The sequence below is a fragment of the Gavia stellata genome, unplaced genomic scaffold (assembly GCF_030936135.1).
Source record: "Gavia stellata isolate bGavSte3 unplaced genomic scaffold, bGavSte3.hap2 HAP2_SCAFFOLD_61, whole genome shotgun sequence".
Classification (NCBI taxonomy): domain Eukaryota; kingdom Metazoa; phylum Chordata; class Aves; order Gaviiformes; family Gaviidae; genus Gavia; species Gavia stellata.
The window spans coordinates 347310-491488 of NW_026776479.1; the positions used below are offsets into that span (position 1 = coordinate 347310).

At 39.7% G+C, this 144179-nt stretch overlaps 1 protein-coding gene and 2 pseudogenes across 1 annotated transcript; 2 read left to right on the plus strand and 1 right to left on the minus strand.

Annotated features, from left to right (window-relative positions):
• Positions 1-13905, minus strand: part of LOC132321007 (ATPase family AAA domain-containing protein 2-like) — a 26969-nt pseudogene extending 13064 nt beyond the window's left edge.
• Positions 13906-38447: 24542 nt separating this feature from the next.
• LOC132321011 (brefeldin A-inhibited guanine nucleotide-exchange protein 2-like) lies at positions 38448-75310 on the plus strand (annotated as a pseudogene).
• A 3385-nt stretch (positions 75311-78695) lies between these two features.
• LOC132321005 (exportin-2-like) lies at positions 78696-102778 on the plus strand. The gene is made up of 25 exons (XM_059834617.1): positions 78696-78700; positions 81573-81668; positions 82003-82145; positions 84732-84833; positions 85289-85434; positions 85752-85842; positions 86114-86221; positions 87143-87235; positions 88555-88722; positions 88819-88948; positions 89667-89732; positions 91589-91791; positions 93173-93257; positions 94021-94082; positions 94861-94997; positions 95160-95263; positions 95843-95940; positions 96840-96990; positions 97510-97718; positions 98435-98532; positions 98741-98826; positions 99959-100040; positions 100480-100626; positions 101457-101688; positions 102381-102778. The coding sequence occupies exons 2-25, from the start codon at positions 81584-81586 to the stop codon at positions 102468-102470; spliced, it is 2916 nt and encodes a 971-aa protein (XP_059690600.1). The 5' UTR covers positions 78696-78700; positions 81573-81583; the 3' UTR covers positions 102471-102778.
• The last annotated feature ends 41401 nt before the right edge of the window (positions 102779-144179 follow it).

Genomic DNA, 144179 nt, shown 5'->3' on the forward strand with positions numbered 1-144179 from the left:
CTTTTCTTGGCTGGTCACAGTGAAACCAAAATTAATTCTAGAACTACCTACTTGTTGAAATCATCTTAGTCATATATATTCAGTACCAGATCTGCCCTCCACAGCACAACGCAGCTCTCTCCAGACATCCCTCTTTTGTCCAAGTTGTACAACACTGATTTCGACTTTAACTGCTCCGTGATACTGCACTGTTATGTGATTTTGTTACAAAGAGGGACTTTGCCACATTAGCATTAGGGTTGAGTTTAAGTTCTGACCTCTTTATTTGGCAGGCTGAAGAGGAACTCTCGATCAAACCGTCCGGGTCTTCGTAAAGCAGGATCTATAGAATCCAGCCTGTTGGTGGCTCCAATTACCACAATCTCTCCTCTGCTGTCTAACCCATCCATAAGTGCCAGAAGTGTTGATACAATAGAGCTAACAGAAAAATATAATTTTCATTCACTGGTTTAGTAAATTTTGTTACGTTTTACATGACCTTCTCCAATGACCACTCAAAAAGGACAAGTTTTTATTGATGAGATGCTCCTTACTGAAAGACTCGTTTTAAGACATAAAGAAACAGACAAGGTAACACAGGTCTTGTGCTGCTATCAAGCTTAGTGAATTGTTTTCAATTATTGTTTAAAAACCATCTGAAGTTTAGTAGCATTGAATTACTAGTTTTCAGGACAAATGAATGTGTCACATGAAGTTAAATAGGTTGTGGTCTTCTTTTCACAAAGATCTAGCAGCTTCTATGTAGGTACAAAAAATGTACTACCTATGGATTTCGTCTTGTTCACAGGACCGCACAGGAGCAAGACCATCTATCTCATCAAAGAAAATAATTGAAGGTCGCATCTGGTAGGCCTAGAATGAAAACACAGGAATACTGACATAAGTAAACCAGCACAATTTTAAAGAGAGAAATGTCATGGTTGGAAAGTCACTGGAGCTAGATTTTTCCAACTAGCATCAGGGATCTCTACTAATGGAGCTAACGGAGTAAGTGGCACGAGTAACAGAAGACAGCAGCTATGTCAACCCGCTGAGACTGGGTGACAGGAAACAAATCATACCAGTAGTTTTTACAGCTATTTGGCAACCACCGAGAACAGAGCCAGGACTTAATTCAATTAGAGGTTCTGGAAGCAAGCTTCTGTTATGAATTTAAATGACCATGCTTGCAGCCTGCATCTGTTTCCCTCTGATCTAAAGCCACCGTCTCTTGCCTCTTGAAACCTTTTTTGTGGCTGTTTGATGTTTTTTTGAGGGGGTGTGTGTTACTTTGTGAGGTTCTCTCATTTGCTTTATTAATCTTTCCCAATACACCTCAAGATTTCAAGCCCCTAAAAAACCCACTGAAAAAAGAAACACTGACAATCCCGTTTCAGTGGAAGGAACTGACAAAACCCAAAAAAGAGTGAGTTCTTAAAAATATTGACCACAGAAAACTACAGTTACAACTCGGACAGAACACGTGGCACATTTCCACTTTACCTGATCAAACAATAAACGAAGCTGTCGTTCAGATTCCCCCGCCCATTTACTCAGGCAGTCGGCACCTTTTCTCATAAAAAAGGCTATTCTCCTGTCACCTTGGCTACATTCATTAGCAAGTGCACGAGCAACCAGTGTCTTCCCAGTCCCTGGAGGGCCATAGAAGAGACAGCCTCTGCAATTAAAAATACCAAAGATTCACATAAGAAAAAAACATCATGGCAAAGTACCTATTACAACCCTCATCCCTACAACACACAACTCTTCTCTCTAGCTTACACTTCACGTGTAAGAGAGCGGTAACAGCTGAAGCGTGAGAAAAGTCAAACCAGATGGAAGTTTTGTGTTCCTACACAACTCAACAAGGCAGTAAACAACATGAATAAAGAGGATCATGCAGATGTACAGAATCTTGAGAAATGATCGTAGTGTCCCAGAACAACACTTCCAAAACTGCTGACAAACTAACAGGGGTGGTTACAGCACAGTGGAGCCAAACAAGAACAAACTTCAGCACAGAATCTAAGACTGGGCTAACTTATGAATCACCAGTTCATTCTTCAATGATACACGGCACATTCATTCTTGTTTTCACAAAAGGCAAGATTTGATAGTAAAGCATTTAATTCTCCCGTAAAAAGCTTTAAGTTAGTGGACTTGGTCTCCCATTGCTAATGATAAACGAGGAGGAAGTCTAAAGCTGGGATGGTATTCTGCATTTCCAGATAAATATAGCCATCAGCTAGAAAAGCCAATACACTGCTGTTTCAAAAAGAATTTAAATGAATAAAGAAGCAAAACACAGATTTTGCTGTCGTTCTTTGTAATACTTTTAAAGTTACTGAAAGCAAAGGATTAAAAGTCGTATTTCAATATACCATGATTGAGTTTTGCTGACCAAGAATATGTAAAGCTAACAATTAAATCTCTAATAATTTCATTTCATAACTAAGTACAACAAACGCTGCAAGGTTCTAGTTGCAAGTCCTATCAATTGTAAAATTGATACTTGAGCACTTGAAAAAAAGAGAGTCGGTGGGAGAGACAACAGGACTTCCAAGAAACAAATTACAGTTGACTACCAGTAGGTAATTCCTTCTTCCTGCTTATAAACTAATGAAGTTGACTTGTACGTAGAACTCAAAACAAAAACACTCCAACCCTGCCTTTTAAAGGCAAGACACTTTCAAAGTATATTCTCCCCACACAGTACATCTTCGAACCTACATATATTCTGGGTTCTATCCATTTTTAAGAAATTACTTTTTACTACTGCTAAAAAACCCCATCAACACTCCTGAAAATTTTGAAGCATGGAAACATATTGATACCTCAGTTGAATATTCTCATGAAAATGGGTGACCAGCAGGTCGAGGGAGGTGATTCTTCCCCTCTACTTCACTCTCATGAGACCCCACCTGGAGTACTGCGTTCAGCTCTGGGGCCCCCCACGTAAGGACAGGGACCTGTTGGCGCAAGTCCAGAGGAGGGCCACAAAGATGATCAGAGGGCTGGAGCACCTCTCCTATGAAGACAGGCTGAGAGAGTTGGCATTGTTCAGCCTGGAGAAGTGAAGGCTCCGGGGAGACCTTAGAGCAGCCTTCCAGTACCCAAAAGGGGCCTACAGGAAAGCTGGAGAGGGACTTTTTGCAAGGGCATGTAGTGACAGGACAAGGGGTAATGGCTTTAAAACTGAAAGAGGGTGGATTGAGATCAGCTATAAGGAAGAAATTCTTCACCATGTGGCTGGTGAGGCACTGGAACAGGTTGCCCAGAGAAGCTGTGGACGCCCCAACCCTGGAAGTGTTCAAGGCCAGGTTGTATGGGGCTTTGAGCAACCTGCTCTAGTGGAAGGTGTCCCTGCCCATGGAAGAGGGTTGGAACTGGATGATCTTTAAGGTCCCTTCCAACCCAAACCATTCTATGATTCTATGAAACAATGTCTGTTACCTTGGAGGTTGAATTTTGAATCTCTCAAAGACTTCTGGGTAAAGCAAAGGAAAAACGACCATCTCTTTTAAAGCTGAAATGTGGTCAGAAAGACCACCCACACCATTAAACCGTACCTAAAGATAAATTCAAAAGAACACATTTTATATGTTAAAGAAAGCTGCAACCTTGATAAAGTTCCATCAGAAATTGTATGTCAGCACAAAGGAAATGCTCTGGGCAATTTTCAAACTGCTTGAGAGAAAACTGTAAACCAAGGTAGCTGTAGACAGCACGTTATTGAAAGCTTTCATAAGCACTGGAAACATCTCACTGACACAATGAACTAAAAATACTTACTGAACAATCTGTTTGCATTGGATCAACGTCAGCCAGACTTGCTCCAATTTTCATTCGATCCTTGTGAATTCCCTTCAAATCATCTTTCCGAAAGTTTAGTGGAAGACACCTGATTTGAATTAAGAAGAAAGAGAAAAGCGCTTTCTAACTTAGGATGCAGCTAGAAAGTTTTTGCTTTTATAACAATGGCAAGTGAATGCAGAAAACCTTACAAATGAGCTTAAACTTCCTAAATAGTTAAATACGTGTTCAAATTGTTTTCTATTTAATGTCTGTGAGTAAATAAAGGAAAAAGGTCACTGCAGGCATTAAACTGGGTTTACTTTAACAACTCTTAGCAGTTACGAATAGCCACACCAGTCAACACAGCACATACATGAATGCAAGCTTCAAACAAGTTATTCCCTATGTGGAGACTGTGAACTGACCTCGATTTGTGTGATGAAAGAACCCCCCAAAACACAGTGACATCTTTCAAAGATTTTTTGCTTCTACATTCAAAAAGTTACAGCCCAAGGGGATACTTATTTCAGTGCGGATTAACATTATAAAGGCTGCCCACCACTGCTGGTCCTTCCCAAGGACTTTGGGATGCGTGTGCCAGAAGACACACATGTCTGAAAGACACTGGGCTGAAAACCTGTTTCTTAGATTGTTATCAAAATAGTTTTTCTAGACCAATTGTTAAGTAATAAGAGCACCGTCATTTCCTCTATTTATAACATTTTCTGTTACGATGGTTTTCTTTCGGAATAAACTACTGTAAAGCACAGGAGCAGTAGAGTTTTACATTTAAAAATTACATAAAAGTGTTCCTCCCCCCATTCCCACCTAGAAATCAAATTGCTTATTAAAAATCAATTCTAAAAATCCAATTTTAGAGAGTCCAGTTACAGTCGTCAGTACCAAGAGATACGATTAAATATTGCCACAATTTAGAAACTATACAAGATGAAGAGGATAACAGTTCACGGTTAGACAGGTGCAGACTCCTCCCAAGTAGATTTCTCCCTCCCCTACACTCCAATTTCATTAACCTTTTTGAATCTCTGTTACGGCTGCACTTCCTACGCCTCTCCAAATGCTCTTCGTCATCAGATGAGGAAGAGGATGTGGAATCCCTGTTGTGGACTGTGTGTCTCCGTCTGCAAACATTTAAACAAACAAGCGAAAAAAATTGAAGTACAGACTAAGTGATATCAAAATTTAAATGAATTGTATCTCAGAATTTACTTTGAGATCTATTAAGTTTCCAGATCAGTGTACTCCTTATGAATCTGATTTCAAAGTACACTACATGATTTTCCTTATGACAGCAAAATTCAATTTTTTTTAGGAAGGGAAAATGTTTAACTAATTTGCAAATAAATTTCATGAACAAATGACGCATTTTGTCCAATCTCTCTCTCTCACACACAAATAGAGTTTCACTTAGCATTATGTACCCACTCCGTGAAACATAAACCTTTTTAACTGATTTAAAAATCTGGCTTCAGAAACCCTTCCTTCCATAACTGTCTGCTTTCAGGGATGCTAAACAAAGTTCTCATATCTAGCAAGAGACAGCGTTCTCCATGCTTCAGCTGCTTACAGGACCCAAACCCCCTTTGTCATTACTCTTGCCATTTATCATCTATAATTTCATTTAGTATTTTTCTTGTTTAATGATAGTTTCATACAGAAACATTAACTGATTGCAAAGAGAAACCAGAATCAGTATTTGAGTGATTAAAAAAAATTCCACTAAAAATTCCATACAGGCTCTCCCTCTAACTAAATTATCTTCAGTTTTAAGAAAATAATTGGTCTCCTTCAAGACTGAAGAGTCTAAAATTTTCAGAGTGAGATTCTGGCTTCAATTCCAGAACAAAAGAATTTCAGTTATACAATCTCAGCCACGACCTCCATAATCACCTCATCAGTGACCACAAATACTGCATTTAAAAAAAAAATCTAACGGCTAATAAAACGTATAGTCTCCCCCCCAAGATTTGTTTTCTTTATACCCTCAGACTACCACAGCAATAATCATACTACTAATCTGTAACTACCACCAATTCAAAACCCTTGCCCCTTGAAAGCATTATTCAGTAAGGGGCCTGACAGCATTCTTGATAAATAAGAACTATCACTAACCATACACCAACCTGTTAGTTCTTTTGCAGCAAGAGCCTTGTGACTGAGCACTTCTAAATGAGTATCTCTGTCTGACAGGTGAAGACCGGCCCGAAAGATAGTTCTTACGTTGCCTTGGTTCTGTTGAAAGCAAAGAATTTAGAATAATGTTACAAACAAGTTTAAGAGAAAGCAGGATAGTGAAAGAGGCAGAAAATGTGATGTGTTTCACTGATCTCTCATTTCAGGGGAAGTTTCAAGTGATTGGGGGCGGGGTGTGTGTATTTATTTTTTTTAAATCAGCGCACAGTAGAAGTGAAAAAACGCACCTACTTTTTAAGGAGAACTGAAAACCACAAGAGTAAGGTTATCAATTCTGTTTAATTACCATTCTCTCAAGGATACATAGGTCATTTTTTACTGAAAAACAACAGGAAGCATGCCAAATGGCAAAGAAATACAATGTGCACAGGATACATACATTTAATAAAATCTAACTGCAGAATGAAGGTAATAAATTTAAATAGGAGTTGAGTGTGTGTATACATTTTCATTAAAAGAGTAGCTCGCTTATATGCAAGAAATTAGCTCTTAAGAGAAACTGTGCATATAACCTACTTTCCAGTGGAGCTTGATAGCGCTCAACAGTTTTCCTCTGTCGAAAGTCATAACGCTTTCGAGTGTCTTCGCTTTCTTCTGATGAAACTACTGTAAATCGACATAACGTTAAACTGTTTAAGTACTGTTGTAAATGATACTAAATTCAAAATGCACTGCACAGATGCCTATAGGTTTTACTATTACCTTCATGTTAATGACACAATAGATCTGAAAACCTGCAAAACCTTAAGACCAATTTATGCAAGACACATTCCAGAAATTACAATACACAGAGGAACATACATATAGATATTGTTCTGTCCTCACTGAAACTGCTGGGTGACGTCTCATCAGTCTTAGTAACAACAATACTGTCATCTTGCTTAGCTAAGATGCAGCTCCTGTGAAAACCACTATTTCAGAAAGTAATTCCTTGTTATTTTGAGAAAGTGTTTCACAGAAATGTTTTTAATACTCTACAGTGCTAAGACTAAGCATGGTAATCTAGCTCCCAAACCCTAGCTCAGCCACATGAGCAATAATGGGCAAGCCACAGGTGTGAACCTCCCCAGTCAGAAAACAATGTCAAATGCATACAGTTTATGCCACTAGCTTCTGTAAAGTAACTTGAAGTTTCTTCATGAAAGACAATATGAATGCAAAAGACAGCGTATAATTGTCTAGCAGGTTCTTAATAATACCCTCTCACATTAATAGCTGGACACCAGGTGAGGAATGTACATGCTCTGTTCACCTACCTGCTCACTAAAATTAAGTAAAATTTTATTCCTTGGAAAGCACTACCCATTTTTTTCTTCCCCCCAAAAGGTCTCACTGCTTTCTGAATGCAAGATAAATTACACAAGATATATAGACAGCACATGGAAAACTGAAAAATTATTTTGGCACCACTACCATCCCAAGTCCTTGGTACTCCAACGCTCCTGTCACAAAGGCATGAATTTCTCTGCTTTTCTGCTCCTCTAGTCCTTCCCCTTGCTCCACTCATCTTCTTTACACCACCACTGACACGCTTTCCTTTCCCCACTCCTTCCTGGCATGATTTTAATTATAGAAGTATATTTTAGTTTTTTCCTAATTTGAAATTCCAGAGTTTTCACTTTGATCACAAATGAATTGCCCCATACTCTTTCTTTCTCATTCAACATACGATTTATAATTACTTTCTACAAGTCTCTCCTGCCCAGCACCCCTACATCCACACACTTGAACCAAGCCATATAGAGGAGGTCTGATCACCAAGGTGCACACCTGGGAGCCACGGGTTCAATCATGAACAGGCCACGGACTGTTCTCTGAACAAGATCACCCCAGTGCTCATTAACACCTGGACATCTAGCTTGAACCTTTTTGTAGGTCTCCATTGCCAGTGGTCAAGTCTTACACAGGCTGTGTAACATGTCCAAGATACTGCCCTCACTGCGTATTGCATAAATCATCTCTTATTCAAGCTCTGATGGTCTGATGGTCAGACAGGTGATCAGGCGCAGGGCACAGTCAGACAAGCGTACTGACCAGCCAACTATTTACACGTGACTGGCCCTTTTTATACCCTTGCCCCTCTACTTGCCCACTCTTGTTCCTCCCAGAATCACCTAAACCCCACCCTTGTCCCGCCTTTGGTTCCTGCCCTAAAGATCCCATAAGTCCTGGGTGAACTGCTTTTCCCCTGCATCCCACAGTATGTCCCACCCCTAGGCAGTAACCCCTTAGTCGGAAAGGTGATCTGGAGAGCTGCCCCCGATGACTCATCCAGATGGGTTTCACCCCTGGACGCTGGGGCGGATGGGGCGGATGGCTCCGCTGAGACAGCCCTGGGAGGGGCCCAGACAAGGTGGCTCTTCCTCCTTGACTGGAGTCCTTGGTTTGGGTCCCTGCCTGCCGTCGTGCACCCCTGTGCTCCTCTGGGCTTGTGCAGATAGGACTTTGATGGGCTGATGGCTACTCCTGGGAGTAGCCCGGCGGAGTATTATTTGGGCTCCCCCTCCTGCCACTGTCTCTCTGAGCTCCTTTGTGGGTGTGCAGAGGAGGTCTACCGCAAAACCTAACACCCATCGGCTCAACTACCGCCACATCCTTTTCTGTCCTTGAGTACAGTCTCGACCCATTCTGTTCCATCCAGAAAGCTCCTACAAGGATCGTTGGACTGACTGCCTTAATCACAACTGTCATTCTCCTTAAAACCTTAACGTTTTTCCCCCTCACTTCAAACATAAAGTTAATATGGCCTTTTACCATTTAACCTGATTCCTCGTGTTATTTCCCGCTGAGTACTGGGATGACAGCTCCTAATTACAGGACCAGACAGCAGCTTTCACTGACTACCTGCTGAACACAAAAATGAACAACACTATCTTCTCCCCTGCTGATCTTCATCCTCCGGAGGAGCTTTCCATACACACCGGGCAGCGTCCCTTACTTCCTGAAAACTCTTGCCGTGCTGCTTAAAACCGTGAAAACTGTCCTGCTGCTGCTGTTGCATGATCACTCTTTCTCATTCTGAGTAATAACGTCCATTTCTTGTATTCCCACCTGTTTTTTTCTCTGAATATCTGTTCTGAGCTCTCTGCAGTACTGCCCTGAAGTCCGTGACTTGTAGTGTCAACAGCAATATAGATTTTTTTAATAGATGAAAAATACCGAGTAGTTCAGCTCATTTCAGTTGTTTAAGACAAGGCTTTTGGCTACAGCGTAGTAAAGAAAATTTAAAACAGAACTAATCTACAGTGCCACCTTGATTATCAGCTATTTCTTCAGCAGCTCTTTGGATTTCTTTCTCTCCTTGGGAGTACATATCGAGGTTTTCCTAATTAAAAGAAACGAGAAAGATCAGTGACAAATATGCAGAAAACCCGACATAGGCATATTGCCTGCCTACAGAGTAATATTATCAAGGCACTCCAGAGACAGAAAAGATTAAATCAAGGTACTGGAAGAGAGAACTGGAACATCATTCTGGCATCCAGAATTAGTAACAAGAATTTCTGCTCTAAAATAGAGTTTAGTACATGTGATAGTTAAATACTTATCCAGATACAAAACTGAGGGTATCTGTTAATTACGGGTTAATAATCCAAGAGTGTGGCAGAGCCCAGGAAAAAGCAATCCCTAGCAGACAAAATAAAATTTGTGCGGGCATTTGAGAGATGATATACAAAGTACTATGGACAATTCCGGTTTCATTAAAAAAAAGGATTTCAGATCTAAACAAAAAAACCTCTGAAAGCCGGCTATGAAGATGTTTAAAAAATGAAGTGCTTGTCATTCAACAAGACAGGAGAAGAACTTAATTTAATAGAGCAAAACTAAGACAGAGGAAATATGATTGCTGTATATAATTTTAACGTAAGTTCCTCTAAGGACAGAGGACTATTTAAGCTCACAGGCAAGGCTGGCACAAGAACAAACATAGATAAAGCAGGCATCAATGAATTCAGCTTTCAGTAAGATCTGAAGTGAAAACCCAAGCCCTGAAACAGCTGTTTGTAAACAGTGTCCATTCAAAAATCATACGGCAATTCAGAAAGCATAGTATAAGACATGTATTTCAGCATATCACTGCTCTTTCATGTCTTCTGAAGAAGGTATTTTCTTCACCCTTAGAGCGTATCTGTAGCATGATCATACCAGTAAGATGTTAAATTATAATTAGAGAGCAAAAACAAATGTTATTTTAGACTACGCTATTCTTTGGAAGAACTTATTTCAGCTCAATTAAAATTACAACTACGTAATTCCCCTACGTGAAATACACTACTTATACAAAAATAGTAAAATAAATTTGTATCTACTTCTTCTGCATCGTGGAACACCCCAAGGTCTTCCATCATTCGCCGCCTACGCATTTTCTCCGTGTCATCCATTTTTTGCAAGACTGCTTCTGCAGTACTAAGATAAAAAGTTAACATGTAAGAGCAAAGACAGGCAAGAACAAAAACACCCATTTAAGACAGTACACATAATCAATATGATATTTTAATACAGTATTCATAAAGCAAGAATCATTGACAGACAATTTTTTAAACACTACTTAAAAATTAGATCAAATGTTTAGGTTTTTTATAGATTTAAGAACAAGCGTTTGAGATTTGCAAAAATACACTGTTTTCAGGTTTGTTTTCCCTCTCGGTGAGCACAGTAAAAAAAATCCATTTAAGCAAGAGAAAAATAAGAATTCTAAAGATCATAGTAAGACAACAGAAAGAAATTATGGCAGTTTTTAATAGCACTTAAGTTGTTCTGCATGATAGCATTAAGTAATTTTCAGCTCACAGCCTTCCTCAGACAACAGGCTGCTTGTTCTTCTCTTAACTGTAATCTAAGTTTTGTGCTGGTTTTCCATGACTAGACATGCTGGAAAAAACATCCCACTGCTGTTACACTTGGCAAACCTTTCCGAAAACAATGTCCATTTGGGCTTCACAAAGAGAATTAAGCCATGGACAGACAGGCAGAAACACTGGGACTACTTCACTTTGGCTTTATCCAACTTTCCTCAGTATCTTAACTCAACCAAGCATTATAAGAACATTCATAAGCATGGAAGAAAAGTTAATTAAAAATGAAGGCAGTTCTGATGCTAAGAAAATTCATTTAGAGGGCAAGTTAAATCTACTGAAAGTCACAACGTAAAGTGATCTTCTTGGTTCACAAGACAACACATAAACCCACCGAGCCCATACATAAAAGATGCTCTCGTATGAAGACCTCTCTGCAACTGGCAATCCCAAAACAGAGACACCAGTGGCAAATTTCAACATTGGCTGTGCCCAAATTCTTTACACATGAAACACCTTCCAAATACATCCTCCCGCACATGCTCTCAGACCTGGAAGTCTTAAGCAGCCACAAGCACCTATTTCCAAAAAACAGGTTAAGCAGTTTTGCTGCCAAGTACAAAGGCCCACACCTTACACAAATCAATGTATTAACAATAATTACAGGACATACCAGTGCAGGCAGAGGAAGAGGAGGAGACCCTACCTGATCAACGACCACGGAATGTTAGCGGAGGTTGCCAGTAACAACCCAGAAGTTCCAAGCTGCACCACCCTGGTGGAACTCTACTATGGAAGGCACCTGCAGCCCAGCAGTTGTCACACGGATGTACCGTATACGTAAGAGCACGTAGGGAAGTCTCAGCCTGAGCACTGAATACATTTAGCTCTTGCTGCCAGGAATAACAATACCTTTTTCTGTTGTCAAAAGAAGGAGAAAGTCCCTAGCCAATATGATGCCATAGCAGAAAGGCTTGCTAGTAAGGCTCATTTTAGTAGCTTTGTAAGATCATGAAAAAAACCCACTTACTTTGTTATAAGTTTGTCGAACAAAACAGATTGATTTGTAATGGTGTAACGACTTTGTTGACGTCTGCAGCTTCAGCGGACCTCCAAATCCCCGTTTTCTTCATGGACTTGTTGTGCAGCTTTTGCATCAGCTCTGGTCTTCAGTGTTCTGGTGACTACAATGCATTAATGTATAAAATATTTTGAGACAGAAAATACGTTAGTCCCTTTATTTCACCGTTGCTCTAGTAAAATGTAAAAAAATCTGCAGTGGCTTGATTTTTTCTTTAAATACTGAATTGGAAGTTATTGTCATCACCACAGCATTCAACTTAAATTAATTATGTTTACCTACCTAAAAGCATGACTTGTATAGCAATTTTTTAATAGACTGGGAAGCCAATCTGATGAAAACAAACACGCAACTTTTGTTCCATGCAGGAAGCAAGTTCATTCCAGTTACTTCTTTCTGGAAAAGTGAAAACAACAAATACCTCTCTCTAAGGTGTTTTTACTCCATCCATGTCAAATTGTATCGAATAGTTTTTTTAAAAAATTATTTATGTGGGAAGTCTCTTCTTAAGATGCGTGGTTTTAGTCCATTGTTTAAGCATGCATCACTCATTTTCTGCATCCTGACACAAAAGCTCTAGAAGATAAGAAACGTCTCAAGATAAACTCCCAAATAGCAAAGAACTCAAAGGCTTGCCTGCTTTAAAAACTATCTGCCCAGTATTTACCACACAGCATCCTTTGCCACGGGTCTGTTACTTGCACTATCATTAAAACAGTTAAGAGAGGTCAGTGAGGAAGTAGTGCACAATTAGAACTTGAATTACTACACACAAAGCGCATTTCAGGCCCCTTCCTGCGTTCAGCCCATCCATGGCTGGCAGGACGCTGCCTGGAAATAACGCATTTTCCCAGCTGCCAGCAAGCAGCCTCACAGCACCAAGCCTGCTTGTGTACTCAGCACAGTGATTCAGTTCCAAGGTGAATCACTGAACTTCAGTGACACCTTCCCCACATCAGCGGGTTTGTGCGCCTCATGACTGAATTACTTTTTAACTCAAATATTACCTCCTATTTGCAAGAACGATTTTCAATTAATTTGTGTCCTGCAGACTCCAGAAAATCCGTGTCACAAAGAAACCTGAGCTAAGGAACAGATTCTCAGGCACTAGTGCCTAAGAGCAGGCTGGAATTCACGCTGTGTTCTCCCCAAGCCTGACAGGAATTAATAGCATATCCTCCTATTCTCACCTACCTCTTTTCGTAAAACTCATAGGAAATTCACTATCTTTTCACTATCTATTTTCACAACTTCAGCTGCTTTGGGTTGATGCGTTCAGCAGTTTTTGTGGCCAAGTTAAATAGATGGTGTGACCAAACGCAATCCTTCTCAGAAACCAGAGTAAAAAGGAATCCTAGGGAGTTACCACTACTTACCTTCTTTATATTCTTCCTTTTTTTTGGTCTGACTTTGGCTTTGCCAACCGCCTACATTAAGAAAGAGAACAGAGGAGAGAAAGAAGAAAAGAATGATTGTATTAGAATATTGTATAGAAGTCTTGTATTGTACTGTTCCCCATCAAGACTAGGGAACCTGACCAAGTTTGTAATCCAGTGCTCCACATCATGCAAAGAAAAGCCTGTGGACCACACTGAGGATTCAGATCCCAAGTCTGCTGCGTACCATATGCAGACAGTTCGGTAAGGACGCAACTTTCCTAACCGGCTAATCTTGAAGTCTCAATAGTGCAAATAACATCTCAGTAACCAAAGCGGAGGAGAGATCTCAAAGGAGTTGGGAAAAGATGCACGTTTTTTATACAAGCAGAAGACTTTTACTAAGAAGAGTGATTCTGGTTCTAAGACACTGACACTGACATTAACATAATCATACTCCCCCGCAGATTTTTAGCTGTAGATTTATCATGATGTGACTCATTGTGCATGCTTTCACTTTTCCTTTTAATTCTATGAATTGAACAGAGATTGGACATCTAGAAATACAATACCTCGTAAAGCGTCTTCGATTGACATTTTCACTTAATATTTCCTTGCTTTTGTCAAAGCTAGAGTCTGAACAGGGCGGCATGTTTTTTCTCATTGATTTCAAACAGTGTCCACTGAAGCATTCAATTTTGCCAGAGAAAAATTCCTAGGGGAAGAAGGAAATAAGAACATATTAATCTGAACCATGTATGTTGAGCTAAGAAGGGAATTCTCCCTCCTTTAGGCAAGTTTATTCTGTAAGTCTTATGACTTGATAGTGGTGCAACTCATGGCAGGTAAGCCTTGAACCACTTCGGCACCAAGAAGTAGCCCTCAGAAAAAAAACCCAACCAACCAGCTTTCAAAGCTAAAGCTCCTCTCCGCCACACTTTTCTTATGGACAACTTGAGCTTAATAGCCTTTGAAAAAATTATTGCGGCAAAACCTTTCAGATAAACTTAGTGTTTCATGAAAAAAACCCCACCTTTTATTTCAACATTGGTTCAGAAAAGCAGCCAAGCTTGACCTTGCATGTCCTGGGATTAAAATCTAGTTAGGAGAGTTTTTCTCCTCTCTCCGTTCCATTTGTGACTGCATTTGGAGGGATATTAAAAGATTTCCTTCAGGAGGATGGCATTTATCCACAGGAAGCCAAAGGGAACTCAAGATACACTTCTTTTATTACCGTTGATCTTGTTCACATTGGTATTTCTGCAAGGAGGATCGCTTCTACTATGTGAGGAAAGCTGTGATGACCATGAGAGGTGGCTTGTTCAATTTACAACCCAAGGTTTCATTAGGAATACCCCAAACTACATCTCACGCTGAAAAAGGCAGAAAAACGACCAGATTCTTCTACTTCTTGACACTAACTTTACCAAGAGGTACTTCCATTAGTAGTTGATGGAGACGGTGACAGAGGCGTGAAGAATGTCACTACAGGAGGGCAGTGATGCATGCGTAAGGCCCATGCAGGGCCATGCAATGAGAGCTGTGGCCACCTGCTGCTGAGGGGTCAGCCCTGAGCCACAGAGCTGGGCAATCCTGTAACTGTCTGACGGTCTTCTCCTCAGTCAACCTTGAACAAGTCATCCCCACCGTTCACCTGACAACTTCTCATGATAAGACAGACCTTTTGCACGAGGAGGATTTCCACCACCTTTCCTTCATGGCTCGTTTTAAGGAGCACCTCCCTTCCAGCAGTCCTCTGGGCTGGTGGAGCAAGGCCTCATGAGACGCCTCCCGTAACTGGCTTTTGAATTGGGGCATCTGAGATGAAACCCCTGAAGACATTTTCTGCTTCTCAGATCCAGCACAGATGGATGTAACAAGACCTAAAGCTTAACAAGAGGCAGTCGGATATGTCAGAGTCACCCTTAACATTTTTCCTCTCAAAGGTTTAAGAAAGAAATCATAACAGAAAGCCTTTCAACTATTTTTCAATTTGTCAGAGCCCTAGGTTTATTTGAAGAAGGCAGGGCTTTGTGCACACTCACACACAGGAGCATATAAAGACTTAAACCAATACGTTCAGCGTTCATCACTGAGACAACTAGAAAAAAAAAGCCTAGACCAAGAAATAACGATGTTCTCTTACCTGCAAACACACTCAATAGTATTCCTACAGCTGGTATGACTATGGCTTATCTATCATCCTATAAAATCTATAGGCACGCCTGGGAACTACCTAGAATGTTAGGTGACGTGATTAAAGGCTAATCTGCACAAACAAAAAGCAGCGAAGCACTGGCGGGCAGAGGCACCCCGGTAACTCAGCGCGGGGGGAACAGCCGGGCCCCACTCCTCACAAGGCCATCGGTCAGCCCAAGGCCTGGCTCCAGGGTGAGGGACCCCCCAGGGGCGTGGGCAGGAGAGGCCTCAGGGGTCACCTCACCTTGTAACAGGTTCTGGGTGTTCACTTCCAGCAAAAGCTGGAAGTTATAGTCATTTCTGCCCTGTTTTCATGAGAACTCTATTTCAGGAATATGACAATTGACAAGTAAAGGAAGAGGTCATGTGTCAGTGGGCATGAATTTTTGCGGAGACTTTAATCTGTGTTAGTTGTGGTGTAAGTTGTGAAAAATCACGACCACTAAATACTACAACTGTATTTTGACATAGAATGTTTATTTTCCATAAAAATCTGAAATTGAGCATCACATAAAATATTGCGATTAAATATTACATAATATAATTAACAGACATTGAACTGAAGTCTACATGCAGTGCTTGCGCAGTATTTTGCTTCTGTTTCTGACTGCCCATTTTATATTTTATTATTGCCTATGACATTATTCATCTACTCATTTATGCGTTCTAAAAGCAGAATCAGTATGATGATCTAAAGGAGTGAAATATTCAGCTAAGGTAAGATACTGGTGGCTTAGGCAAAAATAATTTGAATCGGTGAGAAGTGTAAAATAAAAATTTGCATGTGTGAGCACTGGAAGTAATATGAGCAGATGCAGCGCAGCTTACACAATGCACGTAACTATTGTGGCTCTGTCTTATGAAGAGGTAAATTCTATCACATTAAGACTAATTTGATTATCTTGTGTTTTTAGAACAAATTATCTTGTGTTTTTAGAACAAATAGTGCATCCTGGCTTTTGTTGAAATGATTGCAGGAGTATACTTGACATTTACTTTCTGTATTGTAGTTTTATTTGTATGCTTTATAAACGTATTTCACCGGAAACCCCATTCTTGTATAGCTCTCTTGTCCAAGGAATATCGGAATGTGCAGGCTGATGCATGAAGTACAGAGGTTCAGCTATAATTTCTGGATTAAATCCTTCATTCACCAGATGCATTTTCTGATGCTTGGAAGTTGCAGTGATTTGCATAACATCCTAACAAAGAAGTAATTCAAGTAAAATGCAATGTTCCATTTCAGCCTGTGTCAGTGAAAATTGGATGCAATTACTGACTAAAATGAATCATACCATTTTACTATGGAATGTCTTCAGTTAGACAGAATGATCTGATTCACAGGTACAGTGAAATCTCAGTCTAAATGCAGCATTTATTTCTTACTCATTTCTCTATCAAAGCCACATGCGAGCTTGGAAGTTTCTGTTTCAAAATAAGAATGTTCTTTAACTTTCATTGGTGCAGCTGATCACAAAATCTCTAGTTCATGGGACACTTGGCAATGCTCTGCAGAGAGCTGGCTGATTTTATGGTACTGGCTCTCCTCTCATTTCCAGCTGTTAAACTTCATTTAAGACATTAAATACAAATACGCTAAACGCCTTCCTGTGTTATTTTTCTGTGTAAGCATTTGCTGTACAGCAGTGACTCAAATGCCAATTCATGAACAAGTTGGTCTACACACGATAGTCAGTGTACGAGAGCAGAAGTGGTATATAAAATAATCTCATTTGAAAGGTGGCTTACATTAAGGGAAAAGCTCAAAACACACAGTTTTCAAGCACTGTTATTACTTGTACGGTGTTTTCAATGTAGCCAACATTTTCTTTCACTTCTCTTGCTGAAACAGGCCACTTTTCAGTTCTTGTTTTTCCGTCTTGATCTGTAACATGATCTGTAACATGCCTGATTTCCTCTTCACACTGCTACTCCATTTCCACAGCTCCCAGATCATTTAGTCTTTGGCTTCTGAGCTGAGACTGCTAATAAGTTTGCCAGCTCCTTCTCTCTTTTGGCAACACTTAGGACAGGATCCACGCTTAGACCACCAAGTCATTTCACACAGGCACCGAATAGCTGCCAGATGGTAATAATGTTCAGTCATTACCAGGTGGGATTGCTCCAAACTGAATAGCTAGCATGAATTTGTCTTGGTAATTATTTAAAAAGTTGTAATGATAAGATTAAAAGTTCAATAAACACAGGTACTAAATATTTTAAATGTGTATTATGAATACAGATTGCTGAGATTTTCTGTTTAAATGATCCCTTGATGGTATTTTAATAAAGTCAGATTTTTCTACATGGAAAGACGAGTTTTGGAAAAAAAAAAAACCCAAAACCAAAAAAACCCTAAAAACCTCAAACCAAACCAGAGCACAAATAATGCAAAACTGAAATCACTCCCTGCATGCTCTTAGAAACCTCTTCCTAATATCCTTCTGCAAACAAGAAATAAAGCTAGCAAAAGTCAAGTGAAAAACCTACTATCTCAGAGCCTCGGAGTACACTGGTTCTATGCATCATTGTCCCTGGGCCCCTGCTCTTCTTCTAGAGTCAAGTCAGGGAGGTTGAGAAGAACAACTCTCAGCCTGTCTGGTTTTCACAAAATCAGTCAACCATGGTTGCAAGTTATATTGGAAAGAGCCTACATATGGACTGCTGAAAAATTTTCAAGATTGATTTGATCTTAAATCCAATTTTGCAGGAGAATTTCATATTTTTGTTTGTCACTCTTGATTAGGATGAACTCTTTCTCAAGACACATCTGTTTTTTTCAGAAGGGACTGAATTATCTGTCCACTCAGAAAATTGTGAGTTCAGCATTCATCCTATTATCCTCCCCTAAGATGTTTTTTAAAGTAACGATATGTTTTTTGTAATTTTGAGGGTTTTTTCTAAGATTGTTTTTATCTGCTTTAATAAGAATTTACACATGTGTAGATGTTCATCAGTTAGTACTGATAGTATCTTTGGTAGTAAGCTAGCTAAAAAAAGCTTTAGTCAGAGAACACATAAATGCAAACAGGTTTAATCAGTTCCAGATATATAGACCCTAGAGCTCCATATAGATTTTCTCCATCTAATGGAACCATAAAGACAAGTCTGTTCCAAAGGTTTTTCCGAGAAGAGGGCACTGCTGTCCTGAGGCACCGTAGATAACCTATGCTAACTGCATTTGAAGATACATTTACTTAGTACAGTAACCTATTAGTGAAAAAATAGCTTTCCTCAATTCTTTAAACTATCTAAAAATTACACTTCTCTCTAAATGTATACTCTCTCTGTGTGCTTTCTCCGTTAGGTTCCCATCTTGTTCGCAGTCAAATTTGTGCCTTTCAGGCAATTTGTCAGTATTTAGGGAGAGGCAAAACTGCCGAATGCCTCTCGGCATCCCCTAACAGCACAAAACGGTCTGCTCAAACTTTCAGAAGATGTAATGTGGGGCCCTTTCCTGCTCTTTGCAGATGATGCTCTCCTGTCCTGTTGCAGAAGGTCGTCCTGTGGGGAGTACACGAGGGGTGTATTCCTTGCACTTTTAAGGTGCCTTTTCCCATCCCTTTTGTGTTTTGGTTCGGCAGCAGCAGTCTTGGGATCAGTTGCTGTAGCCCAGCATGCCTGCCCATGCTGTTCCCTAAGAAACAAAGCACTGAAATGGCTTTTAAAACAGTCCAGGTGTATACTTAGCATACCAAAAACCAGCATCTGGGCAAGACTCTAAGGACAGGACAGGAGGACATACCTGAAAAAACACCTGGTTGCTAGCTCTCTACAAATAACCCCCCTTATCAGAATCAAAAGGGGAGGCTCCGTAGTTCTTCCTTTCCTTCCCTTTAATATAAAGAATCCAATTCTGTAGGTGTTACTCAAATATGTGACTCAAAAAGCTCCAACACAGATTTAGTTGACCTTCTTCTGAAGGTTAGTTAAAGCTTCCGCAATGCATTTGTACCTTCTGACACTAAAAATCAAGCCTGACTGCCGAGATGCCTATGTGAATGCCCTTTTAGACTTTTGGTACAGGATACAAATATGATTCTAAGTTAAACCTGCAGAACATACGCAGTGGTATGAGCAATACGCAGACCTCAAGTCATGTTATGGTGGATCTGTGTAACGATTGGCATCTGTTCTAAGCTTCAAAAACTAGGCATGTATCTTAGATATTGTTTGCAGACCGTAGAAGGTGATAAAAATGAGAAAATGACACAAGTCTATTGGTAGACATAATATTTGAGTTACTCACCAAACGGAGATACTTGCCAAACAACAGAATGTTACAGCATTCTCAAGTTAATGAAAATTCACTAGAAGGCAAAGATTGCCTAATTCAGTGCATCCACTGATGCCGAGAAGCACTCGTGGTACAAGGGAAGAGTGAGCTTCAGAATATGCTGAGAAACTGCACCACACTGAGTAAATGCTAAGCAGGCAGATAGAGCTCTTAGATGAGTGATGATAGCGGCTTTTGGGAAACCTGTCAATGGGAGAAAAGCAAATAATTATAAATGTACTGCTTGCATTAATAATTTTGCTGCAAACAGAATTATGTTTGGAAGGTAGAGGGAGAATTGTCTTTTCTTCTGAGTCTTTGTCTGTCCCCTCCTTTAGTCTTTACCTCATGAGTACATCTCCTTAGTCTCTCAGCTTCTTTAGTCTTTCTGCCTGTAAGGCTATTAAATCCTCTCATCTGCTGTGTCTGTGGGAGAAAGTCCATACCCTTCACAGGCGAGTGCAGACCGACTGCGCACACAGTGTTCCCTCGCCACAAAGCGAGAATGGGAAAGCTTCTGAAGAGCCGCTGTGCTGCTCGGCTGCTATTTGCAATAGGAAAAACTTTTACAAAGTTGATTGGCTTGACAAGAGGAAGGATTCCCCTTTGCTTCCCAGGGAAGTAAGGTGAAGCTTCATTATTCAGGTCAGTCTCAGGGGAACACTTTTCTCCCAAGGCCCAAGCACTTGTACTGCCCATATTTCTTTTTAGTATAGACCTGTGAAATTCTGTCACTATGGAATCTGAGCAGCTGTTAGAGACTGACTTTATTGGCCTTATGTTTAAGAAATAAAGTTCAGCCATGGAATAGCTATGTGAAAGGTCACTAACTGGAATTACGCCCTTGTTATGCCAAGACAAAAATGGTTTAAAGTGTACTATGCTTTTAACTAAATGAATTTCTCCCTATCTTGGCTTAAAAATTCAAGTTCTGTCTTTTTGTGCGCCTGTTTTGTTGCTAAATTTATACCAGCTAAATTTTCAGAGAGCTGCAGTTGTACTTTGTTAGCACACATCCGCACCTGTACTTCCCGATGTGAAGATACACGAAGCAGTGTTTCTTGTGTTACTGAAAACTTTACGGTGAGATGGAACGGGGTGATGTGGCACCTTGTCTAATTTGTCTGGCGTAGTGTGAAGATGCTGGAAAGGAGAGCTAGTGCTCATCAGCCAGACAGCAACATTATTTTCCAAGAGATGAAAAAGAAAGTCTTTCTCTGTTGATCCCAAACAATCTGCCAAGTTAAAGAATTTATATGCTTATTATTAAAATAAGAACAACTACAGACCCGATAAGCTGCATTGGAATGATAGACACTACTGCTGCGTACAGTGAACCTGCGTACAGCAGAACTAACCCATCTATTCGACAGTGGGGAAAAAAAAATCATGGTTTAATCTCCCTCTATTTATCTTGTGGATTTAATTGTAGTAAGTAAAACTCCCTGTTCTAAAACAGACAAAAGACTAAAGCAGGCTACATGAAAGAGTTTTGGTCTTCAGAGTTGTTTCAGGATTAATTTAGGTTGGCCCTTTTCACACTTGAATGTGCACAGGAAGGCCCACCAATTCCTTGTTTCAGAATTGTTTGAGCGAGGTACTGTCTATGGGGCAGAAACATTAAATACAAGCCAAAGAGAGGAGATGAAAGGAAAAACGTAGAATATATAGATGGAGAAGAAAAGGAGGGAATATTAGGAAAGAGTGACTCCTAAGAAAGAGTATGCGTCTCTCTGAGTGAGACTACAGGCATACAGTCAGCTGCAGTCCAGAAGCCATACTGCCATGACCTCCCCTATGCCTGGAATGACAAGCTTGATACCTGCTTTTGGCTGCAGTATCCTGGCGGTACCACCTCGCTTGCTTCTGATTACTGGACTTCAGGATTCTCCAAAACATTCACAAAGGCTACGTGCCCAGGAATTTATAACACACTCCATAAGAAGGAGCTGCTCAGGACAGCGAAGCATTTTCTTAAATCTAGACAAACTCAAGGCACGCTGGAGAAAATAATTATTCATATACTGATGAATAACTTGGGGTTTAGCTGTAAATGCATACAACTCAGTTGTTCCCCATCTTACCCAGTGCATGCTTAATTGGCAGTCTCAGCAAAGCCTTTGTATTCTTCTTACAGTATCGACTAACGGTCCAGTTTTGGCATGGTTTGGTTTGGGTTTTTTTTGCCAAGGCCCTCTGTCAAAGTAAGAGGTAACTGCTTGCAATGTGACTGTGTTACTTCTCCTTTGCGTTCTTTTCACCAGGTTTCACAAAGGGGCATTTTGCTGCACGTGTATCCAGATTTGTATCTCTGCGTGGTCAGAAATAAACTTACTTGTTCCAATGAGTCGGTAGACTCTGGTGTACTTTCCCTGAAGGCAGGGAGGCAGGGGAAGTCCTGGAGAGAGAAAGAACACATGAAGCATTCAGTCAGTTAAAGAGCAGGTAAGACTCTCCAGAAATGTTCTGCAGTCCCAGGGAAATGTAAACAGCCCTGTGTGTGTTGGCCCCGACGTCAAGTTCATGTCCTACTTCTCTGAGGTACCTGAGATGTCCCTGAGATGCCTGAGGTACATAGCCTTTAGGTAATTGCCCATGTAGTTAGTATTACAACGAGCCTAGAAGTGCGTACAAGACCAAGGATCTCTCATGCAGACTTTGAATAGTGATCCATCAGGCTGCCCAAATGTCCACTGTGGGAAAAAAATATTTTCAGGGCAGAGCTAGCCTTTTAATAACCTTTTAATAGCCTTAGTGTTTTGAACAGGTGCTACATAACCTCTGCTCTGAAATTTGGAAAATTTGCAAATTGCAAGTTGCAAAATTTGCAAAATTGCAATTGAATTCAAGAAAATTGGTCACCAAACTCCCTGGCTTTGGTTTGTCGGGGTTTCTTGGTGCTATACAGTCAGAAAGTGGGGAAACCCGGAGTTTTGTTTACTTACTCTCTCTGCTTTGCTCCTCTTTGTTTCTTTTCAGCTTTTCCTCGGCAGTCACAAGGATCAAAAACATTTCCTCGTAATGAAAACTGAGATTCTTAAGCATCTCTGGGTGTTCAGAGCCTGAGTTTGAAGTAAAACACAAAAGGCTAAGACAGTAGTCAGCGGCATCGAAATGCACAATTAACTATCTTCCAGTATTTAGGCAACCACAGGACTAATGACAAACAGGAAGGCTTTCCAAACACAGTGAGCCCAAACATTCACTAAGAATTCAAGTGAAGATTCTGTTTTCCAAGTCATCTGCCAGCTTTTTCAGTTACACAACACGCTACCCTTGCTAAAAGCAATCTAATCAGCAGGCAGCAAAAGTTCCATTTTGGAGCTCACCCTACTGTTTCGTTAATAGGAATAGGTTAAGAAGTTTATCTGATTGAGGCAGAGAGGCACAGAAGACAGCTTCAGAGAAGTGTAAGGCAAGCAAAGAAAGGAATGAATCTAATCTGACTTCAGCTACATACAGTGGACGTTGTTCTGTGTAAGTACTGAGAAATTACCTATAAAAGACATGAGAACATTATAATTTAGCTAAGTGTATAACCAGTGCTTTTTCCAGCATCTGAATGATAAGTAAACAGATATTTTCTTACCAACTTTTTGATTTTGTATTTTGATTAGTGTCCTGTATTCGGTTAGATCCTTTCTGCCCCTGTGCATCACTCATAGGAAGGTTGCGTGGGTACTCTGAACATACTCATTTTATCCAAGCAGATGCTCTCCTGAAGCTCCACACCCGTAGTGTTTCACTGGTGACTGCATGCCCACACATACAGCTGAAGCCTCCTTTCTGTCTCCTGGATGTCCCAGGTCTCCTGTTCTGTAGTTCCTCAGCTTTGCAGCTATCTTCAAGCATCTGACTGAAAGGGAATCGGACGTTGCACCTTAGAACGCAGTGTGTTTGCTGGCTGTATGGAGAGTGAATTGTTAAAAGCGAAAGCAGTCAATTACGCTCTGTTAGTTTATATGCTTAAGAGGACCATAAGCAGCAAGGCAGGGCGTTGTACCAAAGGAAAGGACTACTCTGTTGAAACGACTGTTTCAGTGTAATGGAAGAAGTGTAGTGATGTTGCTGTGTACTCCTAACTACAATACATTCAGTATACAGCAAATGTTTCCATAGCATTTCTCTCACATTGTCGTATGTTCTCTGCAGTAGGTACAAAGGCCTCATTAGGTGGAAGAGTATTTTCTGACAAACACATTTTTTAAGCTTAGTCATACAAACCTCGGAGGACAGTCTTGTTACAGACTGTAAGTGCTGAAAAAGGACACTATACTATATGCCTCTGGCTGCCTAATGGGTTGAAGAAGTAGGCAATACTACATGAATACAGGAAGGCATATACACTGTTGGCTAACAACTTAAATCACACGGACTAAGCCTTTCATTTCTAAAAGTCAAAATCACAAGCTGAACAGTTTTGAAAAAGGTTGCTAAATACACATGGCTGTGCTGCATTCCTGTTTGTGTACTATTTAATTTTTCATAAGAAGTATCTTCTATCACTGTATGAATGTTCTCTGAGGCATAATGATGGTGTTCGGATTTTAGAAAAGCTGTAGGCCATTACTTTTTTCCCTACAATTCATTTTACTGAATAATTAACAGATTACATTATGTCACCTGATTAGAATATATTAATTAAGCTTAGAGACTTTGTTCCGTTCACATACTAAATATTTCATTTCATTTGCTGTGTTTGGAGGACATAATTCTGGGCCGGTCGTATGGTACATTGGCACATAATGGAAGGACTGGACTCTCACCCTGACTGGAGGAAAAGATTAAAGAAGCTGTAAAGGAGACCACATGACTATGGAGTAGGTTGTCTGAAACCATGAATGGCCTGTCAGAGAGCAAGAAAAACAGGAAGCTAATGGCTAGGAGGGAGGGTCAGGCAGAGGAACGGTTTGGTTTATTTCTAATAACGGAAGTAGAGATGTGCGATTTTGCTGTTGCTGTTCCCTTGTGAAGAATGTATTTTAAAGGTGGGTTTTTCTGTCCTTGAAGGCGAGGACAACACTGGGAAGTACGCACAAAGTGAGGTCAAGAAGACTGAACAGTCTCTGCTGAAATAAAAACAACAGGATCGGCAGAAGAGAGAGAAAACATTTATCCTAGCGCGTAATATGGTTACGGGTCTTTCCTAGCAGTCCTAGATTTCAGTCCATTTCCTTAGTAGCAGAAACTGCACCTGTGTCATACATCCTGGTATGTGTCCTGAGGAACTCCCTGTTCCTACTTGGTGATGCTAATATACAGGATTTCATTACGTCGGTATGTTAGAACATTTGTTTTATGTCTTGGTACACATACCAACTAATGAGCCCTCATGGGTTCATATGGAGTTATGGAAGTATTGCCAACCTGTATGAAAGATGGGAAAAGAGGAGTAGAAAGGTTGAATAAATTGCCCAGTATTACCTAATACGCCAGTAAGAGGGCCAAAATTGCAGCTCAACATGCTGTACTCTTTGCTCCAAGCAGCGCTACCTTGGGACCACCACTTTAAAAGAGTTCTGAAGTAACCATAAATTTGTATGTGAAAATATTGAGCTGAAGGAAATCGCCACTAGCAAAGGGAATCTGAGTCTGCCTGTAGTCAGTGGAGTTGTAGCTACCTAAGCCAATAAATAGAAACGGCAATGAGATGATGCTGAAGCATCTGCCCAGGCTGTTCTCTTGCTGATGCATGATTGTTTCTGCTGGTACATTGGAGAGTTTCGGATCTGAGTCCTTTATTACACTAATTAATTCCACATATTTTTGGTGCTTATGCATTTGAAATTTAAACAAGACTATCGCTTTCCCCTCTTTTTTATCCAGCATATGTGTATGTCTCTAGGAAGTGCTTGCAGCTTGGAATGGCTCTGATTTCCTGTTTTTGAGCAAAAGCATGAAGCAGTGGAAAGTCAGTAGTAAGTCAAACACAGTACAGAACTTACCTTCTCCTATCACCGCTGCTTTTGCTGCACGTGTGTTAACGCAGTGCAGGAGAGATCTAGGGTGGATGCTGAAGCTGAGAAAAGCCACCACACAGCCCAGCTTGGCCAGCCCGAAGCAGACGTAGCTGAAGTCAGGTCCATTACCCATCAGCAGGGCCACTGTGTCGCCTGTTTTCAGATTCCCAGAGTGTAGGAAGACCTGCGCTACCCTGCTGATCCTCCTGTCCACATCCTGGTAGGTGTTCACCTTCCCTTCGGAGATGAGGAACAGCTTGCGGGGAATCTTTCCCACTCTCTGCATGAAAAGGTCAATTATGGAGAGAATTCCACTGCTTGCCCACTTCTTTGCTCTTGCTTTTAAGCTCTTGCGCCTCAAGAAGTAGATCAGATCTTCCCAGAAAGATGGGAAAAAGGTCTTCAGAGACACAAGCAGCAACACTAGTCCTCCAGCAACTGTCAAAAGCCGCGTCCATAGCCCATATTATTTCCTGGGTGGGGGGGGAGGGAAATAATAGATTAGCTATTTCAGAGGTATAAAATACATTACTATAATTAATAACGAGTTTTAAGACAGAGACTGGGAGTTAATAAGCTAATTACAATTCCTCCATTTAATTTGAGAACTTTTAAAAATACCATATTGGAGTTCACCAGAATACAAAGGCCCAGAACAATAAAAAAAGAAAAAGGGAGTAAAGAGTGAAAAAGATTGTGCAGTTTGTCAGGACAGAGGAGTTCATCCAGAGTAAAGAATGTGGCCAGGGTGACAGTAGAATGAAAAAGACACTGGCAATTAAAAACAAGTTGGAAGTTTAGAAATGTAAAAAGGATCCAAAACCCAAATGAAACAAAATGAAATCAGGAAGCAATTTGACACCTTTTTTTTTTTTAAAACTTGGAGTCATAATTTTGTCTAGATTGTTTTTTGTACCCTGGCAAATCCCAAAAAAGTTGGAAACAAACAGTTAATTCGTATGGTATCGTATGTGTATTATGGATGTATGCTAAGTATTGTGCATCTGTAAGATGCGCCCAACATGCTCTTCTTCGCTGCCTGCGTTGTTTTTGTGGTCCCATGGAATTTGAGACCATCATCTAATCCTCCACAGGTTTGAGCAGTCTGATGAACATGCACACATTTCAGGCAATACTACACTGTGTACCTTCTCAGATAGCCAGGTTCCACCTCAGGATTTTCTGGCATTTGCAATAAATGGTGATTCATAACTTTGCATTATTTATCATCTTTTCAGTATTTAGAACAGCACCCTGAAGTCTCAAACAACATCATGCACAAGCACGTACTAAGATTTGGAAAAAAACCTTTCTAGCGTCAGTGTTATTAACTTTGTTAGCGTATTTCAGGCAACCAGTAATTGCCATCTTTTGAAACGGTCATCGAGGAGGACTTGTGAAGATCACACAAGATCCCTACAATCTGATGTGCGTAACATCGACCGGTGGTCTTTTTGAAGTTTCAGCCATGATTACTACAAATACTTGAAACACCTTGTGTGACAATCTAGGATTCAGGAACACTTGAGCAGTCTGGGAGCCTTTTCTAAATGATGTGGCCTCCACTCTGCGGTTTAGAAATATTTTACTGACAAGCTGGACTTTTGGTATGTTCATCAAGCTTGCTTACATTTTTAACAACATTCCGTGACTATACTAACTTGTGGATTTTTTTGCCGCAGGCAGGGTCTTGTATGTACCATAAAGCATAGGTAAAGTTGTGTGGGTAAAAGAGCAGGTAAGACTCTCCAGAAATGTTCTGCAGTCCCAGGGAAATGTAAACAGCCCTGTGTGTGTTGGCCCCGACGTCAAGTTCATGTCCTACTTCTCTGAGGTATCTGAGATGTCCCTGAGATACCTGAGGTACATAGCCTTTAGGTAATTGCCCATGTAGTTAGTATTACAACGAGCCTAGAAGTGCGTACAAGACCAAGGATCTCTCATGCAGACTTTGAATAGTGATCCATCAGGCTGCCCAAATGTCTACTGTGGGAAAAAAAAAATATTTTCAGGGCAGAGCTAGCCTTTGAATAGCCTTTTAATAGCCTTAGTGTTTTGAACAGGTGCTACATAACCTCTGCTCTGAAATTTGGAAAATTTGCAAATTGCAAGTTGCAAAATTTGCAAAATTGCAATTGAATTCAAGAAAATTGGTCACCAAACTCCCTGGCTTTGGTTTGTCGGGGTTTCTTGGTGCTATACAGTCAGAAAGTGGGGAAACCCGGAGTTTTGTTTACTTACTCTCTCTGCTTTGCTCCTCTTTGTTTCTTTTCAGCTTTTCCTCTGCAGTCACAAGGATCAAAAACATTTCCTCGTAATGAAAACTGAGATTCTTAAGCATCTCTGGGTGTTCAGAGCTTGAGCTTGAAGGAAATCTTTTTACTTCCAAAAAAGTAGGTGCCCCCCAGGACCTCCAGGGCTGTTTCTGCTTTCCAGCCAGGCAGCCTGCCGCAGTGCTGGTGCCGGGGGTTGTCCCTCCCCAGGTGCAGGGCTTTGGGCTTCCCCGTGCTGCAGTTCTTGGGGCTGATGCCTTGGCAGGGTACGACCCCAGGTTGATGCAGAGAGCAGCACCATTGGTGACTCGGCGCAGGAGGAGGGTTTGGGTGCCGCCGTAGGGAGGCTGCCCCGGGCAGCGCAGGCTGGTAGGAGAGCGGAGCCCCGCGACGTGGGGCAGAGGGTGCGGTGAGGAGGAGGACGGGCCTGGGGTGATGAGCGATGGGGCACGGGCTGGCCCTGGAGACCCCCCAGCTGGAAACGTCTGTCCGGGGACCAGCTGCAGAGATGCAGGCCTGGAGCTGGGCCGCACTTGCCTGCGGGCAGTTTATTTGGATTGATAGATCTGGGGCCTTCTGATGGACTTGCAGGCCGGCTGGCGCCCCAGCTGCTGGCCCGGCCCTGGTTTCGGCAGCTCCTGGGGCCTGGTCCTAGTTGGGCCGGTGGGGTGGCCTCTTGGGTGGCTGGCAAGAGTCCGGGGAGCTGCCGGCCCTCCTCTTCGGGGCTCGCCGAGGCCCTCCAGGGGAGCGGTCCCTGCCCCGGCTGGGAGTGGAGGGACCTGCCCCAGCCTCACCCGCATCCTCCTGCGGCTCTTCCTGCTCCCCGTGGGTGGGAACGGGGGCGTCGGGGGGGCTGCTGGGACCCCCACGAAGAGCAGCGCTTGAGGTGCCGGGGCGCTCCTCTTCGCCGGCTCCCGCAGGGCTGCCGGAGGGGCCTGGGCCAGGGGCAGGAGACCCCCTTCGGGAGGCAGCAGGCCGAGGGGCAGCCGCAGGGCTGCCCTCCCGCTCCTCGACGGCATGGCCGTCCTCGAGGCCCAGCAGGCGGTGGGCCTCCCTGCTGCAGCGCTGCACGGCGACGTTGATCAGCTGCCGTACGAACGTCGCCGCGCGATCCTGGAGGCTGGCCTGCAGCAGCCGGACCAGGACCCCTTCGTCCAGCCCAAAGAAGCCCAGGACAGACAGGATGAGGTCCTCCAGCACAGCTGCCGTTGAAGGCTCCTCCTTAAAGATCAGCCCCAGCTGCTGTTGCAGCCAGGGCAGAAAGCGCTGGAGGAGAGCTGGGTGCTCGTCGAAGAGGGAGGCCCAGGTGTCGGGCTGGAGGCCGCTCACTGGAGGCCTGGGCCCCGACTCCACCACCCGCGGCTGGGGTGTGACAGGGCGCGGGGGGCTCTGGGTGGCTGGCTGCCTGGGCGCTCCTCTTGCCTGGCGGGTCCCAGTCGACGCTGATGCCAACCCAGATGGTCTCAGGACGACCTCTTCAAAGTTATCGTCCGCCCGCACCGAGTGCACGATGGACTGCACTCTCCTCTTGCAGAGGGGGCACTCGGGCTTGCTCTGAGCCCACCGCAGGATGCACCCGTAACAGAATTGGTGGAGGCACGGCATCACGTAGGCAGCATCATCCCAGCTGTCCAGGCATACTGGACAGCGGTCGCCTACCTCCATGGCCATGCTCTCCACTCACTGCGGTGGGCGGGGGGAGCCGGGGGTGATGAACTGCTCCCTCCCTTTGGCGCTGCAGCAGCGGGTGTTGTGCTGGAAAAGGAAGAGAGGCCACGGTCATTGGGTGGCCCGGCGAGGGGTGGAAGAAATGCCCAGGTCCCTCAAGAAGGAAACCCTCCCAGCTCCCCAGGGTGAGGTTTCCCCACCCAGCTCACCGCTGCTGCTTCGAGCGCGCCTCCTGGGTGCCCCGGCTGCCTAAAGCTGGCAGGGCCGGGGATAATCTGCTGACGGCTCTGGGGTCGGGCACAGAGAGCTGCAAGCAACAGCTCCCCAGTCAGGACACCAGCTCCAAGGCCTCGCTCAGCACTCCAGCCTCACAAGCTGCTCAGCTGGAGTGTGGGCATGAGCCAGCTCAGTGGGACTCAGTGCCCGCATAGGAGCAGCGAGGGTCGCCTGGTCACCATCGCTAGGTGACACAGCCCATCCGTCGCTGACAACAGAACCCATCGCTCGGGGACTCGGTGACATCAGGGTTTTCTCCTCTCTTTCTGCCCTAGCTGGAGGGCACAAGGGTGATCCCCTTTGCTCAGCACCCACCAGGCCTCATGAGGGCACTACATCCCACGTGGGGTCCCGGAGACACGTTGACAGAGCAGAGAGGCTCAGGGGAGGCAAGGAGGGTCTGTGGGGCTGGGGCTGGTTCAGCATGGAGCAGAGGAGGCATCGGGGCACCTCACAGCACACCCCGGTGCCTATGGGGAAGGTATCAAGGGGATGGGGACAGGCTCTTCCCAGCACTGCCTGGTGGGAGGGTGAGAGACGGCGGCACCTCCTGAAACTAGAGAGGTTCAGGCTGGAGGTAAGGGATCAAAACCAAAATCCCTGTGAGGATCATGAAGCACTGGAGTGGGTTGCCCAGAGACGAGGTTGGATCCCTGAGCCTGCAAATCAGCCTTCAAGACCTGAGTGGCCACAACCCAGAGCATCCAGATCTATATTCATTGTCGACCCTGCCCTGAGCCAGTGCAATTCTGTTCTCAGCATGGCGTCCGATGAAATGCTGAGAGACCAAGTACTGGTTTTTAATACTGTTCCTCCCTGGTTTCAGGGGAGCTGCCACAAGGCACCATACGTGCCAGCAACTCATCTGGGCCCCATGAAACTCTGGTGAGGGTGAATTTTGGCCTCTGAGTTTCCTATGATATCCGATAGTGGTCAGAACTTCAAAAGTGCAGATGTTCCCAAATGAAAAATCGCAAAGCTGACGTCCTTAAAGAATAAGACAGCCACTTGAATTGCATGGCATATATTTCAGGAATGGCCTTTAGAAACATGGACACTTTCTTCTTCCCATCTCCCCTAGCAGCTAGTGCTGGAATATTTTGTGGAACATTTTAGGCAGCCACATGTCATCTACATATACGTTCCATAATGTAACGTCTCAATATTCCAGTGTAGTCTATAAGCATAGCAGCTCACGCCACAGTACAAAAGCAAACCAAACTGCTTGATGTTTTGGTTTAGCCTGACAATATTTGGCCACAAAACGTCTTGTTCATGCTTTTGGAACTAGTCATTCTAACATGCCATAGAAGACCTTCTTAAGTGCCCACTTCATGAAGAAATGTAGCTAAGTGCAAGGTAGTATTTCTTTCTTGTAGGTCATATTAATAAATGAGTGTAGCAGTCACTGTCAGTGATCCAAACCATGCCACTGAGGTTGGCTCCTTTGCAAGTACGCTTTTATACCAAGTCTACTCTAAAAATTCTGGGATGTAGATTCTGCTCTCACTTGCAACAGGGTACCTACCTAAGGACAGAATGCAGCATGTAACTTGCAATGTTACTTGCCAAAAAATCTTCCTTTATTTTTTTTTTCTTTCTAGTGTGAAGAGTTTTGCATACACTTAAATTTATAGCATACAATTAAGAACTGTGTACATTAATACTAGATCATCTTGTTATATGCATTCTGCACAAAAACGCACTGCAATTGACAGGTATTAAAATGTGACACAATTTCTACATTTTTAAATTTTGTTACGTAAAAGTATTTTTACAATTCAACATTAAAGAAATACAAATAAAATATTTCAGTACAAAAAGATTTGTGTTGTTCATACACTGAACGTATTTAAAGATGTTCTATACCAGAAGTATTTTACAATGCATTTGAAGGAATTACAGCCTTTTAAAGAACTCTTTCACTTGTAAAACTGTGTCAAAATGGAAGTGGCATCCACGTCAGTCCACCATGGTGGAGAGAAAGCAGCAGTTTCCTTAGATGGTGATTTCCATTTTGTTTGAGACGTGTGAAAGCTGAATGGAGTTGTGGGTTTTACCAGGATGGGAGCATAAGGATTACTTCCTCAGTTCTCTCCACGGGAGTCTCAAAGGGTCAAAAAAAGGAAGGTATGAACAAGAGCACTTTTCATCTCTGCAGCAGAAGTTACAGGACGTGCGAGAAGGATTAGGCCTCATCTTGTGAAAGGGTAAAGCGATGTCCTGGACCCTCAGCTGTGCAGATGCTCAATGAAGGTTCAGATCCTGCTGTGCCCATCTTTCTCGTAAAAGGTCTGAAAAGCAATCAGATTTTCAGAGTGTGTGGTGACTTACAGCTGGAACAATGTTGTGTGCAACTCTGCGTGAGGAAGTTATCATAAAAACAGTCAAACTAATCAGACAAATGGTTCAGCGTGTACAAATTTCTGTATGAGCGCATCTTACTCATGTTATTTTTGAACCCTCTTCTGCTTGTAGGTCTGCAAAATGCCTTACCTAGTGGCTAGTGTGCAAGTCAGTTTTGCCATTAAGGGAGGAATACTTCACTAAGGTGAGCACTGAAGGTACTAGAAGTGAGTCAGTGAGAGCTGCCAGGGGAGAATACCTAGGAAAGGGCATAAGACAGAGGCAAGCAAATGGTGGTACTTTTGCAGCACGCTCACCCAGCAGTTTGCAGCTCAGAGACTTCCTGAATGTGTCTTTGTGTGTGAAAGCTCTCCAATGGGCTTTTCTTTTGGGGGCTTGGATTCCTTGGTTTTGAACGGTTCAAAAGGTTAGTATGCACAAAACTGAGCAGCAAGAAGTTCCATTGCTTAATTACACCAAGAACCACCGCCTGCTTACTGTCAGGCATCCATCTGCTGCTTGCATTTCATGGCACCTTTCTTTTCATTACGCTATTATCCTAAAATACACCAGTACATTGCGTGTTGCTCTTATTCAGGCTACCCATATCTCTCGCTTTGATGGGGGTCACTGTATTTGCCACTCAGAAATTATGAAGGTTCCCCAATGAACAACCGCTGTAGAAGGTTCACCCAGTTGCCAAGCCGCATCTTTTGTCCCTTTATTCTTTCTTCAGATCTCTTTTCTTTCCTTGCAAGTGCAGCTACCTCTAGACCAAATTTAATCCAAAGAGGGCAGTATTTCATTGATTTTGACAAATAGTTTCCCAACTTCTAGTACTCTGAAAAGTGCGTGGTACAGCTTGTGGGGCCCTCAGAACATTCTCTGATGAGGGTTTACTTTTCAGCTCTGCATACTGCCTAGCTTCCAGAGCATGTTTTACAAGTAATGAACACATTCCTGCTTAAGCTAATTAAAAATAAGAACTTCAACCACAATACCTCACATTCAAACCCAGAACAAATGGAGAAGTTATGAACGACCATTGATTTCCAAATTGTGTTAGCTGGATATTTCATTTACATTTACCTTTTCTTTTTTAGTTGTTATGTTAGCGAAATGTGATAGAGCAGGAGCACCACATTGGATTGATGCTACACATACCCAGCACATCTTCAATGTGGCATACTGATATGATATAACACCCTATAGAAACCACTTCACCTTCAGCTGGAGCATGATTTGTCTGGAGGTTGATGGTGATAAAGAAATCTATGAAGATAAACATCAATTAGAGCTAGATGGGAATTTTTCCTCGTAATGGAAAAAGCAAAGCAAATTAACTTGTATTTTTTCTAAATGCCTATTTTAGAAAAAAAGAACCTATAGAGAGATATAGGTTAAAGTAAGTACATGTGGATTGCTGTGGAACTCTGAATTAAAAATATAGTATAAAATTAAATTATTTTTCTAAAAGGAAAAATCAGTGTTTCAAAGACTTTTCCCTAAATCAGGATTTCACCAGAATTTATACTTTTCTAATAATGATGCTGATAATAATGTCAGCTGTAGTAATGAGCTGACATTTATTGTTAAAGAAACATTTCCCTAGAAGTTTACTGTTCTGTTGTGGTCTGCTGGTAAAAAATTAGGCTCCCACCCCCTTACCCCATCCCGCCCAAGGCTGCAGAGATGACAGAGTTCAAACTCTGCCCTCACGCAGTGCTTGTGCAGGAGGATGGATTTAATCCCAACTTGCTTTCTAACAGGATGGAAGATGGATGTGTGGAAACCAGCAGTCCCTCCCCTGCTGAGCCATGTGGGTTTTGTGCTAGAGCAGAGGATTGGTTCCGTGACCCCATCTTCTCCCACACAGGGGCCTAATGGATTAAAAAAACAAAAAAAAAACCCTTTCTTTTTTAATATCTTGTAATCAATGTTTCAATTGCTCGAACTTCTATAATGTCTCTGGCAAGCTGGCCTGCTTTGTGTGTTTACATATTTGCTTCCATGTGATGCCCCCTCAGAAAAGTGTCTAGAATGGATGCTCATTGCATCCTCCTCATTTCTAATTAGAAAAAAAATTGGTCTTGTTTAATTCAGATCTTGGTGGCTGCACTGAAAGATAAACCATGCTTGGCAATGATGTGGTTTACCTCAGTTACCAGCTGATACAAATTCAACAGCTGCCAATTGTGACTTTTCTGGTCTCTGCTTGGGATTTGTGCTGTTGCTTGGTGAGACTTGAATATGCGCAGGTTTTAGTCTGGGGTCTGTAATCCAAAACACATAATAGAACCACTTTGCTTTGGGGAGATGGGAGAGGAATTCATAATACAGTCTAACAAAGTAGCACTTTTCCATTTCCAGTTAGTGTTCTACAATAAAGCTGCCTTTGTCTGCAGTGATAGTTAGGAGAAACTCAAATAAATGAGAACATATGAATCCAGAATATCAATAAGGTTCTGAACTATGTGGGATGCTTAGAAAATGAAAAACAGAGTAGATTAGTGTTGGTCAAAAGCGTGGATGAAAGAAGAGCAATAAATTCCAAGAGCAAATGTAACCAGATACAATGAGACTTGTAATAGATCAAGGTCAATTGTTGACTAAAACAGTTTAGTATAGATGAATGAAGAATAATCGAGACCTTATGAGACTTTATTGTGCGAGTCTTTAAACCATTTAAATAGTTGAAGTAAAAAAGGCTAAGAATCAACAAGACAAGTTGGCATTTCATGTTATTGAGTGATATGAAATAGCAAAACAAAAGATAGGTTTTCACCTATAGAATAATGCTAATTTTTTAGTTCACACAGACTACTGCTTTGGGGGCCTTCATGAAATACAAAAACAAAATGTCAAAAGATAAATAATTTGACAAAGCAGAAGAAAAACTCATGTGTCAGGGACATTTTAAATGTGAGGGAGATGAAGAGTAATGTTTGAAAGCAGTAAAACTGTTTGAAACACAATGCTAATATATATACTTTAGAAACCAATATCAGTAACTAACCCATCCTTGTTACCATTTTCAAAGCAGGATTCTAAAAGATACTTGCTTCTTCTTTGTGACACACATGTCCTGAATAAAATTCAATCCCTTTCACTTGCTTAAAAAAAGCGAGTTAGCCCAGGAGAGTGGATGAATAGAGCCAGCAAAATTCTATTAAAATAACATCAAAGTGTTAGTATGCATTCATTTTTCCCAAACTATTGACTTTAATCAAATCTGTGTTTTCAGTGGAGCTTATTAGAGTTGCAAAATATCCGGTGCTGATCCAGCTTGGTTTACGATAATGGACGGCATTGGGAGCGATAAGACCAATTTTCAGTGCTTTTGAAATTCTGTCTTCCTGTCAGTTCTTTACCAGTGATATCCAGGTGTCATTTCTGTTCATATAAGCTGTGGAAATAGAGAACCACCTCTCTGCCTGGTCTGTGACTAGTATTTCAGAAATACTCTCTCTCCTGGATTTTTTTTTTTGGCAGTGTGCCTCAAGAGTTACTCTGCCCAGTTTTGTCTCCTAATTTTCAGTGCAGCTTTCCCTCATTTCTTTCCCCCCCATTAAACTGGAAACAACTCATTTGTAGCAAATATTTAAAAAAAAAAAAAAAAAAAAAAAGCCCTATACATCTAAAAAACCCCAGCCTTTTTGGAATGAGAGGCCAACAATCCGTAAATTTTCTCCTTGAAGTTTTTGACACAAAATGGGGTTGAGCTTCAGGTTTTGAAGTCGTCTATGTCACTCTGGTCCCAAAGTCCACATCAAAAGGCTATCTGATTCCCTGTTGGTTTTCATCCTATTTATTATGTAGCGAATATAGTATATTTATTTTGCACATAGTTTGGTAATATTTTACACTACTGTTTGCAATGGTTTGAATATTGGAGAGAACAAAGCAGGAGTCATCAAGTCTACTTTTTGCAAACCTTAAATTAAATAGGCTTGGTAACGTGAAAAAACAGAATCAAATCTATTCTTCAATTGGCTAGCCAGCTTGGTAGTTAATTGCAGGTTTTTTTAATATGTACAAGGAACATGGCTGTAGTATATTAATTTGCAAATACAACAAAGTGCTTTCCCACTCCAAGGAATTTTAATGTGGAGAGGCAAGAAACAAGGAGGGTAGTAGTGGTTGCTAAGCCGGGTGACTGATTCCAGAGATACTTGTTCTTTCTATCTCTGCTGGTTTGCTCAGACTAGTCTGAACCTCCGTGTTTGCACGTACTGAGCTTCTCTGATTTAACAGGCATTGAGGCAAGCAAGCTTTAGCCATCTGACAAAAGCCGAGACTAGAAAAAATCCCAGTGACCCAGCTTGTGTATCAGAGCATATTGACATGAATGTATTTACGGTTTGGAGCTATACCTTCTCATAACCACATTTTTGCCATATGGTGTGCACCTGTGGATAGCTGACAGCACATTTCAGTACAGTGTGACTTTTTTTGGGTTCAAACTTGCCTTGTTAAATCTCCCCAGCTATGGACAGCAAAACTATGTATACAAAAAAGCTTTTCAGAGGGAAGGATAAAGGCTAATGGATTTTAATGATTCTATATTTTTCCAAATAAAAATAGATGGGACATTATCCTTAACATCTGCTGGTGTTTTCTTATACAATAGGATCTAGCTCCTTAAAAGTGGTCTCGGAATGTTTCATGTGAGCTAGTATTATGATCCTTTATGCAGGTGACCCAGGGAAAAAGGGACTTGCCCAAGGACACCCAACAAATCGTGCCAAAAGCAGAACTCAGCTCCCCAGCTGTGTCCTGGACAGCCATGCACCCACAAAGGGCCCATTGAAAGCACTGTTGATGAAGAGGTTTCCCCCATACACTTGGGCTTCACAGTGGTCTTTCTGAAAAGCAGTAATAAATATATGAAGGGATTGTGGAGCTTAGAGATGCGTGGTGTGCTTGGTGGCGTGTCACTCAGCCACTGAAATAGCATAATTGCCAGGAAGCTTGGGAAAGCTCTGCTCATCCTGGGCTCTGTCTACTGGGTCTGAGGAATATAACAAGACTGATTCCCATCTGAGCTTGAAGGCCATAAAAAAAGGGCAATCTCCTCAGTGCCTTGCTGTTCCCACTATGATAGCAGTATTATGCTGTGAAACATTAAAATGTCCAATAATCCTGCTTTCTTCTCTCTGGCTGGGCGCAATGATGAAAGCAAATGCTTTCAGAGTCCACAATTTGATTTTGGGTGTAAGGTACCCTACCACACAGGCCAAAGGGTAAAGGGAGAAGATGCAATTGGGCATAAGGTTATAAGAGGAGACTCAATTTCTGGGACTTGAAATTTAATTTTTAGTGATTCTTCTTTAATGTACGACTTTGTGTGTTTCACATGTACTTTCTCACTGCTTCTTTACACGACTCGTTCTGTGAAAGTTGGTGGTGACAATGCAAATGTTGAGATGCTTAGATTAGAAGTATGATGAGTATTATATTAAAGTGACTTCCCTTTCAGGAATTATAACTTAATCAACACAAATATTTGCAGCAGTAACTGTACTTGCAGTTCTGATACTGAAATTCGTACCCAAGACCCAACAGACCAATTTCCACTTCAGCGTTTTGCATTACAGCAAGGAAGGTAGTCGGGTTTTGCCCCCAGAAAGTGCAGGGACAAGAAAAGGGGCCAATTTTTTTTAAAAAAGCGGGGAGGAGCCCCGCGCGTGGTGTGCGGGAGCCCCGTTTCCCGGGGAAGCTGGTGATGCCGGGCAGGCCCCGCCTGCAGACAGCCGCGCAGAGAAGCGCGCTGATCGCCACTAAGAGGTTAGCAGCTCGCCAGAAGCCCGAAGCTGCGGGGAGGCGGCGTTAGTTTTAGTTCATCACAGCCGTGGTTCGTTGTTCAGCAGCGAGACGCGCTGACCGTGCCGGGACTGCTGCGGCCGCCGCAGCCCAGCCCCGGGGAGGCAGCAGGCCGCCTCGGGCCCCGCCCCCTGCGCAAGCCCCGCCCATCCCTCGCCGCCTGTCACTATCCGCACCGCGGAAGGGGTCGGAGGTCTTCGCGGGAAGGCGGGGTGGTAGCCCGAGTCACGTGACGGTGCCAATATGGCGGCGCCGTGGCGGTGGCGCGGTGGCGGCCGCTGAGGGAGGTGCGTCTCTTCCGGATGATGGGGCCGCGGCGCGGCCGCAGACTCTGAGCGCCGGCCCCGGCGACCCCCTGCCTGCCCCGCGGCGGGGCCGCCCCGCCATGCAGCCCCCGGCCCGCGAGCAGGACGCCCGCACCAAGAGCATGTTTGTGTCGCGGGCCCTGGAGAAGATCCTGGCAGAGAAGGAAGCGAAGCGGCCCCCGCACGGACAGCTGCGGAGAGCCTGCCAGGTGGCGCTGGGTGAGTCCGCCCGGCACGGCACGGCACGGCACGGCACGGCACGGCACGGCACAGCCCGCGGGACTCCCCCGCCTCTGCCGGGCGCCGGGCTGGGAGCCGCGACCCCTCCCCGGCCTGGGGGGATGGCAGAGGGCACCGCTGGCGGCGGGGGGGGGGGGGGGGGGGGGAAGAATCCCTGCTCGCCCTGTCCGGCGGGGGCAGGAGGCCGTGCTACCGCCCCGGGTGGTGTCCTCTGCCACGTCGGATCCCCGGCGGGGTGCGAGCGAGTCCCGGGCCCCCAGCTGCGAGGCTGCCGGCCGGGGCCCCGGCTGAGCTCGGGACTTTGGAGTGGGGGGAAAGTTCTCTCTCCAACACGAGACCCGCAAATACGAGGGGGAACCCCCAAATATCTCTTTAATTAAGTTCTGGTCTCGATATGAAACAAAAGGGGCTTGGGTTTGTCACTTTAGAACCAATTTTGAGAAAATTGATTATAAGCTTTTATAGGAAACAGGCTGTTTAAGGCCCTCGACTTGCGGAGTCTCAAATCTCCCAAGGCTAGTAATCTGACATCTTATCTCCAACTCGTGGTTGGACTGGCTAAAAGCTGTTAGCAGCATAGCCAAATATACGCAATGTCTGTGGTGTCTTGCAGAACTGAAAATACTTTTTGTGAAGTTGGTGGACTGGTCCTGAAATTTTCTGCAAGTACAAATTGATGATATACGTCTCTGTGTTAAAGTTATGAAAACATATGGTGTGTCATGAAGCGGAAGAAGTAAGCTGGGCAAAGCAGTATAGCTCTTACGGTTGGAGTTCTCAGTGGCCTTTCTTAATTTGCAAAAGTGACATGTCTCTTAGAGTTTTGGTTGCTTTGCACCAATATTTTTCCTTTAATTTGGGAACATTTGCTGTGTCCAGAACAGAAGAAAAGACAGCTTGGATATGTAAGGAGACTGGGCAGATGCAAATTCTGTCCAATGCGCAGTGAAAGCTAGCTTGAAAAATAGCTGTCATTTCTATCTTCCTTCCCACAATCCTTATCTTCAAGAAATTTGTAGGAGCTAATTGTAGTGATAGTAGATCCAGAGAAAGGTAACCAGATAGAAGGGTATTTTTTTATTATTATTTGAAGTTGACATTGTGAGCAATAGTATTAACACGTGTGCTCCAGCGATTAGAGACTACTTTTCCTACTTGCTTCCTTTTCCTGATTTCTTCCCCAACAACCCCAACATGCACCCAACCCATTTACAGGACTGGGAACCTGTTTTGCTGCTATGTAATTATATTTAGCGGGTGAGAAAGGGAACTTCCTTGAAAGATTAGTGAAGGTCTTTATCTTTGTTAACACATCAAAGACTATGATTTTGGGAGAGGGGTATTGTGCAATAGCCACCTATTAGCATTTGCATGTTGGGTTATAACTATTCTATGTCTGCATATTTTAAGGTACAGTACATTTCAGGGTAGCTAATGCTTGTGATGATGGACTTTTTTTTTGCTAGCCTTGCTTGGAAAAAAAAGTCCATGTGCTTTCCTGGGCTAAAGCAGAGGTCAGCATGAATAGATAACCTCCTGTTGCCCAACTGTCCTGCCCTAGCAGGGCCTTGATTACTGTACTAAAGGATCTCTGTTATATTTAGTGAATGTTTTTGCACCATTTTAAGCTACCAATATGAATGTGGTTTCTTTTACTTAGGTGTGATTTTTTTTTTTTTCCCAAATTTCATTCTGTTTAGGTTAAGCTCTTTTTTACTCAAATGAAAAAATAAGTTTTGTTTACATATACTTAGGTTTAATTGAACTTATACTTTATATTAACTAAGACTGTGACTTCAGTTTCAAAAGTGTTAACTTAATTATCAAGACCTGTGCAACAGTAAATGTGCTAGGAAACATGGGAAGAACATTACTGCAGTCTGAGGAATTCAGACCGAACTTCGTAATCTACACAAACTATTATTATTATTATTATTATTCTTCAAAACACTGAAGATCCTTTCATCCATAACAAAGTCCAGTTAACTCTATAATTAATTCAGTTTGAGAGAAATGCGAAGTTAACTTTATGAAACTGGTAATTGTGTCAGCTGTTGTCTTCTGGTTTTTCTTTTCGCCATGTCACACTTCGAATAATCCCTTTCTACCTCTTACTAAATTCCATTTGCTGTGCCATCTTATTTATACAACGGTCTTTTTAATGGAGTCTCGAGGTATTGTACCATTTATAAACCAGTCAACATAGGCACAGGTCATGTGTAAGTGATACCTGCTCTTGGTACTAGGGAAGTCTGCGATGCATCTTTTTTCTGACTAGAGAGGAACTGGTGTATTCTACAACTGCCTAATGTAAATTAACCTGCAGCTATTTCTACAATTTCTGCTGTAGCGTTACTGCAGTAGTGTGTCTGTATATGCTTTAAATTTTTTGTTTAGTGAGACAGAGGAATATATTTCTAACTGTGGGAATGATACCCTTGTTTTCTTTTACGAGTTCTTTATTGTTTTGAGTGTGTTCAACTCCTAAGAAATTAAGTAAATTACTACTGAAAATTGTTGTTGTTCTTATATAGGAAATAAGGTATTCTTTCATTCTAATTTTAATCTGTTCTAATAATTTTAATCGTTCTAACTTTAAACTGTTCTTACCCTTTTTTCTCATCCTTTCCCAGTAATACACCTTTCACTGGACTAATACTGTACAGTTTTGGACTGCAAAATATCTTCATGACTTTGTAGAAATGAGAAGTAACATAGGCTCATGTAGGACCTAAACACGAGAAGTGTGGAAGAAAAGGAACAAAACCAGTTCCCAGTGGTGGTTTTTTTGGTGTTTTTTTTTCTCTGTCCACCCCCTCCTTTGAAATATACAGTGTTAATGTTGAGTAAGTACAGTTTGAATAGATTCCTTCATTCAGTCTCTTGCTTCATCGGTAGGTGTAACGGTTGTATCCTGTACTCTTAGTGCCAGTAAGCCCCAGGAGAGAGTGGAAGAAATGGAGGTTTTTAAACAGAGAAGCTGTTCTGCTCTGCTTTAGAAAACTGTGTTTTTAAGAAAAGTTGTTTTCAACAGACAGCGAGTGTATTGTATAAAAATAGTTGCTTAATAAGCATTTGCATTGAGCTCTGTGTATACATGGTTCTTAGTAAATCTACTGAAATAATCTCTGTCCTGAAAAATTTACAGTGGAACACAGACAGTGTGTATCACAGCAGTTCATATTGGTCTAATGCTAATTGTGCACCTGGGTCTCTCACATAAACTATTAGGATTGTTTTTAATGATATACTGTGCAGCCTGCCTGGTTATGTGACCTTCTTTGCTTGCCTAGGCACCTCCACGTGCATATCTTTGAAGTTTGTAAACAGCATAATTTGTTTAGTTAGCTTGTTAATGAGTTTAAAAATAATAATCTCTTAAACCATGCCTTCACTTAAGAAGCTAGTTGTGCGTTTTAAGAAGTCTCTGAGTATAAATGTCACGTCTAAAATGAGCCTGTGTTTCTGAGTTCAGTAGCCTTTTGGCTAGCATGTTTTGAGAACACTGGGTCAAAGAGGAGCTAATCTGGCTTCATTGTGGCAGCCTTTTCTAAAGGGTTCTTTATAGATCGATAGAATCAATAAATGCGGGGTGTTGGGTTTTTTTTTTTTTTGATTTAAGTTTAAGGCAGCCTGGAATTAGGCAATGCAGTAGACTTTACCGGGTTGGGGGGAGGGAAGCTTTTGCTGCTGTTCCATGTGTTTGTATTGGCACTGCTGTCTGGTGTTCTGACAAGCTATGGAAAGACATTGCTTGTGCCCTTGTGCTAACACAAGCTATGCCATTTTTCTGCACAGGAAAGAGTTTTCTTCCACTGAGACAAACTTGACTGTACATTAGGTTGCATCTAATTGCAGGCAGGCAATTATTTCCTCCATTTTAATATATAGTTTTGAATACAAGCAAACCACCCATCTAATACAGAATGGTAGTTACTCTCAGCATGAGCTTCATCCTGCTTTTATTATGGCCAGAAGCTCTGGAAGAAATTGTTGCAAGGCCTTGCTTGTTGTTCCAGTTGTGTTGCCTGGTAGGAATGCTGAAAGGCTTGTGTCGAGTGGGCAGCACACGTAGTGCCCAGAGTTGAAGGTGTTTCTGACTGAAGTAGATGTGATGTGTGCCGACACATTCTGGCCTTAGCTTTAGTACTGAAAGCACCAAGTGAGGCGTCAGTGTTGTGCTGTGATAACCAAACGTTGACCAAAATTCAGGCTGCGTTCTGTAGCTGTGGAAGGGAATTGAGCTGTGCCCCTTAATTCTGTGACTGGAAGAGGAGAGTGACAGTGGCAGTAGGATTCTGGAAGCTAACTGTGCCTGGTCAGGGCTTGGCAACAGACTTCAATTAGGCAACAATTTCTGTTTCACTCACTTTTGGTGGTCAGACCACCAAATGAGTGCTTCAAGTGTGGAGATTTCCAAACTATTTTGATGCAATCAGTAGCAGAGGCATGCCTGTAACTTGCTTTTGTCCTTTCATTTATTCTTTTTGGCCAGCATTATTTATTAAAATACTGTTGTGGTGCAGATGGTTTTATATGGCTTTAGAAAAACCTTTATATAATAAAATTGTGGGGAGCTTGGTCAGGCCTTGGTTAGATTTTTTTTTTTTAAATGTATGGAGTATTTCTGAGAGTCAAATTGTCCAAGAGACCCCCCTCCAAGGGACCCCCCCACCCAACAGGTCCTCGCTGTCCACCTCCCACAAATAGTATGATAGAATGAAGATGGTGTATATGACCTTCAATTTTCCTTCTGCCATCGGCTGGGTGCAGTGGGAATAAGGATGCCAAAACTGAGCTGGATTAACTGAGACAAGTTTTGAGTAATAAGCTGGCCAGACTAGTGGACACTGAACAGGTTTCAGTTTCCGCTCAAGGATCACAAAAGTTAGGCTTTGCCACAACTTCTGAAGTGGCAGCTGCTGAGGAGGAGTGGGAAGTGGGTGACTGTCCAAACAAGAAAACCCCTAAAGAAAACTCACATTCACTGAGCTAGATGTATCAAATATGGATTTTTTTACTGTATCTCTGATGATATTCACATTATTGATCTGCCAATGGTGAAAAAAATTGGCAGCAACTTTTTAATAGGTAAAATAGCTTTCTATTTCATATGCTATAGAAATACCTGTGAGTATTCAAAAGGTGTCTGGTCTGACCTGACCAAAACATTATCAAATTAAGCAAGCCTTTTATTTCCAAACTAGACAAATTATCATTTTTAGTGCAAGGAGGTCCACTTGGCCAACTTGGGCAGTCTTTCTGCTTTGGAAAAAATAAACTTAGTTCAGAAAGTGTGGAGTTTTTGCAATTGTTAAAAAAAAAAAAAAAGAGAAAAAACTGTAAACCCTAGTTCTGCAAGGTTTCTGAAATACAGCATTAACTGTGGTATAGCTGACCACCTTGGTGGCATCCTGCTGTACTTGGGATTCTGGCTGTAGCTAAAATATGCCTTTCTCTGCCAAGACCTGGAGGCAGGACTAAGCATTCTGAATGTGTAAAGCTACCCAGAAAACTCTGTTTTAAGTAACCAGCTCCTGTAGGTGACAGGAGTACACTGCTCTAATAGGAAGACAGATCTAAATAGGGACACGATAAATTGGTGGGTCCTTTCGTATATGTTATCCTCAGTAGCTCTGTGGATCATAATATGGTGTTAAAGATGGGAAATCAATAAAATCAAGAGGACTGAATTCAAATTTTGCTGACTTGAACTTCTCACTAGCCATCCTGGATACTGGAATGAAGAAAACAGCGATCCAAGAAGTGGTGCTGTGTTAAGATTCGCATTGTCTATCTGTTTGGCATGGGGACCCGTGGTTATTTCTTATCAACAGTCTCCATTCTGTGGACTCTCCTTACCAGCTGAAGCCTGAAGTATTAGGGGATGACGATGCTGGGTTTGCAGTGTTGCAGAGCTGCAGTTACTTCTAATTCTGAAATCTCAGGCACTGGGGCTTTGCGCTTGGCTCAGCTTGTTGCCTTGCCACTGGCTTGTGCAATATTGGAAAGTGAAAATTGTCTCTCCTTTACAACTACTGGGCATGGTTGTTTGCATGATGGACTTGATTAGAAAATGGTGGGCTTCTGAGCAGAGCCATGATGCATTGTGGGCCTGTGACTCTTCAATTTTTCTGTTGTCTATTCTTTTGTTGACTATAGGGTGGCTAATGTTCCTTCAGTTCTTGTTATATCATTTATTGCTAATGGATGTCATACTGCCTTTTTCGTGACTGCTGCCTGTGTTGGCTTTCATTAATGAGAGAGATGGCAGACAGAATAGCAAGTCCCCATCCTGGATGTAGTTGATATCACTCACAGCTTGTAGTTATACAGGTTTCCTCTGCATTTTGCTTCCATTTTCTCAATAAAATAGGGGTAGTAATGTTACAAAATAGGCATACTCCGCAAGGATTAATTCTTGTAACATTCATTGAATAACAGGATTGTGCAAAAAACTGTAATATGTGTTTGTTGCAGTCCTTGTTCATTGGTATGTTTTGTGTATTGATGCTTCTGAGAGAGAAGAAATTATGGAGGTTCACAGACAGGGCTGAAATCATCTGAGCTCTGAACATCTAATACCAAACAATGATGCCCCTCCAGAGTTGTGGAGAACAAGTACTGAGTGAAGGATCTGTTTCTGGTAGCTTTGCAATTGAAACAAGTTTTGTGGGCATGATAATTTGCAGGCATGTGAGATGGGGTGGCATGGACAGGATTCCACATGGTTGTAGCTGTGCAGCCTTACTATGTGTGCTATTTTTGATATTTTTTGTCAGTGTTCAAAGTATGTGCTTATGCGGTGTCTGGTGTAGTGCAGTTCTGGTCTGTGTTGTGCATCATGGTGATATGTTAGAAATCCTCAAAAAGCCATACTAGGATCTTTCGGATTTGCTCCTGTATACAATAGAAATGAAAGAAATACTTTTTTCCCTGTATTTGATTTTTATGAAAAGCTCCCTAAAAATTGTAATTAAAAAAAAAAGCTCTGCTGGCAAAATGACAGCATGCATTTAAGATTCCTTCTCTCTCGGAGAGTTTGTTTGTTCAGCTGATGTCATATTGTGACATTTAACAAAAGCGGCTAACTATCATTGTAGTTAACAGGAAGGTCTAATGCATTGAGCTTACGGCTTATGCAGTGGCTTAAAGACTTCTGCAGACCTGAGCTCTCTATGATGTAGACCTACTCTTGAAAAAAAATTGCATACTATACCTGTGTTTTCTAAAGACATCTTTTGTTAAAAATATTTGGAAAAATTAGCTTTTTCATGTAGAAGTTGAGAGATATGCCTTCCAATAAATGGTGTAACTGTCTACAATTTCTGAAGCTGAAGATGTTAGAGGAAAGGAATAACAAATACTGAAGTGTAAGACTTCTGGTTTGAAACAGTTTTGCTTTGTTACATTTTCCTTATTTGTGTTAATGATAGTTTATGTTGGGTGTTAAATGCTTTGATTTTTTTTTTTTTCTTTCTTCCAGATGAAATAAAAACTGAGCTGGAAAAGCAAAGGTAAATTATTAACTGTTGTAAACTATGCCAGAAAACAGCAAGTGGAATAATTTAATAGTGGAAATGTAAGAATGTATATACATCATGGCAATGAGTTTGTGAATACCCAGTTACACACCTTTCTGCCAAAAACAAGATATGGCCCATGTGTTCCAATTACACGATGTTTGTGGCTATGGGTACTCAAGCCATAACTGCCTCCGAATTTCACTATGAAAAAATTGCAGAACTTCTAAAAGGTGCTAGTTTTTCAGATCCTTTTACTGGGTTTAATATAGCCTGATAGGAAATCATAAAGAGCAGTAGGTATCCTCTATTTGATAGTATATGCTCTTAACTACCTAGATCAAGAATATCAATTGAAATATTACTTAAATCCAAATTTTAAAACAATTTTCCAGCACTGTGCTATGATTTAAAATGAGAACCCAAATGTGTTTCTCTTTGCTTAGTATTCCTCATATGGGCCCTGTTTAATTCAGAATAACTTCGATCGCTCTATCATTAAGTTGTGTAGGAGTTTCCCAGTGTTTCAGGTAGTGGGACAGCGTTAGAGTGTAGTGAGGGAAGAGTTAAGTTGAAGAATATATGAAAAAGATCAGATGCAATATAAATAAATGTAAAGTGTTTTTTGCGTGATTTTTAAAGAAAATGGAACTTTAAGAAAGTATGTGTGCGAGAAACTTGCGTTACATTTGTATGCTGCTATGTACTGTTCAGCTTTAAATTTAGAAAAGGAGGAAGTGTAGTTTGCTGTGATATACATGTTTAGAAAAAATAATAACTCTTCTTATCTGACCTAGAGAAGGCACTGCTGCTCCACCAAAAGCAAACTTCATTGAAGCAGGTAAGTATTTCCTTCCATTTGAACTGGCCTGCCAGTCAAAGTCTCCACGCATTGTCAGTACTTCCCTGGATTGTTTGCAGGTAAGTGTTCTGTTTAAACTTGGACAGAGTGAAGTGGACAAACATGCAGTTGCAAAAATCTTGTGTGCTGTTGGCATTCTTAGAGTGAAGAAGTAATACTGTCCTGAGTACATACAGCTGGGCAGATACCCACTATGCCTACTTAGATGCATAAACCATGCAAAATGGGTTATTATCAGGCTTGGCTGAAAGTGCATCTTGTCAAAGTCAGAAGTGTGTCTCTGTTGTTCTGTAGTGAAGCAAGCCTTTATTGAAGGTCATGAATGCTTCCATTATTCAGTAAACATGTTTCACCTGTGGTGCTCCAAAAGGAATATTTACCATGCTGTTTCTTGTAGTGCTGATGTGATGGGAGGTCAGACTCTGGAATCTGTCTACCTTCTTCCTCCTTAGATTCTTACAGAAAAAACAAATGCATCTTAAGAACAGAACCTTTCTGTTGTGAATAGGTACAAAGATTGATGTTAAAAAACTTCGTCTGCTTACCATAGGAAGAAGTGGTCTGGGTGGAAAAAGCTTGTATTATCACTTACTGAATCTGTTTTGTCCTGATGTGTGAACAGTCCAAGTATTTGGTAGGCAGACTACTGATGGTGTTAAATTTTTGTGTTATAACTGGTTAAGTGAGGTATGCTGACTAAAACCCCCTTTTTATGCTGTACTTAACTGTCTTTTACTTAATAGCATATAATTGTCTAACCTGCATTCTTTCTACCTAGAAACTCATTGCATATGGACATATCACTGGCAATGCTCCAGACAGTGGAGCTCCTGGAAAACGACTGATTGACCGAATAGTTGAAACCATTTGCAATTGCTTTCAGGGTCCTCAAACAGATGAAGGAGTACAGCTGCAGATAATTAAGGTATTTTATTTGGTTCATTCTGGTGCAATGTTAATTTGCTTTCTCTGTCTTTGATTTTGTAACTGAAAAAGATTTTATGCAAAGCACTACTTAGGGCCCAGTTTCTTCATTTCTCACGCTGTTAGATGTGTCATTGAATTCAGGGAGGCTGTCACCACGTCGGAATTGGTGTGTGAAATGTATTTCTTCTTGGCGAAGCAGAACATAAGGGACTACTTTATAAATGTTTGTCCTTCTTTCTGGGATGAGCCATGGCCTGGATACTTTATCTTGCAGACAGCTCGATGTTCATCTTCTAGGCTAGTAATGCCCATATTCATTAGGCCAATGAATTGCTATCAGCCTTCAACTGAAGGCATTGTAACTGTGATGCAGTATCATGGCCTGCTGCTCTAGTCTGTCTGCTCTTATGTCCGTTTTTCCAGAGAGATCTGGAGCGTATCTTCTCAACAAGGCATAATAGTCCCAGTGGGCTAACATAGCTGATGTTAGAAGTTGGTGAACCTTCTAATAATCTAATCTGATGGTGGTATAGACCAATTGGCCCTTTCACAGAAATGAAGCTGTAGAATATCATGATAACTGTTTTGTTTGGAGGTGGAATATCTCCTTTAGTGGAAAACTAGTTGTGATAAAACACTTTAACAGCTCAGGAGAGAACAGAAATGGAAGTTCTGTTAAACTTTCTTTGATTTGAAATGTCAAAGAAATGATAAGAACTAGAAGTTCCTTATGATGTCTTATAATCAGCTAATGTGTTTCATAACAAACCCACTGATTATTATGGAAGATCTGCATGAAGTTTATTGCTGCCTACTTACTCAGATTTCATTTTTACTGTGTTATGGACTTTTTCAGGCTCTCCTCACTGCAGTAACATGTCCGTATATAGAAATTCATGAAGGAACAATTCTTCAGACTGTTAGAACCTGTTACAACATCCATCTGGCCAGTAAAAATCTTATTAATCAGACAACTGCCAAAGCTACCCTCACGCAGATGTTAAATGTCATTTTTACACGGATGGAAAATCGAGCTGTATGTAACTATTACTTTTGCTCATCTCAAATGTTTAGGCTTGACAAATGAACAGAAAACTTTATTATTTTTATGGGCCTGTCATTGTAGTTGGATATCGATTTGTAATTTTTAAAAAAACTGTCAAATCCTGCAGTGTAGCATACTGACTGATTAAAAATAAAATATGAAGCTTATTGCTCATAACAAGGTTTCACATTGTAGTTTCTGCCAAATGGCTTTGTATAAACAAATGATGGGATGCTTTTAAAATAAGCTCGAAGCGCATCTTTTTAATTTGACTGGCCAAGTGATTATATTTTCACTGTTTCTTTCTTGTTAACATGTGAATTCACAAAGGAACATCAGTCATCATAGAAATCTGTTTTCGCTTATCATGTTTTGTGCCTTAGATTAACTTTTTCATATTGGTTTTTTAAGATACAAGAATCCAGAGAAGTAGAAAAAACAAATCAGTAAAAATCCCAATCTCCTGCAATTCAAGTGGTGACCAGGTCTCCAAAAATGGGTCAGCTGAAGCACAGCTATCAGGAAGGCAAAGCCAGTGCTCCTGTAAGTGTGGAGTTAACGAACGGTGAGCCTGAGAGGGCAGAAAATGGACACGTGAAGTTGGAGCAGGATCTGACTCTTTCAGCATCAGGTGAACAAGAATAGGTTGTGTCTATTGCTTTCAGTTACAAAGTTTCTGTTGGAAAATTCTCTTTTAGGCTGTTTTGGGGAGAAGTGACTGGGGTTATTGGCTCAAATCACGCTTGCATTTTCTCAGTAGTTATTCAGAGTATACAGGCCATCCTTGGCTTCTGTCTGCACCGTTATAACCGTTGAAGAAAGGCTCATGTTTTCCCTAGAATTCTAGTAAAACTATATATAAAGTTTATGTATATAGAATTATAATGGAATTTGACTTGATTAGGTTGGTAAAGGGGAAGAAAAGGAAGAGAATAATCATGGTACGTGGGGAGTGACAGAATCACTTTGAGGTAATTGAATTCCTGTGGTAAAAATAATGTGTATTATGAAGACCTTATCATAAGCATATACTGTATCTAAATTAGGAACGTAGGAGATTCCAAAACTAAAAGTTTTTAACAGTTGATAAGTACAAATGACAAAATCACTGCATTAAAAATACCAATGCTTTGATTTAAACAATGGAAATAACATCAGTGAGTATTTTTGCATGACTTCTTGGAAATGGCTTTAGAGGAGACCTACTGAAGAAAATCTGTCATTTTTAACCCTTCTGCCTCGGTCATGTTTCTCCTTTTAATCATCTTCCTAAACAAAAGTACTAAAATCAAAATTATCTCTTTGTGTGTTTCATTAGAGGAAACAACTGATGGAGGAAAGGAAATGGTTAAAGGCATCTTGGAAGATGTGGTCAAGTCAGCTGTGAAAGGTAGCAGAATCTTCTAAAGTAAAACAGATGCATGTGTATTGCCAAACTTTTCCATGCTTTTATAATCACAGGAGTGAGTTATTTTTAGTTACTAAGTATCTGTCCAGAACACCTACTAAGGCAGTAAGAACAGGTTTTTATTGTCTCACAATATTATTCTTTTGCTGGTAGCTGAGAAACTTTCTAGTTTACCAGTGCTGCTTCTGTCCCACTTGACTGTAGAGCTTCACAAAGTCATGGGATAAAAAAGCTCAATGGGTGACTTTAATCGGTTTTCCTTTTTCCCCTTTAGTGGCTGAAGAAAAGCAGATAACAGAAACAGTTAAGGCTCTACCTGCATTAGAGACTGCAGATATTGCTCTTTCTGGCTCTAGTAACGAAAATGTACAAACAAATGGGATACCAGACGATGGGCAATCTGTTTCCTCCACTGATAATCTGGTAAATAACTTCACTGGATGCTAATGTATATTTAGGAAAGGAGAAATGTTTTTACTGTGCCAACTAATACAGTGGGATTTTGGGGAAGGAAGGGACAGAAGCTTTAATGTATGTGTCCTGCTCAGGTTTGAAAACAAAGCAGCAACTGCAATTTAAGTAGATATTGAAAACAACTGTTCTAAAATTTATTATGATAGTTGTATTTTAATACAGGGTAGGGGAGGAAGGGAGGAGTCAGTCAACATGTGTGAAAAGATCCAGATCACTTGTAGTCCTGTTCAGGTTTAGTTTGAACTTTGCCAAATGTACTGTTCTTTTAATCTGTAGCTAATTCTCAGAGGAGCTGTGGAATCTTCCTAATTACTCTGTTCCTTTGTCTCACTAAGGATCTAATGTTGCCTTTCTTGCTCTCAAGGAAACAGATGTATCTGGACATCAAGCTGCTGCCAAATTTTCCCATGTTCTACAAAAGGGTGCTTTCCTTGTGTTCAGGTCATTGTGCAAGCTGTCCATGAAACCACTTGGTGATGGACCACCAGATCCCAAGTAATGAGATTGTATTTATTACACTGTCTTCTTCAGGTAGCTTTTGGAGACAGTTAAGTAGCTGCTGTAGAGTAAAGCAGGTATTCAAAATTCACCTGTCAGGCCCTTGTTTCATTAGCTTGATGAATCTAGGGTTAAAACTTACTTCAAATTATCAAAAATGTAATACTTGAGGGGTTTGGGGTTTTTTTTCTGTAATGGGCTTATTAATCTTATTGGTTGAAGTGGCCTTGACTATAGTATTTGTGAAGCTTTAGATGGGGGAGTGGCAAAATGCTTCTTAGTAGCACCGAGTTGCATTTAATATCCTAATCGAAGATGTTAATACTCCTGGAAAATATCCAAGTTAAGATGGTAGATGTTGTCCAAAATCACTTCCAGGCTGATTTCTACCCCTTCTGCTCCCCGTGTCGAAATGAATTGGAATAGCAGTCATTTCTTCCTGACATGGAAAAAATGCTATAGTGCTCATGTTGAATAGAAGTATGTATTCAGAAATACAATAAAAATATAAATAATGTTGAATTTTTTTCTAGATCCCATGAATTGCGTTCTAAGATAGTGTCTCTCCAGCTTCTTCTCTCAGTACTGCAGAATGCTGGGCCAGTTTTCAGGACACATGAAATGTTCATCAACGCAATCAAGCAATATCTTTGTGTAGCATTATCTAAAAATGGAGTATCTTCTGTTCCTGATGTATTTGAGCTCTCGCTTGCCATCTTTCTCACTCTGCTTTCGAATTTTAAGACCCATTTAAAGATGCAGATTGAGGTGAGAGACTTTTTATCTATCATTTGGATGATGCTGTACTTATCAAATAAAAATACTGCAATGATAAAAAGACAGCTGGAACTTAATGTCTTAGTTTTGTCTGCTTACTAAACTAGTATATTTCTACTGTGTTCAAATGCTAATATGCATGAGATTATATTCTTCAAGAGAAATTATTGAATAGAAATTAATTTGTACGTTTGATATGGTTCTAGTAAGTTTCAGATCATCAGGTCCTTTACCTCATTTATTTTACAGGTGTTCTTCAAAGAGATCTTCCTGAATATTCTAGAGACTTCTTCAAGCTCCTTTGAACACAAATGGATGGTGATTCAGACTTTAACAAGAATTTGTGCAGGTATTTCCATTATTGTGAAAAGCAGTCACTTCCTCTGGCAGCAGATGAAAATGATTCTGAAGACAAATGCCACGTACAATGTTTAAGTGTGAAAAATTGAATTTGATCCCATAGTGCTTAGGTTAAATGTCTGGACTCATCCCCATTGCCTCCTTCAACTGGCTGATTCTTTTTAAAAATGCTGTTGCACTGAATCCTAATACTTGCACTTTCTTTTATTTTCAAGATGCCCAGTGTGTAGTGGATATTTATGTTAACTATGACTGTGATTTAAACGCTGCTAATATATTTGAACGCCTTGTAAATGATTTGTCCAAAATCGCACAGGGAGGAAGTGGGCATGAGTTGGGAATGACGCCTTTACAGGTAAGAAAAACAGCCTTGAAGATAAGGTACTATTTTTTCATAAATGGTGCTGTCTCTGCATAGTTATTGATAATTCATATTGTTTGTAACCTACTGATGTTACTTACTTTTTATTAGTTAGCTCATTTGCAGTTGGATGCTGAAGCAGTACGATTAATTTACTTTGTGATTTTGCCGCATTTTTGCGTTGTGACACGAGGCTTGCTCTGGGCTCTTCTGTTGGGCTGCCATGGAAGAGAGAATCAAATGAGCTTTCCTCTGCCTTACTCAAGTGGCTTTCCTTCTGGGACTTATGAACCAGCAGTACCTTTGTCTTGTGTTTGCTTTGCAAATTTTTTATGCCCTATCTCCACCACAAGTATTTTATTTTTAAAATTGTACTTTCCCAGTCCTTAGAGGGAGAGTAAAGTATAGACTGCTTTCAGTAAGAGCATGTATTTCTGACATTTGGCCTTGCCTATAGCACTGTTTTTCTAGCCCAGCCTAATGGCTTTCAGGGCTGAAGTGAACTTGGTGCCAGCGTTGGTGTCAGAGCTGAGTGCACCTCACACCTTCGATTAGAATTGTATCAATGCTTGCTTGATTGTTGGTTTTTTGTTTTCTTTTTTTCCCCTGTGGTCCTTTGACCAGAAAATGGAAGTGAAAACCAGGAGACCTTTGTTTCAGACTTTGAATAGAACTGTTTACTGTACACCTGAGGTAGCGAGACACTTGTCTTGCTTGTGGAGAGATCTGACACTGTAGAGGCTTACTGGATGGTCATAATCATTCATACAACAAAGCTGCATTTAGGATTTGGTGTATATTGCCCCTTGGTTGTACTCATCAGTTGTCAATAGACAATCTGCTTAAAGCAGCTGGAATGTCTTCTGTTGTCTGTCTGGTTATGGTTGCCCTTGGCCTGGATGTATCCAACCTAAGTAGTCAAGGGGCAGAAACTTTGTATAACCAATAGACTTCCCCAAACTGACGAACTTTAAGATTTGAATGGTGTGATGTAATGCCTTCCTTCTAAAAACTTGTAGATATACATATATTGGTTTGTGGTTTTGGTGTTTGTTTCTGGTTGGTTTTGTGTTTGGTGTTTTTTTTTTTTTTAGGAACTAAGCCTGAGGAAAAAAGGACTTGAATGTTTGGTTTCTATTTTAAAATGTATGGTAGAATGGAGCAAAGACCTTTATGTGAACCCCAATCATCAGGCTAGCTTGGGTAAGGTTGTTTCCTTATGGAGAGACTAATTCGTTTAATAAGTTTGTCCTTGTATTTATTCAGTGTTTAGAAGCTATTTGGAAGTGTTGATGCTAGGTTTTTACATAACAATTTTTTTAATACAAATGACGTATTTACAAACAATTGTTAATGTTGTTGCAGGAACCTACTCTCCAGGTGTCTGGTTCAAATAACCAGGTTCTCTTTTAAGAGCTTTAGCCGGGACATTGTCTACAGTATAAAAGCTGGCTTGTATAGAACAAGACGTGGCAAATCTTGCAGTTACTAAGTTGAAGTGCAATAATTTCTCCATAGCTTCTGCTGCTCTTCTGTCTTTTGAATGATTATTTTAGAATTGCATCGATACAGCATCTTCATGTAGTGGAGACTGTCAAAAAGTATACATGGTAAAACATGAATATTGACTCATAAATTTCTACTAAAATTTTACAACTAAAAGCTTTTGACTGAACAGGATAACTTTAAGTCCTGCCTTCTTTATAAATAGGTTCATATAAACCATCTGAACAGGAAATGGCTGAAGGTAAATGCCTTGAGAGTGGAGGGAGACGGAGTAGTGTCAGTTCCTTGGACTCCACTGTGTCATCAGGAGTTGGAAGTGTTGGTACCCAGACTGCTGTCCCAGATGATCCTGAGCAATTTGAAGTCATGAAGCAACAAAAGGAAATGATTGAACATGGGATAGAACTGTAAGTCCAGTATGACAGGAAAATTTCACTAGTAAAAAAAACTATGAGTACAACCATATTGTTAGTTATGGTCTTACACAGTCAAACCTGCAGGGACACTTACAAATTGATCTTAATGCTGAAGACTCTTGCCTGCTGTTCTCAAGAGCTAATGCTGGAGGCTGTAGTAGTTAAAAGGAATTCAGTAAAATCTTGGATGGAGAGGAGGGTGGTTTCACAGCTTTCCTTTGTGTTGGTTCAACTGCACAAGAGAGGAAAGTGTGTGTACACCTAGAGAGAAATTGATTTGAGCAGGCAGGCTTAGTGTTGTCTTACAGCTCTTAAACCATTTGTTGTCTTTTGTTGAAATAGAGTTTTTGGAGAATTAAATCATTGTCCATTTACTACTTTTTCATTAATTTGAAGATCGTTATGTCTGTAAATGCTATAAAAAGGTCTTTAACAGCAAAATTTTTAACGTTTCATGGAAACTCTCTAATTTTTAATATTTCAAAAGGGTCAGTTTTTAAGTGAGTTTTTCCAGCAATAACTTTTAAGCTTATCAGCAACTGAATGTACCTTTTGAGATGTAGCCTATGGTGTGATATAGTTAAAACATTTTTTGCATGTTCTTTGACTCTACTCTTTTCTAGTTGGAAAAAAGACATAGAGCTACAGCACAGAATCTTTGGTTTAGAAGGGCTCTGTAAAACTGAAATTCTATAGGCTATGATATTTTCCAGTTGTATGTCTCAGTTTCCCCATGTTTTTGTCTGAGTAGGTTTAATAAAAAACCAAAGAGAGGAATACAGTATCTACAGGAGCAGGGAATGCTTGGCACTACAGCAGAGGACATTGCACAATTTTTGCACCAAGAAGAGCGCCTCTGTTCTGTAAGACTACATGTATTATAAGATAATTAATACTCTTGCCTCTATCATCTTCTCCCCTGTCTTCTGATGTCTGTGTGCACGCTCTCTTTAATTCATATTTCATTAATAGATAACTGAAAGTGCAAGGGTTCTAATGAAGGTACTTAATACCAATGCTACTTTTCATTTACTTGCTGTCCCAGGCTTTTTAGTAAAGTAGCTGTGTTTACAATAAAGTGCTGAAGGGATTTTCCCGTAAGTGGGAACATGCGTTTTATTTGCATTAACAGTATCTTGCCAGCAAAGGAATATCATGTTACTGCAGTGGCAAAGCATTCTCCACTACATGTGAAATTGGGCACAATTCAGCTTTCTTTGGCTCTACAGTAATGCAGATCTCGCTTTGGGGAGTGAGGGAAGCAAGAATATGCAGACTAAAGGCATTTTCTAATGAGACTGGTTTCTTATCCTTCTAATGGTTGCTCTGCCTGCTCAGTGAAGTATATCAGTCTTACAAAAGTGACAGCTGTGCAATTCTTGTACTATAAACTGTCTTGCAAATCTGGCAGTTGGATTACACAGTAATAACTGTCTCTTGTGTTTTTAGACTCAAGTAGGGGAATTTCTTGGGGGAAAGCAACAAGTTTAACAAGGAAGTGATGTATGCCTATGTAGACCAGCTTGATTTCTGTGGAAAAGACTTTGTCTCTGCTCTACGTATATTCCTGGAAGGTTTTCGTCTGCCAGGTGAAGCCCAGAAGATTGATAGATTAATGGAGAAGTTTGCTGCTAGATATATTGAATGCAACCAACGGTAATTCAAAACCTTGTATTGGATAAGTGCTTGAAGAATGGCAGTGTAGTTTGTGGCCCTTAGGGACAAGGTGCAACTCACACTCATATCAGGTCAGGAACTTCTACAGGCTTGTGTGAGAAGCAGATCTCGTTGCTAATATTGGTGCTGAACCTCTTCAGCAGCTAGGCAAAATGGAAACTTTGGATGAAAAGTATACTGATGCTGACATTTCATTAAATCCCAAATACTTGCTAGAAGGAATTATTGGAAGAGGGAAGCCCCTAATGTATGTTAAATTGTCTCTGTATTAGCTGTTCTGTTTTTAAACAAATGTAGATCAGTCAAGTGTAAACAACAGTAATAAGCAGTAGCAATTGCTAAAATTAAACATACATGGCATAAATAGCTAATAAGATGTTACATGTGTTTTTGCTTGCCCATTAGATGTTGAACAAAACATGTATATGTTAGTTGACATCAAGCAGGCAGTGTTGCTATTGTTTCTAATGCAATTAACTAGCAGTGAAGTTTAGCTAGGTGTTAAGGCTTAATTCATTCCCATTCCTTAGTCCTGTTGGTGCATCACTGGGTTGGTTTTGTATAATTCTTCATGAAACCCTGGGAGTAAAAAATAAGGTGTTCTTTAGCTTTTGTAGGATTACCCAAAGAAGGATAACGTATAATTTTTTGGGAATGTACTTGAAAGTTCTGGTCATTGCTAGTTTTCAACATTGAGAAGAAGATGCTTTTATACTCTTTCCCTTTTTCTTTGCATTTTAAAACACTTGGGGCTTCATGCGCTTCTAAATAATTTCAGGCTCTGTTAGCTCTTTAGTTGAATGCATAGCCCTTCTGGGTATTTTTCTTGCATGTAGAAATAGAGCTAACGGATTGAGGAATTAGGGCTCTAAAAGCCTGTTTTGTTTTTTTTTCCTCCCTTAGGCAAACACTATTTGCTAGTGCTGACACCGCCTATGTTTTGGCGTACTCTTATTATAATGCTGACTACAGACTTGCACAGTCCACAGGTATAAATTAAAAACCCAAACTTGTAGAAGTTCAAAGTTCCCTGGAACTTGCATTCAAAATCTGATACCCAACTTCCATTCTTTTTTACAGGTAAAGAATAAAATGACAAAGGAGCAATACATTAAAATGAATCGAGGAATCAATGACAGTAAAGACCTGCCAGTAGAGTATTTATCCACAATCTATGAAGAAATAGAAGGAAAGAAAATTGCAATGAAGGAGACAAAAGAATATGCAATTGCAACCAAGTGTAGTAAACCAAGTAAGAAGGAACTAGAAACTGGAAAGACCACAGTGCTCTTGAACTATTGCAGTAACTTTCAGGATGGAATAGTGGAGTTCAGATCCCTTTTTGAAAACATCTTTGTGCAATTCATGAATTACATTTAGAATCGCTAATATAGATATTTGGAATGAAACTGGCTCAGTTATTACTTAATACTGATACTTCTGTGATGGAAACATAGCTGTGTAAGTGCATCTGGCACCATTGCAGAGCAGCACTGGAAACTAGATTTTGGATTTTTTGAAACAGAAGTGTGGGGGGAAAATAGTAGAATAACTGAAGGTGGCACTTACTTTTCAAGTTAAATTCTTGGGTTTATGTGCTAAACAACAGGTGGGTTTTTGTTTTGGGTTGGTTTATGTTTTGTCACCCTATCAAGTAGCATGCCATAGTTCAGAGGCTGGTAAATGCCACAGTCCTTGTGATAATGTTTGAAAAAGAGAGAGATCAGAGAGTTTGTCATGATCTATAGTCACCTATCCTCATTTAGACCAAATGAGGACTTCTGTGTGTAGTGCACACTAGAAACCAGTATCCCCAGCTGTACTCTGCTTTTACTCAGAATAGCTGGTATTAATTTGAATTAAATTAGTGAATTCTCAATCTTCAGCACAGTGGGGGTGTTTTCAGCGTTTTCCGTGCTATTTGCAAGTTTCCTAGATCAAAATAGGAACAAAATTGATTTGCCTGAAAATTGAAGTTGCAACCTTTAGTATAAGGATAAAGAAACAGTAAGTTATTAATTTATCAAGTTGGTGAGGGCTAGTTTTGTTTTGAGGATGTCAGCCTGAGAACATGAAGGATTTTCCATCCATTTTTACAGGCAAAGTGACTTAATAGAGTATGCTGCTTTGACTTCCAGTGAATAGGTCATAACATGTGGCATAAGTAAAGGGCTAAATTAGTTATTTTGTATAGAATAAAGTCTTAAGTTGGGGTGTGGGTCTTAGTGCTGGAGTTCCTTGCTTGCAACCTATGATAGCCTCCTGAATTCTAATGTTCTGGAAGATTTTTATCTTTAGATTTCATTTGCAGTACCTTTATTTAATATTTTGTGATGCTCAACGCGAAGATGTGGAATATGTTCCTATAAAAAAGAAAACAATGCAACTGTGTGGTGTTCCCCTTAGGTGTAGCTAATGAGAAGCAGCGGAGGTTGTTGTACAACTTGGAGATGGAACAAATGGCTAAAACAGCTAAAGCCCTCATGGAGGCCGTAAGCCACGCAAAGGCTCCTTTTACTAGTGCCACTCACCTGGATCATGTCAGACCCATGTTCAAAGTAAGTGTGAAGTTCTCTTTGTCTCCTCATTGTTAAAAGTTTTAAGCATGGAAAAAGGGAAAATTACTCTGAAGAGTTAGGTAATGCAACAGGTGGACTCTTTGGATATATTTGGTTTCAGTTACCTAGTGTTTTGGGCTAAAATCGTAACAGACTTCTGAACTTAGTTTCTTCCTTTCTTTAGCTTGTATGGACTCCATTGCTGGCAGCTTACAGTGTTGGCTTGCAGAACGGTGATGACACAGAAGTTGCATCCCTTTGTTTGGAAGGAATACGATGTGCAATTAGAATAGCCTGTATCTTTGGAATGCAGGTTTGTATAAGACGTAGCATGGGGCTTGCTAAGGGCAGTGTAGGCTCTGGGAGGGAGGTGAAGAATTACAGACTACTTAGAAAATGAAGCATCTCATCTACTTTCTTGAAATGGTAAAATAAAATATTGCCATCTTGTCTTTAGTTCAGTTTAACATCTTGATATTGTCAAGCTTTTCTTCAATTCTGGTTTCCTTTTATTGCTGAGTCTTCTAATAAGAGTGTTTCCTAACATGCCTCCTACTCTCCTTCAGCTGGAAAGTGCTCTAATAGTGCCAACTATACATGGAAGGAAAATAGTGTAGGCATGCTGGGCAAGTAGCTTTCTCTAGCTCTTCAGGGACTTCATTACGATGCTTGTTTCTCTGTCTTGTAGCTTGAACGAGATGCTTATGTACAGGCCCTTGCTCGTTTTTCCTTGTTGACTGCCAGTTCCAGTATTACAGAAATGAAACAGAAGAACATAGATACCATTAAGACACTTATTACAGTTGCTCACACAGATGGCAACTATCTTGGGAACTCTTGGCATGAGGTAAAAACTTGATTCGTTTAAATAGTGCAACTGCATTATCCTCTGAAAACTTGCAGGATTTTGTTCTTCTGCTACTTTCAGTCTTTAGTAACTGCATTTAGCTTCTAGCATGTGTCAGAACCCTGTTTAAAATGTGGATGCAAGTGGAGATTTTTATGTCTGTGTGTATGTATGTATGTATATATATAAAATAATGCACTGCATTTTTTGGCAGACCCTATAGACACTGTGTAACCAGTATTGTAATTTTTGTAGGTGCTTTTGATACGGAATTAAAAACATATTGAAATCTCATTTGACTTCAGAGAATTCTGCACAGAAACTGTTGCGTTCTTGTTCATGTAAACAAAAATATTCTAGCTCACAGGGCCAGACTTGTCTGTGCAGTGTTTGGCAACATTTATACCACGATCACATGAAAAATTAGGGCTAAAATAAGTTGGTGGGCGATAGTTAAGCGTAGGCTGTCAGGATCATGGGTATTTTCTGAAAGCATATTTTCCAGGAGTTCTTTAATCAGATCTAAATCTGTGGTGTTGCTAAAAGGGGCATTCCTGCTGCATTATGCTCTCTGGCAATAGTCTTTGGGTACATGATAATATGTGCCAAAAGGTACTCTAACTGACAAATTACTTGGACCTGGCTTACAGCATACCCTCACAAATGCTTGTGCCAGTCCAAGGGACGTTGCAGTGGGGGAGTAAGAAAGAAGAGATAGTCAATTTTGTGCTGATGGCAAGGCACAATTTTGGCATTTTCACTGTCTATGTTGGAACATTGTTACTCAAAGTGGTAGCTGCAATATTCCAGTCTTTTCATCTCTCTGGGACAATGAACTCTCTAAAAGATCTGCTCCAGTTGTTTGTAGTTTTGAAGGTTGATGCTGTGAGAAGTAATAAAAAGGTTCCCTCTAGTAGTTAGAGATCCAAGTTAGATTTTTGGGTACTGTTTATTTTTTCTCATGTTAGAATGATTCGTGGCAGCTGGTGATCTTGAATGAATCACTGAACTGTATTTCCAGTTGTATTAGTAATGTTTCAGCTACATCAAAACTGTTATTGTTGTCAAAGTTGTTTTAAAGGTTAGAGAACGTGGGAAGGTTATAAATATTAAATATATTTATATGTTAAGAATAAAAATGTAATGGTATCCAGTAACACAATGTTTAAACATCTTTTGGTTTTAGATCTTGAAATGTATTAGCCAGCTGGAACTAGCACAACTTATAGGAACTGGGGTGAAAACTCGGTATTTATCTGGCTCTGGGCGTGAAAGGGAAGGAAGCATTAAAGGCTATGCATCTGGAGGGGAGGAGTTTATGGGCCTGGGATTAGGTAAGATTAATAATCTTGGACTTCAGAGGTGCACATGTAAGTGAAGTATGATGGCTAAGAAAGCACAATGTTATAAATTATTAAAATATATTTACTTGATTCCAGGGGAAGCTGTATTGGATTAATGAAACTAAAAAAAATTGAATTGTATATTTCAAGATGTATTAGTAATTAACAAATATGTTCTAACTTACTAATTGGGTTAAGCTATTTAACAAAACTCCTCCAGATTTATTTGCTGGAACGTGTTGTTGTCAAAACTGTTTTACCGTACTTACTAAGTCATGGTTTTGTTACCAGTATTATTAGTTCTTTCTTTTTACACTTTGTTTTTAATAGTAAAAACATAAACATATATTAGTTCCTAAAGATAAATGGCTTCAATGATTGATAATTGGTTTTCCAATGGAATTTCTTATCTCTGCATGTTGGGCTTGCCGTTCCAGTTCCTATTGTTCCTGCATTATGTGCAAAAAAACCAAACCTTAGATTTTAAGCTGTAAATTAGAGGGACAAGACAAGTTGCCTTAATCTTTGGAAAACCATCAAGGAAACCTTCTAATTTGAACATGCTCTGGAGTTCATGCTATACATAATGATCATGTTGAATATAACTGAACTGTGCCCGGCATTAACTGTTTGTATCTGACTTAGAGTTAATATTTTAAAAAAATATTTTATCATTTCCAATTTTTATTAACAGCATTAAATCATCTTAACTTAATAAACATGATGGTCAAAACACAATGCCCTAAGGAAAAAAAAAAACATACTTGTTACTGGATGTTTAATTTTGTACCAGTCTGGCAAAGGCACCATCTGCTCCATGTAAATTACAAGCTAATTGGAAGCAGTAGTCACTTTTCTTTGCCTACTTGTATAAAGTTAAGGTTAATATAAAGCCACGATTTCATGATGCTAAATACTGGTTTTAAATGGCTTTTATTGCAGGTAACCTTGTTGGAAGCGGAGCTGATAAACGCCATATGGCAAGCATTCAAGAGTCTGTGGGAGAGACCAGTTCGCAGAGTGTAGTGGTAGCAGTAGACAGGTACTGAGAATATAATCTCTTTCTAGGGAAAATGTGACTTGAAGTTACTGACCATCCTCACTTTATTTGCAGACTCTGACAGGGACTTTTGTTCTTGAAGCCTATTTCTCTTGTGAGAAAGATGCTGATACTTAGATGCTTTCTCTGGACCCAATAAGTTTATCTCTTTAGGCATGTAATATTCACAAAAGAAAGACTGTCATTAAATAGCAGTATGACTAATGTAGTGTATTGTGAGAAGGGACACTGTGTGTATGCATGTGTTTTTCTGCCTTTTCTTTGGAGTAAGCCAGTGAAGACCAGAATTAGGTTGGTGTTACAGTATTTAGCTATTTTTGTTTTACAAATCTGTCTGATAATTGTCTTTTACTTATGTGTGTGTATTCCGTGTATTTGGGTCTCCTTTTTTTTCTCTTTTTTCTTTTGATTTAGCCTGAACAGGACAGGTATCCAAAATGAATAAATGCCCTTATTCTGTTAAATGATGCGATTTTCTTTTGGTCTTGTAAACTTCAGTATTTCAGCATTTCTTTAGTTGCTGTTCTTCAGCTCTTTATTCATTAGTCACTACATTCTTGTCCAAATCATTATCTTTCTCATCTGTCCTTCTAAAGTGTTGTCTAAAGAGATGCTTCTATCATAAACCATGTGTTGGAAGGGGAGTTCTTTATAATTATTGAAACTATTGGGCAAGTCTGTAGAATCATACATTCAGACTTGTATTTATTGTAACATAAATGTGTCTATTAACACGTCAAAGTCTAAAAGCTTTGGGAACATTCTCCACTTACCAGTGTTCTGTATGAACCACCATCTGGTGGTCTGAAGTCCTCTCAAAACTCTGAAAAACTGAAGGGGCAGAAGGGACAATGGTGCATCCATAGTCCTTCTGCTGTTTTGATGGCCACGACTTACAGTGTTCTTGAACTGTGTAAAGATCAAGCAGGTGGCTGGCATCCAGTAAAGTCCTGCAGCAAAGCTTTCTTAATGTCTCTTTATTCTCCCTGTGAAATTTAACACACTGTCACCCAAATGAGTGTTCCAGCACTACTTGCTCTGGATAACAACGTGAGCCTGTGCCTGTTTCCTGCAGTAGGGAAGGAGCATAGTAGACTGTGACTTGTAGCAGGGAAGAGAATGCTTAGACTGGGAGAAGCACATGAACTGCTGCCAAGGAGTAAGAATGAAACAGTTGCAGAGTTCATGGTGTGGGGACTGTAAAGTACCTCCAGGACATGTGTTGACATTTGCCTACAGCATGAAGATGTGATTGACTCTTGTGGATGCGCAGCTAAAACTGCAACTTACTTCTTTGTTCTGTAGGATATTTACAGGATCAACTAGGCTGGATGGAAATGCAATAGGTATGTACGCTGACCATTTGGTGGGTTACAGGAACTCTTGCAACGTAACATCCTGAACTTACAGTAGCGTGTTTTAATGTTCAGTTGACTTTGTCCGATGGCTGTGTGCTGTTTCCATGGATGAGCTGGCTTCCCCACACCATCCACGCATGTTCAGCCTGCAGAAGATAGTGGAGATATCGTATTACAACATGAATCGCATTAGGCTGCAGTGGTCAAGGATTTGGCACGTGATTGGAGATCACTTCAATAAGGTATTTTGTAAAATCAAGTTACAGAACATGCATGAATAGCAGGTGACTAAAGGAAAAACCTATTTAAAAATCTAAAGTATATAAATAGAAATGGAAATGTTTATGGGAATGATCTTTAATAACTTCATTATATAATTTTGTATTTGAAATTTTTCTTCATGCCATTGTCTTATCTTTCTGATCAAATGCTAAGTTAGTTTTCCTCTAAAATATATACAGATGGTCCTGGAACAACAAAGTTATTTTCCTTATGAGACTGGACCATGTTTGGGTGGGGGTCTTTTAACCTAAGATTTTTATTATTTTTTTTATAGTGTCTAGCTGGCTATTATAGTTCTGCACTTGTTGCATACAAAATCCATGGGTTTGTTTGGTTGGATCAAATGACTGAGAAAGCCCTCTCTGCAAGTAACCCCCTATCTTCTAAATACCTGAAAACTAGAACATGCTAGCGATTTTTAAGGGACTGACATGAAACTTGAACCATGAATTTGTTACCAGCTAACGTATTACTTATATGAGTAAGGGTTTGAAAATATGCTTTTCTTCTAGGTTGGATGTAACCCTAATGAAGATGTTGCCATCTTTGCAGTAGACTCATTAAGGCAGCTGTCAATGAAATTTCTTGAAAAGGGAGAGTTAGCCAACTTTCGTTTCCAGAAAGACTTCCTAAGGCCTTTTGAGCATATTATGAAGAAAAACAGGTGTGATGCACTGAAATTTCTGTTAGCTTGCTTTAGTCCTACTTAAAGATGTTACTTGGTGTGGGTTAGATTGTCATGTACATGGAAGTGGCACAGTTACTTTATGCCAGTGTAAAATTGTGCCACTGGTGATTTTTTTTTTTTTTTTAAGATCTCCAACTATTCGGGACATGGTAATACGCTGTATTGCTCAGATGGTGAACTCTCAGGCTGGTAATATTCGTTCAGGCTGGAAGAATATCTTTGCAGTCTTTCATCAAGCAGCGTCAGAGCATGATGGGAATATTGTGGAGCTGGCCTTTCAAACTACAGCACACACAGTTAGTAAGTAATGCTCAACAGATGTGAGTACCCAAATTATCTTAGCTGCTGTGATTGTCTTGAAAAGGCCCATCTGAATAAGACTTTTGTATTTCCAGGTAAATAAACACAAGATCTTGCAGCCAGACTGTTTAAACTCTGCAGCTAGGTCTTACCGTTAAGTCTCCTGATTGCTATGGACAGGAAAAACTAGATATAGATATCCTGCTGTAGAAATCCTCAAGTTTGGAATAGATTCAATAAGTTTGTACGTTGCTCCATCTGTCACAATAAGTTGTTTTGGATTAAGGAACACATTTTACAAACTTCCATGCTGATTCAGTATCGTATAGTGAGGATCATAAGGCTTGTGATACTGATATGTGACTGCTTGTAGAGTTTAGTTCATACAGCCTGCCTGCTCTAAAAGTATATTTGAACAACATACTGCTGGCACTTTCAAAGGAAGACAACCAACTCAAATAGTCTTGAAATGGACCTTCAATATTCTTAAATGTCCTGAAACTGCACTCTTTCCATTAAGTAGCATGGGGGAAGCAAAACTATGGACAGTTTTAACAAATGCAAATAGTAACAAAACTTTTTTTGCTAACTTGAATGGCATAGGTCTTGGGAGTTGTAGTTTGTTCAAAAGCTTGTACGTGTTGGATTTGTTTTGTATTTAGTCTGTCCCTTCAGTCTGAAATCTAACTGCTTTTTCCTCTCTTGCTACAGAATATGTATAATTACAGGCTTAAGATAATTTAGGTAAATTTAGGTAACTTCATATGCAGCAGGGAAGGTAACACTAAGCTCTACTTCTGTTATTTCTCAAAATATTTTAAGAGCTTTGGCTTGCATATGCTGTGGGAGAAAACGGAACCATATAAGAAGCCATGAAATAATCCTAGGTTATAAAATTGGTAATTATCCAACCTGAGAAAATGTGATGCTGACAAATTTGGGTGATGGGGTGGGATGGGGAAGAATGCAAGGGAAGATGGAGAACCAGAAGATCTGGTCCTTTCATGTTTTTCCATTTGGTAGTGGTATACCATGGCTGACATTGTAGATCAATGCTAGTTTATCTATGGATTTCAATATCAGTAAATTTTAAGAGGTGTATTTGTTTGCTCTTCACAGCAAATATTTTCCAGCAGCATTTTCCAGCAGCAATTGACTCATTTCAGGATGCAGTAAAATGTCTTTCTGAGTTTGCCTGTAATGTTGCATTTCCGGACACCAGCATGGAAGCTATTAGACTTATTCGGTATTGTGCAAAATATGTTTCAGAGAGACCACAGGTATTTTCTTTTAATTTTTACCCTTGTGTATTCTTCTACTATCTTCTACTGTTAAACTGAGACTAATCTTGTAACTAAGAAAGAGCTTTCAGACTCAAACTTCAGTCTCCCAGCAGCAAGTGTTTGTATGAAAAGCTTATTCAGAATTAGGAGTCCTTTTGGTATTATGTAAGCAGTAAACTAGGACTAATTAAAAAATTTTAAGTCTCATCAGTCCAAATTGGAAATAATGGCATGAAATAGCCCGTCTCTTTTTATAGTGTTAGGATGACCTGGAAAACAATACTTCTGTCACCCTAATTATATCTAGTTAAATTGGTTACAAACATGCGTATTTCTTTACATCAGTCTATTGTGTGAATACTTAATGTAATAATCACTTTGGTGAAAAGAGCCTGGAGTTAGATTGCAGCTGCATGTTACCACTGCAAGATGTGCACGCTGTATCCAGTACACCGGGAAAGTGTAGAACTGGTTTATACCCAACTTAGATTTCCTTATTACCTATATTTATATAATTGTTGCCTGTCACTGTTAAACTTGCTTCCTAAAGTCCAAACCTCTGCAACTTGTAAAGCTGTTAGCAGGACTTAAGTAAAACGGATTTAAGTATTTATTTTCCATATTTTTTTCCAGTCTTTTCACAAACAGATGTCTCAGGTTTATAATTATATTTTACAGGATTTGAGTGTTATGGTAGAAACTAAGCTAACTTTTCAAGTCTGCCTGTGCCACTAGTAGTATCTAAATCTGTCAGAATTAAAGATTTTTGAGATATTCTTTTTTTTTAATGTTTTTTCTTCCTGCCCATCTCCAAGGTATTAAGAGAATACACGAGTGATGACATGAATGTTGCTCCTGGGGACAGAGTATGGGTCAGAGGATGGTTTCCCATTTTATTTGAACTTTCTTGTATCATCAATCGTTGCAAATTAGATGTTCGAACGAGGTAACAAATCTTTTCTTTATTCAGTTAGTGAAGAGATCACAGATATGCATTTTAACATCTCTTCCTTTATTTGTTTGGGCTTGTTTATAGAGGCTTAACAGTGATGTTTGAAATAATGAAGAGTTACGGCCATACCTTTGAAAAGCACTGGTGGCAAGATCTGTTCAGAATTGTGTTTCGAATTTTTGATAATATGAAACTCCCTGAACAACAAACAGAGGTAAAAACAAAAATCAAGCAAACATTAGAGTTATTTTTTAAGAACTTAAACAATCAAGGCAGCAGTTTGTATTGTTTGTCTTGTCAGTGTATTTCCACCCCATACTGCCCCAAATATAAGGGTACGTTGTTGTATTCTGTGGTATGTATGAAATCTGTCATAGTATCCAGTGACCTATCTGTCTGTTCCGTCTGAATATTTTCAAGGAGAATATTCACACTTCATTGTGAAAATGTATAGTTTTCTGAACAGTATTCATGTGGCCAACTAAATGCTTCTGACATCTGCAGTAGTGAGGCTTTTTAGTTTTATCTAAATTCTATTCCTCTCAGAGGCCACGTCCTTTGTTGACTAGCCATGCATAAGCCAAATGCTATCATCATAGAACCCCCCACATAAAACCAAAGACTTTTCATTTTTTTCTCATAGAAATCCGAATGGATGACCACTACATGCAACCATGCACTTTATGCAATCTGTGATGTATTTACGCAATTTTATGAAGCTTTAAATGAGATCCTTCTTCCTGACATACTTGCACAGTTACACTGGTGTGTAAAACAAGGTAGCTTATTTACTTGTATCTTTTGATTAATGTATTTTTTAAATGCTCATTACTTAAGAAGGAAAGCTAACTGAGTTTTGGAAGAATAAAAAGTACCATTAGGACAGTATGTTATGTAATAGATGGATGCAGTATCTTAAATATTCGAGCATCATTCTATTTTATCAGTTAGGCAGCTCTTCTGTTAATGTGTTTATAATGTGTTTATTGTGCTATTGTGACAGAGCAAAAGCTTTTAAAGAGTTGTGTTAATCTTCTGCCAACAACCTTTCTCCATTTGGCTGCATGGATAAAATACCTCATTTATTTACACACAGACACAAATATAAAAAAAAATCATATACACACACACACACACATATATATCTCTCTCTGCATTCTGATTTTTGTCTCTCTCCCTGCTCCCCACCCCCCCCAGTACTTTCAGATACAACTTTCTAAAGAATGTGTTCTCAGGCATAAGAGTTGGAGACCAAAAGAAATCGTGCATATTGTTAGCATGGAATGTGGGGGGACTGCCTTGCAAGAACTAAGTTTCTAACTGGTGCTTTTCCTTCCTTTGTTTCACTGTATGCTTCCTTTCTGCTTCTCTCCTGTCCTTTGTCTTCCCTGTTTCGATTTCAATCTCGTTAAGTCTATTTTTAAACACTTTTTTGTTCAGCAGGTTCCTAAGCTTGATATTGTAATATACTTTAAGTAGGCTTTGAGCTAAGATACCATGCATTTCACAATATTGGTAAAAACGTTCAATGGAGCAGTAATACAGAATGCTTAATTTTTCATTGATATTGTACAAGTTGATAAATATGAAACGTTTCTTTCATAGATAATGAGCAGCTGGCTCGATCAGGTACAAACTGCTTAGAAAACCTGGTAATACTAAACGGACAGAAATTCAGCCCTGAAGTCTGGGGCCAGACACGCAATTGCATGCTAGAAATCTTCAAAACTACTATTCCTCATGTGTAAGTTCATAAATTTAATTCTCATAGTAACACCTGATACCAGAGCAACAATATTTACCATTTGTTTGTTTACTTTGTGAAGCTTGCTGACATGGAGGCCTGCAGGAATGGAGGAAGATTCAGCTGAAAAACACTTGGTAAGAGTTAATTCAGTGCAGCAAACTAACTTGAAGGGTTGTGTGTTAGGTCAGCTTTCGGAATATTTTATTGTAGTAAGTACACTCGACCAACAAATAGTGGAATTGACATTAGCTTGTATTTGGTGTCATTGTAAAATAAGATATAAAGAATGGACGCGGGATACCTTTGAATCTAAGATTAGTGAAGTCATCTGAAAACTGATAGCTGGTTGGTAGTTAGTATTTTGGATTACTAGAATTGTTCTGCCTTCTTTTCTAGGATTTAGACCTAGATCACCAGTCTTTAAGCAGCATGGATAAAAATGCTTCAGAAAGAGGACAAAGTCAGTTTTCAAATCCAACAGATGAGAGCTGGAAAGGTGTTCCTTATACAAGTAAGGAAAACATGCAAGTTTATTAAATGAACTTTTACAGCCTCTCTTAGTCCACTTCTGCAGTCCTGCAGAGAAAGTTTTTTTGGCACTTAAACTTGGAGTACATCTTTACAACCTGTCTTTATGCCATGCAGAGAAATTTTCTCTTTATAAGATAATTCACAGCATCACTAAATATCAAAATGCTAGTGGTCATGTAGTGTTTTGCTAGCCTGTTGTAAATGAATTGTCCTAAGTTGTTTCTGAAACTTGTGTTACTCCATCTCATCAGACCAGAAACTATTTGCTGGGCTCCTTATAAAATGTGTGGTACAGCTGGAATTGATACAGACCATTGATAATATAGTGTTCTATCCAGCAACAAGCAAGAAGGAAGATGCTGAGCACATGGCTGCAGCTCAGGTACCATCAGACTTATTTATAACCTTGTTGTGGCAGTAAAGTATAAAGACTAGTGAATGCTCTCACATGCATTTACAAAATAGAGTGTATATAGTCTCTTCCTTTTTCTAACTCTCAGCACTACCCTGAATGTGTGTGTTATTACTCTTAAGCTGTGATTATTTTTTTTAATTCTTTCATTATTTTTATTATCAATATAATATATTATCATTGGTTTTATAATGAATACATACTCATCAAGAATGTTTTTTCTTTGTTTGTTTCGGGGAGAGCATTCTGTCCTGTTTAGCCTGAGTGTCTTCATTTAGCCACAGTTGAGGCTTTGCTCAGCCTCTGGTGTTTACACAGGAGGAGATGCAGAAGTTGAACTTTAGCAAGGTTAATGGTCAAGATTTAACTCATTACCCGCCTCAGAGAGGTCCTTGTCCCTGAAAATCCTGATTCTAGGGAATAGTGCAAGATAGCTCTTGCTTAGCTATGTTAATAAAGCCGTAGGCTAGAAGTTTGGGCTAGTGTATTCAGGTAGTGTTTGGGGGATAGTGTAGTTAAATTCGTAGTGAAATTAGCTAAAAATATGGACCAATTTTAATGAAACTTGACATTAGCCGAAAATGAGGAGTTTCTACACTATGCAACATTTAAACTTGCAGTATTTTTGTGGTTCATTTTGATGTTTTTCCAGAATTCAGCAGACCTATTCAGCTCCTAGGAGAGAGGAAATGTTCTATATTGTATTGCTATGACTTTTTTTATGCATTGATAAGGGAGGTTCTTCCCTTGTTCTTGATTATTTTTTTTTCTTATTGATAACTAGGAGAGATCATAACTTCTCTCTTTTAAATTATCCTACTGAAAAGACTGCAACTCTGATATTTGACAGGACCATTCTACTGTGTTGTACTGCACTAATATTTCACTTGCACCTAGAAATGGAATCTAGAGTTAGTGGTATATGGTCTGTGAAGTTTCAAAGTTTCTTAAGCATATCTAAAAAGAGTATGTTACCGACACTCTCCCTCTCTCTCCTCCTTTAGCGAGATGCATTGGATGCAGATATCCACATTGACACAGAAGACCAAGGAATGTATAAATATATGTCTTCACATCACCTCTTTAAGTTACTAGATTGTCTGCAAGAGTCTCATTCATTTTCAAAAGCCTTTAATTCAAATTATGAACAGCGAACTGTGTTATGGAGAGCAGGTGAGGCTTTTATTTTTAGTTTGGTAAAAATAGTGAGCTCTGTTTATAGCTTTAGCTATTGAGATACAAAAGTATACCATTGCAATAATCTCTACAGTTAATCTGACAGTGTTGCATGCTTTTATTACTTGTCTCCTTCCTGATGACTTGAATAATTCTCTTTGCTAAAATATCTGCTTTTTTGATTAAAGTAGAGCTACACAGTTGGTACTACTGTAGTTAAATATCTTTATGAATAGATTAGGTCTCAATCAAAATCAAGGAGGAGGAAATACTATCTGGACAAGAAATCATTGCTGTTCACTAGTGGAGGTATTGTTGATAAACTTTACCTCTTGGCTAGTAACCTCAAACGTGAATGTTCCCTTTCTCCCTATGTGTAACTTATTTCTAGGGTTCAAGGGTAAATCAAAACCCAATCTCTTAAAACAAGAGACCAGTAGCTTGGCTTGTTGCTTGAGAATACTCTTTCGAATGTATGTGGATGAAAACCGCCGAGACTCCTGGGATGCTATACAACAACGACTGCTTAGGTAAGAGTATCAGCTTGGTTCTGGTATGTTCTGTTTTCAGACAGTATGGTACATCCCTGGATACAAATGTTCTGTTTTAAGTTGCTGAGCAAAGCACGCAAATTATATGAAGATACACATATATATACATACCACTCTTTATTAAAAGTTAATTTAGCAACAAGGAAGCATGTTAAAAGTTAATTTAGCAACAAGGAAGCAATCTACTTGGAATAAATGAAGCACCTTCTTGCCTGACATAATCTTTTCTTTACAAAAGTGGTGGCGCATGAATACTTTTCATATCTGAGTACATAATGATATTCAGAGGTACAATAGGATCTAAACAAAGCGCAGTATAAGCTGCTGTATACCTGGAACTTAAATAAACAGAGATAATCATGCTAAATAAATACAAAAAGGTATTGTGTTCCCCTTATTTGAAAAGTGAGTTGTTGGTACATAAAAGTTCAGAGTATTGATCTCTAATTAAATGTAAATAACTCTTAAACTTGCTGTTGGCACTAATGCAGTGGATTTCAGTAGCATTCTGATTTATCAGCATCTATAGACATACTAATCTTTTTAGTGTATAAGAGAGGAGGTTCTATTCCTTCTTTAATTAAAATAGCGTCCCCAAAAGAGCCCTAGTAAGTAGTACAGTTTGTACCATGTGTTGACAGTGTACAGCAAGGACCAAAAATTTATTAATACAATTGTAATCCCTCTTCAATCCGTGGTGCTGAGCTCTGCAGATCTTTATTAAAGCTGTCTAGATTTGGAGGGAGAACTCTTTCATGTTGCTGTTGCCTAAACTGTCCCAATATAAGGATCAGGAAATTATGTTTGCAGGTTGAAGGTGACAACGCTTGAATTACAGAATGCTTATGAGGAAAATTAGACTCTTCCCCTTCTGACTCCATGGTTCTTTGTTGACAACATGAAAACTATTTCAGTTCAGTTATCTGTAATAACTACTACTGTAACAGAAAAATCATTGAGACCAATTTGTGTAATTAAAGTTGTTGCATGTGATTGAAAACTTTCCCGTGGAAATGCATCTTACTTGAAAACAAAATACACTATGAGAGGACAAATAGTGCATGTTATAAAAATATTTTGTGGGTTTTCTTTATGATTTGTCTGAACTGTGTCATCTCTTTAGTGTATGCAGTGAAGCCCTGGCATATTTTATTACTGTGAACTCAGAAAGCCACAGAGAAGCTTGGACTAATCTCCTGCTCTTGCTTTTAACAAAAACACTAAAAATCAGTGATGAAAAGGTAAGAATAGGCTGGAAGTTATGTCCCTTTGCTTTCAGGTATTTTTTCATTTCTGCTTCTGTTGGATTCAGTCTTTATTATCATCCGTATTGCAAGGTGGCTCACTTACTCACATAGCACGTACTCTGCTTGAAATACAGTAATCATTACAGCTCCATTTTTTGCAAGTATTCCACACTGTAAAAAATCAGACTGCATCCATGAAATTCACAGTTCTATAGAAATACTGATAGAATTGCTGCAGAGCTTTCATATAAAAGCACAATGAGTGTGCAATAAAGCATGGGCTTGTACTGTATTATAGCTGCACAAGAATGGTAGAGGTAAATTTCACCACTGTAAAATTGGAATTCTGGTTCCTTGAGAGTGGCAAAAAATAATTCTCAGGATCTCGGCCCTTTAGAGGAAAAGGTGAATGCAAATATTCACTACATCAGAACATGCAGAGAAACTTCTGGAATTTGCTTACTTTTTTTTAAGCTTTCCAGTACTGTTGAGCTTCATCTTGTTTAGGACTGTATTATTTTTTTTCCTGGTATATGTTTGGTTTTTTTCTGTATTGCAAAGTGTGTAATTTCACTTCACTCTTGTGTAGTTTGGGATGTTTTATTGCAATTTACCAACATTTTAAGAAATTGGTAGTAGTGGTGGCTTGGCTTCTCCATGTAGCAGCAATTCAGTGATGTCCCTGGGGTTATGGTGTTGTGAGAATAGTCTTAACTCTTTGTAGATAAAATGGTGACTTGGCCATTCCTTAGTACACAATCCCAATATCTTTTTATAATAAAAAAGTTCTGTGGTGAAAGTGTTCCCTCTAATACTGAGCATTATTAGGAAAGGAAGAGAGAGCAAAACATGTTTCTTGTTGTGTAAATTCGTGTCAGATTTGCATCTTGAATACTGTTTGCAGTTCTGATCCCCCATATCGAAAGGGGTGTAATGGAGCTGCAAAAGGGTTGAGAGAGTGTAACAGGGATAAGGGATATAGACTGGCTCCCATACATGGAACTGTATGTAGGTTAGACTTTTACTCAGTTATCTTTTATCCAGAAAAGAAATAAAAAGGAGGGGTGCATAAAGTCATTATTAGCATGAACATAGGGAAAGGACTGATAATTCTTATACTGGAAGAGATGGTGAATGAGAGTTTTGGAGATGGCAAGTCACTGGAGGGGAAGAAAACCCCAACAGACATATAATGGAGGTACTTCTTCACACACTGGTTCAGCTGTGGAAGGCTTTGTTATGTATTGTGGATGATATTTTAAAGAGACTGGAGAAGCAACTGGACAAATTCACATTAGAGGCGGGTGTTTCTACAGGTAGCCCCAATACCCACCTCTAGCCTGAGAAATCCCTGAGCCACAAAATAGTCTGACTCTATTTTAGAGAAGTAATGCCAAATGCATGCTCTGTGTACGGTTTCCTGAGAGCATCTGCTAAGGCTGCTGTGGAAAACAGACACTGGGCTTGATGGCCCTTTGGCCATCCAAGGGGGCCTTTGATCAGGTGAGACCTTGTGTTTTAACAAGTTGGTGTACTCATGAATGTGAAAAACTCTGCACTTTCCTGTAGTAATAGAGAATAACATTCTCTTTTTGTATCTTTGATAGTTTAGGGCACATGCTTCAACATATTATCCATATTTGTGTGAAATAATGCAATTTGACCTGATTCCTGAGCTTCGAGCTGTGCTACGGAAGTTCTTCCTGCGTATAGGTGTTGTGTTCAAAATCTGCCTAACAGAGGAGCAGATACGGACAACTGGGATGAACTTGCCTTCGTGGTAGCCCTAAGTAGGGTTGGTTACTCCTGCTTGTACATAAAGCTATGTTCCAGAGATGGATTAAATTGGATGGGAAAAAATGGGACCCTGGTGTATCAACACAGCAGCAAGTTACTCTTACCACAATGGCATTTGGGGAGGAGGAAAAAAAATCCTGTTCTGTCCATCCTACAAAACTATCAGCAGTTTTATTTAAATTATTGCTTACAGAGTTAATACAGTAGATGTAAAGTCTCTTTGTTTCAATGCTAGTCATCCTTATGATCAAGTCTCTCTTCTAGCCTTTGATCAATTGTTCAGTCTTGCATCCCAGCTAAATCTGATAAATCAGCTGGATTCCTCCATAGAAGTTATGCCCCTTGGGAATAATGAATATAGTTGTATAGCCTTGTGATGTTAGCACATGTGTTCATAATAAACTATACTGCAGTGGCTAATGACCACCTAAGATCATTCTGGGTTTTTCTTTGTGTGTACATGACTAAGCCAGGCAGCGTGTTATGGTTTTTGAAGTGGACAGCCTGCGGAATATTTGGGGAAAGGGTTTTCCTCCTGTTTAGCAAGTAAATTTTAAAGCCTTTTTTAATACCAGTGCTTCATCTTCTGAGACTTATTTTTGGTTTTATGGAAGGTTTTAGGTTTTACATCAGGAGCACGCAATAGCTGTTACTCTATTTAGCTTGTTAGTCTTGAGTTAAAGGCATTTAAAAAAAAAAAAGAAAGACTTTTAAACTTTCCATTTACTTTCATACATTGCCAGATCATGGACAGAGCATATAGAGTAATGTTAAAAGCAAGGTTCACAACAAATAAAACCACCTTTTTTTACCCTTGACTATAATGTATTTAGTAGTAATTGTGTCTGTTCAGCAAGAACTCTTGTCCTTAATATATACCAGGTTCTGTCTCTTTTTACTGCAGATCTGCAACTTCTGATTTGTCTTTGTGTGCAAATGATTTTTGTTCCCAACTATTAGTTCCTATTGTGATCTAAAAGAAAATTGAACTTAAGTTCATTCATGTCCTGTAACAGTTACCAATACATTTCTGTGCTTTGAAGGTATCTGTGAAGCAAATGTGACTTAACACTGCAGCTTTGCTTGCCCTAGAGCTTTTTCTTTCTTTCACAAAACTGATGCGTTTCAAAGACAGCTGTTTCCATGATAGAATACCAGTTTACAGCTGAAGTACTGCAGGACTGAGGTCTGTCCTTTGAACTAATTTTAATTTCAAGCTTTAAGACTTCTCTAAACTGGAAGAGTGTGGCAGGATGGGAGGAGAGGTTCCACTTCCTAAAATAATGTAAACAAAGGTGTTGTATTAACTGCTGTGCTATCCATATTAGCCAAACCTAAAATACAACAGTATTAAAAAAAAAAAAAAAGCACCAAACCAACAACCTACTTGAATGGTATTAAGTGTTTAACCTGTTTATTTTGCTTTTTAAGTTGAGTTTCCTGGTAGGGTGGCTGTAGTTGAGGTTGTCTTGGGATATTCCACTCTCAGAGCTGTTGGGATTCTTTCTTTTTCTTGTGAGCTATTTCCAAAGGGTTCATATGGTGCTTTTCAGTATATCGGCTTGTTCTACATGAGCATTGTTTGGGAATGGTTTTGCAGTCAATAGTAGTGGTAAGGCTTTGACTTTTTTATTTTTACTTTTTATTTTTAACCAAAGAAAAATAAATGCTGGTTGTGGCTCTTTAAATGCCCATTAGATTAAATCTATACACTAATATTTAGTAGAAAGGAATATATGGCTATATTTTACAATAAGAAAAGACTGAAAAATAAGCAATGCTGATACTTGCTGCATTTAAAATGTCCTTTTGTGTTGCATTTAGTATAGTTGCTCATTCCTTGGTAATGTCACTTCATCAGTTACAGTAAAAATGAAGTATTTATTTTAATTCTATTTAAATCTGTAAGAATAGGCTATTCCTTTTCTTCAGGTTCTAGATAGTGCTAAAGAAAATATTTGAAACTTTTTTTTTCAGATTTTTGAATGTGTCACTGCCTCATTGAATGTATACCCTTATCTCCAGTCAAAACACAAACTTTTTAATGTTGCATGCTTCCTCTGTATTTTACAGTTTTGAAAGCCTTACAACTCATGTCTTGAAACAAGTCTCTTAATTTTCAGATCTTAAATTACTTTACAGTTGCATTGTGGGCTTTCTTTACTGTAATGCGCAACATTTGTACTGTCTGCATATAGAATAAGGGCCTTCAATCAGTTCTTTCCTTCAGCCTTAGTTCTGAGAGACTGTTCTTTTACTTAACTAAAGCTTTTATTGTATTTATACATTTATAAACTGCTGAAATTAGGTATGTGACGTCAAAACATCCTAGACTGTAGTGCTTGAAGGAGAAAGGGGACTGGAATGCAATTGGATTATAACAGCCTTAATCCTGTCAATTTTCTGGAATTGGTTGTACATGTTAAAGCAGTAAGAATAGTATGTTAAGTGTAATACCTGAAATGGTTGTATTCACATCAGCTGTTTTGGTTTCCCTTATACAGTCAGAAAGATCATAACCCATAGACATCTTAACGAAGCTAAAAATGCTGAGCCAAAACTCCCGCAGTAGTCACTGCTGGTTCCGATCTTGTTCTGACTCTGCTGACACAGACTTTTATCTGCCTCTGGTGGTTTTATTGGCTTTAGTGGAACTATGGATGAGAACAAGGTTCTGTGCCAGCATATCCTGGTCGAGATCGAGACATCTGTGCAATACATGGAGTAATAAAAAGTAACCTCTTAGACTTTTAAAGTAGTGTTAGGCAACAAATTAAACTATAAACTGATTTACCTGTAATGGTGTAAGTATGGAGACTGCATGATATTTGGTACTACTTGTTATTTTGGAACCCTCTAGGAAATAGGTAGGCAGGGGGAGGATGCTAATGAGGAAAACCCTAAAAATTCCCTTTCATGTGGATTCTATTGTGTCTTACAGTACAAGAAAATATTATTTTTACAGTGGTTTGTTATCCATGTCTCATATCTCACTTTCTAAACTGTAAACAGAACAATCTAAAACGATGTCCCCTAATACAAGCAAATACCCCCCAAATTTTAGCTCCGTCTTACTATTCAGAATGAGAAAGATTAAAAATAGTTGTACTTCCGACTAAGTTACTAAGGTTTTTTTTTTGTCACAAGTGCAGCTCCCTTTAATATGTAAATTCAGTTTGTTCAGCGCCTTTAATGTTATTTTTGTGTAAAATGTACGTTTCCATATATTTAAAATGCCTAAGTTTTTTTAGTATCTCCATATGAAGTGCATTTAATATCAGTAATTTAAAAGAGCATTCCTTGCCCAATGGATGTATACATTTTTGAGAGAATACCAAAATTATATAATATGAAAAACTATGTAAAGTTTTCTACATGAAGATATAATGTATAATACTGTTATAATATTCCATGCTTTAATCAAGTGGTAAATCAATAAAGTTTTAAGAAGTGTTGTGTAGTTTTTTTCATCTAGTTTATTAGAAGGCTTGTGAACCTCCAGCCTGCTCTATTCTATCACTGATGATGATTATGGGGCCTTTACTTGGTTTTGCTAGGCTTTCTTTTTTTATTAATGCACCACTCCGCCCCTTCCTCGCTCCTTCTGCCTGCTCTTTTCCTCCGTGGGAACGTCCCCTTAATTAATAAAAGGGGCTCCTGCTCTTCGGCCGCCCCTGCTTTCTGGGCTCCGCAGCCCATGCCCAGCCCCGTCCCGCCGGGCCCAGGGCCGCCTCCTCGCACCCGCGGCCCGGCTTCCGCCCGCCGTGTCCCTCAGGAGCCGCGCACCCTCCCCGCGGGCAGCCGGGGCCGCAGAGCCCGAGTCCCCTCAGGCCCGAGCCGGTTCCGCGGCGCCCCAGCGGCTCCGAGAGGCGCCCCAGGGCGTTGTGGGAAGTGCCGAGCCATTGGTCGGCCGCCCCCCCTGGGAAGCGCGGCAAGGATTGGCTCGCAGCGGAGCGCGTCGGGCAAGGAGAGGCCGCTGATTGGCCTGGCGGCCGAACGGTGTCACCGCCCTGCGTGATGCGGTCACGGTGCCGCCGCCGCGCCCTCGCACCGCGGTTTGAATGTGAAGCGCAGCCGGAGCGCTCGGAGCCGCCGTTGCTGGCGCTACCGCCGGGGGGAGTCGCCAGGTGAGGCTGGGCCGCGCCGGGCGGCGATGCTGGCGATGGGGCGGCCCCACAGCCCGGCGGCCCGCATGGCCCGTAGCCGGCTGCCGCTGCGCTCCGCGCTGGGCTCGAGCGCTGGGCCCGAGCGCTGGGCCCGCGGCGCAGCGAGAGGCGCAGATCGCCCTGCTGGGGTGCTTCGGCCCGCCTCTCGTAGCTCGCGATTGGCCCGCGGCCTCTGGGGCTGAGCAGTGTGCTCCCCTCGTTGGCTTCCGCTGCTGCCAGTCTGGAGGTGGCGGGGAGGGGGAGGGGGAGGGGGAGGGGAGCAAGTTAGTCTGAGGGCGGTCGGTGCTGTTCGGGGCTCCCCCGCCGCGGCCGCCAGCCCGCGCTGCCCCTGGCCCGGCCCGGCGGGGGCGGGCAAGCAGGCCTGCCGCTGGGCCCGCCTTGCGGGGGCCGCGGCCGAGCCGGGCCGCCGCCGCATGAGGCAGCGAGAGCGCCGCTGCGGGGGAGGGCAGTCTGGCGGCGGCGGGCGGGACGGAGCGTCCCCGTCCCTCGGATAAACCGCCCGGCGGCTCCAGGCCGGGCACGCGGCGGGGATGGGACCGGGGAAGCGCCGGCCTGTGCTGGGTCGAGGCGGTGGGAGGGGGCTGGGCCACCGCCGCGGTAGCAAGAGCAGAGACAGCCCCGCTGGTGGCCGGGCCGTGGCCGGGCCTGGAGGGCTCCTCTCCCCGTCCCTGCTGAAGGGCTCCCGGGCGGCCGCCCCGCGTCACGGGTGGCCTCGCCTTTTGGTCCGCAGGGAAACGGCGTGAGTGGGCTGTCGGGGGGCGTGGTGGGTCCTCGCTCCTGCTCCCGTGGCCGGTGGGTGCTTGTCTCCCGACCCCCGCGGTTTGGTGAAGTGGAAAGTGAGTGTAAAGATCCTCCGCAGCAGTTTGGTGTGAAGATAATCTTTCCCATAAAGTCCAGACCATAAACATCCTTAGGCGCGTAGATGGTGTTTGTAAGTGCTGTGGTGAGTGAACGCAGGAACAGAGTTCTCTGAAGTTCTTCATGGTGTAAGACTCGGAGGACAGATGCTTTGGGATTTTTTTTTTTTCCATAAGTGGTCTGTCATTAATTTAACTAAAGTAGTTAATGAGTTAAGCACATTTTACGGGCTTTCTTCTGGAGAGGTGGTCTGAAAATATTCTAATTTTCAGGAGGCATATGTCGCAACATAGCAAAAAGCATCATATCACTCTAGCAAGTACCACTATTTTTTTTATAGTGGAAAACAACAAAAAAACAGCTGGAGGAAGGGAAGGAAATAAGAGTAAAGAGTGAGCAGGTGAAAATATTTATCCTTTTGTGTAAGGGATTGAGTAATGGATTCAAATCTTCACGTTTGGCCTTCGAAGTAAACTCACAGTCAGCTTGAGGTATATATTTTCTCTATGGGCCCCTACATTACATACGTATGTGAGGTATTTGTAAAAGGCCATTCAGGATTGTCAATCTCCTCTTTCAGTTTGGTTTCCCGCTTGAGTCAAGTTTAGCCTTCATAAATGATTTCTGCATGGGTTTGCACCTCAGCCTTACAAACTTCCCTGGAGCAGATAACTTACATTTTTTTAATTATGAAGAATTTAAATATCGGTTGCAACATCATAGTAATGATGTGTGAGGCCATTTTGTAGAACAGATGAGCCAGCTATTAGTTGTGCTGTTTGTTTATGCTGCACTTTATTGGGATTTTCTTGGTTGATGTGAATTGGTGAACAAGACTAGAGACAAGTAAACCCCCAAAAGGGAAGGGGGGTGAAACATGGGAGGCAGGACTCTTTAAGTGGATTTTTATTTCTTGCAAAATATGTTGGTATCTCAATTAATCTTTTAATGATATAGATGCCATAGTTAAAGTAAAAATTTTACTTTTTACTTACATTAAAACTCACTGCCTTTGCAAGCGTGCTTAAACAGAAACTATATTGCACTGATACTCAACATAAAACAAATCCAAAGTGGGACAGAGTAATTTCAGTATGTATTACTAATTAGAAACTCCAGAGAAAAAATGGAAGTCTTTGCTTCCTCATTACTTCTGTAGTAAGAAAGATGGGCAGAATTGATGATGATACCCTGAGCAACAACATGTCCACTAAAGCATGTCTTGTTGCTGTTTTAGTGTTACTGTAATTTTAATTATTCCAATCAAAGCTATGAAGTTAATATAGCACTGTGGTAAACATGAGAATGCATGTGGGAGGATTACTAGAGAGGAGTGATTTAGACTTATTGCACAGAGTTATTCTGTAATAAGTATTGCAGTTTAAATTAACTCCCACCCTAATCTAAGTTAATTTTACAGGGTGGACGAACCCTCTGGCTTTGCACAGTCTTTTGTCTCTTTATGAAAAACTAATTTTCTGTTGAGAGTTTTCTTTGATAATGAGTATTTATTTTTAAACGAGCCTTGACTCTCCAATACACTTTGAATTGTTCTATTTACAATTATGTAGGACAAGAGTATTCAGCTTTTTCAATTAGGAAAATGTTTCTGGGGCTGACAGATGTTCTCAAAAGCAAAAACAAACTCCTGTTGTCCTGAAAGGGCAAGAGATCATCTTTTGGCTGTACCTAGTTCATGGTTTGCTGGATGAGTGATCCGGTTTTAGGCGTTTAGTTTCAATAAACTAGACAGTAACAGTTGCACGTAGTTGAAGAAATGGAATGTTTTCTGTTTTGTGCTTGGTGCACACTAGCTGTTGTTTTATTGTGTGAGACCTATAAGATAGGACCATGCTTTATGAGGTATAGTCAAAAAGAGCTGTGTGTCTTCTGTGGAATCTCTTTTTATATATGTGTAGCTTATAGGATAGATTTTCTGATCTGTATTTATAACAAAACTACTTGTGGGTTTTAGGTTCTGCCAAAATGGAGCTGAGTGATGCCAATTTACAGACTTTAACTGAGTATCTAAAGAAAACACTAGATCCAGATCCTGCCATAAGGCGTCCTGGTAAGTGATTCTCATGAGTGACCAAAAAAGCTTAGTTTCTTTTTGGCTCTTCTGTCTGTGTATAGCAAACTTCAGTGGATGTTTATGCAATAACCTCTTTGCAGAAGTTCTCAGTGACCTTTTAAAACAAAAACCTAATGAAGGATGGATATAAATATCAATTTATTTTGTTTGCTTTTTGTAATGTTATTTTCCTGTATTCCTGATTTTTTTTTAATTGTTGTTATTTAAAACAGTGCTGCCGTTCACAATAAAATAGATACTTGAGGAATCATAAGACTCCCATTAGAAAAATCAGTTCAGCTTTTGCTAACCTTAGTATATTCTCTTACAGCGGAAAAGTTTCTTGAGTCAGTTGAAGGAAGCCAGAATTATCCGTTGTTACTCTTAACACTGCTGGAGAAATCACAGGAAAATGTCATCAAAGTTTGTGCATCTGTAACGTTCAAGAATTATATTAAAAGGAACTGGAGAATTGTAGGTATCCTAGTGCGTAGTTGTGCTAAGAGTTAATGATCCTTTTAAGGTACAATAAGATATTCTACAGTAATATTGGAGAATGTGTGTATGTCTGTACTCTGTGAAAGAAAGTAGATCATTCGGAGAACAAACACAAGGCATAATTTACTGGTGAGGGACTAAAACCTGGACCATTGGAGTCCATTTCCTTAAAAAGCACTAGAGCTGGGTGATAAAATGATGAACAAATAGTTTTCTCTAATATTATATGCACATTTTGCAGAAGCGAAATATATAAAGCTCATTTAACTGACAGTAATATTACTTAAACTGAAATGATGGTGAAGTATCTATACACACGAGCTGGCCAATTTGGCCTGCATCTATTGTCATCATGTTAGAAACATTTCAAGCCAGCACTGCAGCTGAAAGTGATGATACTCGCTTCTCTTTCATGTAAATGCTTCTGGGGCATAGAACAGTGTGGGACAGTTTATTTTAGTGGCCTTACCAGTTTAACACTTGGAAGTATTTGCAGACATCAGATAGAAATATTCTTGTTTAATTGTGTTTTATCCTTTGTTTTGAAGAGGTCAGAAACATTTTTGATTCAGGGCTTTCAGCATTCATAAATTTTAATTTATGGTAGAAAGTATTACATTTGAGAGCTCAACTCCTTCACCAATGAGAGGTTTTAATTGATACTGTTTACACTTTTGTCTCGCTGAAAGCACTGTTTGTATCTGAAAAATATCAAATGTATGATGTTGCTTTACTACAGGGAAACTGGTAAGTATTTCATCATTGCATCTTAGCTGGTACCTATTTACAAATTTGCATTTTATTTCTCCCCTCCCCCCCATACTAATATTAAGAAGCTATAGCAGTTCTAGATCTGTTATGTTTGGTAAGATCAGTGCATTCAGTCTGGCATGAAATTTCTAGAACTTTGTTTCTGTAATATTGTATTCTCTGTCATTTCTCGCAAATTGCATCTTTATCTATAGTATATTGTAAGTAGAAATAATGTTCTGTTATGGAAAAATTTGTAAGTGTCTTCCTTTTTATGGATTGTGGAGGTAATTCAGCATGAGATTTTGTTTTGGAGTAGGTGGAGATGCTATGCAGTAAGTGCATCCAGAGGACTGTTACGATTGCTGTGTGGCTTCAAGCACATTGTTTTGCCCAAAATTGGAGCTTTCATTTCAAGAGCAGCTGTATCAACAGAAAATACAGCCCTAAGGCTAGCTTACCTAGATCACATGGTTTAATTTACCAGCCTTGGACTTGACTGATACAAAGCTCAGTGGAAGTAAGAGGGTTTTGCCTACTCAAGGACTTCGATTTGGTAGAGCCTGGAGAGCTAGATATACAGGGCCCTTCTGGAGAGACGGAAGGGTTTGCTTTTTTTTAATTAATTTTTGAAGTATCTACAGAATACTAACCTATGTGCTGCCTCTCACATCTTGTAAAAAGGTCTCGTTTCTTTGAAAAAATCTCAAAAATAACTCCATAGAAGGATTTGTTGTTGCTGATCTCTCCACCATCTTTGTCCTCATCTATCTAAATGCATAGCAGTGAGCCCTGCCTCCCTACTTGGAGCTTGCCTAGTACAGTTATTGCTGCCTTTCACATCATATAAACTTATAAAGCTCAGGTTTTAAAGGTCACCACCTTTTTGTGGTTTTTCATGTGTATATATAGTGATTCTGTACATTCTTCTGATTCAGTGCAATGTGATAGAAGTGGAAAAGCAAGTTCTTTGTGCTTATTTTTGTAACTGCTTGTTCATAGCTAAACATAACTCTTGAAATTTTGAAATTACTAAACTTTCTTTTACGTTTATGGGAGGATGGTGAAAGGGAGGTAAAGAGGAGGGTGGTAGTGCCACCTGGTTTAAGCATCTTAAGATCATTGAATGAATCTCTGGAGGTGGCTACCTCTTTTAATTGCTGGATAATTTCTAGGTTTCTGACTTCGGTGCTGTCATCACAGATAGTGTGACTATCACTGCTGTCACTGGTTGGTGACAAGCCTCTTTATTATTTTATTTGTTTAGTAGAAATTTTGTAATTTACTACCACTTGGCACTATTGACTGACTGGACCTTGAACTGATTGATACTTTGAACTGATTAGATAACTCTTAAATTCAGTCTTATGGTTTTGCTGGTGTAACCTGCACCCATTTTCATGTAGTTTCTAGAAAGTATGGCTTGAGGCAGCTTGCACAAAGTAAACCTTTGAGGTTGGCGGAAGTGAGGGCAGAGATGTGGTTTGGTGTGGTGGAAGAGGAGACTATTGATTAAACTTAGATATGTTATTGGCATATGCATCCACCCTTATTATGGCTGAATTGCTGGTTTGAAAATTCACCATTCGAGAAGGAGAAAACTAGTTCAAGGTTTTACAGAAAGATGTAATTTCTTTCAGCTTTTTTCAGGTACTACTGTTACAGATTCATTGTAGGCAATATCTTTAACGGATCTTCTTAGTTTCTTTAACTGTAAACCAGCATAAGCGATTGGTTTCTGAAATGCTGATATTCACTTGTTGCCTAGAGTATACTGATATGCCCATGACTTAACTATTGTTTTAATCTTAGGTTGAGGATGAACCGAACAAAATATGTGAATCAGACAGGATAGCCATTAAAGCCAACATAGTGCCCTTGATGCTTAGCAGCCCAGAACAAATTCAAAAGCAGGTAATATGTCAATTCCTGGTTATGTCCATGAGATTTCTGGAGTATCTTAAGTGTGTCTAGAGGCTCTGGTTATTGGCAGAGTCAGTTTCTTTACCAAGGAGGCCATCCCAATCCAAGTAGCTTGGAATATATTGTCACAGCTACTTTTGCCTACTTTAATTTTAATTTCTATTTTTTAAAAGGCAATTACTGTATAATGTTATAGCTAAGTTCTAGCATTAGGCAGTTAAATATAGTACTTCCAGAAAGTGAGACTTATTTATACGTTGGATTTAAAGTGAGATTCATTTATTTGTGGTGAAAACTAGTAGATATTTAACCCAAGGATTTTTTTTAATCTGACAAGAATAATAAGCATTTTTCTTTAAATATTTGCAATATCTGTCATGACTACTGTGGTTTTTGTAATGAGGAGCCTGCTATTATATCATGTAATGGTTATGTTTCCTTTCCAGTTAAGTGATGCTATTAGTATTATTGGTCGGGAAGACTTTCCTCAGAAATGGCCAGACTTACTGACAGAAATGGTGAATCGCTTTCAAAGTGGAGATTTTCATGTCATTAATGGCGTCCTTCGCACTGCTCACTCTTTATTTAAAAGGTATTGGAAATAAGGGACTTAGTATATGGATTGTAAATTTCTGTTCAACTCGAAATTTTTACTGTTAGACTTAATTTTTTAGATTTACAAAGTCTGCAGTTGTGGTTCCTACTTATGCTTACTGACTTTTTAATAAGAATTTAAGTGGTTGTCAAATTGTACACCTTGCATGGTATTGAACCAGGTCGTTTAGTTCTTGTTTACTTGACAGTATTTGTTTCAAGGTTCAGCACAAAAAATAATTGTATGCAAGTTAATTTGGTAATAAATGTGAAGACTGTATTCTATTTTTCATGTATTTCTCTTTCACTTGGCAGGTACCGCCATGAATTTAAGTCAAATGAATTATGGACAGAGATCAAACTTGTCCTTGATGCCTTTGCTTTGCCCTTGACCAATCTCTTTAAGGTATTTCTTTTCTAATCATTTCGAAAACAAGCTTAGCATTCTGAATTGCTTGTTGTGAATGCCTGCAAAACAAAAACTTAAGAATAGTTGCTTTGAAACTGTTAATGAGATTCAAACTAAAGTAATGAAGTGAGACCTGACAGGATCGATAAGGGGAGGAAAAGGAACTGTATTTTCTGGTTTAAAAAAAAGTTACATGACACTTTTCAATACCTCTTGTTAATGCGGTTTGTGTGTGTGTTACTTGACTGAATCTTCTGTCTTTTTCTAGGCAACTATTGAACTTTGCAGCACACATGCAAATGATGCTAGTGCTTTGAAGGTTCTCTTTTCTTCTCTCATTCTAATTGCGAAGCTGTTCTACAGTTTAAATTTTCAGGTGAATCTCCTTGTTCTTCTAATAGTTTCACTTTGATCTCACAAAGCTATTATGCTTTTATTTATAGGATTCATTTGAGGCAGCCTTTAAGGCCATGCTTTATTGCAAAAATAAAAGTTGACAGTCTGCATCAATGCTGGAGTAAAGGCACAGTAAGGATGGGGTTAATTAACATGTTAGCTTGGCCCTATCTAAGCAACAGTTCAAGGGAGTCTAAGCTCTTGTCATAGCAAGGAGGTATTGTATGGGTAGCTGTCTGAGTATGAGCTGTGAAAGACACGAGTCAAATGCCTGAGTTTGTACTCACCGTGCTCCTTTATAAATATGTCTGTGCTGACATTAACTCAGTCATGTAGATAAAAGTCAGTCAAAACTAGTAGTTCTATAGCACTATGGTAGCAAGTTATTCTGGTAGCAGTGTGGGGTTTTTAGTTTTGAAATCAGATCTAGATTTCTAACATGATTAAATTAATGCACTATATGAAAAATGGTAAAAAGATACTGAGGCGACATGTATTTAGTGTCTCAACATGAACAGAAGTCTGTGAAGTGTGATGATCATGCCTTGATTGCTTGGGCTGTTACTCCATATTGGGCAAAAGAGCAAGCTGGAGTTAAAAGGGAGGCATGTGCTCTCTTGCTCTGAGGGTAAGAAGCAATAAGATTCCTTCTTTATAAAACTGTAGGCTGTATAGAGTGTAAGTAACTAGTTTATTTGGAAATAGTGTATTCCAAAGCCTCTGTCTGGAGGGTTTTCACTGGGGAGGAAGAGGGGGTAGTGTTTCATTTTGAAGATTGTTTTCCATACTTTGTTGTCCCTCAGTAGATTATAAGGTGGATACATACTACTTACGATGTAGGTATGTTATCTAAACAGTGCAGTCAGAAATTAAAATGTAGATTTATGCTTTTCCTTCACAGGATCTTCCCGAGTTTTTTGAAGATAACATGGAAACGTGGATGACAAATTTTCATAGTCTTTTAACTTTAGATAATAAACTTTTGCAGACTGATGTGAGTACTGTGTAAATCTCCTGGTTTGCCTCTGTGTAGTGGAGAGAGTTGATTGAGAACTTAGGTCTAACTCTGAACAATGCAATGTTTCCTTTGTTGGGTAAACAAAGGAATAGAATGACTGTAAGGAAATGGGGTTTAAGAGAAGTTGCCCCATGGTCTAAGAAATTTGATGTCCGGTTCTTGAAGTTGTATCTCAGATACGGGTATACCCAGCTGTGCACAGAAAACAAATTACAGATAATCACCAATGAGTAGATTCTTTCGAGGACATCTGCTGAAGTAACCTGATCATTAGAATCACAGTGCTCGGGTTTTCTATACCTTTCAGCTAGTTCACGCACTATGTTTTAGAAAACAGGGTATCTTAAAGAACTTAAACCAGTTGAACATAGAAGGCATGACATCCCTAAGTGCTTTAGTTTAGCATTTGCTGTCTTTGTCTAATTATAAGAATTCGTAGTTTCACAGGTGAAAAATAACACCAAGTCATCAAAGCTCAAATCAATTTTGTGCATGCTTTCTGCGTTTTAAATGCTGTCTTCCGGATACAGTACAATAGTTTGCCGCATGATGGAGCCAAAGCAACTATATAAATTTCTTTACAATACATAGGGAGGCATATGAACTGTATCCTGTGCTATAGTTTCACAGTTGTTTTAGGCTAACGCTGCTGCTAAAAGAAGCTTTGCTGTTCTTTTCTCTTCTCTTGTGTCTGTGGGCCGTAGCCCAGCACAGACATTCATGCAGCTGTGTGCTGAACTGAGTCAGGAAGTGATATGCGTTAAAACTGAAAGGTGGGGACTGGGGGGGGGTGGCGGAGATGGAACTGGGTGGTGGTTTTTGGTTGTTGTTTTTCTGTTTTGTTTTTAATTCCAGCTTAATTTCCCAATTCACTTTGCTTTGTGGCTTCCCAAGCATCTGTGCTGGTATGGGGAAGGGGAGGGAACTACTTTTACAACTATCCCGATTTAAAGTAGCAAGATATGAGGTCTTCTAAGCATATTTTTTTCAACACCTTGTCTTGTCTTTTTCCTATGACATTTGTAAATTAACTTCATGTCAAACTTTGTCAGATCGAAATGATTTAAAGTGCATGGTGCTTTAATTTGAAATGTAGGTATGATTTATAACTTGCAGTGCAGTTCCAGTACAAATCAGCAAAATACAGTAATTCTAGGGACGTGAGAGGGATTTCTTTCTGTTTAGAACATGGTAAATTAATAGTGTAACTATTTCCTTCAAATATGCTGATACTTTTAATATTTAAGTAGTGTTGAAGTTTGGATGTTTAAGTTCTTAGTTTTGTTTTATGTGAGGATGAAGAGGAAGCCGGATTACTGGAGCTCTTGAAATCACAAATTTGCGATAATGCTGCTTTATATGCTCAAAAATATGATGAAGAATTCCAGCCCTACCTGCCACGCTTTGTAACAGCAATCTGGAATCTGTTAGTCACAACAGGCCAGGAAGTGAAATATGACTTGGTAAGTTGTTATAAACTGATCTTGTCAAGTTTAATAATGAATTATAAATTGGACAGTCATGCTAAAACTGTATGTGTTCTGTTTATGTTGTTCTAGCTGGTTAGTAGTGCAGTCCAGTTTCTGGCCTCAGTTTGTGAGAGACCACATTACAAGCATCTGTTTGAAGACCAGAATACATTGACAAGCATTTGTGAAAAGGTTATTGTTCCCAATATGGAGTTTAGAGGTAACTTTTTGAGACTTAAGTTTTCAAAGACACAATAAAATCTAACTGTAATTATAATGATATGTGGCTTTGCAGGACTGAGAATTGAGGATTACCTCTTGTGTACTTTAGTACTAGATTCAAAACCAAGTTCCCGGAAGAGATTGCTGTCCTGTGGGCTTTGTAGAATTGTATTAATATATCTAATAATTTTTCTGTCTTACTGGGATCTCAAATTGAGAAGTATAGGAAGTCTAGTTCATGTGCTACCAATAACTTCCCATGCTTAAAGTGAATATCGGAATAATTCAAGGAGTCTAAATACGCATGGATATCAGGCCTACTAAACTGTAATGTCTATTTCTCCGAGCTTTCATGGGCTCATATTGATCCTAGTATCTAAAATGCAGTGAAGATGTATTGCAGTGATAATAAGCTTCTCTCTCTTAAGTCTATGACTCTGGAAGCCTCTTTAAATACACTTAGAGTGGAACATGTCCTATCTTTTTTTTCTTTCTTTTTTTAAAATCAGGAATACATCAGCTCATGAATATGAAAGACTAATTTGTGGGGCAGCAGCAAGCTAAACAGGCTAGTCTGGCTGGATATTTCTGATTAATTTTTATTAATGTTATAGAAAAGTACTTGGAAAAAATAGCAAGTTGATAATAATACAACTTTTTAACCATAAAAACCAGAGACCTCAGTATTTAAACTTCTATGGATTTTATATTTTCAGCGGCTGATGAAGAAGCATTTGAAGATAATTCGGAAGAATATATAAGAAGGGATTTGGAAGGATCTGGTAATCCACAGATTTATGCTAAGAATACTTGGTCTCTAAATATAGCTCTAAAGAGCTGAAGCAATTTACTGAAGCTTTTATAACTTATTTTTTAAATTGGGAAGGTTTTTCCTCCCCCAAGAGATTTTATCTGGTTTTTGATCAAGTTTACTGTCATGATGTGCCCATCACAGTCTCTTTTTGTTTTGAACAATGTTTTTGTAGGGTTTTTTCCTTAATTGGATTGGTATGTCTCCTGCACTGCACACATTCTCATTTCAGCAAATATAGCCTGTAAGTCAATGCTGAATAGTGGCCACACTTGTGTATTTAGTTCCTATGTGTAGAGTTTTAAATAACATGGAGAGACTGTGCCTGTATTTAGTAGTCTATCATGTTTAAACTGAAATTCTGACCGGCGTTGCATACAAATCTGTGATCAAGCCAGCTGGACACCAGCCAGCCCTTGTATGCTGGCACTGTGTTCAAACCAATACAGTAACCATCCTGAAAACACAGTGCTGTGCTAACAGAGCTGCTTGATTTTCTGATTGTAGCTGTCTGGTCTTCAGCCAGCTCAGAGCACAAATGAACCAAATCTAGATCTGTATGACAATTCTGTATATGCTGTTCTGTGCTGTTAGCAGTTTATTGACTGACACTTTCAGATTAATGACACTTCATAATAGATTTAAGAAATTACAGTATGCTTGCAGTGGAGGACAAAAATTGGAGGAAAATGTTTTTGAACATTTTTCAAGCAAACTTTTTATCATTCTTATCCATGGCTGCATTTTAGGTATTTGTGAAGCTTTTATTTGTTAGCTACTTCTCTTTTAAGAGAATTGAGGCAAGAAGTATTTGTGTTCTTCAGAGATTACTTTAGAAATGTACTCTATTGCATTTAAATTGACTTGCTTTATTTTCCTTCTGTCACTTCTGTTAGTATATTGTATTAAAGGCCAGCTGACTTTTTTTTTCCCTTTCTTGTAACAAGGAATTTTTACAGAATTTTTTTTTCGTACTGATTCGGTGTGGTGGGCCAGCAGCTAAACACCACACAGCAGCTTGGTTGCTCCCTACCCTGCTGCAATGGGATGAGGAAGAGTAAAAGTGAGAAGACTCATGGATAGGGATAAAGACAGTTTAAGTGAAAGAAAGAGGAAGGAAAAAAAAAGGGGGGGGGGGGGGGGGAAGTCATCAATGACTCACCACCTCCCACAAGTACACTGATGCCCAGCCTGTCCCTGAGCAATGGCTACCTTCCCAAAAAACCCTCTCCCCTCTGTTTTTATTGCCAAGCATGACATTACATGGCATGGAATATCCCTTTGGTCAGTTTGGATCAGCTATCCAGGTTGTGTCCCCTCCCAACTTCTCCCCCACCCCCAGCCTACTTGCTGGGAAGAAAAAAAAGAAAGCCTTGACACTGTGCAAGCACTCTTCAGCAACAGCCAAAACACTGGGGTGTTACCAACAGTTTTAGTCGCCAGTACAAAACACAGCACCATATGGGCTGCTATGAAGAAAATTAACTCCATCCCAGCCAGATTTGGGTGCATAATTGTCAACATAGTAAAAAGCCTCCCCCTCCATGCTTACTGAAACTTTCTTTAGAGGGCAAAAAAATCTGTGAGTATGTATGCAGTATTGCTAGGTGTCTATTCCTCTTTTGGTTGTACAAATAGTCGATATTATGAGAGTAAGTAAAAGACTTAAATGTGTTCTTGCACATCGGTGTGGAGGATTGCAATAATTAACATAAGGTGTGGCTGCAACTTGAGAAGCTGTATTCATTAGTACGTTTATTACTATGTTTATTAATATGAAAAGCTGTATACTTTCTCATATCCAAAGAATCTTTGGTTCTCATGCAGATATTGACACCAGGCGCAGAGCAGCTTGTGATCTAGTCAGAGGCTTGTGCAAATTTTTTGAAGGGCCTGTGACAGGGATTTTTTCTGGATATGTTAATTCTGTGCTGCAAGAATATGCAAAGAATCCATCTGTTAACTGGAAGCACAAAGATGCAGCTATTTACCTTGTTACGTCTTTGGCATCCAAAGCTCAAACACAGAAGGTACTTTTACATTCTATTCATTTTAATCCATACGCATTCCAATATTATAGTTTATATAAAGATCGATGCAGTTCATTTCATGCTGCTTCAGAATGGGAGTAACTGTATTTGTAGTAGTTTAGCGTTGATGAGGTTAAAAGTTGTCCATTACATAACCCTATCACGGTTGGTAATTTGGTGGTATCTGATCTTCAAATAGATTGGGCAAAGTCAACAGCCACGTGTGACCATTTGGCAGGCCTTAGTAGCATGTGTGAAGCAGCCATACAAAGAAATAAAAGTGGGTCTAGAACCTCTGAGCTTTTAAATGGTACTGAGCCAGAGTTTGTAAGCCATGGAAGGCCAAATTTGGCTTTACAGAAGACAATCAGAAGCGTTAAGCAGACTAGAAGGAATCTAAGTGACTCTTACCGTTCTTGTCATTGTATTTCCCAATGTTTCCTGTTACCTGAGTGTTTATGATTTGGAAATAGCATGTGAATGCTAAAGATGGCTGGACATGGATCTCATTACTTGTTTGGGAGAAAGCAACTAATAGGCTGGCTACATTGAAAAGACACACCTGAGCTAAACTGTATTTGGAAACAGTAGCATTGTATCGGGTGTCCTACAGAACAGATTTTAATATACTAATAAATATTTCAAATGTTAATACAGTTCAAATCTCAGTGTCTTTACAAGACAGATTTGAGGCAAACACAGTAAAACATGTTGTACAGCACCTTTATGCAATTTTGCCGAAGGTTCTCAGTCTTTTCCTGAAATTCTAGTTGTATACTGTGGCACAGCAATTGCTAATAATAGTGATGCATAATGTGAACCAGAGTTTTCTAGCCATTAGAAAACTGCTAAGTTGTACATCTTTTTTTTTCCTGTGCTATTTGGTGGCAAAGATGGGATAACATCCCTTAGAACACTTGATTGATAAATACCCATCTGAAAATCCTGTTTTAAAAATTAGTTGCATTTTTTATAAGAGAAAACTAAGTAGTCATTATTTTGCTGTTCTAATTCAGAATTGGAGTTTGAGTCCTAAACTTCTCCTTTTTAAGAGGCCTATCAGAAAAAAGTATCAAGTTAGTAAGATGCTGATATTTTCTATCTAAAATTTTTGTTGATTATTACTGTGTTACGTGCTATTATTCCTAAACTCAGAGCTGGTAACTTTGAACCTTGATAGTGCTACAGCTGAAACCTAGAGACTAAAAACATTAAGAAAAAGAAATTGGATGGCTCTCTGCTAAAGATGCAGTTTCAACAATGTCATCATGTGCATGCATGCTTTAGATTCCTTTCATTAAAAGCACATAAAAAATGCGTAAGAAAACTAGCTGAATGTCAACATCTAAAACCAGGGTTGGTTTGTTTTTTGTTTTTCTAGCATGGCATAACACAAGCCAATGAACTTGTTAATCTGACAGAATTCTTTGTGAATCACATTCAACCTGACTTAAAGTCTGCTAGTGGTAAGTTAATGTTAATTTTTATATGGCATTTTTTGTGATATATTTACAATCTTGACAGTAACCACTGTTTCTTAAGGCTCAAGCACTCATATATCAGCATAATCTCTGAGATAGAAGACTGTTAACACCTGGCACATGGGAAGTAATTCAAATTTGTTTGGCTGGCAGTGAATGAGCTTTTAAACAAAGGTGGATTAGCACATTCTATCTGCAAGATCAGAGCATGTACACACATGGTTGCTATCAGCTACATGCTTAAACTTGTTGAATCAAAGTAATTTGATTTCTGTATTTGAGACCTTATGGCAAACTTCTATGCTATACAAATCCCTGAGAAGTTAAAATACTGAAGGCTAGGTTGTAGCCTGTGTCAGCCCATATTGATGAGATTACGGATGTCTAGATTTCAGCCACATAACTTATTTTATGCTTCAGCAATTATCTTAAGATATTTAGAACGTAGTGGGTTGTCTCAGAATGTGTAATTGGAGGCTGTTAAAATTGGAGCCAGAAGGGGAAATTTCATGTGAAAGAGTTGGACTGTACACTTTGTGGTACTGGGGAGTGATTTGTACCTAAAACTGATATTCTGTCTGACAGTGCCTATATAGAAATGCAGAAACTAAGCAACGTAGAAAACATTGTGTGTATTATTGTTGAGGGGAAAAATCATGGTTTAATGTCACTTCTATATATAGTATATGTTCAGTAATCACATTTATATGAAAAGCATCAACAAAATTCACATATTTTTCTATTGCAGTGAATGAATTCCCTGTGTTAAAAGCAGATGGTATCAAATATATCATGATTTTTAGAAACCAAGTAAGTTTTTCTTTTACTCTTATGGTAAAAACATACTGTAGTTTGTTACTTTATACTTGCCAAGCCTAATTTATCTTACTTGGCCATATGTTAACTCAACAGGTGTTTGATAGTCGTATATAACACTTCATGCTGAATTTTTAGTTTTGAAAGTAAATGATGTTGTTATAAATATCCAATTACCATGTAGTCTATATGCTATCCATATGCTGTGGGAGCACTGAACATCTTAGCACACTTAGTTCTGTGACACACTCAGACTTTTTCAAGTGAATGTTAGTCTAAATATACTTGATTGCTCGTATCATTGCAGTAGTTGTTAAAGAGAGTACAGCAACTTTGTCCTTTACCTTTTCTGATTTGTGAGGTGCAGTAAGAAAATATATTGAGTAGTATTTCTAAACTTTAGATTACCTTTATTCATCTCTTAGGAAATATCTGTGGCTTTTTTTTAAAGCTTGATATTTTTTTAATTGCCCATTAAGACAAAGTAAAATGGAAAAAAACATATACATTAGGAATATATGCACTAACTGACAATCAAATGTAACATTGATGTTAGGGCGAAGCATACAGGTGATGACAGAAGTAGGTACCTCTTGGTTGTCAAGGTGTGATTTAGCGACTGGAGGAGCCTTCTAAGATTTCTTCCTCTGCCAAGTTTGTTGCTGATGAGCTTTCAGTTTGTAGCTGATGAGCTCAGAGTGGTTATGCTCTAGTGTTGAACCATCTGTATTTTTATGTAACATATGTATCATTTGTTGCTATATTTTTGTAGGTACCTAAAGAACAACTGTTGGTATCTATTCCTCTCTTAATCAGTCATCTTCAAGCAGAAAGTATTGTGGTCCATACTTACGCAGCCCATGCTCTTGAAAGACTGTTTACCATGAGGGGGACAAATAATAGTACCCTGTAAGTTTTCAAGCAGAAATAAGTTCATTGCTACATAGGTTTTGTCCATTAAGGATGAGAAATATCTGTAGGGGATCTTTTATTTCTTAGTGTTACAATACTGTAAAATGCTGAAGTTTGTGAATATGCTTCATCATTGAAGAGCTGTGTTTTACTTAACAGCATTACAGCTGCAGAAATGGCACCATTTGTAGAAGTGCTATTAACAAACCTTTTTAAAGCACTGACGCTTCCTGGCTCATCTGAAAATGAATACATTATGAAAGGTAAATGCTTTATGAGTTCTGCAATATAAGAGTAACTTTGTTAATTTGGGGTAAAGGCTTATAGTTACCGGCTACTGAAATTTTTATATTAAAAACCTATTTTATGTAAATATGCTAAGAGGTATGCACAGCCTGCAGTTATTTACCAGGCTGTATTAAGTCATCTTTGACTAAATTCATGGTACCAAAGAGAAACACTAAACATAATGGTGTGGTGACAAATTATTTCTCAAATGGTAGTCTTTGTAGTCAAGGCAGCTACCTGAACACTGTCCGTAGGAGATCTGAGTGGGTTATGGCTAACAGTATGCCAAGGTTTGAGACTTGCCCAAGACAAATTATGGTCTTTGCAAAGTTGCTTAATCTTCTGTGCTCCGTCTATAGAATGGGGATAATGAGGCTTTGCTTTATCCTTTGTCATGATTATAGATTGATTGCTCTTGCAGCAGGTGCTCTTTCTTACCGTACATAATTCCTTGGGATCCAATTTAATAGTAAAAGGTAAAGGATTTAGGCATATGATGGTTGACAGAAGTGTATGTTTGTCTCCAGAAGATAATACTTTCCATTTATTTGCAGCCATCATGAGGAGTTTTTCTCTGCTACAGGAATCCATAATTCCATACATCCCTTCTGTCACCACACAGCTTACACAGAAACTGCTGGCTGTCAGTAAGGTAAAGAAACAGGCTATCTGAGCAAATGTTCGCTTTTTACCTTTTAGAGCTGTCTTTCTAAAGTTTTATGTATACCTTGTTGTTGTGTTCTGTTAGAATACTGTAAATTGTTCAGTATTTTCTGACCAAAATAAGTTAAAACAGCCTTCCAGTGAAGTACTGTCTTCCTTTTAGGACATACTTTCAAATCATTCTCCCCTGCTCTCATCTGAAATTTGGAAACAGCATATGAAATCTTTTTGTAATACTAGTTTGTTCTAGTATAAATGTTTGCTTGTGCAGAGGCCACCATTAAAGTAATCTGTTCTCACAACTCCTTTATTCTTTGTCCATGAAGCTTCTGAGGCTAATACTAAATTTAGGCACTGAAATATGGGATTAAATTAAATAAATTGCACTCCTGCTTTTGGTGGGTAAAAGTCTCTTAGTTTTTTGTTCAGGATGGGCTAATATTATTGAACATTGACATTAGGGAATGCCTTAGAATATCTTCATCAACTATCCAAAAAGCTCCTACTATGTATAATTTAAACCTAGCGGCAGAGGATAAGAAGTGTTCAGTAAAGAATTGTCTAGATGCTTACAGGATTGAAAACAAATTTTTTTTCCAGTTTTTGTTTTGTGATACTTTAACTGCTTGCTAGTTTATGTAGAGCTTCTGAAAAGCACTTGTTGTCTTTAAAATATTTATAAAACCACCCCTCCTTTATGCTTTAAAGGTTTTTATGTTTGCTTTTATCTATGGAATTAATTTCATTAGCATATTAATAAGTAAGTCATAAGTATCCTTATTCCCAGTTGCTACTTTAGACTTCAGCTGAAATAAAAAATATATTTTGCTAAATAAGTGAGTTGGCTGCAAGTTTGGGTTGATTTATCTGTTTATAACTTGTTTTTAGAATCCAAGCAAACCTCACTTTAACCATTACATGTTTGAATCAATATGCTTGTCAATAAGGATAACATGCAAAGCAAACCCTGATGCAGTTGGAAGCTTTGAAGAGGCTTTGTTTATGGTGTTCACTGAGATACTACAGAATGATGTGCAAGGTAAATTAAAATCAGTAAGTGCTTGTGCTCTCTCTCTACTATAATTGGTTGCTATGATTTGCCTCACGGCAGTTTTTCTGCAACACAGGAAATTCAAGTGAGAACGCAGCATGTTCACAGTCCTAATAAACACTTCTAGGAAGCGTCTGGGTTGATCCCTAGGGCACATCAACTGTATTAACTTACTTTTAAAACAAACTGTACTTTTAAAATGTCTAACAATCAGTACTCCAAAGCCTCTTATTATTCTTCTTAATTATATTGCCTTGTTTCTAGTAGCTTGTTTTCCATGTTCTGAAACATAAACAAATAGAGGAAATAAAAATTGTATATATACAATGCTTGCAAATTTTTGGAATAATGAAATTTGGGAAGTGGTACATTTCTCCAAGGTTTGATTTGTTGGAATCTTTGTGTTAATATCATAGAATTGTAGGTTCAATCAATAGATATGTGGTTCCTAGGAACTGACAGTGGCCATATTTGCTGAATTTGTAAATGTCATCATTTCTTTTCCAGAGTTCATTCCATATGTGTTTCAAGTGATGTCCCTACTTCTAGAAATGCATAAAAATGAAATCCCGTCATCCTATATGGCATTGTTTCCTCATCTACTTCAGCCAGTATTATGGGAAAGTTCAGGAAACATTCCTCCTTTGGTCCGACTCCTGCAGGCTTATTTAGAGCGGGGTGCCAATACAATAGCAAGTGCTGCTGCTGACAAAATTGTAAGTTGGATTGATTTAGTCACAGTGTATGTCTCTAGACATGTTGATTTAAGATTAAAAATTATGAGGAACTTTTTCCTTTAGTGAATAGCTGGATCTGTGCAGAATTTATGCTTGTACTTTAAATTAATGGTGCTTACGTAGAAAGACAAAAAATTCTATGAATGCAGGCTTTTTGGATGCTTTTCCACTATGTGGATGGACTGTCATGCTTTTGTCAATTAAGGTGTAAAATTCCTGCATTTATTTTTTGCAAGCAGGTAAGTTTCTGCAATTTTCCTGTCTCATTTGCCCTGTGTTGAACACTGTGGATCAGGAAAACTCTCAGAACAGTCTTGAGAAGAGTGGTTGAGGAGGAGCCAAAATGTTGGGATATATGAGGATTAGTGAATGCAGTGGGAGATTTATTCTGCATACTTCTGTTGCATGATCTGCTATAGTCAGACTTGATTAGACAATGCCATTGATGAAGCAGACATGCGTGTTCAAACTGGCTTCGGTGTTCATTTGATCAAGGTTAATCTTAATGCTCAAAAGAACATCACTTGATCCCAACAGAAATCTGTCTTCCTTGTTCTTAACTGCAGAAACAGAATCCTGGTGTAGGTTATGAAAGCTTTTGCCTTGGTGTATGTCTTAAATGGTAAGAGCCAACTTTCTGGTAGGTCACATACAAAGAACTGTTGTATAGAGTTTTATTTTTGCTTTGCTTACAGCCTGGATTGTTAGGTGTGTTCCAGAAGTTGATTGCCTCTAAAGCTAATGACCATCAAGGATTCTATCTTCTAAACAGTATTATAGAGCATATGCCTCCGTGAGTATGAATTAAAATTACATTCAAAACTGATTTCTGTAGACTTTAATATTTGGTATGTTTGTACACTTCATAGTTAATGTTTAACAACTGAAAACTGTCACATTTATCAATAAAGTAGATTTGAACAATTCTATCCATGTTTTCTGTGAAGTGACATTAGTAAAATCCTAGTATGAATTGAATATCTATTCTTTTAAATTTCCAGTGAGTCAGTTGACCAGTACAGGAAACAGATCTTTATTCTACTATTCCAAAGACTTCAAAATTCCAAAACAACAAAATTTATTAAAAGTAAGTTCCTTGCTGTATGAAAAGCTTCAGCACTGGTAGTGCCAACAATTTAGAACATGCAGCTGTACTGAATAAGTATCCTATCATGTCCTGTGATTATGTGGATGAAGGAATACTAGTGACTCTTAACATCAGTGACTTGCTTCAAATTATTTGTGTAATCAAGGGTGGCATATAGGGCACTTGCCACAGCAGGTGACACTTATTTCATGAAAACTGAAGGAATGGAACTAAAATAAGAGAAGAGACTTGTGTATTCCTCTTACTTTCTTACTCTGTGTGATATCATTAATTATCTGAAAGTGTCTCCATTTAATCTTCAACTAATACCAGCAAACTTTCACTCTCACACAACACAGTAATACTGACCGCACTTCCTTTTGTTACATATAGTTGTGTGTTATTGCTGTTAAATACTCTATGCATTTGTGTCATTCTGCCTTAATATGACGTACGTTATTGGTCAGGTTTTATGCTAAACTAGCAAAGTTGTGACAAATTATAGAAATACATATTCTGGTTATTCCTGTTGTAACAGGAATATTATTGTTGTACTGATTAAATTATTTTAATGATACTATCACATAATTTGTGAATTATGCAATGTCTATTACTTAATCCTATAAAATCTGTTTAATGCCACCTGATAGGAGCAAGAATGCTAGGATTGCTTATAATGGTCTTCCACAAACAAAATTTAAGTGTCGCTTTTAATGCATTGCATCTGTGCTCTGGTACAAAGGTCATGCAAAGGCATTCACAAGTGATCTGAAAAACTGCATTGCATGAAGTTTTCGGCTAAAAGCATTCAAGAGTTCTTTTGGTCCTTGATCTGAAAAACTTGCAAATGGCTTGTCTAATGCTTCATAACTGCTGTAAGGAGAAAAAGGACTGAATCTTGTCTTCTTTGTCTTACTGCCATGTTTTAGTGTGTTGTGGTACGCGAAAGGATCAGTAGTTTTTAGGCAAACTTCAAGGTGTAGCAAGTTAATGTACTTCACTAAAACTGAACATTTATAAAGATTGTCATTTCTATCCCCTTGAAAAACTTGTTAGAATGTATTTTGCTGCTGACTCTAAGACTCAACGTGAACAAAATAATAGCTTTAATTTGACTTTTTTCTTGTTACAGGTTTCCTAGTCTTCATTAACTTGTACTGCATAAAATATGGGGCATTAGCGCTGCAGGAAATATTTGACAGCATACAGCCAAAGTTAGTATGATTTTTTTATTATTATTTAAGACTGCTATGTAATTTTTGTCTCTTAAAGTAGGAAATAGTTGTCTCCTTCAGCTAAAATTGCAAACTGCATTTGTCTCTACTCTGACTAGCCAAGTGTTTCTTCTAATGTGGTTGATTTATTTGTCTAGCAATTTTTCTGATTTGCTGCCCATAGTTCATCATTGATAGTTCAAGATATTAATCTCCTAAGCAGGTCGTAAAAAGAAGAGAGTGATGTTTTTATTCTTTTTCCCTTTGTGAAAAGTGTGTATGCTCAAATTTCTACCAGGCATCCACCGCAACAGGGCAGCATCTTAACAGATTATCTGTTTTTCTCTTTTTCCTAGTGCTTCATATTGTTTCTGATTTTCTTTTGTCACTGTAAGGCTGATAAGGCTTTCTAATACTTTTTCTTTTAATGTCATAACAGGATGTTTGGAATGGTTTTGGAGAAAATTATAATTCCTGAAATCCAGAAAGTATCTGGACAAGTTGAAAAGAAAATCTGTGCTGTTGGCATTACAAAAATATTAACAGAATGTCCTCCTATGATGGACACTGAATACACCAAGCTGTGGTATGTAGAACACTTCTTCAAGTTCTGTTAGTGAGGCTATTTGATTTTTGAAAATGTGAGCTATCATCGAAATGTATTCTTCAAATAAACTCCGTTGTGATTTCTTCAGGCCTGCTATTGTTATGAGGCTGAGTTTCAGGCTTTTCATACCACTTCCTTTTCCCAACAAATAAAACTGTGTTTTCAAAGCAGATGCCAGAAGTGGTTTGAGATTTTTGTGGTGGAGATAGCACTGATTGGGCTAGCTAGGACTGCATTTAAGAAAATACACTACTTACTTTTAGCTTGTATTCTTTCTGAAAAGCTAGGCCCAGTTTTGACTTACAACTGTTCTACTAGTCAGGAGATCTGAGCATACTTATAACCTGCCAGAGAGACTGTAAGATCTTAGCTTGACAGTGGAATTTTGGGGAAAGCTATCTGGGAAGATTGTAAGCCAGTCTAGCAGTCAAGGTGTCAGGTAGCCTGAATTTAATGATAATAACTGGATCCCTGAACTAGAACTTCTTTTAATGTACTTAGAGAAAAGGTGTAATCTGGGAAAGAATGGCTTTTCTTAGGTATGTTTCATGAAAATTTGACCGGATAAAAAAATAAATACATTGTTTATGCTTTTAATATGAGCACCTACATTATGCCTGTAAAATACACAGATCTACAATTCTTCAAGTCCAGCTTAGATTGGGCACTTATAATTTCAGTAGCTAAGCAAGTACCTGCAAGGGCTAAATTGTAAAGGGTTCCAAGTAATTTGAATGTTCTTGTACAATACAGCGTGTCCTAACGTATCTTTAAGCACTTCAATTTTATCCTCCGCTCTTTACATATAGGATTCCTTTGCTGCAGGCCCTCATTGGCCTCTTTGAACTGCCTGAGGATGACACTATCCCTGATGAAGAACACTTCATTGACATAGAAGATACTCCAGGATATCAGACTGCATTCTCTCAGCTAGCCTTTGCTGGGAAAAAAGAACATGATCCTGTAGGTCAAATGGTGAACAATCCTAGAATCCATCTGGCACAGTCTCTCCACAAACTGTCTACAGCATGCCCAGGCAGGGTAGGTGACTTTCATACGTGGCATGCTAATGCTAAATTCTACAGAGAAGAAATTTTTTTTTCGTAATGGGTCTCTTTTGCTAATGTTTGATAATCAGCAAAATGAAGGATGTCATAACCAGAATGCAAGGTGTTGTTCTCTTTTATTCTTTAGTGGAATATAGCTTTTGTAAGGCTTTATCCCTAATAACCTTAGAAAGGCTGTATTTTCACATTACTTAATTTAGCAATAAGCTTAAATATGCCATTTCTTAAATTAAAATTTATCTATTTGTAGGTATATAACTAATACTTGTATACAGTTCAATTGTATGTACTCAGGAAATTTCAAGCAACTCATGTTGGATTTAAACAAGTTTACAGTTAACTGTTTTAACCCATAATGTCTTTATTTTGTTCAAGATTTTGGTAAGTAAAGATTGCCTGAGAGATCTGATGTTTCCTGCATCCATATATCTGCTTTAATAACTGAAGTTTTTCTCTACCCTTCTTTCATGTTTGATTCAGATAAGTAGTACGTAAAACTGTCAGCATCAGGAATTGTAATTTCAGCAACTGCTTTCACACTGAAAAACTGCTGCTCTCAGGATGTCGCTTGACTCTGTACCATGTGTTGACACAGTGATTAACAGGATATAGCAGCAGTTTAATGTATGCACACATTGACACTTCTGCTCTATCGTATGTTTTAAGGTTCCTTCAATGCTGAGTACTAGTCTGAATGCAGAAGCGTTGCAGTATCTCCAAGGATACCTCCAAGCTGCAAGTGTGACACTGCTCTGAATTGCGTATATTCCACAAGCAAGATCAAAAGCTGTTTTGTTATACAGAAGGTTGACACTGACTTTTTTTATAGCAGAGCTCAGACAAAATGAAAAATGCTACTTGAAAATGTATTGCAGAATCCATCTTGTAAAAGATAAATGTGGCTTTAAGCAGAAACTGAAAGAATTTGGTGGTTTGTGTACTCATAGATAAAAGGTGGCTAACTTCCATTCCCAGTTTAATTTCAAAGGGAATAGTCATAGCGGTTTGTTATGGGATTTATTTGAAATCTGCATCTGCAGTGTCTGGATAACATTTTGAAATGTATGGAGAGCACGGGCTGTAGAAACTCACTTTGGTCACTAAAATTCCTTTTCATTTTGATGTTGTCCATTGTATTTCTTTTGTCTTTCCTTAAACTTTATCTAAATTGTGAATAAATAAGAAGTACTTGTTTAAAATGCCTGTCACTGTGCGCTTACTGTTTTAGAAGAATGTAGTTGGTTTAAAAAATGATGTTTTAAACTTAGGATAGAATATAAAATAGTGGGACTGTGAGGATTTTTCTTTATCTTAAGTAATAGTTTAAATACATTGTAGGATCATACAGAGCAAATCTAAAACTTTGGCAGAAGATCCAAAGCTATTATCACTCCTGATATTCATGAACAGCTGCACCCTTTGAACAAGACACTCTTTGAACAAAACATGTCAGTGTAGTGCAGTGAAAGCAAGTAATATACCCTCTTAGAGCGGGTATCGGTCTCCAGGTGGGTTTTTAGTGATGTATTAAAACTGAGGCAGTGGTCTTAGAGTTAAACTTAACTCGGATGTTCTCCCTGTTTCCTCATAAATATACTGATTAGGTTTGGTAGCCTTGAATTCGAAGTGCATCAGTTTACCTTGTAGTTACGGCTGTTTAAGTGACTAGTTAAATGTCTGAGTCTTACGGTGTTCTCAGACGGCCTCAGCACCAAACTACTAGACCATAGGCTTTTAGAGCACTGGTACTGCAGGGTTATAAATAAATCTAGTTACAGAGACTGAAAAACTCCTGAATAAGAGTGAAGTCTCAGATTTATGTGATATTAAGCAATGCCATACATGACAGATTTTTTTAGTTGTCCACACAAATTCTGCGGATGACTTGAATCAGGACTGGTGTTTTGTAGTTAGAATGCCTGTTGAAGTTGGGCCTTGTATCAAGAAAGTTACTGACTTTACCGAGGGTGAAACATAGGGCAGACTCAGCTGTCTTTCAGTTCGTTCTTAGTATCTGTGGCTGCCATGTGAACGTGCATGCTGGCCATATCTCTTAAGAAATGAGCTGCTTGTTAGACAATGGATTTAAACTACTAAGTGCCTAAAAATGTATTAAATGAGTCAGCATCAACAGGTTTTCTTGAATCTGGTCTGTCATGCAGTGTCAGACCCTCTGTTCATAGGTACAAAGTGAAAGCAGTTTTCAAGAGTGAAATAATACAGTGGTGATCCTGAAAAGCATCCGCCTTAATGCTGGTGAGAGAGACGGTGATGTGTGTTGTAAGTTTGCCGAAGCGCCTTGCAGAATGAATTTCAATAGACAGGCTGAAACCACATGGGAGATGTGTGACATTTGCAAGGAACTGAATGCCTACCTCGAATGTCAATGTTAATTGAGCTGTGGTCATTCAAAACCTGCAAGCCAAAGGGATACTCAGAACTCTGTCTGCTCTGTAGCTTTGTCTTTTTCCTTGGATAATGGGGAGAAAAATTCTACAAATAACTTGCAGACCTTTTTTTCCTGCCAGCCTCAAAGAACCAAAATTAAATTGGTACTGGTGGTCATGTAACAGTAATTTGACACGCTGCCTTTGCATCTAGTCAAGTAGACAGCCTATTATGCATGTGTGGTAGATAACCTTGTGCTGAAATGAGGTTCTTCAGCACTATGCAATATTAAGGGGCTTGTATTAGACCATCTTGGTTCTACAGTTCTAAGCAAGATTTCTTTAGGGGATAGGTTGCTGAGATAGTAAGTAAGCAAACAGCTGTTTCTTATCTTACCAGTAACAACATAGATGGAACTGGACAGGTTTTACAGCAACAAGCCAGAACCTTTTTGAGAGGTAGCCGAAGAAAAATTGGCTCTTCTGAATGGAAAATTATCAGTGAATCTTGATGTTCACTATCTTGCACTTCCTGCGATGTGTAATTTTTCTGTTGTTGGACAGACATTCCATGTGAGTAAGTGCCTAAGTGACTTCAGATCAACAAATACTCGTGGCATACTTTAGTAGTCTTTTAGTTCAGTCAGAGTTGAGTAACTTAGACTTTGTAGATGTGGCTGTGGCACTGTTAGTGACATGTTATTTAGTCCTGACATATTCTGCAGATTTCATAAGGCATGCAAGTGTTTCTATAGAGCACTTACCCTTTCAAGGAAATGAACTTTTCAAGTGTAGTGCAGGCAAACAGATGCATCTCTGTTTCAGCGTACAGGTAAATGTTACTGGCAGTGCCCTCACCTTCATTTAGGTGGAGACCTTTTTGCTACTGCTGACACCTTCTGTTCTCAAGATTCAGAAGGCAACAGAATGTTCCAACTATATTTATCTGTTAATTATAGTGGAAACTGATGCAAGCAATGTTGTAACAGTTTTTTGCAAGATTGTTGAACTTTCCTAGGCCACCCTTTGTACGTATGCCTTGTTAAACAGTTATGCAGATACCAGTTTCTTTAGAAAGCTGGGGCTGGAAACACCTGGTGTCAATGGAACTTCAGAGGACTTGGGAGCATCTAATTCAATGTTAGGCAATTAATTCCTGTCCATCACCTGAGATCATCTTCTGAAACACTTTTGGAAATAAGCAAGCCCATTCTCCCTTGCAGCTGATAATGGTAGAGGATTATTCAAATTCAAGAGGAAAAAGATTACTTGCTCCTTTTTGAGTATGAAATGGGCAAAGGGACACCTGTTTTGGGAACACCACCACCCTCAAGACCAGTACATATTCTTGTTTTCTTGTGTTGTGAATGGGCCACGATACTACCACCATTCCTGCGATGTTGGCAGCACATACTAAAGCAAAGTTCTATTTCTCTATTTCTTCATATAAATATGTGCTAAGATAAGAGTCATCCTCTCAGTGAGCCAGACATTTTATTCTAAAAATTCTCTGATGAGGTCAGAGCACGTTCTTTCTCTCGTCTGACTTCTGCTTTCAGAAAACTTGGTTTTCTTCAGGCTCTCAGTAGCTTGCTTGAATGTGCCTTCCCTGAGGCTGCACTTAGATTGTTGCATGTACTTTTGTACTCATTCCATGACCTTTCCACATTTCTAAAAGCAGCCACACCTGGCTCACTGTGGCTGTGTAATTACCTGATAATTATTAGATTAGTGGTCCCCCAATTGGTAGCCACTACTCTCGCCTCTGTTGTAATGTCTCATACAGCAAGATCCAGGTTAACTTACTGGCTTAGCCTGCTGTCATTCTGCAGTGATAATGTTGTGATGACAAGGGGTCGAAATGTATTCAGTGAAATATCCAGGATCTGGGATAGAAACAAAACGTGGGATGCTCCTTGGCACTTGAGCATTTGGCTAGGAGGTCATTGCAAAGGATCACCATAAGAACTCGTGTCCCTTATACCACCTGGCCTGCACAGAGGTTGTGAAATGCACTTCACCGGCAAAAACTATCTCTGAGGACTGAAATACTGCCAAAGAGACTCCTTGAGGTCTGATTCTCTTTGCATTGCTTTGCTTTTGCTTCTGTTTTTAACACAGAATAAGTATAGCAATACTGCCTGCCCGATTTGATGTGAAGGAATGCAAAGTTCAGGCTCAAAATGAACTTCACTTCTGTTTATGGTCATGTGTATTACTTGTATGCTGCCTGATTTTTATTTCTTTTTCAAACCCAAGACAAAAGCCTCTCATTTCAGCACCTTCTTCACTTGTCTTTTCAGCCATCTGGGTGTTGCATTTTGCAGGGACCCAATTTAGCTGTCCTTTATTCTCACTAAACTAAGCAGCTAACACAAGAATGACATCAGCACTGATTTCGGGTGCTAAAAAGAAAAGCAGTAAGAATAAAACATAACTTGTGTTGAATAATTTCAAAATGCTTCTGCCTCTCTCTAGTCAGTCGCACGCATGAAATCTTGCTCCTCACCTTCGAACTACTGCAGGACTTTGTACATGAAAAATCAAAAGGATATAGTTCTGCAGTTGTCAAAAGAAAACTTCAGTGATAGCCAGCTATAAGCTGTCTGAATCAAACAGAAGCTTCCTGGCTTAGTTTGGATTGCTTATATCCACAACTTTAACTTCCCTTAATGCTGCTGACATAAGTATAATTTTGCCTTTTGAGGCATTATCTGGATGCCTTCAAGTCCAGTCAATAAATCTTGCCACTTTAAAGGAGAACCTTCATAGGAGAAAACTAACAAAAATGTTAGGATGGGGGGAAGGAGTTAGTTTTGTTGTTTACTCTTTGTCCCAAGTGAGCACCTAGTACAAAACAAACACCTTCCATCCGCCTAAGGAAGCTGTTCTCCTTTGTCTAGCTGAGGCATCAGCTAAGACAGCAGCACAGTTGCTTCTTTTGCACTAATGAGCACAAAACAAGGGAAAAAAGAACCTGGCTTCTGAATGGAAGGTGAGCCAGAAAAAGGACATGCAGAAGGGTGAACGCAGCCACCACAACAGCTATCCCGTGCCAAACCCCAGAAGGAGCAAAACAGCTGCAAACAAAGCCAAGCAATGAGCCAGGTTTTGATGAAGTGTCTGTTGGAGATTTTTTTTTTTTTAATTAATTTCAGAACTTGTCATCTGGGTTATGAAGCTGAAACTGAAGGAAACCTTTTCTTTTTTTTCTAATAGTAACAGCTGCTCTTGCTAGCAAACACCTGTACTACCTAGAGATTTCTGGTTACCTCTGTGGCTGCTGCTACCAGAAGTAAGAGTAAATAGTTTGGCAGATATCCAGTAGGAATTAATTAGTCTCACTTGAAAAAAATAAAGACCAGCACTTTGGCTTAGAAACGTTTGAGCCTTTGCCTGTTTTCACTTGGTTTCTTTTGTCTGCCTCTGGCTGATCAGGACAGCCTCATTGCTCTCTGATGATCATTTCTAAATGCAGAGCACAAAAACCCTCACCACAACTTTCAACATTTGCTCCTACATCCCTTTATGGGTTTCCAACTGTGATCCACACCTTTACATCCAATATTATGCTTATCTCATCACCCTTCAAGTGCCAGTTTCCTTTCTGCTTTTGTAGCCCTCCAGAGCTAGGTGCTCACCTGCTAGTAGTAAGACACTGTGACAGATGGGCGAAATAGCTGGAGACAGATGCACTGTGAATAGGTAACCATCCTCTCTGCCCCAGCGTGTCCCTGCGGCACTTGCTGGGGGTACACCTGTGTTTTATTGGCAGCTCAGTTGGTTGCACCATGGGGAGGCGGACAGCAGACCTGTGGAGCAGAGGGGGAGAAGGCAAAGGAAGTGCAGTGACTAGAGATGAAGGTTTGACCCGCAGTCCTCAGGACTTTGGAACATCATTTAAGAGTGGAAAATGGGCAATGGGAACAAAAGATTTTGCATTCCTTTGTTTTAAATTCCAGAATTTTTTAATACTATGAGTAAATGAGAAGACATTGACCTCTGTGATTCAAAGTCCAGTTCTGCAAGAAAACTGAAATGGAAACTGCCATAAAGTGGTTAGAGGCTTTTTACAGTACAAAGCGGAAAAGTCAGATTACTTTAAATGGGTCATGACCCTGCCCAGAAGCTGCCAGAACCATCCCAGCCTCGGGATACATCTGCCCAAGTTGTCTTTGCTTCTACGTTGTTTGCGTGTATACACAGTAATACAGGTGCCAGCTGTGCCATTGCTGTTGCTTTTCTTCTTTAGTGTTTCTTAATACAGTACAATATACACCAGTTCTGCACTGTTTCAACTGGACCCCTTTGTAGAAACTGATTTTTGTCAGTTAGAAGTGCAGGGCTGGCTGCCTAATTTTGAAGGCCACCATGCAAAAGTGCTGGCATGGAGGAGAAGAGCTTCTACTGTGTCTTGCAAATCAGATGAGTACAAGGACAGATTGCCCCTGGAACACTCAAACTCCAAAAATAACAAAGTAATTAACTAGACTGAATTTGCCCTTGTTTGTTAAAAGCATTTGGTTTATTATTATTGTACAGCTCATCCTCGTCGGTGAATGTTGGGCATCAGGTACCTATTACTGAATTTTTGCCCGAGTTCTTCCAAAACGCAGTTTGAAAGATGATGGCAGAAAATCCACTGATCAATTCCCAGTTTGGAATACTTTCCGTATACTGACAGTGAGCTATTCCAGACTTTTCATTTTGGTTTGCAACATTTCTATAAGAGGCTTTGATTCAGACAATGCCCATTACTGCTGCCTGCTGATATATACCCAGAAAGTGAAGGAGATTATATTGTGTAAGCCTGAACATGAATATCATACATTAGTTAGAGCAGCTCTTGGCAATAGTTCAGATACAGGGGAAAAAAATGCTGCTAATATCCACTGGACGTAAATTACCAGTTTAAAACTAGCACCAGTTCATAGATTTAAATGGATTTTTAATGGACTCCAGCCTCACGATTAAAGCAATAAGAGGATATGATTCCTCTATCCCCAGTGGCATCGTAAGGGCTTCATTGACATGTGCCTTAGTGATTTATGGTTGACTGCCTTAATCAGAGCTCCAAGCACTGTGGGAAAATGCCCAGGCAGCAAGACAGATCATGCAAAAGTGCTTGCTAATTTGGCTTTTTGAGCAGTATTCACAGGTATCAGTCTGCCTATGCTCAGGTTGACCCTGCTCCAGTGTCTTCAGCAAGGTCACTGGGGCCTTTTGCGGGTTGCAGTGGAGTTAAATCATTTCTATGTATATCAATGTCACACACCAGTTTCAACACCAACATTTCAGTGATCTTGTAAGCTGCCTTTTCTTTGGGTTTTTTTTTGCTTGTTTTGTAGCCCTCCCCATTAGAATACGGTATTATGACTTTTAGCACTTTTGTAATGAACAAATTCTTGATGTGCCAAATCAGAAAGGCAAAGGGTCCAGATCTCAATTGCCCCAGGTTCATATGGTCATTCATACTGTGCAGAGCGGAAGTGAACGCAAGTGACAGTACTTGCACTGTTGCTATCACACAGAAAACCCAACAGCCTCACGCTCCCTTATGCATGTATTTCTTTGCCTTCTCTGTGCACTAAGTTTTTTAGATGACATTTACTACAATGGGGTTGAGAGGGAGAGAAAACAATTATTAACAAGGGCGTCAATTATAAAAGTTGGGGTTACTGGGAGACAGCAAGTCTCAGAAGGGGAAAAACTATGGATGTAGGCTACCCAGCCCTATAAACCACATGGAGACCATGAGTAAACTGTATGTATTGAAAGGGAAGTCATTGCTGTGGGCAATTCCTGTATTTTATCCACCCACCTGCCTTGAAATGGTTAAATGGAAATACTGCAAATATGTCTTCCCAGGAGTTTATCCTTGCTTTTGATGCTATAACCATTATAGCACAATCATTTTGAAGCACTGTGATTTCTTTCAAAAATCAAAATTATTCCTACAGTGAATCTTTCTTCTCTCTTTTTTTTTTTTTTTTCTCTCCAGAGGCAGTACATCTTATCTTAGCTTTGTCCCTCATTGGTAAGTCAAACTGTATCTTAGATGTCACATCCTGTCACACTTATCTATGATTTCATGCATGTAGCAATACTGGATTTTAGCTCACAAGCTTTGCTACTGCCCCTATCTTTCTAGGTTGTGAGTATGGTAACTGTTCCATACGTTGTTTCTAAATAACCATAAAATGAAGCAGAGAGTACAGGAGATGTCTCTCATTAATACACCTGAATTTATTCTATAATCACACTGCAAATTAGCCTGAAAGAATCAGAAGTGCTACCATTTTCACTTAGGTGGAAATTTCTAAAATAAAGTCTACAGTCGATTTTGAAAGGTTTAGTGTCATGAAGACAGAACTGATGAGGGTGAAACAGCTCCAGTTTTATTAGAAATCTCTGGACTGGCTGTGTCAGAGCAGAGTATTTTCTTTCCTTCCCCACAAATGCATGCTGGGACTAAGGATTCCCTATTCATGATTCTTACCTTTATTTTTCCTTTTTGTATTTTTAAGTAGGCCAGTCTCTGAGATGATACCAACCACCGTTGTGGTCTCAGACTAAACAGAAACTCTAATTAGTCTGATGACAACTTGACCAAAAGAATTTTGTTTAGTGTTTTGCTAACAGACCGTGCAAATTAAATGCACAACTGTATAAACTTAATCCAAATGTGTAAAATCCTGGATTTGTACAAAAAACAATCACTAGGTAATTGATACCAAACTAATCAAGAACATTAAAAACAGCTTATGAAACACTGTTACCACTCCCCAGAGTCCCACCACATTAGCAGTACGTTTCAGAGGTGATCCAGCTCCGAGCTATCTGCTAGCAGAAGATGGAGCAGCACAATGCGTTACGTGACATGCTCTGACATCCTGGCTCCAAGTGGAGCACCAAGTTGTACACTGTAGTTGAATTCAGAGAATACCTACAAAAGCACAAGCCCTGACAAAGCAACATATCTCCACACTTTCCCAGGCTTTAATTCTGTCATGAAGAGTATGTTATTGCATGTGCTGCTTAGAAGATTTACATAACGCTTCTTTTTCCTTTTTTTTTAGCTAAAAAGTTAAACACAGGCACCTGACAGAGACCTGACTTTACAGTTACTCTAAGGCTCCTTTAAACTGCTTAAATAGCTAAGGGATTTCATTGTAACCAATAAGCCTGGTATCCTTATCTTCCCCCAGGGATATAATTTTAAAATTAGTTTGCTTCCCTTTATCTCAGACAGAAAGAAATATTCAACAAACAATATCTTGTCTGAAATTTGAGTGCTTTGTGTGTTTTACTGGAGTCGTGGAAAATTTCTCTTCCTGACGGTAGGTGTCTTGAGAGAGTGGACTGCTCCCTCATTGTCAACTTTCCTCCTGGTGAGAAAAATGCAAATCAAAATATTGTGATGCTCTAGAGACAAAGTTTCTGTCATTAGTAATTAGCAGGAATGCTGAGAAATACTGAGAGTTTAGTTACATGGAGATGTATCCTTTTTCTACAGCAACATTGTGGATGTCATTCCTAAATGTGAATATGTGCACAAGTAAAGGCTGAGAGCCATGGCAGAGACTGGTGAGCAGCCACCCCCCCAAACCTGAAGAAGGCTTTCTGCAATCCAGTCTGCAGCATCTTGAAGCTCAGAGCATGGATGTGTCATCTTTGATTTCTCTCTGATGAGAAAATAGATGAGAAATATGAGAAAAAACACCCACTTTGTTTTAGCTAATGGGAGTATCATTTATGAGCAAGCTAGAAGCTGAGATTGAAAGGCTGATTGACAACTAGCTGATCACCCTCACTTTATCACTACAAGAGAGCACATGAGTTAATATTTCAGGCATGATCTGAGGTGGCAGTGGGTAGGCGAGGTGCTGGAAATGACACTAATGCTATTCTGACAGGCTGTGACTTTCTGAGTGCATAACTGAAGGGTTAGGCTAAGCCACAATGTTAGATCCGACAGTAATGGCATTGCTATAGATTGCAACAGGAGAAGTTTGGAACTAGTTGGCTAAAACTCTTCCCCTTTTCATAGGCACTTAACCTAATACAACTGTAATCTTCTGGCAGGTTCACATGTCACTGGAGGAGAGGGATGAGGAATGAGGATTTTGGAGCTTATCAACTAGAATAGGTCTGTTATCAAGGAAACATGCTAAAAAAAATGCAACCGCAGCAATAAATAATTCCTCTGCTTGGAATCATCCGGTACACAAAATAAAGATTGAAATCGTCTTAAAAGTTCTATACTACACAAACAAGGGATTAAAAAAATGGTCTGAGATCCCCACCATGTTTATCCTTTCTCAGAGATACTCAGATTTCCTTTTTTCTGGCCCCAGGTTAATTATAATTGAATTCAACTAAGAACGCTTACAGCACCTCTAATTATCTAACTAGGGCTTCCTCTAACTATCAGGGCTGGAGAAAACTGCCTGAAACTTGGAGCTAAAAATTCTTTTTTTCACTTCAGTGGTGAATAATTCATTCTAGTACTAAATTTGAACTCACAATGCGTCAGTAAGGACCTACAAAAAGACAGAGCCAAGTGGCCAAGCAGTTTCTCAGCCCTGCTGAAGACTGCGAGTCTCCTTACTGACGTGCAATTTCTAAACATTCATTTTTTGCAACATGATTCACTGCAAAGCACAACAGCTGGTCCCACCTGGTCCCACACAGCTTCTGCACAAGTGGTATGAAAATACAATGCCCACATTTCCCCTTCTAAACATCACAACAGCCAAAAATCAGCGTTAAGTATAACCGAAAATTTAAACCACTCAAGTCCCCTCTTCATTACAGCTTCTCAGCAATGTCCTCTTACTCAGTTATGCCTCCTGTGCTGCTGCCAGGAGCCGTGGGTCTCAGAGAAACAGAAAGACAAACAGCCTACTAGATCTGCTTATACCACGTACCAGGTCTCTGTTGTTTTCACAAGCTGTTGATACTGACTGTGCAAGACTTCTCCTGGGGAAGTACAAATTCAGGAGTGCTTTCCTCCCTTTTCACAGTCTTGTGCAATGTATTAAACAACCCCAGAGAGGTCAAAGCAGAGCATCTTCAACATACACATCCCTGCATGCAATGTTGAAGCATTTTTAGGGACTAGGCAAATGGAAAAAGGCGTCTGGTCCTGAGAGTGGAATGAGATGTGATCTGTTGAGGTACGGAAGTACTTCAAAAGTAGCAAACCCACTAATCAGAGCATGAATCAATTTGCTAGCTTTACTTTGAGTACTACAAAACAGGCGTACTAAATTGAAGCCATCGGTGTCACAGCATGGTTTCACTTGTCATACACCAAGACCTGAGGCAAAAGCCAGAGGATTACCCAAAGACAGACTCGGAGAAACACCATAGGATCATAATTTTAAGTAAGTATATTTCAGAGTAACATAATAGGACTGTTTTTCAGAAAAACAACACTTCATGAATATGAAGCATGTTTGCCACCCATTAAGTGCCTAGAGGGGAGTTTCTGAAATATACTGGCTCCATGTGCTGAGTACAACTTCCCTGCCTGACCCGGACACAGTCCAAACTCCAATTCAGTTGCAAATGGCACAATATTTCATACCACTTCTGACTCAAATATATTAATGGAGATGAAAAGTAAATTAATAGTCAGAAACATTTCCCCACTGTTTTAGTGAAACGGCACTTGTGAGGAATCTCATTTTACTGACTCTCAGGCATAAGTTTGGTTCTCCAAGCTCCTGCTGTGGGTCTACTCTCACAGGGTTTCCTGAATTTATGAAGCAGAAGTCATACGAGCCACAAAAAATGGAGGTCCCAGATTCTGCCACAGTCTCTTGAGCATCTCGAGACAAATCCGTTAAACTTTCAGAGTTCAGTTCACCATCAGTAAAGTGGAGATACTACTCTTTTGCCTATTTTTACTATAGATGTTTTGTGTTATTCAAAAAAACATGGGAGGCACTAATTAGATATTTAGATCCTGGTATAATAGCAATAATATCAGATCTAAATTTATTACCAAAATCACAAGAAACCTGAATAGTCCCTAACTGTTCCAGCAGAGCATAATAACTAAATATGAGAGCAGCAGGGACAGTAATTAAAATAAGAAAATGAAACATGAATTTCAAAAGCCAATTTAAATGCAAACTCTTCAAATGTGGTGCACAGAAGCATCCTACAAGGGTCCGGGAGATTGGCAAAGCGGATTAGTAAATGCATGCAACTGCACTGCCATGACCAGAGCATTTCATCTGCTGTGGAAATGCAAAGCCATCTGGAGTGACAAGCTGGAGAGAGTAAAGGTCCTTCAGGCCTCTGCCAAGTTTCTATAAAGTGCAATGAAAACGATGAAACGGAATAGGAATCATTTAAAAGCAAACCTATATTAAGAAATTAATAAGCATCCACTCACATCTAAACTGAGGGGATGAGACTAACATGGTTAATGATTTAGTATGGGTCAGATTAGACCAAGAAGCGGATCTGGTTTTTCTACCTTTTAAGTACAACCTCTGAAGGGCAAAAACCCACAAACTCAGGCTACCTCCTAACTCTGTCTTCAGCTGTTCATTAAGACAGGTTAACAGTCAAGTCAGTGAGAGCCAGAAAATAAAGGGTAAGATTTTTCTAAAGCATTTAGAGGTATTAGCACCCAGCAATCTCTGGACTTCCTGTGCAAATCAGGCTGTCTCTCATTTGGGACAATTAGCTGACACGATTGTTCCAGAATAAATCCATGGAGAAATCAAATTTCTTTTACTTTGGACAGATGTCTTTGTTTTATGAGGACACGGAAAGAATAAAGGTGATGGGGTCTGGAACAGCATGGTCACCACATTGAGGTAACAGGGAAACGGCTTATTTCCTAATGCAAGGCCTACAGAGGATGCTTAAATTCCTCAGGCACTTTTGGCCATTTCTTGCAAATGTCCTAAAAACCATCACCGGGACTGTTAGATTAACTTACCAGAGTCCTAACTGCTAAGCAGTCGTTGCAGACAGGACTACTTGTTACCAAAACGTTCAGCCATAAATTGCTGCATTACATGACACGTAAACCTCATTTGTGGAAGCAAAGGACACAGCTGGGAGACACATAAGAGTTGCTGGTACACAACCTCCCCAAAACCAAGCCTGAGGAAAGAGAAGCAGCATTTCATCTTTGCTCAGATTCAGAGAGTTCAGACCATCATCTCTGGTGCAGTGGGCAGTAGGGATCTCTCGCAGCTCCGGAAGGGAGAGCTCGAATACTGGTAGGTTGCATGGACAAGCACTCGTGTTACCTGCATCCAGATGCAACTCCACAGCTGCTCCCTATTGATGCTCTTGGAAAGATTTTTCAGCAACAAGACTTTTAACACGTGAAAGTCACGGATCCTCTTTCTCAAATGAATGCACAACAGAAAGGCTGTATCCAGAAAATACACTGCAAAGAAAAATTATCACAGCTGCAGGGAGAAGCAAGAAGAGCTTCACACTGTTTGAAGTGAAACCTCCCAGTACATGGAGGAGTGGACAAAATCAGACTGTGGGCTCTAGCTGGGACTGCTTCCCCAGGCAAAACCATCACAGGGAGGGGAAGGATGAGGAGGGAGGCATAGTCTGTATTAAAAACAAGCAAACTGCAATCATCAGCAGGTCTGCCGTGCTGGAAGGAAAAGTCTCCGTGTGCAGTACACAGCAGCACAGGAAAGACTGACTGCAAGAGGAAAACAAAACTTCAGGGGAGATCCCCCTTATGCAGAATTTAAACAAAATTCAGAAAGCCAGTGTCAGGCAGCATCTGCTCCACAAAACCGAAGCACATGCATACGATATGGCGCAGCCTCTGTAACACCAAGCCACAGAGTAAACAGCCGAGAGATGATGACGGCAAAGGCATGAAGGCGTCTGGGCACAGCTGTGAGCCTCAGGCTGCGGCAGCATGGATCACAGCAAAGATTGCAGCCATGGGGCTGAACAGCCCAGACCTGGGCTGCAGGGGGAATGGGGAGCAGGCATGCAGGGCAGCAAATAGAAAGCAAGAGAGAGAGGCAGGAACGAAGCGCTCCCTCTCTCTTCTTCATGCCATGTACCATAGAGATTGGATTTCTCCTCCTGGTGACCTTAATACAACGGATGTTACAGGGGAATCGCTGACTCTAAAATTTAGCACGCTGAATTACTGAATTTGTTCTTGGTGTGCATCTAAAATACATTTGGTGAAAAGAAACATGGAAGGAGACACATTCAAAATAAGTATGTCCGATATATCCCTCATGCTTATAAGCTATGCAGCAGCCTAAGACTTTGTCTGGCAGCAGCAGCCCTTCTCTACTCTCAGCATTTATGCTGGATCAGCCAATGTCAGTAAGTTCAAAACAAAAGATTTTTAGTCCTTGAAAACCAGCACCATATATTTACTAGTGGCTATGATGACAATGTTAGTAATTCATTTTCTGGGAATTTATTTTTATTTTCCTTTGGCTTGAGATCCATCAATATCTTGGGGGCTGGTTTTCAACTTTTTAAGCTCATAAGAATATCCTTATGTTTGTGCTTCATTGCTAAAATGTTGATTTGGAATTTTTAAAAGTGCTCCTCCCACAGAAATTGAAATAGGTTTTTGACACAATCAAAGCACTTAATCTCCCTTGGGTTTTTTTATAAAAAGAAACGTAATCAAAATTGATTTTTGAAATATTGGGGAAAAATGGTTTTGTAATTGAAAAAGTCTTTTTGATTAAAATATTCTGAGCAGTTCCAAACCTCTCATTTGTTTTCTAGGGTTCTTTCTCAGATGGAATAGAAAAGGGTGCAGTCAACAACAAAGCATAAAAAAATATTGAGAGGACCAGCTCTTTCACAACTGTACATTTTGAAAGTACATTGCCTTCTCTCATGCTGGATTTCTAACACAGTCCATAAAACCATGGCCTTTCCCAACAGAGAACACGCCACGGCTCAGTAGAAAAACTGACTAAAGAGACTTTTCTGCCCAGTGAATTCAAGCCTTGGAGGAAATGGATAAGCAACCTATCAACATCAATAGAACAGCTTTCCTGGTGCATATGGGAGTCTCTTAAAAATATTGCAGAACAGTTTTGAAATAAAACCCCCAAAATGTGCTCCTAGAATAGAAATATTTCAAGAGCTCTTGAAACTCTAGTTTGATTTGACCACAACACAGAAGCCATTACTTTCTCTCCTATTAGATCCCCGATTCCAACCTCCCCACAAATCGCTGTCACACAGAGTGGCGAGGAAAGCAAATAGTTCTCTCCTTTTCTAGGAAACTTCTTTTTTCTTTCTTTTCTTTTCTTCCCTTTTTTTTTTTTTTTTAAAGTCATGAGGTCAATTCTCATCTCTTTTGGCCTGGCCGGCACTGCAGAGCCATTGAGCCCTGTTGGCAGCTAAAGTCCAGAGCCACAAATATGAGGATCCTTGGCAGAAACACTGGACACACTGTCCCTTGTTTCTTGCGCTTGTAAATGAGAAGGCATGGAGAGTCAGGCATGAAGCACTGCTGAAGGTAAATGCTGGCTGCCTTATTACTGTTCCCTTTCTTTTTTTAGCTTTATTAGCAGTAATGGTAAAAATATAACTAGGTAAGGTGTTTCCGGTTACAAAGCATTTGAGATAATAACGTGGCCCTAAAGCTCTTTGTCAAATAAACGTTGTTAACCTGCTTTTACACATGGGAAAAGTGAGCTGCAGGGAGCAGAATGGATTCACCTCCTTTTACTGAGAAATCCCAAATCCTACTATGGTTTTCTAAAACCTTCCCTAGGAACAGCAAAGTGAAAGGGAATATTTTAAGGACATTTTATGTAGACACTAAACTACATGATAAGCATATAAGGAGGAAGACAGCCTTATCTTTTCAAGAAGCCACTTCTTAAATTGACTTCTTTTGCTCATTTTGACCTTTCATCTCACAAGCACAGAAACTATCTCTCAGGAACTGAAGTTACCTGGATCTAGGAGAAAATGTTCTCAATTTGACTCTGTTCTGAGCTTTGGCTCCTTAAAATTCAAGAAAAGCAAAAATTTTATCTAAATGATTTTTTATTTTCTTTCTATGGCTGGTACAGAAACATGCAGTTACACCATGCTCCAAGTTCAGCTTCACTCCTGACTGTCCTCAAAAAAAAGCTGCTGCAGCTAAAAGCTGACTAGTCAGATCCCAAATCTTGGGATGATGGAGAAATACTAAAAATCAGAAATTCAGTTCAGGAGGGATTTCAGACTTTTTTCTTTCTCTTCCTGCAGGGATTCTAAGAAATCTTCTCTGAAAGACACCTTATTTAGGATTGTATCAACCCAGCAAAATTGCATGAGACCACAGAACTTTTTTGCTGATTACTGTGTAAAAGCGTCACTTCTCCTGGGTTCCCAAAGGTAATTAGTAAAGAGAATAGTGATTTTTAAATATATTTTTCTGCTTGGCTGCTGAACCACACGCACTCTCTCTCTGCCTTAAAGTCTGTTCTGGAGACTTGCAAGAGTCCATTTTTAGAGCTCTTCCCCAAGCAGCTGTTGTTCACGCTCAGCGCGCTGGGTAGCCTGATGAAAAATATCCACCTGCTCCACAGCAATCCCTTGAGAACTTCTTGTCTTCTTTACCAGTCAGCACTCAGACCTTTAGCTGGTATAAGTGAGCACTGGAATCAATTAGAGATGCACAAATTTATAAGAGCTGAAGATCTTGCTCCCACTTTTTCACACATTCATTGAGATTCTAGGATTCCATCTCTCATTGTTTTAAACTCTAGTCCAAATTAGAGCTGATCATCAATGTAAGCTACAACCTACAACAAGACATCCTCTTCTCTAAAGTCCTGGGTTCCTCTCTGAAAGCCTGAAGTTCCTTTTATATCACTTAAAACAGTCTTAGCATTTTTCATAGTGATGAACCCTTGCGCCAGGCTAAGTGATGGACATAACTGAAAGAAGTGCTGTGCAGCTAAACAATAAGCGAAGTCAGAATACATATCTGCTTTTGCAGATGTTATCAGAGTGGAGCACAGTCTTCAACACTCCTGCCTATGAAACACATTCAGAACAGTAAAGCCTCAATATTGCATGCATTAACCATGGTTAAACTCCTTTGGTTTTTTTCAGAATTTGACCCTTTATGAGAAATAACCTCTCTTCTTTATGATATCTATAATTTCCTCTGAATTAACTATTCTAAACCTGCAAAACTTTGAGATGTCTAAAATATTCAAGGGAAAAACAATGCAATTCTGGGCATCTAAATCTACCCAACACAAAAAATACAACACAGCTACATACAAATTAATGATGTAATAGACATTAGTCAACGAATGAGATTCAGGAAAAAAATATTTTATGCTGCTGTAAGTGCTAGAGACCAATTAAAATGATATCTGTGAAATATAGGTCACATCAGAATAATATTTGTCAAATAGAGGTCACATTTTAGCACTTGAATGCCTAGCCTCAAGGTCACAGAACACAAAGTATACTTTTAATTAGCAATTAAAGTTACAAAACTACTGTTTCTTATTTAATGGCTGTGTTTCTGTATGCTGAACCAGCGGCTGGTACCAGGTTGTACTGTCTTTTTTGGTAATAGCCTCTAGATTCAACTATGCTTTGGAGACAAGTCATAAGCTATTAAAAAGAGGTAGTCAGGACTTCGTATTATTTCAGAATGGTCTCTCCTGGTGGGAGACTGATTGGTCTGTGGTAAGAAAAGAGCTGGCACAGTATGTATTATACATATGAGCCAGCTTGTTTTGGACACACAACATGTAATTCAGTTTAACATTTCTACAGTAAGAACACAAATCCCTAAAGGAAGATTTTGAAAGAGCTGGCTGCTTTCTACTCATCAGTGCATTAAGAAAAAGCAGTCACTCATAAAACTTACGTGATCTGCCTACAGCATCCCATACGCTGCTTTCAACACCCAGGAGATCTCTCAACAGCTTATGTCAGGTATCTCTGCCATACAGTGTATGATGTAAATCATGTAAATCTTGTACAAGTTACAGCTATGCCCCACTTCAGGGAAATTGGTATGCATTTAAGAGGAATCTTAATCCTGTAGACATATGTGAATTCTGGGAGATTTAAGTTTTTAGGGGTGCAATCACCTTCCACTTGGCATATGCATGTCGATGCAAGTCACCTCTGGGAAGCATTTGTAAGGGAAATTCTCATAGTCATAGTCACATTAGTCTCATTCCCATAGTCACCTTGGATATATTCCCGTAAAACTGAGTGACAGTAATCTGGCTACGTCATTGAGATTCAGTCCCTCCGCCAGGAATGACTCGTGGAGCACTTTCCTCTTCTCACTGCATTTCCTCTGCGACAGAGGAGCTTGCCTTGCCCATCTCCAAAATGAAATATTGGAAGAACCAATATTTTGCACTTCCACTTGCATTTCTACTCATTCAGAGGTGTAGCAAGTGGCTTAAGTGCTCAAAATAGGCCTTTTTACCCTCTCTATAAACCCTGTTGACTCACAGCATGCTGTAAAAGCAGACACTCGAGATAACTGAAAAAGGCAATCAAAAAGAGGGGAGGAAAAAAGAGAAGCAGGCAGTGGTTCCTAGCTCCCTGCAAGCTGCTGCTGGCTTTCTACCATTCTAGCCTCAAGCGAGACATGACAAAAGTCTTCAAGGAGCTACAAAAAGGAAAGGACAAGAAATACCGAGTTTAAATAGCAAGAAGATAGATTTAAGTTAGATGGTAAGAATACCTTTCTAATAGTAAATCCAATGAAGTTCTGAAATGGATTACTTATACAAATAGACTCTACATCATTGGAGGTTTTTAAGAACAGGCTGGAATCTCCCTGTCATGTACAGTTTCACGGGTCCTGGGTCAGAGTCACGGGCTACGTGACCTTTCAAATTTCCCCTCCTGCCCTATTATCGACTGAATAAGAAACTTAACTACAACCTCAAAATACGGCAAACCAGCTGCAAACCACAACTTTAACATCAATTCCTTTGCATAGTTGTTCTTTCAAGAACAGCTACGTTGTACCTATTGTCTTCCCAGCAGATCACCGAGGGCTCCTCAGACAACGGAAAGACTCAAAACCATACCAGTTCACCTTTGAACAAAAAACGAAAAGGTGAATGTCAGCAAGATCTATTTTTCTGGTTTCCGTTCACATGAAGTCCCTGCAGCTTCAGTCAACTTTTCTAGTTAAAAGATTCTCTCCCTGCTATACCTTGGAGTAACTATATGTGACATTTGCTACGATAGTGCTTTTCCTAATATGAGGTACTATCAGAAGTTTGGAAGAACAATTCAATGGCAATGCCAGCTTCTAACATAGGAAAAATAATTATGCTATTAAATAGCATCCTGGGCTACCGATTTATTTACACCATTCCAAGGCTAGAGTGGTAACTGAGGAAGTTTGCTCTTTCTTCCACTCCATACTAAAGCAATAGGTCTGAGTTGTTGCACTGTTCTGTTCAGACATGCTATGGTTTTGTGGTAGTTAAAGAATAATCGCTTTCAGAACACCTAAAGTACACCCTCTTGTGTATGTATTTGTATAATATGTATACAAATTTGTTAGTCACGGCACCTGAGTTTATTCTCTCAGAAAAGCCTGCCATGAACTGTACACAGTCAAGGAAATTCACACTGGAAGATGAATGTCTGAATACTTAAAACCAGCAGCTCTCTGGCAATCCCATATTCTTCTCTGGTATTTGAATATGAATCATTTTGGTGTTGTCTCAAGCCCTTAATGTTCTTTTAATGCTGAGTTTCTCATCTGAATTTCACTGGGACTTATTAAATGCAGGGTTTTTCTCTCCCTATCTCATATTGACATGATTAGAGTAACTCTGTATAATTATGTGCATAGGGTAAATACGCTAATTGTATAATTGCAACATTCAAGTAAATCCTGGCAAACAGAGAATGTTCTTAGGGCAGGCAGGACACATACTGATAAGGTATAACAGAACTAGAAGCACTCCTCTTATTTCCCATTATTAACATTTAGAGATAAAAGAGAATATAATTTATCTATCATCCAGGTGACTCTTCCATTCAAAGGCTGGATGGTGAGTCCCACTGTCATGAGAATGGAAGTTAAGAAAGTACCTGTAATAACTGCAGAATATCTTTGTCCAGTGGTAACATCTGTATTCTGGAAGCAGGACGACTCAAAGGTTAAATTGGGTCTGCTTACTAAACTTCTCAAATCTGCAGAAGGCTGCTTGGAAATGTAAAATATTATCAGTAATTATTCATCTTTGTGGAGAAGACCTATTAGGAAAAATGAAACCAAAATTGTACTCAAGTACTGAGAGGGACAGAAGGATAGGGACACAAACCTCTCCACCCTATGGTGCTTTATTTTTTTGAAGAAAGAAACAGGGGCAAAGACACCTAAGAAAAAGGTGCAGATTTCATTTCTGCCAATGACTTGATGTGTGATGTTGGATGACTTCATTCATGTCCTTCATTTCTTTTTCTCCCTCTGCACTTAGACTGACATCTGTCATCATGCATTTGAGCATCAGTCAATAGATTGGGATGTTGTACTCACTTGGGTGTCCCAGTGCTGTCATGAGTTTCATTCACACAACACTAAACAAAGAAGTTGATATTTGTCTGATAAAGGTAGGCATGACCTTCAGAGGAGTTAGGGGTGGGCGAAGAGAAGAGAGGGGAAAGGGATTTATGTCTGTCTTTAAAAAATGACAGGATTCAGCTGGGATGAGTTTCCAGTTGATTAAAAAAAAGGAAAACAAAAACCAAAAACTCCAACTCTTCAGAAATGAGCGAATGGAAATGATGCTGTCAACAACTGCAGTACTACTGGGAGCTCTCAGAACACTATTCAAGAACCAAAACCATTCAGGTTCCAACATAGTATTAAAATAATGATGACACCCATGAAAGCATTCCTTTATGAGGCAGTGGGAGACAGGTTGAGATAAAGTGCAACTTAGCATCATGACCTGTTATTAGGACTGTGGATTTGTGTCCATTCTGACACAAGCCAAGATCCCTGGACTTGATCTCAGTGGGATTACTGTCAATTGTCCTCAAAGTAAAAAGTTATGGCATCCACACCTATTTTGTATGCAGAACAGATAACACTAGGCATACTTCACCCTTCTGTGCCTGTGATGAGTAGCAGACCCTATAGCATATATGAATTCTTTATACAGATAAGATCTGCCGGTTCAGTCAGATATGCAAAAGTCCTGCAGCTCACTAAGAAGGGCCATAATTTTGCTTGAGGAAAGGTCAAGAACAGGTGCATGAGGTGTAGGGTTTGGTGCAACAAAGCTCTACCCACATACGGCAGTTAGTAAAGACTATAACATTACCTCAAGGAACCTGGTTATTGATGACTTTTCATCTTGAGCAACTCGGCTTTGAACACCTTTGATTGAACACTGAAATAACAGGTGCTCAGGACCTCTATGAATCAGGCCTAAGTCATCCTAAACTGGCTGTATCTAGCTAGAGCCTTTTAGACTATTGGATCCCACTGCTATACGTTGTCATGTCACTAGTTTGTAGATACAGATCCCCTAGCTGATGTAGGTGCACTATATACCTGCATCACAAAAGATCTGAATCCATTTTTAAATTATCACTTATATTGGGTCACACACAAATAAATTTCCCAGAGACCTGAAGTACTGCACATCAGAAATAAGTCATTATAATCCCTGGGATCCAAGCCAAATTCTCCTACTGAAAACACATACTGTGTATTAAACCATGGATCTTTCTGTGTGACTGGTCTATTTTTCATAACACTTGGCTTACAAAGGCCCCAGAAGAAAGCAGAGAGTGAAATTGCCTGATGACCTCTTCTGCTGACAGCCCCTGCTGCTCATCTCAACTGCGTTCGATAGAACACAGCATATTCTTTTAAATATTTTATCCACTCAGTGATCATGGGTGAAAGAACAGACTAACAAGAAATGGCAAGTGAAATAACTACATTTCCGGACATGACAACACTCTTTATTTTTAATTCTACCAGGGTTGTAGATAGACATTAAGGTATGACTTCGACAAGAGATTAAATAAGTGAGTTTAGGATTTGAATTATATTATACCCACCCTGATCTGAGAGTTCATTTGAAAACAGGAGCAGATAAAAGAAAACAGGCCAAGAAATCTGGTGTTTCCTTACATTGCACCAAATGCTCCTTTTTCTGTGTGAATTTTTTCGTGTAAAAAATGCATGCATTTCTTCACAGTGACACCTGAACTGACCATAAAGAAACAGACTATACTGATGATAGGAAAAGGTGTCTAACTAGACTGAACAAGTTAGAGTGAAATTTCCCAATAAAATATTTCTGAAAACAGTTTAGTACTCAGTGTCCCAAATACCTAAATGCAATAGTTTGTGAACAGTCTGATGGATGTTTCTATAGAAAAGAATTATAAAAGATTAGTACCATATTGTACCTACATTAATATTGTAATTCACCTGTAATATTTTTCTAATTCTATTATTTCTTTAATCCTTTATCCTAGACAGACTTAAATACCGGAATAACAACTAAAATGGGGAGGGGGTAAAGAGAGGAAGATCTTCCTCCCCTTCCCAGGAAAAAAATGTGAGAGAACTTTCAGGTTCCTGTGGCTAAAAAGCAAGTTTATCATCAAACTGGCTCAGTGTTGATTAAATATTTTTAATTTCTGTTTGTGCAAGTCCACTGTCACAAGACAAACATCCAGGTGACACTGAGCATCCTCTCACAGATCCCTCATGAGGACCCTAACCGAAGTTGTGGCTGGTGTTGGGTGACAAATGATTATTACATTTTAAGTTGTAGTTTGGAAATCTGATTTCACTATGCTTTGGAAGAAACATGTTAGGGAAAAAAAAAAAGAGGAAAGAATGAAGATTTCTTACATTGCCAGTGGGTCAGACAGGTCTTAATGCTCTCCTGTCTGCTCCTGCCTTAAATGGGTTCGAGCTGTGTGCAGAATCGCAGAGGTGCAACTACCAGTGGGTAAAGCCTCACTCCCAAGCGCCAGATTCTCTCTCCTTGCAACCAACTCTTTTAGAAAAGCACAGAGAACCTTGTACTTTGCAGACAGCCCAAATCTGAGATTCTTATAATAGAGTGTGCTCCTTGAAATCAGTTGTCCATCAGAGGCCTCAGCAGTGCTCACTAAGAATGTCAGTCTGACACAGAATTATACCCTGTGGGAAGCAACCCTGGTATAAACAGCATCCTGGCACACAGACCACAGTCTGCCGAGTTACAACATTTTAAAGAAAAAAAAAAAAGAAAAAGGAACAAACAAAAAAAAAAAGATCAAAAAAAAAGATTTCCGGGCTATGAAGCCAACGCATTAATGTAACTAGGAAAAAGCATGCGAAGCTCCAGGAAGATAGCGAGTGCCTGCTCTGGGTGCATTTGCACTGCACTTACCGCGACGCATTCTGTGCCTTGGGTCTGATTCCAGCAATCCAGCCCCTTCTCCCCCATCACTGTCCCCCACAAAGAGATGAGATTATGATCATAAATTGATTTTATAAAAAGCAAGTGTGATACGACCAGAAATTAAGACAACACTTCCTCCGTGGTCATGCTGAGAACAAACTCCCGTTACCTTCAGTGAAGCCTGAAAGCTACCTAAGGACCTGACAAAGCAAATCATTAGCAACATTTCACCTAGGTCTTAAAATATTTTCATTGCAAATGACTCTCCTGTTAGATGAATGCCCACTGCAGAAAGTAATTACCCTTTCTTTGAACTTGCATTTCAGAAATTTGAAACAACTGAAAAAAATGACAGAGGAGAATAAGGACACACTTTTTATGACTTCCCCCCTTCCCTCTTCTGGTACCACAGCAGTAATAGCGTGAGGGGCAGGTGAACAGCCTGAATCTTCAGCATTATAATTCAAGGAGACTGCAAAAGATGCCATGAGCAAGAAGTAGCTCTCACCAGTCCTTTCTTTAAAACTGCTCCTCTGACATGTATGAACTGACAGGACAGTGTCAGTGAGCTGCCAGGGCAGTTGGGTCCCAGCTTGAAGCTCAAAGCTCTGAGGGCACATGCCAAGAGACACAACACAGAACTGCTGGCTGTCTGTAAATGCACTCCCCATGCAAAATAGTGGACAGCAAAGACAGGTTCTTACAGTTCATTTAAAACATAAACCCTAACTGAAGGCTGAATTTTCTAAAAGGTTTACTTGTTATGTGTCCCAGCTAAGCTGAGTGTGAAAGCTGACAGGAGACAAAGCCATGGGATCTGGGCTGACATTTACAAGTTCTTAGACTCTCAGAAACAAACATCCACTTGTAACTGTGCCTCAGCAAATTACTGTTTTATTTTTTTCTGTATGTGCATCTGCTGAGACATACAGGCTAAAATTAGGGTGAGTACTCTTTCTGTGTATGTATACATGCATGTGTATATATATGTATAAGCACACACAGACAGATCTAAAAGGGAAAGGAAGAAAATGGAACTGTCAATTAGTAACAGTATCTTAATTCTTTGTTTTAAATTCATTTTGTGATCATTCAACCTGGGTTTGACTCATAATAAGAAGTCCCTCTCTCTGAAGAAGATGTATCCAGATGCTAGTATCAGGACACCGATACAAGACCATGATATTAAAAAAAAGACTATTCTCTACACTAAGAAGTCACTATATCTCTTCTGTGAAAGAAAGAAAGTGTGTATGTGTCTCTGTATAGGATTTTTCTAGGCTTGGGAGCAAGTTATAACAGATGATGAAAACAAAGCAACGTTAATCAGTGCTTTCTTTAAGGGAAAAGAGAGAATAAAATTGGCCCTATCATAAAATATTTAAATGGGTTCTTTGTAAAACACAGTAAAACACAGGGGGTGAGCACAGCTGTGGGCACACACAGGCAGAACCCAGACCTGGGGCTCTCCGAGCGTGTCCTGTGAGAAATTCGGTGCCTCCAGCACGCGCAGCACTAAATCAATAGCTTAGTGTCGCAGCCTGTCTCCTCCTCCTCAGGCCACCTAACCCAGCATGTCTCATGTCATCCTCACACACCCATCCATGCACCGCCACATGCGCCACAGCACATCAAATTCCCTCCCCGTCATGTGAGCTGCATAGGCTCTCATGCAGTGGGGACAAGTGGCTTCAGCTCAACCCGCAAGGCAGACGAGGCACATCAGGGCGATGCTGGGCTGGCAGCCTCTGCCACCCGGGCCTGGAAACATCAGCTCAGGGTCCCTGGGGTGACCCCAACCTGCATCTCGGGGCACAGCCAGAGGAAAGCTTACTGACATCACCTCTATCTTACAAATCTAACACTTGTATCATTACATCCATAAAGAGTTTCAGGGGTTTTTTAGTTAGGTTGAATTGATTTCCATGTGTTTAAAGCTAAGCACGGGTATCAGTGGGTGCAGGATCATGGCATTAATTCAGAATTAAACCACTTTGGATTTTAAGCAGCTTCAGCTTTCACTATGAGTATGTCTACCATCTCTACTAATTGCACCCAGTGGAATTTTCCAAAAGTACGCCTTTATTTTGGAGGGAAGAAAAATGTATTACACAGACTTTTTAGAGGTTTGAATTTGAAAAACCCATATAGTTTTACTTAGAAAACTCCACAAGTTTTTCTACTCAGCCACTTCCAATAGTATTTTGTTGCCTCTAACTCTAAATCCTGCTCAGAGCTGCTATTTTCAGAAAAAAAGCTGCCATATATCTGATGTAATTCAGATATTGCACTGCTAAAAGTGTCTTTAAAGTGCAGATTTGGGCAAAGAACATCCTGCAGAGATTTGATGAGAAGCTTTTATACTTAAGCGATAGCCTTTGTGTTGCATACAAGGAGGAGGAAATAGCTATTCAGACAGAAAAACAGTGATCTATTATTCCAGAAAAAGAAAACTCTGAACATGACAAAGATGATCAGCAGCACAAAAAGCACGGACATCTCTCGTCTGCCGAGTAACACATACTGAATGCCACCAGCTCACAACTGATTACAGTTTGCACTCTAGGATGGATATTTACTTTTTCTCATCCCTTAAGTCTGCTTTCCAACACTGTCCTAAGATGACAGAACTTTGTAGGGGTCAAGTGGAAATGAAAATAAAGGCCACTGTAACACTAGAGTACTTTTTGTAGAGAATGAGTATTTGCGAAGACTTGTACTTAATTAGAGTTGGAGTGTGTCCCCAAAAAGGTGCATGTGTTCTCTGCTCTCTATTCTCTGTCACATCATATTTCTGCTCAACATAATGCAGCAAACCTTGGGAGTGATTTGTGGAATATATTAACATAGTTTAACGCAGTATGCATAAGATTTACATGCTAGTGCTGTAAGGAAAGGTGATAGGTCAGAATAAAACGGATGATTAAAAAAGTTCATTAATTTCTGTAGCACTATTTCAAAAAGATGTAGCGGAACAGAAAACTTGACTCACTCCTTCCAAGTATCTTAATTATGCAAAACGAAAGGAACAATGCTGAAGCTGTGATCCTCCCTGCACGACCATGCATTACTCGCACAAAGTTAGTCTCATCCTATGCACCCTTGCTGGGCCCTCCAGCTCAGCTGTCTTATCTTGTAGTTCTCATCTTCCTTTGCTCAAGTCATCTGAAATCAAAGCTCAGCATGTACTGAGGCGTTTTCCTCTTGAAGGATGGAATTACATGTAAGAATAAATCTTTTTTTCCTGGATTGGCACCCAAGGAGACACACAATGGCTTTCACTTGAGTATGTCAAGGCTGAATCATATCCAAATATCTGTACAGGATGAGGCACTCTAGGAGGCTCAGTCCCAGTTAGGTTGATGGGATTTTGTTCAGCCATCACTTCCAGTGGGGCCAAAATTACCATCCAGCATCGTCGGCTGCTTGGGGAGGGGACAGCACTGCCACAGCCCCGAGGCCTGGCTGAGATCTCCTGGCTTTGCTGCAATAAGAAACAACAGTGACCCATATAGGTAAACATCAATTTGGCCTGAATTTCAGTCTCGCTCAGCTGCGTGCACATAATTATGAATAAAACACCGGTCAGTCACCCCCGAAGCATCCATCGCAGCATTGCTGCCATTTTCCCAGTGGGTTGCTTCTTTCTGGTGGAACTAATTGACCTGTGACCTGTTTATTGCTTTACTGCCACCAATTTAGCACCAGTTTATTCATCAACATCTGGTGGTTGGAAAATTGTATTTTACATTATTAGCTCTCAAATGGATAGCTAATGCTGCTTAATGGGGCACTTATATGCTATTATAGACTCATTTTTTCTCATTTTGCTCATGAATGGAGAATCTTCATCAAATAAATATTTGCCAGTTGGCTTAATATCAAAGTCACTAATTAAAAACAGAAAAATGCTCAATATATGGAGAGCTGAATGGTGGTAGCATGTGAGTTTTAAAGGAGTATCATTTCTGCCACACTGTACTTGCCTAGAGGCCAAATTGGCAATCAAGTGATCAGTGTGAGGAAGGTTGAGCTGTATTTACATATTGTCTCAGTAAAATGCTACTGATTTATTTCTCTGGTGCCAGAGACACAATATGGGCATAGCTTAAATTGGCTTATTTTCCTGGCTTTTACAAAAGAAATGGAAAAAAGAAAAATAGGGAAATAAACCACCTTGGACTCAGTCCTAAAAAAAACTGATTTCCCTCCACAGACTAGCACAATTGCATTTTGCAATGGGAATGTGCATAGATAGTGTGACCTGGCATGCAGAATTCATGAAACATCTCTGCATAAACATGTGAATTTGGAGTAAACATATTTCAAGCTGACAAAGTGCAGCACTGAACTGAAAGCAGGCTACACTTCAGCATATATGCCCCAGGGCTCAGCGCCTGGCTCAGATTTGAGACAATACAAGTCAAGGCTCTGAAATGAGCTCCCCCATCCCAAGGGCCAAATAGCTTATATAGCTTAAAAGGGGTTTTTTGACTACATACACATCTATTACTGTTTGATTATTTTCAGTTGTACACTAATACCTAGTGGCGTCAGCTGGCAGTATTCAATGCACAGAAACACATTAGTTTTTCTTATACCAAAAGTCTTTTCTTCTCAGTTCAAGATTCTGCAAAAGACCTTAGGGAAGCATCTTTACAAACAAAACTACTGACTTCAAGAATGCAGACGTACAAATACGTTCTGTTTGCAGGACTGGAACTTGCTGCCAGTCTTATATTCCATGTGCTTGCAAATAAATGAATGTTACCATTGAATCAAATACAACGACTCACAAGTCTAAACTCACACAGGAATTCAAGTGGTTTTTTTGCCAGAGTTCAAAGATGAACGTGAGTGAAATCTATCCTGCATTACTTGCATACTCCTTCTATGAAAAGGTGCTGAGAACATTGACTCCCCATGTGATGTCTAACAAGCAGCTGTGGTTTAGATTTAAGAAGCTTTCAGCATTTAGCGTATTTCACCCATGCCACATTTTCAGCACAATCCACACGCATCTTGAGGCACACCAGTAAAGACATAACACACAAAAATTATTGTAATAATGCTATTAAAATGTGAAGATCTCTTTATTTTTCCCAAACCAAATAATACCTATCATTTCAAAAGAGAACATACTCTAATCTAAAGCTACCGAAGCACACAGAAACTGTGCCAGCTCTAACATATCTATTGGCTTCATGGAGCATTAAATAGCACAAATGGCACTATGAGTTATTTCTGAAAATGTCAATACGGTTCTAATACCACAGGCAAAATTCTCCTAATCTTTGGGTGTGCACTCCCTGAGGCTAGGTCCCAGCTCAGCTCCTCTTTTTCCATCTCACTTCGCAAGATGCAAGTAGCTGGCAGCAGACACAGCCAGCAGCTGTGCAACACCCCAGAAACTTCAGCCCACATAGACCCCCAGATGCTACTGCAGTTTTACTGCTACAGTTTCAAAAAACTATCAAGGGTGCTGGAAGCACAGGATGAGCACTCCTCTAGCAACAGAAAAGCGTATCATAAAAAGTAAACACCAAAGCCCAGGAAGTCATTGTAAAAGTATTTCTTTTTATTTATTTTTAGAGCTCTAATGCGCTCTTTTTTGAAGAAAATAAACCAAAGAAAATAGAGAGAGGAGGAAAAAAAGCTGTGTCAGATTTACATGGGTTTGTTCTGCCACTCTTGTTTGCAGATCCATTGGCACACATATGATAAAAGTGCAGAATAATTACTGCTTCACTAATACAGATTATTTGAACCTAATGTAGAAGAGTCACAAACTTGTAATTTCTAAGAAGTCAGAATAAAACTAAGATATATGCCAGGTTTAATATCTGTAGCCTGATGCTTAAGCATACCAGTATTTGTCATGGCCTATGGCTAACACCTCTAGTTCCAAAATCCTTTATTCATCAACACCTCCATCCATTGAGTAAGGGGATTTTTTTTTTTTTTCCTTTCTGCTTTTTACTTTTGGTATTAAATTTTCTAATAAAAACTCAGTTTTCTATTATTTTGCATGTCTGTATTTTACATGCAACTTCATTCTTCATTGTGGCCATGAGAAGCACGCTTAGAGAGCTAAGAAAAAAACCCTGTGGTTTTCATTTCAGTGGACAACTCTGGTTCAGTTACAGGCAAGAAGGGGTTTGTAATTGCTAAACCTTTGATTTACACAGTAACTTGTCAAAGGAGGAGCTAGTCAGATGAAAAGAGTTGATGGTTCTGCGCTGTGAATACATTCAGGCCAAATTACCTCTCCGTTAAGATCCTTTCGACCTGTCCAACAATATAAGGTGACATGAATGTTCTCCCCTCATGGGAGAACCCACCCTGGTGAGCCCTCCACAAGCCGTTCTGGAAGACGTGCTATAGTGTGGTATGCCAAAGCATCTTTTTCTAAGCTTTAAATGAGAAACAAAGATGACATCAGTCTGAACAGAGTCTTAACTTGTGCCTCTGTGCACACATATTAAAGGTCAAAATCTATTTCCTTTTGTCACAAGGAAAAGTAAAGCTAACTGTGGTATCCACAGCTTATGATACAAAACTGAATTAGTGAGGGTGAATGGAAACTAGGACAGAGGTTTTCCTCTTTGGAGCAGAGAGTGCTCTCAACAGTGAAAGGTCCTGGAGTATGTGATTTTAAGTATGATTTAGTATGTCCTTAATTCAGCTGCAGCTTCAAACCTCTTGCAACAGACACCCTCAAATTGCTGTTTAATGTCTGATGCAAAGTACATTTCATTCTAAACCTCTATTTGACTTCCACAAATCTGATGTAAACCAAGATGAATCAGCCCAAGTTTGCTGAAGGGCAGATCCAGATTGACTTACACTTAAAGGGTGGCTTCTCTCCAATTTTGTCACCGTTCAGAAACACATGCCTACAATTTTGTCCTGAGTTTGGAATTTCTGATGGCTTCTCACGTGAGCCTTTTGTTGCAAACCTTCTGAGGAACAGCTGTCAAATGGTAAAATGAATCTCTATACTGCCCCTATTACTTTCTTTTTGTAAGAAAAGTGCCTAACTTGGGGCGGGGGGGGGAAGAAAAAAGGAAGATCAGCAGTATGTACTGAAACACACAACACTTTAGCCAGGAAAGATCTTTTCTTTATGGATATATAAAACACACACTCTTGCAACAAGCTTGCAGCTTATTTGTTGTTCCCAGGTGGCTACTGAATACTCCTTAAATGTTGTGTGATAGAGTAGTGATTCTTTTCTGCCTTACCGGTGTAAATTGAATATATCTAAGAGCAGAATATATTGGCAATAAAAAAGGTTTTCTTTTTGAGTTCTATCAAAATAAAATATACTTGGGAGGCTTTGAAGTTAAATTTAAAAAAAACTTTTGGAAATTGCCTTTCATTTCTGAGAGCACAATTTAAATTCAATCTGAGGGTTTGCATGAGACACCTCAGGTACTCTCTGTTCCAAATTCAGTTGACTAATGTTGCCGTAAAAGATTTGCTGAAGAATCAGGCAGATGTAATTAGAGGTTGAGGTAGCTAATACTATACATAGATCATCAAAGGATAAGTATGCACAAAGGAGATAAAGAATCTCAATACAATTGTAATAATCTCTGCAGATTAAAAAAAATAAATTACAATCATAATTAGGAAAAAGTAATGAAAGCTTACATGAGTATATGATCCGGGTTCCCTTGGTGTCTTATCACTGGCACAGGGTTTGCTGGGAGGGAGCCCTATTCAAGCCAGCACAGCCGTCCCAGACAGGGTGCCGAGGGAAACATTGCAGAGACTGAAGGGAAACAGTGCAGGCTTAAGTGGGCCACAAAACCTTACAGAAACATTATCCCAATGGTTATGGCCTGATTCCTCTCCGAGCAGGGATCCTGTTTGGAGCTCTGTGGGTTCAGTGGGAGCAGGACAGCCCAAGGGCTGGTGGATAAACAGAAGCCATGCCAGTGTCACCACAGAAGTGCCCAGGGCCCAGCTGCGGTGGGCTTGCACAATCAGCGTGAGATCTTCCAGAGTACACAGGGTACTGCCTAAACCCTGAATTCCTGCCTGGGTGAAACCCTGCATGACGTTTCTGTGTTGGGCACCAGTCTGAGTTTTGACCATGGAAATTCTAAGGGCTGGAGGTGATTCAGCTTCATCATAGCTCTTTTAAGCCAGGACTAACTACTGCAGGCATGACTGGAACCACTGTGCTCTTGGAGCTGGGAGTACATATGTAAACACCAGAATGACTCAGGGCCAGTAAGACTACTTTTGTATTGAAATGCAAATTTTTAAAAGGTCCTTTTTTGTTTAAATCTGCCCAAATTCACTATTTCTTCTTTAAACGTGAAACACCTTTGAATGCAGTTATAGACAGGCCATTGTATCCCCTCTGACGCTGGCAATTTATGTTAAATAGGTGGTCAGGAAAAACAGAGGTCTGTAAGGCCCTCACCAGTAATAGAATAAGTATCTTTTCAACACAAAGATGAAAACAGCGCTTTGATGGGACACAAATGGCCTCATTACTGTATGGGCATACGTCCATATTTTACGATTTTTCCTTCCCACTATGAAGGGTAGAAAAGAGGTAAAGAAAACAAATAAGGTTCACTAAAATAGCGTCACAATATTGTAATAATTACTGATATGTTGTTCTTCAAGGTGGTTGAAAGCCAAAGTGAATTGGAGGCTGGTCAGCATTACAGTGCTTACTACACAGGACACCACAATTCCATGTTCTCCCTCATGCTTCATTTATTGCACTGGGAAAGTAACCCAGGACTACATTTCTGAAGACACTTTCCACTCCTGTTGCAATTTTCCAGAGGGCCTGCAACAGTAGGTGTTAGGCATTTGTCTAATCTTATCACAGAAACTCCTTTTATAATCAATATTGGGACACAGATACTGCCTTAGGATAGGAGGGATCTTTCTTTTCCGGAAGACCATCTCTTACAATAAACAGTTCTGCTGAACAACTCACTCAGGCTGGACAACAATATTTCAGACAGCTATAGAAAAATCCCAGCCCAACTGTAAAAGAGCATTGCGTGCCTCAGAAGATCAATGTAAGGACAAATACCTGAGGTGCTCAGTTGCTATGTAAAGAGATTGTAGAGTAGATATTTGTGATAGAAGGAAGACGTTGCACTACTGAATGCTAAATATCACATCAGCCCTTTGTCATGAACAGGCTTGTTCAGCCTTGGTAAAGTTAGAAAAATTTGCAGTCAGGTTATCAATACAGATACCAATAAGTTGGAAAAAGACTTACATGAGTCGCAGTGACACCGGCACAGCAAGCCCTTCTATCTGGCTGCATGCCAGAACCAGTACCAGAACTCCTCTGCCCAAACACAGACATCCCTTTTCCTCTTTTGCTGGGGAATTTTAACTCTTAACAAGGGAATACAACTCTGACCTTTCTATCAGACAAGGTCTGTTCTTGCTAAGAGAGCCCAGGCACATTTATATACTGACATTACCTTCAACTGCAGAGCAGTTAGCAATTTTTCCATACATTTTTGCACAGATCCAAGAACTCCAAGAGAAATGTTTTGTTCGCTTTTTTTTTCACATCACTGACCTTTGTATTGCCAACTCTGAAACCCACAGAGGTACCCATCCATGCAGTCATGGCTGGAAAAATGCTAACAGATATTTTCATAACAAAAGACCACCACACGTGAGTGGAAGCATGCTTTCCCATCTCCACTTGAACTGAAGTTTGGGGAGTGTGTGTCTATTTGAGACATGACAGAAAGGAAGCCAGTGAGAGTGAAAGCCACCCCTTTCCCACTCTGACATAGCTCTTTCTCACTGCAGCCTGAAGAAATCTGGAAGGATTTAGTTCCACGCATAATTAGAGATGGAATAAAACTGTAAAAGCTTAAGAAAAAGATCCAAGAGCACTCAGCATTGCATCCACTCCAAGGACCCTCTTGCAATTTATGCACTGACTGTTCTTCCTGTGAAATACATGAGTAGCCCTTGGAGCAGTCTGGGAGCCAGCATCACCACCATCCCCAAACCATGACTTTCCTCCCTCCTTCTCAGTCTTGAATCTTTAATTCCTCCATCTAAAACAGAACAGATGAAGGCAGGCAGTGTGTTACTGCCCATCTACTGCAGCTCAGTGGGTTGGCTGCTCCATAGGGAAAGAGGGACCTCCTCAAATGGAAGCAACGGAGCTTAAACATCAGTTCGAAGTGCCACTGTACTGCTGATGTGGCTCTAAAGAAAATAAGGCCAGGTTAACAGGGAGAGGTAATAACTTTCATTAGCTTGATGTACAGAAGCAGCTAAGCTTGCAAACACATTACAGGCTCCAGCTATAGCACGTTGGTCTAATAAAAGATATTACCCCTGCCTACAAACCTTTTCCCCTGTCTCTCAGACCATCGCTGCTACCAAAGCCCTATTACTATTGTAACATCACAGGAAAACAGCAGTGACCTGGGTTGGCTCACACATCAGAGGAAACAACTTTTTTTTCCCCAGGTAGCTCGGACCAGCACAGGCAAGGCCAGAGGTAGTCTTCAGTAGGAAGGAGGGAGGGACAGAGAAAGGAGGCAGAGTTGATCACATAGAGATAGCCCCAATGCAGGTAACAGCTCAAACATGGGCTAAGCAGGACATGCAGTTGCAGTTTTGCTTCAGAACATGACCTGCATTTGGACTGCAAAGGTACTTCGGTATCAGAAAGTACACTGGCTGCCTAATTTGATTTTCAATAGAAAGTAAGTGGATTAGGGGTTAGGTTTTTTAAGGGATTTAATTTCCTAAAGGGACAGAGAAGTACCCAGTGGGAGAGCATTACAACTCAATTAGGATTATATCGAAGAGCTTATATTTGTTTTTCATAGTCACATAATTCGTAAGTGGTTGAAGGAATTTTGTACAAATAATCAAATTATAACAAACCTAAAAATGCTTGGTTTATTTAGATAGAGATCAACTGTAAGAAACTTCAGGCCAAACAAAATTTCAGAAGGTTATCAGTACCAAAAAAAATGAGGATTCAGGAAGAAGTTCTGCTGCAATAATTACCGTAACTGTTGGGGGTTTTCTATAGAAATACTGGCATTTCACTCAAGGCATTTACCCTGAAATTCTAAAATATCCAAAATAATGACAATTAACTTTTTTTTTCTTTCTTCTTCTTATAAATACCTCAAAGGAATCTCAGCTTTTTGTCCTTTTTTACCCTCCCTACTGATTAATATTTTACTGTGTTCTTCCAGAGTGAAGACAAACTGTCTTGGTTCTCCAGTCTCTGTTATGCTCTGAAAAAAACTGTAGTGAAATGTAATGCTCCAAATATTACCTCACCCAATTTTGGAAGGAAAAATTACATGTATAATCGTGCCCTTTTTCCTGAAATCCTAAATTTTCCATATTTCTGAACAATTGCCAAAAGTAAATTCTACATATGAAATTATTTTCTTCTTTGGTTCTTTATACATTTTCTACAAAAAAAAATCCACCTATGTGAAAAGGTAACATTTAGCAAAATTGGTTCTTGTGCCAAAAGCTTTGACTTTAATAACAGAGACTGAGGCAATCTTCTACAGATGTAGGAAAGTAAAACTCAGAATCAGGTTTTAAGATCTCTCACAGCTTTCTGATACTTCCAACTAAAGAAAAACTATTTCAGTCTAATCGTTTATTTCTTAATGAAATACAAATTATTTGGGAGTTAGCTAGCTAACAGAGGCTTGAGCCAGGACTTTGCCCCATAGCTATTTAGAAACTGTTCAGTCTAGTTAAAAACTTTCATGACATTGGTTTTGTATGTATGTTTCTTAAAAACTGTAAAGTAATAGCATAACTTTCTAAGGAATGCCATTTTCACTGTGGAATGCTGTAAAATTCCTCCCCTGAGGTAGCTATGTTATCTCTTTGCATTTAAAAACAATAAATTGAAAGTTAAAAATAAAAGAAAGAGGAAAAGGTGGAAGAAATAGGTGGAAAGGCATTGAAGCTGTAGCAGTTCTGACAAATCATCCTGGCATATATTCCCAGTGGTGATGAGAAATTGTTCTGTGCATTTTATTTATTTTTTTTATATGCCAGAACAAAAAGTGTACTTGAGGCAAAGTTGTAGAATATTGTTAAATTAGTGGGCTTATTTTATTAATGCCCATCAGCATGCAATGATGAAAAAGGATTATTCTAATACACAACCAGTGTGGGAAAACATGGTATTACATATCCCAGTGCTGCAGTCTGTTACATGGACTTTATGCATGTAAGTAATCACTCCATGGTTTAATACAATATCCTAAGATACTTATTCTATACTTGGAATTACATATATTGTTTTTTCTTCCTTTAATGGATAAGTCTAGTGACCTATATTTACAGTACATTACATCAAATCCAATAGACTACTTTCCATATTTTGGTCTTTGAATGAAGCATTCATGTGTGCTTTCTACCTTGTCCCCTTATGAATTAGATAAATGACTTAGTATCAATTAAACATGTAGAATATAATTCACCAAGGCATATTCTTTAACAGAAACTGAACTTCACTGTCATTCATCCCCAAGGCAGTATTTGAGGCCAGCAGAAGAAACCTAATGCACACAATTCTCCTGATAAGAGGAGTGAAAATTAGAAGCATAGAAGTTTGCTTAAGCAGACTCAAGTATCCCTGGAAACGAGTAACTAAAGCCAGACAAACCTTGCATGCTTCAGTTCACAGTGGGTTCGTAAACCAAATTCTGTTTTTCTGTTCACAGGGTTTGGACTCTTGCCTGAAAAGCCAAGTTAGATTAATTTAAATCTCTGAATTAAAAATTCACATGTAAGACAAGGAGAGGCTGTTGTGATGTGATGCAGGACAGAGCAGATGCAAATAACAGCCCAGGTTTAACTGAAAGATGCAGGTATGCATGTCAAGTCACCTTGTGCACAGATTTTCTACTCGTCTTTAAACGTTCTGCAAAGGATACACACGCACATGGAGAACAAGATCTTATAATACCATCTCAAGTCAGGGTTGATTTGTGTGCATGGATGAGATGTTTTTCATGGTTTCACTTTCATAGCTAAATCCAAGCTTAGCAGCAACTTCTATACACTAGTTCAATATTGGCTGTTTTGTATTTTCTGAAGTTTTGATTTGGGCACAAAATGCAACAAGAACAAAAATACTGTGTGTTTTCATTTATTCTCATTTTGTTTCCAGAGGGAGAAGAAATCTCACAGTTAGACTCTATTAGCCCGCTTTCATAGCAATGCCATTAGTAAAATGTCATTTTGATTTGAACCAACTACAACCTACTTCAGAAAAAAAAAAATCCATGCTGCATACACTATATATCAGTGTATGCATATATATATCTCTCTGAGAACTTTTCACAAGCTGGTAAACTGTGTAATGGTGTTTATATATGAGCATGGCTTAATTAGCTACATAATGAAAAGAGCAATGAAAATGCAAAAGGAGGTTAGGAAGGGCTGAGCTGCAAGAGGAAACTGGATGTTGACACATCTTGGGAATACTGAAGTTTGTATAATAAGGTCAAATTCTCACCTCCCATTGATAAATAGACCATTACATAAATAAAAGACTGTGTGTGGTCCTTATTATACAGACTTGTAAGCTCACTGAAGAAGACAAGAATGATGAATAGTTCCTCGAACAGCACTGAATTAGCAGCAATGCTCCGCAGAGAGGCAGTTCAGATCTGCAGTTTAGCTTGCGTTGCATGAAACAACTGCCACCCTTTTAAGCCATTGTGGTGGAAGAATGTTTTCAGAGTGACATATTTAGGTGTTGGAAAAGCTGCCCCGAGGCACAAAATATTGTCTGTGACAAGCATGAAGGAAAACAACACCATCTTTTAGTTCAAACCAGCAGTTTCTAGCATGTGCTGAATATGCAGGGAGTGGTTCACTTACGAGCGAAGATCCTGCCTGCCTAAAGCTGCAGCTCCTGGAGAAGAAGATTATGCAGCTCAGGAACTGGTCCAGTGAAAGGAGGTTTTGTTATCTGAAAATGCATTGACAGCAAGCTGAAAACAGTCCCACAGTTGTCATGCAAAATGTTTAGGCCCATAACAAAATAGGACAAGAAATTAAGGGAAAAAGTAAAAGGCAGCAAAAGCTCAGCCACAGCAGTCAGAAAAAATTGTCTGGGATGAAAAGGATGAAAAGAAGAGTAAAACAGCATCAACAGTGAATCATGCCCATAGCTACTGATTTAAGAGCACTACAGTGCATGAGGGCCTTACTTATGTGATGCTGAACATTGGACAGCCATGGTCAGAACTGCTCATACAGGGTCTAACTTGACCCAAACGTGTTAGAACTATGCGCAAGTCCTCTGTTGTTATCTGACAATCCGCTGGCTGTGCTGGCTGCAGAGGCAAGCGTGCTCACCTGTGCTGCTACCACCACCCTGCAAGCTCTTCTGGATCTACCTTAAGAAATCAATTAGCTGCTCCACAGAGATAAAGAGGCCTTTCAAGTTCTCCAGTATCCTATGAAAAGTGTCATAAACTCTTCAGCAATTACCTCTGGTATGTGGAAGAAAAATGAACAAAATCTGAAATTCAGTTGTGTATTTGCTAACTGATTGAATTATACCGTCAGGATGTAGTCTTCTCTTGGATGCATTTTCTTTCTGCCTAGAGATACCTCATATAAACTGAGGTGCACTGGCTAAGATAAACATTTGACTGAGATTTAATTCTCTGGCTCCTTAATTGGTCTTTCATCTGGTTCACTATTGTATATTTATTTATACAGCACATAGTAGTTGACTTCTAATTAGTTTAGAATCAGAACCAAGTTTCAAAATATTCAGGTACTATTTGCACTGGAGTCAGAAGTGCTACCAAGTACTAGACATAAATTAATGTCTATGCCTCAGCTGCCTTCCCAACCTGAGCATTCAAACTCTTTTCCATTACTCCTCAAGACCCAGAAAACACCAACAGGTCACTCCTTTATTATAAGGGTCAAGAGGACTTCACAGAAATTAGGCTATTTCTAAAATAATTTAGAAGTTTGACTATCACCTTATAAATGTCAGTGCTAGCTTTCCAAGATCCTAACACGTAACTCAGTAAGCTTTTCTGAGTTACTTTAAAAAAAAAAAAATCAAATAAATACATACCAATAAAAGCATAGCAACCCCATTTAATTCTGTTCCCCTAGTATGCCAGATGCTAATTAGGAGCTGGCCCTCATCACATAATGTGGATCCAGATTTGCACTTTACCAAATCACGGAAAGCCAAATTCCAAGCCAGGATTTCATTCTAGCCTACCCTAATGGCTGCAAAAAGCTACACAGTTGAGATCTGGATCAGATTCAAAACTTTCCCAAAATGTATCTGTGTTCACAACCTGATTTTTGATTCCAGCTCATCTCTAATTATAATTATTACACAGAATGTCAGATCTCAGGTTATGCTCTTTAAAGTTCTCCCTATAAACAATTAATTAGCTTGCTGCAGCCTTTCTATAAATAGCTTGTGCATATAAATTATTCTCATCTGCTCAGACAAACAAAATCCCTGCCTTCTGACTTTCTCTAGTGGACTGCAGCTGTTAGGCAGTCAGACACACATGTGTGTGCTCTTCACATTCAGAGTTAAAAATAAGATTATGGGGCTAATTGACAAAATTTTTTGTATTGAATTAATGCTTGAGAAATCAGGTTTTCCCCAGAAAATGTCTGAAAGCAGCATTTTATCAACTTAATAACTCCGCTAGAGAGCTGGCTCCCAGACCAGCTGAAATGCTGTTCAGCCAAACAGCATGTATTCCTTGTTTTGAGACATCATGCTATTATGGGACAGGATACATATGGCTGCCCAAATTAATTTTGCTGACAGGTCTTCCAAACTCATCCTATAGGTGCTGACAGGCAAGATCGGTCCAAAGCTTCCTCCAACAAGCAGGGAGCTACCTCTCCTCTCTCGAAATGCATACTTCACTTCCCTACCAAAGGTTTTCACCTCCCATAGTAGAGCTGCCCAAGTAAAGTGTGTAGTCACTCCTCTGCCATGTTAGGGCATAGTCCTGTGACTTAGCTTCATTTACAGATTAATTGGATTTATACAAAGACACCCTTTGCCATGTGCAAATGTGAGGTAGGCTGGTATAGGCAGACTGCTATAGCAATCAGACCAAAAATTGCAACAGTCATGAACGTACAAAGTGAACATAGATGTGAATTTACCAGAACCAGTTACCATAACCATTCCTCTTAGTCTGCATGCACCTACCTGCGAGATGTGCATACTAATAATCTTTGTCTCATTCCTATGTTGAGACTGAGTAAGGATTATTAGTAAAGCACTTCGGAAGATTGTAAACCAGTGCAAAAAAGCGTTATGATCATTTTGAAACACTAATCTATATGTTTTTCCCCACAGTCTAGCATACAATCATCATTGCACCCAGCCAGAGAGAAGAAAGCAGGATTATTGGACATTTTAATGTTTCACAGCATAATACTGCTATCATAGTGGGAACAGCAAGGCACTGAGGAGATTGCCCTTTTTTTATGGCCTTCAAGCTCAGATGGGAATCAGTCTTGTTATATTCCTCAGACCCAGTAGACAGAGCCCAGGATGAGCAGAGCTTTCCCAAGCTTCCTGGCAATTATGCTATTTCAGTGGCTGAGTGACACGCCACCAAGCACACCACGCATCTCTAAGCTCCACAATCCCTTCATCTATTTATTACTGCTTTTCAGAAAGACCACTGTGAAGCCCAAGTGTATGGGGGAAACCTCTTCATCAACAGTGCTTTCAATGGGCCCTTTGTGGGTGCATGGCTGTCCAGGACACAGCTGGGGAGCTGAGTTCTGCTTTTGGCACGATTTGTTGGGTGTCCTTGGGCAAGTCCCTTTTTCCCTGGGTCACCTGCATAAAGGATCATAATACTAGCTCACATGAAACATTCCGAGACCACTTTTAAGGAGCTAGATCCTATTGTATAAGAAAACACCAGCAGATGTTAAGGATAATGTCCCATCTATTTTTATTTGGAAAAATATAGAATCATTAAAATCCATTAGCCTTTATCCTTCCCTCTGAAAAGCTTTTTTGTATACATAGTTTTGCTGTCCATAGCTGGGGAGATTTAACAAGGCAAGTTTGAACCCAAAAAAAGTCACACTGTACTGAAATGTGCTGTCAGCTATCCACAGGTGCACACCATATGGCAAAAATGTGGTTATGAGAAGGTATAGCTCCAAACCGTAAATACATTCATGTCAATATGCTCTGATACACAAGCTGGGTCACTGGGATTTTTTCTAGTCTTGGCTTTTGTCAGATGGGTAAAGCTTGCTTGCCTCAATGCCTGTTAAATCAGAGAAGCTCAGTACGTGCAAACACGGAGGTTCAGACTAGTCTGAGCAAACCAGCAGAGACAGAAAGAACAAGTATCTCTGGAATCAGTCACCCGGCTTAGCAACCACTACTACCCTCCTTGTTTCTTGCCTCTCCACATTAAAATTCCTTGGAGTGGGAAAGCACTTTGTTGTATTTGCAAATTAATATACTACAGCCATGTTCCTTGTACATATTAAAAAAACCTGCAATTAACTACCAAGCTGGCTAGCCAATTGAAGAATAGATTTGATTCTGTTTTTTCACGTTACCAAGCCTATTTAATTTAAGGTTTGCAAAAAGTAGACTTGATGACTCCTGCTTTGTTCTCTCCAATATTCAAACCATTGCAAACAGTAGTGTAAAATATTACCAAACTATGTGCAAAATAAATATACTATATTCGCTACATAATAAATAGGATGAAAACCAACAGGGAATCAGATAGCCTTTTGATGTGGACTTTGGGACCAGAGTGACATAGACGACTTCAAAACCTGAAGCTCAACCCCATTTTGTGTCAAAAACTTCAAGGAGAAAATTTACGGATTGTTGGCCTCTCATTCCAAAAAGGCTGGGGTTTTTTAGATGTATAGGGCTTTTTTTTTTTTTTTTTTTAAATATTTGCTACAAATGAGTTGTTTCCAGTTTAATGGGGGGGAAAGAAATAAGGGAAAGCTGCACTGAAAATTAGGAGACGAAACTGGGCAGAGTAACTCTTGAGGCACACTGCCAAAAAAAAAATCCAGGAGAGAGAGTATTTCTGAAATACTAGTCACAGACCAGGCAGAGAGGTGGTTCTCTATTTCCACAGCTTATATGAACAGAAATGACACCTGGATATCACTGGTAAAGAACTGACAGGAAGACGGAATTTCAAAAGCACTGAAAATTGGTCTTATTGCTCCCAATGCCGTCCATTATCGTAAACCAAGCTGGATCAGCACCGGATATTTTGCAACTCTAATAAGCTCCACTGAAAACACAGATTTGATTAAAGTCAATAGTTTGGGAAAAATGAATGCATACTAACACTTTGATGTTATTTTAATAGAATTTTGCTGGCTCTATTCATCCACTCTCCTGGGCTAACTCGCTTTTTTTAAGCAAGTGAAAGGGATTGAATTTTATTCAGGACATGTGTGTCACAAAGAAGAAGCAAGTATCTTTTAGAATCCTGCTTTGAAAATGGTAACAAGGATGGATTAGTTACTGATATTGGTTTCTAAAGTATATATATTAGCATTGTGTTTCTAACAGTTTTACTGCTTTCAAACATTACTCTTCATCTCCCTCACATTTAAAATGTCCCTGACACATG

Coding starts and splice junctions, on each gene's coding strand:
- LOC132321005 (XM_059834617.1), top strand. CDS start 81,584: ATGGAGCTGAGTGATGCCAATTTACAGACTTTAACTGAGTATCTAAAG. Junction 98,827..99,958: donor AACAACAAAATTTATTAAAA/GTAAGTTCCTTG, acceptor TTCTTGTTACAG/GTTTCCTAGTCTTCATTAAC. Junction 101,689..102,380: donor CTACAGCATGCCCAGGCAGG/GTAGGTGACTTT, acceptor GTATGTTTTAAG/GTTCCTTCAATGCTGAGTAC.